Below are 144179 nucleotides of genomic sequence, written 5' to 3' on the forward strand. Positions count from 1 at the left end.
TAATTTCTAGATTAAATGGCCCTTTTATTTTTTAAAATTACTATTCAATATTTGTGTTCTGAAGAAAGATAAGGCAAATCATTTGAAAAGTTGGTTTTTGTTTTTTGAGAAATAAAAGTAAATTAAGTCACCTAAGTGTATGGCTAGTCAGTACTTGATTAACCTACTTACTAATATGTATTTTGTTTTAGAATGGCTTCTCCAGAAGGCAGAGCCTGAAGCAAAGGCTTCATTAATTACAGGTGTTGGATAGAAAGTGATAAGGTAGTATCCTGATTAGGTCAGTTGGTTAGTCATAGAGGCCAGTTTTTAGGGATTGCTTGAGGTGGTGAGTGAAGTATCACAGAACCTTGAAGGATCAGAGGGAGAAAGAAAGGAAAAGGGGGAGGAAGCATTTATCTGTGTGAGTGCCACTATCTTTTGCCAATGAGTCAATAGAGAAGCCAGAGCATAGGGAGGAAAGCTAGAGGAGTGTCAGTGTTGGTTGGAACCCTTACAGAACTGGTCACTTGAAATGGAACAGTAAGTAGGTAAGACCAAGTGACCACTGGTCCACAAGAAGTGTGCCCTATCCAGGGTTTCCCCAGAAGTTTTCTATAATTGGAAGGGCCTGCTTTTTCACTTTGAATCCTGTATAATAAAAGGGTAATATGCAAATCGATCAGATGGTGGAACAACCGGTCGATATGATGTGCACTGACCACCAGGGGGCAGACGCTAAACACAGGAGCTGCCCCCTGGTTGTCAGTGTGCTCCCACAGTGGGGGGCGCCGCTCAGCCAGAAGCTGGGCTGACGGTTGGCGAGTGCAGCAGCGGTGGTGGGAGCCTCTCCTGCCGGTCTCCGCGGCACTAAGCCATCAGTTGGACATCCCCTGAGGGCTCCCGGACTGCGAAAGGGCGCAGGCCGGGCTGAGGGACCTCCCTACAGTGCACAAATGTTGTGCACCAAGCCTCTAGTATTTTATATTTTCATTCAACTTTAGGTACATATCTAGGGAATAGTATGAGATATATACTACAAAAGAAGTAAACACAACTTCTCTTCAGAGACACTAACTTAATAAGAAACTCTTTCAAAAGTGAGTCTTGCACTCCGCCCTTGATAAAAATTTCATACTAGATATTTTTTGATCTAGGAATTCATTAGAGCTCAAAGTCAACCATTTAAAAATACATACCAGTCCTATGATTACATTTTATTTTTCACATTTACAGAAAAATCTTGTAAAGATTAAAGATGTAAATATAAAAAACGAAGAGTGTTGTTCTTAAGGCCTCCTATGCCTTTCAATAGTCTAATGAAACTAAACTGGCAAGTTATTGATTCCCATACAAAATATGTGTAAGCTATTTTTTTTTTCTAACTGCATAAGCTAATTTTTTTTTACTGATCTCCAGGTGGAGAAAACAAAAGTAATGCTATATACCTACCTATGATATGTTACTGTGTAACTTGTTGCATGCTTTCTGTAAGTTACTTTCTAAATTAGGAGTTAGTAAAAGCATGTAAGTCCTCTATAGTTTTATAAGGTATGTTTACAAATCAGGGAGAGGCCAGAAATGGAGACTAGGCATAGGCATGAAGCCATGCTCTACGGGAAGGGATTATTGGATGGACATGACTGGTAACCTTATTAAGCTGAGAGCTGTGTAGATAGGGGAGACATACTTAGGCACAGGCAAGGCTGAGAGCTGAAACAAATTTACATTAGAGCCAGGAGCACCCCAGTAAAATGGGCACAAATGGTAATAGCATAAATTTACTATAAACAAGCCTTTCTTGGCCTGGGTTCCAGATTCTTAAAGGGAAAAATACAAAACACTGAGAATGTTATCACATTTGTTTAGGTTTGAGGTACAGGAATCTACAAGCTAAGATAAAAAGTGGTTCCAGCCCTAACCAGTTTGGCTCAGTGGATAGAGCGTCGGCCTGCGGACTGAAAGGCCCAGGTTCAATTCCGGTCAAGGGCATGTACCTTGGTTGCAGGCACATCCCCAGTAGGGACTGTGCAGGAGGCAGCTGATCGATGTTTCTCATCAGTGTTTCTAACTCTCCCTCTCCCTTTCTCTCTGTAAAAAATTAATAAATTAAAAGAAAAGTGGTTCCAAGTTGGAAATATACTTGGGTCACCTGGTAGAAGCAAACTGAAAGCCTTTGGACAGACCTCAGTCAAGGAGCCAAGGTTATTTTAACAAAACCAGTTTGACTTATAGGAGCTTAAACAAATAGGGATTTATTCCCCTTTAAGATATTTGGAGGGAAGTAGCTGCTGGTCACACCTCAGACTAGCATTTTTGGCATTTCTTGTGCCACTTTATGGGCACAACACCCACAAGGGTAGTTATCAGATATCCTTTTATTGGAAAAGCAAGAGAGCCTCCAGAAAATCCGCCCCCCCCCCCCCCCCCAAGAGACTGCTACTTTCAATTTAATGACTAAGGCTGGGTCAACATGACTGCCTAGCTGTGAGAGACTAGGAAAATACAGAAGAGGATTGTCATAAGTGTCTTAGCCCAATTATGAATCACCATCTGAGGCTGGGCACACTGCCTACCCTATCAAGTTGGTAAGGAAGGAGGTGCTTGTAGTATGAGGTTGGGAAGGAAAGACAAAGCCTCACTGAACATCAGCTCACAAACCAAAATTATACAAGGAAACAATCCAAGAGCAAGACATGGCAGACTAATTGCAAAGTAATGCAAGTATTACTCCAAAAGATGAAAAGACAATGGAATAAAATTATAAGCTCCTGAACCACTGCTATCTTGATAACTCTAGTTGCTTCTCTAACTGGTTTTGCTTTGTCTCTTCAGTCCATACTTTGAGCATGTAAAAACCTCTAACTTGAATCTTGAAAGCATGGAGAGTCCATTACAATCTGCCTGTGTCTATCCTTTTACTAATCTCTTCAATGCCCATGCTGATCTCTGCCTCTGACCTGTGTTCTGCTTTACATGGATTATTTTACCATTTATCATTGCAGGTACTGTTTTTTCTGGGAGCTACCTCCTTTACGTAGCCCTTTCTGACTCCCACACAACTATTTCTTGCCTAGAGTGCTCATATTACACCAGGCACTGGGTTAAGTCTGACATACACATATCTAGATGTTAATGAACATGAACGAAATTATAGAACCGAGTAGTTGTCCTGTCTTCCTACTTTCTGTGGTTAATAGATTCATTCCTTCTATACTGTGGGCATACTACATACCAAACTATACACTGAATTATTAGCAAGGGAGATACGGGATTGGATTTCAAGATACCGAAATTATTTCTAAACAATTGGTATGTACAAAATATAAAATTCAGAAGGTAACAGGTGTATGTATATATATCACCTTTCCTATTCTTTAATCAAGTTATTCTTCCACAAAGCATTAAGCTTCTTGAGTATCCTTTTGTGTACTTTAATATTTTGTATATTTTCATATGAATGGTGTATTATATAAACTCTGTTGCACCATGCTTTTTTGCCTAGAGATTTCTATCAATCAGGACATATTCAACAGTCTTTTTAATAGCTAACTTCTACATTGATGGTGTTTATGAGTTGGTAATACTGATTTTATAGAAATTTTTTTTCGTTAGCAACTGTAAGCCCTTTTCTACTGCAACAAAATTTTAAGTAACAGCTATATTTTTAAATTTTCATCTGCATGAAAAATAATACATATTCTGTCATAAGCAATAGGTAGAACTGTGCTCTTTATATATTGTATATTCTTTAGGACAGAATACAGAATCAGTAAATAAAAATAGCTTTTGGCTTATTTTATTCAATTTTTTGAAATAATCATTCACAAATTTAACCTATCCTTAAAAATAGGCACTACATATTTTAGTATAATCCCATTTATATACAATACAAGCCCTTTACATATTAACATTGGTAACCTTTGGGAGGGTAATGTGAAGGGAGATCATAACTTTTTATTCCATAGATTTCGGTACATTTGAATTTTCCACAAACATGTATCCTATATAATAAAAGCCTAATATGCAAATCAACTGAATGGTGGAACAACCGGTCACTATGACACACAGTGACCACCAGGGGGCAGACACTCAGGAGCTGCCCCCAGCCTGCAAGCCCCAGGCCAGCCAAGGCGGGTGCCAGCAGGGGCCCCATGATCACCCCACCAAGGGAGGCAACTGGTGGCGGTGGTGGGGCTGGCTGGTGAGTGGACTGGCACCACCCCCGGATCGCCCCGGGGTGGGGGAGGGGGGATGTGGGGCTGGCGAGCAGGCGGTGCCAGTCTGGCCAATGTGGGTACCAGAGGCCCCCCCCCCCCCCCCGACCCCCTATTGCCTCGCCGGTTGCCCCACAGATTGACCCTGATCGCCAGCCAGGCCTGGGGATCCTGCCCGTGCACAAATTTCGTGCACCGGGCCTCTAGTTTATATATTCATTTTAAAAAGGCTTAATGGGGCCCTGTTACACTTTGTCCAATTTGCATATCAAAGCTTTTATTTCAAGTAACTATAAAAGTCTGTTCAATAATTTTTTAAAAATATATTTTATTGATTTTTACAGAGAGGGAGAGGGAGAGTTAGAAACATCGATGAGAGAGAAACATCGATCAGCTGCCTCCTGTACACCCCCTACTGGGGATGTGCCAGCAACCAAGGTACATGCCCTTGACCGGAATTGAACCTGGGACCTTTCAGTCCGCAGGCCAACGCTCTATCCACTGGGCCAAACCAGTTAGGGCCTGTTCAATAATTTCAAATTCCTCTAGTTTGCTTGCTCCATTAATTCATTTAGTAAATTCTTTCCCTCACTTGTAGCATGGTCGTTCCAGTGAACTGCATTAGTCAGAAGCATAACTGAAAGTGGTTTCACACTAGAGGGTCCTATTGCTCAAACTGAGACTTGGGTAAATTTTTAGAACTTATGCCTGGCTGGTGTGGTTCAGTGGTTGAGCCTTGACCTATGAACCAGGTCATGGTATGATTCCCAGTCAGGGTACATGCCCAGGTTGTAGGCTCTATCCCCAGTGTGGGGCCTGCAGGAGGCAGCCGATTAATGATTCATCATTGATGTTTCTATCTGTGTCCTCCTCCCTTCCTCTCTGAAATCAATAAAAATATTTTTAAAAATAAAATTAGAAGTATAACTGAAAGTGGTTTCACACTAGAGGTTTCTATTGCTCAAACTGAGGGCTTGGATAAAATATTAGAACTCTTGCTGTACATTATCAAAAACTAAAAAGAAAAAAAAAGTTAAATAGATTTACATAATATCCTCTAGATCCAAATTTAGAATTGAGTGTATTTGGTGGTACAAGGGATACTTTATATTGTTACCTGGGGAGTGTTTGCATTAATGTTGCCTTTAGATAAGTGGCTCACAGTTCTTGGCTGCCCATCAGAAATCTGTGGAAACTTAATATATAAATGCTTAGGCACCAACTCGAGAGATTTTCCAGCCTGGGAAGCAAGTGCTCTTTACAATGCATTTTCCTAAATCTTGTTTAGTGATTATAAAAAGGTATGTTTAGAGAACTATTACCTTGAGAGCAATTACAGAATATAGAATCTTATGGAATGCTATGCTTGAGTATATCAAAGTGAAGTTAGGTTGTTTTCTTGGTGCAAGTTGGGGTATACTGAAATGATTTTTTTTTTAATATATATATTTTATTGATTTTTTACAGAGAGGAAGGGAGAGGGATAGAGAGCTAGAAACATCGATGAGAGAAACATCGACCAGCTGCCTCCTGCACACCCCCTACTGGGGATGTGCCCGCAACCAATGTACATGCCCTTGACTGGAATCGAACCTGGGACCCTTCAGTCCACAGGCCGACGCTCTATCCACTGAGCCAAACCGGTTTCGGCTGAAATGATTTTTATGAAGATATTCAAAAGCACCAAAAATTGTAAGCAATGATTAAGTTGGTAACAGCCATTTCTGACAGTGGTGGTTTGTAGTAGATGATCTAAACACACTGATAAGATAGTGCAAAGACTGGAAACAAATATAATCCTAAGGTTTATTTATCAAATTTCATCAGTGGAGTCTTAGACCGACTTTAAAATAAGGGCAGTTCATTATATTGGCATACTTGGCAACAATGTAAGTACAGAAACTTTTTTCAAGACTTTTAAAAGGGGGCAACACTGGTCAGCATTTGGTACATGAATACAGTAGCACATCTACTGAAAAATCTTCCTATACATCATTAAAGTTTGGAGGTAATTAATGTAGCTTGAAATGTGTTCATTTTAGAATGTTAGAGGCAAAAAGAGCCTTATCATCAAGAACAGAAAAGTTTCATTGTTTTGTGGTTCAGACTACAATTTACAACACAACTGGCTTATGTTACAATAAGTAAATTCTACTTCAGGCTCTGGAGTATGTGGGGCATTAAACCTGATTAAAGTTTTATATGACAAAATCCCAATGTTTCTCTTAATAAACGGTTTATCGATATTGCCAGATTCAGTCTAATCATCCAAGAAAAAGTAGTTTCCACTCTTCTTTTGTTCTACATCCTAAAAAATAAAATAGAGAAGCAACAAAAATCAACACCATTTTCCTACATGTAGAGGTAGACTTTCACTCACAGTATTACTTAGTGCAAACCTCGTCTGCACTGAGGTCTGCTTCTGGATATTCCTGGGTCCATGACTTAAAAGCAAGATTACTACCTCTGCTCCCCATCCCTACTACAGAACACCTCCCTTGGTTCACGTCAAGCAAAGCCCTTCACATAAAATACTTATTTACACTCATCAAGTTGCCACAAAGAATACTGTTTCCAGGAAAACTATTAAATTCCATTTTCATCATTTTAAGCTCCTGGTACAAAAGGTCCATATTGTTGGTTTGAGAACTGCCTAGTGCACAAAATATGTAAAAAATTTCCCCAGTGCTCTTTACTGACTGGCCAGTAATGATCCATCTACCTATTTGCCTAGCTGCTCGCTTATTAGGGTTAAGTTATGACCGAGATGAGTGGGCAGAGAGAATCAAACCAGAAATTTCTGCAAAAAAAAAAAAAAGTGACAGTACAGTGTTCATTCAATAAAAAATGGGGGGGGGGGAACACAAGGAAATAAAACACCGTGTTCATAATACTTCAGCAGAAATTCTTAGGAAAAATAAGTTCTGCATAATGAATGTTCTAGAATTTAAGTCCTCTTTTCTGCCTAATGTTTTCCAAAACTGAGGAAACTTTACTTTTAAGTTAAAATTTGTCATTTCATTCTTCTGGCCAGTGAATAACTGTCATAAACAAAACACAGAGAAGGCTAAAGGCAACATGATGTGTACAATGACCTTGTCTCTGCCTTCCAAAAACTCATGGTTAAGTCACAAGGCTAGCGGAGTACCAAAAAATAAAATCTAGTGAATGCTACAGGTATGGTGTATAACATACTTCTACAGTTTCTAAAGTATTATGATAGCCAGAGGACCACAAAATGTAAGAAGCATTTTATTTTATTTTATTTTATTGTAAGAAGCATTTTAAAGAGGCTCTGCAGGGTATATAAAAACAAATGGTTTTTTTAGAATTCATTTTAAAAATGAATTTTTAGCGACCAAAAAATTATTGTCTTCTGATGTAGGCTTCAAGTGTAGGTGGCACAATTATTTTAGATACCACAAAGAAAGAAAAAGGGCCAATTAAACTGACAAAATATTTTTCCATTGTTTAAAATTTTATGATCATTGAAGGAGCTTATTTAGACTCTTCAACTATATGCTTTATGTTGCTCCTATGCATGCACAAAAAGAAAAAAAAACAAACTGATTCAGGTATTCTTAAAAACTTGTTTCACTGGTGCATTAGTGTAATCTTTCTGAAGGCAGTTAAATGGCAATTAACACACGTGGTACAGCAGTGGGTACCACTCAGATGACATGAACAGCTCTGCCGGAGTTCATGTAGCAATGGCAACCACATCACAATTGCTGCCTATAAAACTCAAGTATGCCACCAGGTATTAATATATGAAAAGCATGACTCTTGAAATTAATAAAATATAATACAGATTTTAATATGAAACATGCCTTTAGTTATCCAAGATTTAAGATAGTTTTTCTACATACCTTAATGGAATTGAGTTTGTTTATTCTTGGCCTATAGTTGTTTGGATCTCTTCTGAATGTAATTTCAAGTTGAGATAAAAATTTATTCATGCCAGCCAAAAGGGTTTGAGGACTAGAAGAAAAACAAGGTCAATTTTGATTAAATTCTACCCATCAAATTCACTGTCCCTCTAATTCCCCAATAAGTCATCTGGATAGCAGTATACCAGAGCATATTATAAACTCTATGTTCTGAAATGTCTTTGTGTAGACTCTGTAGTTTGGCTATAAATTTTTGTGCAAAACATAGTTTAACTTGTTTCTGATCTGGAAAAAAATATTTAAGAAGTACTATAGAAAAGCAAAAGATCATTAATTAGGAAATTACAGAATTTCAAATATGACATTTTTAGGGGAGAAGAGACTTGGTTAGAAATTAGGCACTGGAGGGAATATGTACAACATAATGGTTTTTAATAATAAGAACTTTTAAAAAAAATATGTTTTATTGATTTTTTACAGAGAGGGAGAGGGAGAGAGAGTTAGGAACATTGATGAGAGAGAAACATCAATCAGCTGCCTCCTGCACACCCCCTACTGGGGATGTGCCCGCAACCAATGTACATGCCCTTGACTGGAATCGAACCTGGGACCCTTGAGTCCGCAGGCTGAAGCTCTATCCACACATTTCACAGCCTACATCAAGTGTAGGTGGCAAACTGGTTAGGGCAATAAGAACTTTTAAAATGTCTATGCTTTATTCATCCTAAATCATATCATACGCATGGAACATTTTATAAGCATTTTACTAGTATAGAAACAAAGAGGATCATTACTTGAATAAATAAGCTTTATATGGCCTAAGAAATGCCCCTCTCAAAGAAATATGTAATTTTCAGTAATTGATGTATAAATTTAAAATGAAAATAATGGAATCCTGGGAAGCTTAGTAAATTATTTGTATTTCATGAATGAATTATTCAAATAGCAACTCCATTCCTCCCTAACACCAGAAAATGTTATGTTGGAATCACATAAAATTACTGTTTTTATAGGTCAAAAATGGTTGAATACAGTAATTTCATATGGGTCAACCTAATATAAGGTTTTACAGTAAAACCTTGTATGTTAGGCTTTTCTACATTACAAATGCTCTCAAGCCAGTAAGGAAAAAAATGATAGGAAAAAAAGGGAAACAGTAAAATCATTACATTTGGGGTTTACTATGATCTTTACCACAAGCAATCATGTAACCTATGAGGACTTTATTTTATATATCATATGTGACACGTATGGTTTTCAAGGTTATTGCAAATTCGGAATCTTAATGTGTTTTGGAAATCCAAATAATGCAGGTAAAAGTTAACAAAAATTAAAAGGCGAGGGGCTAATCCCCCTGGGCCAGGAGTTCTATACTATAGTCTGAAAACGATTCTGCCGGATCACATCCAGTATTCCATGTGAATAATCTTAGATGTCACAGTATAATTTCTATTTCTGGCTATCTCTTTCCTTCTTAAAACTTAAAATGGTTTGAATCCCCAGGTGGCTCAGTTGGTTGGGTCTTCGTCCCATATACCAAAAAAAGGTAGTGAGCGGGTTCGATTCCCAGTCAGGGAGAGTATGGTAGGCAACCAACTGATGTTTCTCTCTCTCTCTCTGCCTTGCCCTCTCTCTAAAAATCATTTAAAAAAAACACACATATCCTCCGGTGAGGATTAAAAAAAAAATTCAAATAGTATGAGTAATGTTTATAAGCTTATTGGAAAATTTTAGATAACTTTCTAATTATTAAAAGTTACTAGAGGCCCAGTGCATGATTGAATCATGCACGTTTAGGGGGGGGAGCTGGGTGCCTGTTCGCTGGTGCCTGAGTGGACAGGCACCCAGCTCCCCCGCTTTTGATGGTCCGCGGTGGGATGTGAGCTCGCTGCCCCAGAGGCCCCTTCTGTGCCGCAGCACAGCCATGGCGCAGACGCTGAGCTCGAAATCGGCCACCCCGGCCACCCTGAGTCCCGCCCCCCCGCGCCTCCTGGCCAATCGGCATAGCGAAGGTATGGTCAATTTGCATATTTGTCTATTATTAGGTAGGATAATTAGGCTGAATATTTTAGAAAGTAGTTTTACCTGTTTGCAACTGTGTTCTTAGATGGAACACCATCAAAAACAATGACTCGATCTGCTAGATAGGTGGCCATGATGAAGTCATGTTCCACAACAAAGGCTGTCTTCTTGGCATGGAGTATGAAACTAAAACACATGATTGCAAAATCTTTTATAGTTTTATATAATCAAATATTCAAATGCTATATTAGGCACAGTTATATGTCAGGCCACATAACCAAAAATAATACTTTCATGAGGTTATTACCGTTTGACAACTCGAGCTGCCATCAATCTTTGTTCAGAGTCCAAATATGCAGATGGTTCATCAATTAAATAGACATCAGCAGGTTTGCCCAAACAAAGAGCTAAAGCTACTCGCTGCAGTTCACCACCAGATAATGTCTGTACCTATGTGGAGAAGGTTAGCAAACGATTTAGAGACATCCAGTTTAAAATAATAAAATAACAAAAAATTAGAGTACCTCTTGATCGATGATGTTTTCAATTTGCAGAGGCTTCATTACATCAGTCACAAATTGTGGATGAGTATAAGCATCTCGTATCTTTTCATGTAGTAATTGTCGAACACTTCCCTGTTTTTAATAGATATTGAAAATTTATTTCAGTTCAGAACTACTCTAATTACGAATTGTAACAAAGTTAGGTTCCAGAGCAAAACTATGTCAATTTGCCACCAACAGATATCAATAGTGTTTCTATGCTTATCTGTCATCTATGGCATGTTCTAAACATTTTAAATTAAACCCATCATGTCCAACAATGAAAAAAAACAATAATCTTGAAATTTGAAAGTAACAAATGATGACTGTTTCAGGGAAGAAGTCATTGAGAATAGGAATAATCAGTAAGATAATACAAACTGATAGGGATGAATCTTGAGATGCACTGCTTGTTATTTCTGGAGAGGTCTGAGTTTGAGAACTTAAAAGGTAAGCTTAGCCGGGCTGGTGTGGTTCAGTGGTTGAACGTTGACCTATGAACCAGGAGGTCATGTTCGATTTCCGGTCAGGGCACATGCCCAGGGTTGCGAGCTCAATCCCCAGTAGGAGGTGTGCAGAAAGCAGCTGATCAATGATTCTCGTCATTGATGTTTCTCTCTCTCTCTCTCTCTCTCTCTCTCTCTCTCTCTCTCTCTCTCCCTTCCTCTCTGAAATCAATAAAAAAATATATTTTAAAAAAAGGTAAGCTTATAGAAAGTATCAATGGTAAAATTTTTTATTGTAAGCTAAGCCATCTCAAATAGACCTAAGTGAGTATTGAGGTACTGAGTATGGATACTGTAGTCAAGAAGTTCATTACAACACCTGCAGAAAATAGAGAAGATTAACTTCATGTTTTCAAGGTTCATCCATCCATATTGCAACATGTATTAGTACTTTATTTCATTTTATGGGTGAATAACATTAAATTTTATGGACATACAGTGTTTATTCTGTTCATCAGCTGATGGACATTTGGGTTATTTCCCACATTTTGGCTATTATGAATAATGTACCCGTGTGCAAATTCTTGTGTTGAGACAGTCTTCATTTCTCTTGGGGATATATCTAGGAGTGGAAGTGCTGCTTCGTATGTAACTATGTTTAATTGTTTGAGGAACTGCTAAGTTGTTTTTCAAATTGGCTGCACCATTATACATTCCCACCAGCAATGTATGAGGTTCATATCTCACCAATACTTTTTTTTTTTTAATTTAAGTCATCCCAGTAGGTATGAAGTGGTTATTACATTGTGGTTTAGATTTGCATTTCCCTAATGACTAATGATGCTGAGCATCTTTTAATGTGCTTATTGAGCATTTGTATATCTTCTTTGGAAAAATGTCTATTCAAATCTGTTGCCTATTTTCAAATTGAGTTTTAAGAGTTCTTTATATATTTGAGATAAATGATTTTCAAATAGTTTATTCCATACTGTGAGAGGCCTTTTCACTTTCTTGATCGTGTTATTTGCAGCACAAAACACTTAAGGTTTTTAAAGGTTCATTTTGGGAAAAGCTGCCTATCAGATTTTTAAAAGCATTTTCTTAGTGGAAATGAATCTACGACTATAGTCTTAATAACTTCTCTAAACACTTAAAAAAATATATACATATATATTTATGTGTTTTTATTGATTTCAGAGAGGAAGGGAGAGGGAGAGAGAGAGAGACAGACACATCAATGATGAGAGAACCATTGATTGGCTGCCTCCTGCATGCCCCCTACTGGGGATCGAGCCTGCAATCAGGGCATGTGCCCTGATTTGGAATCGAACTATGACCTCATTCACAGATTGATGCTCAACCACTGAGCCATGCCGGCTGGACTCTAGACACGTTTTGATAAAACTGTACAGAAATTAATTATAATTTTGTTATAGAAAAGATTAACGTTATATATATATATATATAAAACTTTTCTTTAATAACCAAATAACAGAATAACTCACAGTTGACTTGGGACTGATTTTCTGTGGCTTATAACTGACGTTTAGAACTGGTACTTCTCCTGCAAAATAATGCAAATAAATAAAACACTGAAAACTGCCCAGATCTTTAAAGTTTACTATGTAGAACTGAGTAAAAGGAACCAAGATTACAACAGTACCTCCTTCATCAGGTTTCAGTCTTCCAGCAAGCATTCTGATAAATGTCGTTTTACCAGTACCTGGCAACACAACATACAACAAATTGACTTGAAAGATGCTCCACATTTAGTGTAAATCACTATGTATTACTGGGTTTTAATTGAGAAATTAGTTTAAATATATACACTGACACTACTGAATTCTGAAGGTCATGCAGAGAAATACTTAAACTTTCATGATTCACCTCTCAAATATCACTCTAAACCAGTGGTTCTCAACCTTTCTAATGCCGCGACCCTTTAATACAGTTCCTCATGTTGTGGTGACCCCCAACCATAAAATTATTTTCGTTGCTACTTCATAACTGTAATTTTGCTACTGTGATGAATCGTAATGTAAATATCTGTGTTTTCCGATGGTCTTAGGCGACCCAGCTAGCGGTTCTCAACCTGTGGGTCGCAACCCACAGGTTGAGAACCGCTGCAGTAGAGCCTAAGACCATCGGAAAACACAGATATTTACATTACGATTCATCACAGTAGCAAAATTACAGTTATGAAGTAGCAACGAAAATAATTTTATGGTTGGGGGTCACCACAACATGAGGAACTGTATTAAAGGGTCGCGGCATTAGAAAGGTTGAGAACCACTGCTCTAAACTAATTAGGAGGAATATAAACTAGTTAAAAATAATAATGACTATTTTAATAAATGATAGGCCTACAAAGTGTTAGACTTTGGCTACTTTTTAAAAGATGATATTTAACTAAAATGTCAATACATGCAATTTATTAAGATAAAATAGTATTGTTATGATTTATACCATCATGAAGACAATTTACACGAAATATTTAAGTTAACTGCAACCCAGTTCTCAAAATTCCTTCATTAACTAAAGGCTGATACATTGAACAACCCTCATAAAATTTTTATCCCGCAGTTTTATAAGCTACTAGAGGCCTGATGCATGAAATTCGTGTAAGGGCCTTGGCCCCGGCCCCCTGCTGCCGTGGTTGCCTGCTGCAGCTTTGTCCAGAAGGAATGACGTCTGGTCTAATTAGCATATTATGCTTTTATTATTATAGATAAGTATGCCATTCAAATGTGTTGTTTTTTTTTTAAATCATGAAAGCAATATCAGATATTTGGTACTCAAATTCATCACATAATTGTATTTATGATGGCAACATAATATTAAAAAGTGCTGGTAATAGAACTACTTACAAAGGTAGACTAGTTTGGATTTGAAATAAGAAAATCTCCAAAAGAAAGAGTGCAATGACATTTAAAACATGATTGCTTGTGAATTGCAAATATTGTTTTCTTCCTAGTCAGTATCCTATATGAATAAATGCCATATCAATTTATAAATAGAGAAACTAGATTTCAAAAAAATCTTATTTTTACTGAAGGTTGTCAGACAAAATAATATGAACTTGATTGAATGACAGTGAGATTAAATCATATAATGTTACAAAATGTGACCTATACTGAGAAATGTATGGATTCAATCCAACTTCCAGACCTATAACTGAGTTTTTCATGGAGTAGTTAAGACTAAGTTACTAGGTAAACAGAACAGATGTTCACATATCAAAAAATTAGAAAAACTTACCATTTTCCCCCAACATCACCATGATTTCAGAATCTGTAAACTCTCCAGCTACAATTGCTAGCTCAAACTCTCCCATCTTTTTTCTCATTCCGGGATATTTATACATACACATTTTTTTAACTTCTTCTTCATTTGCTGTCTCAGCCACTTTAAAAACAAGTGATGCATCTCTGAATCTCAAATTTTCTGTTGGAACGTAGCCATCCAAAAAAATGTTTATGCCTATTGAAAAATCATTGACAATAGATTAGTAAAGATCAATTAAAAACTAAACTTTCTCTATAGCAAGAAATTATTACACAAGAGCTCAAACCTCAGGCTCTCTTGGGATCACTGTAAGCACAGGCTTTAAATTTCTGTGGATTTATGATAACATGCAGTGACAACACTGTTTTATGTATCTAATGAAGCTTTAAATAATTCGTGCACATATATGTGGCATATATATACACACACATACAAAGCACATCCTTTCATTACGATGTGATTTTATAAGGTATTTTCCCCAGCAGGTTTAATGCAAAAGCATACAATGCCATTTCTGCTGCTCATTTTTAACTCGCAAATTCTATTTTTTCTCTAAAAATGACTAGTAAAAGTGGAATATTTTCATGGATTGACATAAAATGATATAAAATAGTTTGGGGAGTAACTTTTTAAAAAAGCAACAAGTTCCTTTCTTCTTCTTTATTTTTAAATATTTTTATAGGGAGGAAGAGGGTGAGATAAAAACATAAATGATGAGAGAATCACTGACTGGCTGCCTCCTGCACGCCCCCTATGGGCGACCAAGCCAGCACCCTGGGCATGTGCCCCAAGTGGGAATAGAACCACAACCTCCTGGTTCATAGGTTGACGCTTAACCACTGAACCACGCCAGCCAGGCTGGGGAATAATTTTTTAAATAAACAATTTAAATTATGAGTATTCATTTTCACATGAGCTATAATTACATTTTGAAGTTATAATTTACTGCATTTATCCCCTAATTATTTTTGCAGGTTTCTAAGACATTTGATAATAATGAACTTCATTTGACACCTTTTCGCTTCATTATACAAAGTTAAACACCATTATCTAAAAGGTTTTAAAGCCTGGCCAGTGTCGTTCAGTGGTTGAGTGTCGACCCATGAACAAGGAGGTCACAGTTCCATTCCTGGTTGGTCAGGGCACATGCTCAGGTTTCGGGCTCGATCCCCAATAGGGGTTATGCGGGAGGCAGCCAGTCAATGATTCTCGCTCATCATTGATGGTATCCCTCTCTCTTTTCCTCTCTCTGAAGTCAATAAAAAACAAAACATATTTAAAATGATATAAAAAATGGAAATAAACTAGCATATTATACATGAGAATCCCTCCATACTAAAGTTGTTAAGATCCATAATGGCAGATACAGAAATGAAAAAGTGGATTATTTGGGAAACAAATAAACAAAAACACTTTTTTAGTGTTTCCTATATATAAGGAGAAGTAAGAGAAAGCTTGGCTGAAGTTTTAGAAGGTCTCGAAAGAGAGTCTAAGAATATTATTTGTTTCAACTGCAACTGAGAGCCATATCAGGGGGCCTGTAAGCTCAGCCTAAAACATAGGTGTGCTCAATAAATATTTGCTGATAGAACAAATGAAAAGATACATTGATTTTGCCAAAAGTTGTATTATAAAAAAATCTTTATGTGAGGTTAAAAAAATTAAAACCAAAAATTAAATAAAAACATAAACTTGAAGGAAAGGAACCCTAGTGAACATTTAGTCCAAGTGCATAATTTACAAGGTAAGGAAAGGAAGATGCAGAGAAATAAGGGACTTTGAGCAAAACATTAATAAATCAACCTTTATATTCCTACTGCAATGTTTCTCTTACCGCTTTTACAGTTTAAAGAGTTATATATATTGCATTAATTTCAGTTTTATTAAAGGAAAGCAGAAAAATTAAGTGGTTTGCTATGTGAATTGTTTTAACAGATAAGGCACATTAAAAACCTCACCAGGAACTATTTTTTCAGTGACAAGCCTTTACACAAGGCATTCATTCATAAACAGAATTGACAAGTGATTATCCATATAATTTTCAACACGATTGTAGAACTATTACTACTATATGGTATAGAGTAAGTACTCAATAAATATTGGCCAACTGAGGCAAATAAAACGAAGAATAACTTCTGATATCTCTTTAAGACGATTAGAAAGAAAACTGAGTAATCTCACAATTTTTTCCCTTTAAATATGTTATCTATCTATCTCAAAGTTTAAGAAGTGATAACAAATTCTTCCCCACAGCTTAAACTAAGCCTAGCTGGCGTGGCTCAGTGGGTGAGCACTGACCTATGAACCAAGAGGTCACGGTTCGATTTCTGATCAGGGCATATGTGCAGTTGGCAGGCTCGGTCATCAGTGGGGGGTGTGCAGGAGGCAGCTCATCAGTGATTCTCTCTCATCATTGGTATTTCTATCTCTCTCCCTTTCTCTCTGAAATCAATAAAAATATATTTAAAAATATTTATATATTTTTATAAAACAAAAAAAGCCACCGCTGCTTTTTTATGCAAAATGTATAATGCGATAGAAATTTCTTTTTCCAAAAGTGTCTTAGGTATCTCAAAAACTATCACTTATAAACTATGCTATTTTTTCAAAATATGGACTAAGTAGTCCTTTTCGGTGTTCTAGGTTGTCAGCTGAAGGCAGAGCCAAAGAGAAGAAATATAAAGGAAAATAAAAGTAAGAAAGCAGCAAAAGGAAATAGAACAGAAATGAAAAGGCATACCAGATGGAGAGTGCACAGATATTGTTTCAGGAGCCACTTAGTGGTAGGCTAGTTTTTACTTTTGTCTAACTTGCTTAGGTAGGGAAGAGCATGGAAAAGAGAGGCCAGAGAGTCCCTCTTTCCTGAAAGTAGAAGGAATACATAAAAATATACTCACCAAGCTATTTTACTAGGCTTATATATAGTCAGTTACTAAACTGTAATATATACTTACTAAACTATCTTATTAGACTTTTAGGCAGCCCTAGTTCTACAAACTTAGGATAGATAACATACATTTAAAACAAGATAAGCACTAAATGAATTTCAAGAGTTTCACTACTGGTATTGGCCTGTCACAGATGAAGTTGAAGATGATAAATAAAAGAAAGTTTCTATAGAAGCTAAAATATACAAGAAACTTTTAATATAGCAAATAAATAGTAAGACTATTCTACCAAATTTCTTTCTATCCACCCCAACAGAAAATTCTCCAAAAAGATATGTTCTGTATTATAACTGATGAATATACCCACATATATTATATATTCTGTTATGTGATTAAATTCCATGAGACTAGAGTTTTAGATAAATCATATTACAGCATCTTAATATCAACAATAGTACATTTTCTTAAGCATTAGAATAGAGAGAATACAGCATTGTGAAAACAGTTTTGCAAGTTACCTTCTCTTACACTAAAAGGCATAGTGACAACACCATATGCACTTGGTACGCCATATAAACAGCAGATGAAGTCAGAGAGATAATCTAATACACTTAGATCATGCTCCACCACAATGATATATCTGAAAATTAATATAGATTTAAGATGTAACAATATATATAACATTAAAATTATATTTAATTATAACTGCTATGTAATTTTTAAAACCACAGTGTAAATTTCAGGAAAAGAGATATATTTTTAAAAAATTAAGTATAAAGACCATTATTAAACAAAAGCCGTAAAATATTTATTTAAATATGACTTAGCGATGTTCCTATTTCAAATTGGCATCCTAAACTGAAAGAAAAAAGAGTTAATATTATAGTTTATGGATATAATAAATATATTTTACTAATAAACATTTTAAAATAAACTTTACAAAGCAGAAACAATTAATAGATTTAAATCAGATGTAGCCTAACTATTTGATTATTATGCTATTCCCCTTACACATTCAACCTTTCTACTTGTCCCATGCTGGCTGTGGTAGGGGATGCATGGAGAATGACAGACAGAATCCTGAATCTGAGAATTTCCAATGTAGCTGGGAAAGACAAATCTCACTTTCTTCAGGTCCCCAGACATGGCTCTCAGTTTCCAAAGAAACAAATTAGACTTTTCTTTTAAGACCTTCTAAAACTGAAGCTACTATTTTTACTTCATTTATATATAGGACACACTGAAAAATGGATCTTTCATTATTTACTAAACAATCCACTTTTCCATTTGTGTGTGTTTCAGGGGTATTCTATCTTCTAAAATGTCTCCTGCCTAAATCCTCACTTGTTGGAAGTCCCTCCTACCATCTCAAATCCTAACTTCTGTAGGAACACGCTTATGGTAAAATGAATGTTCGTTCCCTCATTCTTGAACCTGTCACTCTGATCTAATTCTTGTACTTTCTGAGTACCCTACAACTTGTCCCCAAACACCCCGAAGGCAGGCTGCAATCTGCATTTCTATGATCTTTACTCTTGTGTTATGCATCAAACAGATATTTAATAAAGTTGTTGAATGATGAGGAATTTGGACTTATGTTAATTGGCAATGGGGGAAATGGTAGGTTTTTAACAGCATTATCCAGTAGAACTTTCCCTGATTATGGAAATGTTCTATCTCTATGTTGTCCCATATGGTAGCAATTAACTACATGGAATGCCCAGCACTTAGAATGTAACTAGTTTGATTAAAGAAATTAATTTTTTTATTTCAATTAAAATAAAAATAGCAAAATATCGCTAGAAGCTACAGCCTAGTTTTAGAATAAAAGAATGGTATGAAAGAATATCACTTCAGGAAGATTAACCAGGCAAGAAGAACCAGACTTTCTTAAAGGAAGCTATCACAGTAATCCAGGTGTCAGGTAGTAAAAGTAGGAATAAAAAAAAAGTGGGGGAAAATTTAATATGAAAAGGAAGTATTAGTGAGCCAGTACTCATCCTACCTTATGTTTCTGTTGGCAATATTTCATTACCTGGAATAATTCTCTATTTTTTACCATTAAAATCTTTAAGGCCCAATATAAGGCAACATAGTATTATCTAGTGGCTTTTAATTTACTTTAAAAAGAAAAAAATCAGGTAAAACCTCCTGCTTTCCTTACTTTCAAATGGAGCTTATGCAAAAGTTCAAAATGTAAAAAAAAAAAGCCAGCTGGTGTGGCTCAGTGGTTGAGCATCAACCCATGCACCAAGAGGTTACTGGTTCAATTCCTGGTCAGGGCACATGCATGGGTTGCGGTCTCAATCCCCAATAGGGCCCATGCAGAAGGCAGCCGATAAATGCTTCTCTCTCATTGATGTTTCTATTTCTCTCTCTAAATCAATAAAAAAATTTAAAAACTCTAAAAAATAATTTAGGAGGGCCACTCTATTTTCTGAGGATTTGGGAAAAAACAGAAATCTGCACCATAATGAGAAATCTATGCTGTGTAAATTTATACCCGACAATTAATTTTGGTTTACCTGTTGGTTTTCAATCCTACTGAAGGTGTTCTTAAGAGGTCGAATTCTAGAGAATCCTTTGTATTATTTTTCCTTTCTCCAATCCATCCTCTTTTTCTCATTGTTTACCCAAAGATAATAATCTCCCAAATCTTTGTAAAGCATTAAAGACTGAACGTGTGCTTTGACATGTAGAATTTCAGGATACAGATATACTTCATTTAACTTTTTGTCAATTTATCACTAGAGAGATTATTTTAACCCTATACCAAGACCTGGCACATATGTGCAAATGTCTAACTCAACCATTTTCTTCACTTTGTTAATATAATTTGCTTTGACATGTTATCCTTTTACAATGAAGGTTCCGTAGTCTGATAATTTCTGACTAGTGATTTGGGGGAATATTTACAAATTGAGATACATGTCAGTTGGTTATATATCACTAATCTTTTGATTATGGTTAGGCCATTACTTGATATTTTAAAAAAAGTTATGTGTGAAGGTAGATTGTCTATGACTTTCATTTCAGTATAATAAAGGGATATAAATACATTTTATAAAAAAGGGCTAGGGTTTAGAACTTGATTTGACTGCTTATGTATTTTCTTTACCAGGCTGTAAAGTCCTTGAATACTGGGACTACATTTTATACTCCTGCATTCCCCAAAGAGCCAGGCCTATGTACAAGGTAAAAATTATAGCTGCTATTAGGCCCAACTAAGTTTGTTTCTTTATCACTGATATTTGAAAGATTATATTCTAACTTAGAAGATTACTATGAGGCTCAAATGAGATAATGGATTCAGAAACTCTGCAAACTACAAAAGCACCCATATATACAGGGTGTTATGATTACTTAGTAGAGGTTCAGAATTCTCTTGTGCTCAGGAAGACCCTGAAGAACTGGAATTATTCTGTTGATCCTTATGTTCTAAATTTTGTGTGTGTCTGAGTAACATATTCATTTGAGGATCTGGTAAGAGCTAAGGATCTGCTTCACAGAAACCCATTTATTTGTACTAGAATTTGCAGATCATTTCAGAGTATTCATAGTTCCCTGGAAACAGGCATAGTAGTAAATGAATTTTGCATTAAGAACCTATGTTCTAGTTAGAGGAAGGTAAATTCAAATGGTAGCTCCAAATAATCAACATAGAAAACATGCACATGTATATGACATTGATGGCCCCAGTGTCTAGTCTTTAGAAATCTATAAAACTCCCCAAACAAAATAACACAGGCATATGACAAATCTGTACTTACCTATCTGGATTTATTAGGGACCGGATAGTAATAGCAGCCTTTAAACGCTGCTTGACATCTAGGTAACTAGAAGGTTCATCAAACATGAAACTATGAAAAAGAAAGGCATAATTTGAAAGAGAAGTATGACATAATTCTATCTTGCATGTTATTTTAAAGCACTATAATATAGTTTATGTTTGGCAACAAAAATCCCCTTATTCTAATGAGGAGTCTACCCTGTAATGGTAAAAACTTCCGTATTTTCTTCAGAAGAAGAAAAGAAATTACGAAAAGCCAAACTGCATATTGAACATGGGGAGACACTCCCAGATTAGGCTACCTTACAAATTGTTACCTGCTTATGAAAAATATTCTGATTTAGTCCAAAGTAAAAGAGAGCTTTTCTCTTAAACAGCTGAAGTCAGTTGTATTAAGCAAATAGTTTCTGGAGTGAAGGGCAGTGCACAGAATTATAGACTACTTTAGAGAGCTAGCCTGCTTTGGATGCCAGAGCAAAAACGTGGAATATGGGAGCAGGAAGTATTGGGGAGAAGAGAGGCACTGGAAGGTAGGAAGGAAACTGGCCCTTTTTACTCTCACATAGCATGCCACCCTGATTCAGAGTTATCTAAAAGACCTTATATTCTACTTGAGGTATTTATAAAAAACTTGCTGGCTTTGTTGGAGAGCTTAATTAAGCCTTAAAAAATATTCTTCTTATGTACAAAGAGAGTTTAAATAATAAACAACTTACTTCATAGTAAAAAACTCTGGACCCCATCAATTGTAAAGTATTTATTTAAATAAATGAGTTTCTCCCCCTGCAGGAAGAACAGGGAGAATGGGCAGTGGATGCACAATTGCTTGAGCTTCTTACCTCAAAATGAGAATCTTAGACACTACTTGTATTGTTTCTCTCAAAACCACTGTTTTATTACAGCATTCCAAATAAAAGCTCTAAAGTAAGGATTGAGATCTATAAAAGGTGTAAGGTAACCTACATGTCAGCTTTCTGTATGCAAACGACAGCACAAGCAAATCTCTGCAACTCTCCTCCTGAAAGGTCTTCCACATTTCGTTCTTTTAGATGCGTTAAATCTACAAAGAACATAGAGGCATTGTGTTTAACATTATAAGTTTTATTTCACCTCTGCTAAGTAAAATTTATATTGTAGGTCATTCTGAGTTTGACTATTTCAGTTGAAAATTGTGCGAAATAAAAAGTAAAGATGACAACTATCAGAGATTTCCCCATGTATTTCAAGAATCCATATAAAGACATTTGTTTTATAATTTAAGTTTAGGGCCTATTCAAACACATACACAAAATAAACACTTACCAAGCTGTTGACATACAATTGCTTGTGTCTTTGTTTCATCCTTTCGGTCCAAAATAGACCCTACTGTCCCCTGTCATAATATGGACAAAAACAGTCATTACTGTTTTCCTCCAATATTAAAATTAAATTCAATGTTAAAATCCCTTCAATCTTTGCTATAATTTGATATATTGTTTATACCTCCATCAATATCTATAATGTATAAATTCCTTCTAAAAAGCAACTGACCTTTGCAGCCTTGGGAATCTGGTCTACATACTGAGGCTTGATAATAGCTTTGAGGTCATCTTCTAGAATCTTGGTAAAGTAATTTTGCAATTCAGATCCACGGAAGTAAGTCAAAATTTCTTGCCAATCCGGTGGATCCTAGAAATATACATAAAATTACCTGAATTTAATTTAATAATACAATTGCAATGAGGATGACTGTTATACAAAATAGAACATGTGTCCAAATAGAATACTTCTGGCTTCTAACTTAATCTTAATATTGAGGATTTAATTTCAAATCAAGGTACACCAACTCATAACAGTTTAACCCTTTGCCCTCGCTTGCTTTTTTCTCGATTCCTTTATTCTACTCGGGATTTAATTTTTTAAATACCCCAGATTTTACAAAGCGCAGCAGTAGAATAAAAAACTGGAGTTTCTTTTCATACAAACTTATTTATTTGGGTTTTTTTATATTTCAAATTATTGATACATTCAAAGAGTAATTTTAATCTTTATAATTTTTCATGGTGTGATATTTTTTGAAACATTCACCCACATGAAGACCTGGTTTACATTCACATGTTTCGCAAATATAAATCGTCTCTCTTCTTCCTCCTTTGATTTTTCTGTTAGAACAAACAACACAATCTTTGGAGTTTTTGTTAGGGTGAGGTGTGATTATATGGAGCTTTCCATCTAAACGTTGGTCTAAGTTAGTGGATAATAATCTACCCCTGGAAGTTAGTGTACCATCTCTGAATTCTCCAACAAGATCATGTACTAGTTTCCTAATAAATTTCACATGCGTTATCGGTTTTTCATTTTTTCTTTTTTGGCATCAGTTGAGACGGCATTTACATTTTACTTGTCCTTTCATGCTAATGAAAACAAGAAAAGATACCGGAAAAATAGACAAAAACCCCTCTAACCCCCCGCGGTGAAACTACGTGTCGAGTGTGGCTCAACGTTCGAGCTGCTACCGATGCTAACCGTGTCAAGTCACACTCGACATCCGAGTGCAAAAGGTTAATAAAACTCAGAATAATCAGGTAAGTAGCACCGACAGATTTTAATTAAAAAATGAAGGAGTTTCATCTATGTATAGTTTCTTAGCATTAATTCCACAAATAATTTTGAAAATAACTAAAAAAAAAAAAAAAAAAAGACACAGCCCTGGACTGTTTGCCTCAGTGGATAGAGCATTGGTTAGCCTGAGGACTGAAGGGTCCCAGATTTGATTTTGGTCAAGGGCATGTACCTCAGTTGCAGGCTCAATCCCCGGTCCTGGTCGGGTGCATGTGGGAGGCAACCAATTAAATGTATCTCTCTCAAATCGATGTTTCTCTTTCTGTCTCCCCCACTTCCTTCCACTCTCTCTAAAAATCAATGGAAAAATATCCTTGGGTAAGGATTAACAAAAGCAAAAAAAAAAAATGACATATACACTCCCTTTCAGTCTCACAAAACCAACCCAAGCTATCCAATTTTTATAAGGTGGTAATACATACATCGTACTTTCCGAGGTTTGGCTTTTGCTTTCCTGCTAAAATTTTTAAAGCAGTTGACTTTCCAATACCATTAGTTCCAACTAATCCCAAAACTTCACCTGGACGAGGGATAGGTAACCTGTCGAAAGTATACAAAAATAATAAAACTCAGAAAAAGCTAAATAATATCAGAATGACATACTTTAATACACTTGCACTCCACACACATTCATTAAGCTAAGAGATATATGCCAGATATTATTGGCTATTAGAAAAAACCCCAGCCAAGATTAACTTAAACTGTTAATTGTTAGATATGCATCTATGGCAATATTACTCCAAGTTTTATTTATTCAAAGTCTGTACTAAAGTAACAATTATTCTTTGCATATAAGGCTCAGTTTTAATGTATAAAAAATGCTTTGGTAAAAAATATCATAGCAGGTGCAACCTCACACTGTTGTTTTTGTTGTTGTTGCTTTCCTGCCACTTACTTACAAGGAGAGAAGTGCCACATCAACCAGAAATATTCCACTTCATTCTCCCTGCTGCAGGAGGCCCTTTAAAGCTGGCAGGTTGAGAAATACCTTTTTATTAGTTAAATCTAGACTTCCAGATTAAAAATATCAGTGTTTAGCAGATGAAAAACCTCAAAGGACTCCTGTAATTTAATAATGTATGTCCAAGTTCAGAGTAATATTCTCTGTTGACCATGAAATTAATAGATAAGTAAAATCTAGGACAAGTTTCCTTAAAAGTCATTTTGGGAATACAGGTTTATTAACAATAGTGATTCTCAACCCCAGTTATATATTAGAATCATCTTGGAGCTTTTACAACTTACTGAGGTCCAGACTTTTCATCCAGAGACAGGATGTTATTTAACTGGGCTGAAACCTGGGCATTAGCTTTAAAAAGACCAGGTAACTCTAATGCTAGCCAGAATAAACAACTGACATATATAATATGATTCCGCATGATGTTACAATATTGTATTTCTCTTTAGTGCATGGGTAATAGTTTTTTCCCAGTTTTGCATATCTCTGAAAATTCCAAATGCATTTTACTTTTCACCGAAGTAAAGAGGAATGTTGACTTGAAAATATACCTGTGAAGTTTGAAGGCATTGGCACAATATCGATGTGTTGTTTCTTTTTCCAAGTTGCTTGGTAAGTTGACAATTGATAAGGCACCAAAGGGGCATTTCTGTTATTTAAAGTAAAGAATTAATTTTGTGTTAATTTTTAGAAGTAAACACTTGACTAAAATGGAGAGATTAAGAAGTTTTTATAAGCAATCTTCTGAACATGGAGTTGCACAAAGATGTAAAATATTTTTCATTTCCTTTTATTTTTGTAAAAATTTCTAGAAGGCAAAAATTGTATCAACTAATTTTGCATTACCCTTAGTGAATGCCATAATCTTAGACATTTAATGTTCGTTTAATACTTATTGAAAAACTTTACAGAACTTGGAAGTTCTGTGTGCATTTATTTACATCATTAGATAAAAGAAGGCTAAAAGGCAAGATAAAACATGGTTATTGAGTACTATACAACTGCATATTCAGCTTATGACAGATTCCTTCCCTCTACTTCCTTCTTCCTGTCTTTGTATGCATCCGTTTTCACCTTAAGTCCTTTAAGGTCATGGATTGTACCTTTTGGGTCTATTTATGTCCCAACAACAGCTGGCATTACATTTGGATAGAACAAGGATTAATGTCTTTCTGCTGTGATTTTTAATTATCCCATATGAAAAAGATGTTTCTTATTCCAACTGAGTAAATTCACATTAAAAAAAAGACTTATTCATAGAAAAACTTATTCAAATAATAGTTGCCTAGTAATCAGATAAATGTCTATGAAACAAGAATGGCAAGAACTGGAGGTTCATTTAAAAGTGGTAATGTGCCCCGGCCTGCATGGCTCAGTGGTTGAACGTCAACCTATGAACCAGGAGGTCAGGGTCCCATTCCCCATCAGGGCACATTCCCAATCCCCAGTGTGGGGTGTATAAGAGGCAGCCAACCAATGATTCTCATCATTGATGTTTCTATCTCTCTCTCTCCCCTCTTTTCCTCTCTGAAATCAATATATAAAAAGAGTGGTAATGTGGCTAGAGAAACTTATCAGAAGTACAGATAACTTAAAAAAGGTACATCCCAGAGTATAATCACATTTGAGATTTGTTTAGCAGAACTGTTCAGTGAGCTCAGGGACCAATTCAAAGTCTCTGTATAGAAAAATTTCAGTGAGTTTTCATTTTATGTCATAAGAACATAGATAATTAAACAAGTAAAACTTTTGCTTTCTAAATAAGTAATTACTACCCTCTAAACAAAACTATTAATTCTTTACATGAGATATTTTTCTGCCAATCAAGTTACCTTCATTTATAGAATTCTTTTTATTCCACCAATGTATATAAAATATTTATAGGCTAAAAATAAATTAAACTTCTCTAAATCTACAAGGGAAAAAATATCCACACTGTTCATATATGAAGTGTATTATAAGCATCTTAATTTTCAGGTATATACTATCCTCACTCCCAAAACAGACTCATCACATTAGAATCTTTTCAGCCACTGAAGTGCATACCCCAAATTTTGGAACCTCATTTTCCTACAGCAGTGAAAAAAGAAAATAAAGTTCTTTCTTTCTAGAATTAAAAATATATTACTCAAAATCAGATTTCCAGCACCAGAGAACATTGGTATATAAGAGATTAGTAAATATTTGCTGGAAGAAATATTTCCTGCTTATATTTTCAAAATATGGGAAAATGCTTTCAGGTATTTTCTTTTTGGAAGCCAATGCAAAGTACACAGAAGCTTATTAGAATAAGTAACAGGTTGGTATCCATACTCTGGTAAAGGTCTTTTCTAAAATGCACACTATCTACGAATAAAAACACCTAAATTAAGAACTTTGTGAACTGGCTCCTAAATATCTTTCATGAATTTCATCATTCGTAAGTCAAAACCCTAATCAAACTTTTCAATGCAACAAAAACTAATTTGGGGTATTTTGAAAAATTATACTAATGGAGCAAATTCAACAAGAGAAGAATGTACAAATACAGCAAAAAAAGCACTTAAAAGACTAGGTTAAACTGAAAAATTTTGGCCATATGCACTTCTATTTAAAAGTTGCAAATTTAGCTCTAGCCAGTTTCGCTCAGTGGATAGAGCGTTGGCTCTCAGACTGAAGGGTCCTGGTCAGGGCATGTGCAGGAGGCAACCAATCAATGAGACTCTCTCACATCAATGTTGATGTTTCTCTTTATCTCTCCCTTCCACTCTCTCTAAAAATCAATGGAAAAATATCCTCGGGTGAAGATTAACTCCCCCATGCCCACAAGTTGCAAATTTAAAGTTATATAGACTTAAAAAAAAATGTATGTTATATAACTCATATTTTTAGTATTCATATTTCCAAAAAGTTCTGGTGAAGAATATTCTTCTCATAAAAAGGTAGAAAAAAATATATCTTTGGTTGGAAATGGCTTTACAAAATTGAGTATGTTGAGGATAACTTTTAAATAAAAATTTGGCCTAATTACAAAGCAATAATATTTGATTATTGACATAAGTACAAAATTTATATTCTTTACTCAATGCTTTATATTTTACCTCTTTAAAAACAATTATAATATATTCAGAATTTTCAGATTTCATTTTCAGGTTATAAATTTGATTCGGTAAATAAAATATCACTGCCGAAACCGGTTTGGCTCAGTGGATAGAGCTTCGGCCTGCGGACTCAAGGGTCCCAGGTTGGATTCCGGTCAAGGGCATGTGCCTTGGTTGAGGGCACATCCCCAGTAGGGGGTGTGCAAGAGGCAGCTGATCGATGTTTCTCTCTCATCGATGTTTCTGACTCTCTATCCCTCTCTCTTCCTCTCTGTAAAAAATCAATAAAATATATTTAAAAAAATAAATAAAATAAAATATCACTTACCTTAATACAAATACCACAACCAATACAAAGAGTTTCAGAAATCCAAGCTATTTTGCTCTGGGGTGTAACCTCAATGCATAGTTTTCCTGGCAAAAGAAAAATACGTTTATGAGGCAAGAGGGAGATGATTCTAATATATTTATTTTGTTTAATTTACTACAGGGGAAGAAAATATGCTGGTAGAATTGTGGCAGATCCTAAAAGTTTTATTTTTAAGCTGACTGACCTAAATATTTAATTCACAAAATATGCCTTGCAAATGGTAATGTTCCTTAGAGAAAGGAATGAAATATGGTAGCTAGATCAGTGAAATTCTAAAAAGTTAAGTAGTCATCTAATATACAGACAAAATTAAACCTGGCATATAAACAGGACTATTAATAATGGAATTTCTGAACAGCATGGTAGACTATGATCTAGGAATCAACATCTATGACATCTAAAGTCTCTTTTAAGATTCAATAAGTCTATACCTCACTAGTACATTTAAAGTTACTATTACTTTAACACAGTTATAAAGATTACAAACAATTAATTCTGAATTGCTGTAAATTTATTTTATCTTGAAAATATAGCAAAACCTCATGAACAGGGATTCTTATTAAGCTCTTTAAAATGAGAATATTATCAAATACAAACATTTTGGCAATCCTTTCTCCATGACTTAGAGTAATTACAGGATTTTGTAGAACAGTAAGGATATCAGTAACTTGAACTCTGGTTTGACTTTATGTTCAATAAATGTTTAAAAATACTGATACTAATACATTATCCTATAATTTAAAAGAAACAGAATCATATAGTCATAACACAAAAAATTCAGAACAAAATCTGGTGTTCTCTTTACATTTCAAAGAAACCAATGGCAAAAGTCTAGACAACTATGAAGCCAACTTATTCCTTTTAAAATCTCTTATCTTTAAATGATCCATGGAATAGCTTACCCATTCGAACCACAGGGCAACTCTTTTTGCACTCTTGCCGACATTTCTTAGGTTTACATTTGTCATGGTTGACAATAGCAATTCTTGTTAATTTATCTGCCATAATTCTAGCTAGGAATATCCAGCTCTTCTGTTAAAGAGAAATTAACAAAATTATGGCATAATCAACGCAATTAATTGAGAAATAAGTCAGACATAAAAGTTAGATAGGAGAGATCAACCAAAGGACTTGTATGCATGCATATTAGCATAACCAAAGAACAGAGACAGGAGTGGGGGGGGGGTGAGGGCATGTGCTGGGGGGCAGGAGTGGCTGGGGAGAGGTCAATGGGGGTAAAAGGAGACTTATGTAATACTTTAAACAATAAAGAATTTAAAATTGAAAAAAAAGTTAGATAGGAGGACATAAATTATCCCTATATTCCGATATGATTATCTGGAATTAGTGAAAAAATACCATCTTCCATCATCACAAAAAAAAGAAATGATCTAGGAATCAACAAGACACATACAAATGTGAGGCAACTTTTAAAATACCATTAAAAAACATAAAAGACTCAACAAACAGAATGAGATTTTACATAGAGAATAGTAACACTAGAGATTTCAACCTTCCCCGAATTTATACATTTAATCCAATCTCAAGGGGGGAGGGGAGGAGAGAGAAAATTAACCAAACAAACCAAACTTAGAGCTCTTATGAAAAAAATAGTAACAGCTAGGAAAGCTGAAAAAGAGCAGATGGAAAAACATGATATAAGACCTCAGTAATTAGTACTGATACCAGTATATGAATACAGACCAATGAATGAGTACAGAATAGAAAAACCTGACATGACAACTAATACACATGATAAAGATGTTTACTCCCTCTCTCAAACTAAACATCACTTCACATAGTAATACATGATGAATAAAACTATCCATCTGACTATAATGACTCTATTGATGAAAATGGCAATTTCTAAGATTCTGACCATTGTGTTGGTAAAGTAGAAAAAGTAAAAACTGCATTTATCTGGGAATTTGCAATATGCACAAGATGAATTTTATGCTAAGAGTACTGAAAAGGAAACAAAGTAACTAAGTATAGACTGTATTCACTTTTAAAGCTTTTATAAGTCTGGATATTTAACAGTGCCACCGATTATGTAGCTAAGGTCAAAGTGAACTTAAAAATCTTTTACAATACTGGGCTAGTGATAGACTTAAATTGAACTTAATTTTCTTAGGCTCATGATTTAAAGTAAATAAGTCCCAAAAGTGCCTTAATACACCAGTTTTCCAATATGTAATGAAAGAACCTGAGGCCAAGACTAATTATTGACAAAGACATTCTGTTGGGTTTTTTTTTGACTGTGATCCTCAATCCTCTTTTTATTTTTTAACAGACTGGCTCCCCTTGTAGATCTCTCGAGTATTTCTCACATACCTCAGTATCATTATACATGGAGGAGGAGAAGAAATTTTGCTCCTCCCAGGCTATTATTCTCTCTCCCTTCTCACTAAAAGTTTCATCTTTTGCATTTCAGATCATTCAACTTCTTTTGTCATTTACTGACGATCAGATCACTTGCTCCCACTCTTTGAGGATTTCAGACCTTGGCTAACTTTCACCCTCTTTTACAACTCCTGTCATAATTCTTGGTTCAATATGTTCAGAGATGAATCACCTATTAATAGCCTGTCCCCTCAGTTAATTAACCCCTCTCCACCAATGATCTGGTTTTTCACCCTCCCTCAGCCACTCATTCTTTTGGTCAAACCCTTGACCTCGCCTTTACCAACTGCAATCTCTCCATTACAAATACCTCATCCACCAACCACCACTCTTATCTTTTCAGCTCACCCCTCTCATACACAACAATCCAAACCTTTGAATTCCCCCATTTCTCAGATCTACTATCACTATCTCTTGACTCTACCACATTTCCACTTTTTCTCAACCCTTCATAGCTTCATTTCCCTCAGTACCCAGCTAAAATTCCATTGTCAACCATTTCTACTCAACTATAATCCTGGTTAAAAGCAACTTTTCACCTGCACACATACAGCTGAAAATGGACAGAGAAAACACAAAGCCATGCTGACTAGTGTCATTTCAAGTGAACCCTTGTGCCGACCAGCAATCACTATATCGATTTCCAGAGCTAAGTCCATTTGCACACTAAAAGACACCCACTAAGGAGAATATCCCACAGTCTCCCTCCTGTCTTTCACATCATCAGTTATTTCTCCACTGGCTTATTCCATCAGCATACAAACACTCTATTATCCGACCCTACATCCCTCATTGCTTTATATTTTTATAGCAAGACTACTTAAAAGAGTTGCCTATAATCAACTGTTTCAAATTTCTATTTTTTCTGGAATCCATTCCAAGCTTTAGTGACTATCATTCCATCAAAACAGCTTGTTATGCCATTACTCTTATAGCTTTCCAAGAGATCTCTTTGGTTCTACTCTTACCTCCTTCTGTTCCAACCCCTGAAACAGTTCATTCTCTACACAGGAGCCAGAATGATCCTCTTAATGTGTAAGCCAATTCATGTCACACCTCTATTTGAAATCTTGCAATGGCTTCCCTTCTGGCTCTGAATAAAAGCCAAAGTCCTTAAAATAACCAACAAGGCACTGACCAGCCTCTAACATTCTGAACTCATCTCCAACTAGTCTAGCTATTCATTTTGCCTGTCACGTTGGTTTCTTGTTAAGTCCTAGTATATACCAGACATGTTTTTGGCATTTTCTCTTCTCTCTGCCTGTAATGCTATTCTCCATAGTGAGTTACATGGCTCACTCCTTCAAGTCTTTAATGTCTATTTCTCAGTGAGCTTTCCTTCTCTAGCTATACCACCAAAAAAATATATCCAACTGCCTTTCTGTCCCTCTTCCCTGTTTTATTTTCTTCTTAGCTCTTTCTATTATATGACGTTTATATGTATTCAACATATATGTATACACTATATATGGTATATACAGAGTGGGGCAAAAGTAAGTTTTTAGTGGTTCGTATGGAAAATAATACAGAAATTAATAAATAATACAAGAATAAACTCTGTTTCGCATACTCACAACTATAAACCTGCTTTTGCCCCACCCTCTATACCAGTGGCTCTCAACCTTTCTAGTGCCGCGACCCTTTAATACAGTTCCTCATGTTGTGGTGACCCCCAACCATAAAATTATTTTCGTTGCTACTTCATAACTGTAATTTTGCTACTGTGATGAATCGTAATATAAATATCTGTGTTTTCCGATGGTCTTAGGCTCTACAGCAGCGGTTCACGACCCACAGGTTGAGAACCGCTAGCAGGGTCACCTAAGACCATCCCCCCCACGCCCCCCACCAAGCTCCTGCACCAGGGCTCTAGTATATAATAAAGTGATAAATTATTCCTGGGAACAAAGAGATTTGAAGATATTTCAGATCTGAAAAACTGTTCAAAGTAGGTACTAAAACAATGACTGTCACTGTCCGTCTTCCAGCTAGGAGGAGCAAGGAAGTGTGGCATACATGAAAACCATCTGCAGTCTAAGACCAAAATTACTACAATACCGTGTGAAAGCATTTAAAGATCACTGTTAAGTGATGCTTAATATCGCACGAAGTAGTCTAACCTATGATTACTGTAGATTATTAGTCTTATAAAACATCTAAGTTGGGAGTGGTACACACCTGATTTCAAGGTCTTAAATGGAAGACATTTAGAAGAGACACTATATTAATATTGCTTTCTTTTCCCCACAACAATTAAATGATCTTCCTAAAAGATTTTTTTTTTTTTAATAGGGAGAACAAGGTTTTTAACTAAAATAAAAGAAACCCTTTTGGTTCAAATACAGGTTAAGAGCCCTTGGTTAATATTGACAAAGCATTATGGTCCGGTAGCTGGATAGAATGAATATTCCCAGGACATGGGACAAATGTACTGAGGACTGCAACACAAACGCCACTGTCATTAATGCCTAGTTAGCAGTCCTGTGGAAGAGGGTAAAAGAAAAATAAAACATGGTTTTGACAGTCGTCTACGTAACCATACACAACAAAAATAGGCTAATGTCTATTAGCCTGTTCAGATGTGGAAGGGCTTTGCCCTTAGTGACTACAATGTACGAACCCCAGAAGGGAAAAAAAAACAAAAATAAAGGCATTTTGAGTTAAGACACCACCCCTGATCTCAAGGAGGTAAGACACTACCCCTGATTAAGGGGGCAGAGGGAATAGTCACTAAGGGGAAAAGCGCCGAATGCTATCAAAGCGCACCAAAAAAAAAAAAAAAAAAAAGCTAAAGGCGTTTAACGGGGAGATTAGCTGGGGTCATCCCCGTTAAAGCCTGGTACACGTTGTTCTGTGAGAAAAGCAGAGCGACGTCTGGCCATGGTTTCTGTAAAGACTGGGAGTGGACGAGGCATATTCAACTTCACGGCAGCAAGATGCCACTGACTCATCCCATAGTCACCAAACGGTGGGAGAGAAAAGGCCACGACTCCCCAAAAATCAAATACGCACGTGTGAAAATATATCCCTTGTACCGTGCCCGGGGACGAGGGGAGGTAATAGGGGGTGCGGTAAGTAAATCCTGAAGGCGCCTTCCTCTCTACAAGGCTCAGCTCCAGGGTAGAAGCGGGGTCAAGGGGGGCTGGAAGCGGCGGAGGCTGGACCGTTGAGATGGCATCTAGCTAGGTCTATTCTCGCAGCCTCTGGCGGGGTTGGCGGGCTACAGCGGCCGAGAACCGGATCAGCTGGAACGGGAGCCCGACGCGCCATACCCTCGCCGGCTGCCACGCGCCGCTGCGGTCCCCATCGCCGACACCGTCACCGTCACCGGAGGCCTAACCAAAGGTTCTACAGTCCTTAAATCGCGGCGGAGGACGGCTAATGGCCAGACGCCTCCGGGCTATTTACTTACCTGGAGATAACGACCCCCTTGCGGAGGGGAGCGCAGAGGCCAAATCAGTGTGTGCTGTCACTTCTCGGGCACACAACGTGTTCCTACGGCCTCCGGCCAAAATGGCGGTGCCCAGCCGCGCCTCGCGCAGGCCTCAGGGACGTAGTGCGCGCACGCGACAGAGAGCGCCGGGCGCGACGGGGGGGAACGTGACGTCATTGTGATGCGACGCCCGTCATTGGGAAGCCGGGCGATCCCGAGAAGCTAAGTGGGAGTGGTGCGGCTCTGCTACAGGGAATCATAGAAACCTGAGCTGCAGCATACTCGGTCTGCTGTAAGTGCATGAGTTTTTGACGTGGATAATGGTTCTGCCGTAAGCACATGCGTTCTCTTCCCCATCCTCAGTCTTTTTTTGTTTGTTTGTTTTCCGCGCCCAATTTCAAGGCCGGTGGGTCAGGAATGGAGCGTTAGCCATTGCCCGTTTTAGCCCTTCTAGCACAGGTGTCAAGCAGGACCAGAAGAGTCTGGTCCAGATGCTGATGTTCCTTCTGGACTGTATGGGCAGGAACCCAGTCTTATCCGAACTCCGTGTTTTATCCACTTGGTGGCGTTCAGTACCAAGTCCGGCAGTTGAATTCAGCTCTAGTAGCGAAATGGGCCTTTTTTTTTTTTTTTTTTTTTACAATTTGACATTTTTGGACACAGCTTGTAATTCAGCTTGTGAAAAAAATATTCAGGGCCTGGTATAATGTGGATATTCTTTTTTTCAACATTATTCAGCTTGTAATAATGGTCAGAAGTTTAATTGTCTCACCTTAGACCTTAACTTGTACTGTATATTCAATATACAGTCAAGTATACAGTCAATGAATATATATTGAATATATTCAATATACAATCAGTGAATATATATATATATACATATACAGTATGAATATATATATATATATATATCATTTATTCATTCAGTAAATTGCTAATTGAACATTTAAGTTTTAGGCCTTTACGAATTTTACAGTCCAGTGGCTCTACTGCTATTTAGTGAGTATCTAAGTGCTGTTGAGGGGATTAGGGAACAACTGAGATCAAAAGAGGTATCAAGGAGATAGTATGTGGAACTATTGGTCCAGATTTATAATAGCATGTATAACGATGTTCAGTAGCTGTAACTTCGAATTTCTGAGGCAGTTTTATGTCCTGTTCATTCTGCAAGAAGTTTATTTTTTCACGTTTGCATAGATATAACAAGATTAGCAAAAGATGTAGTAAACTTTTGGTTTAGAATTGGCCAGTTACACAGACCTTGAAGTCATTTTTCTGACTTTATCTTCTATGGTAAGAGCATATATAAATGGAGCTTTTGACAACTAGTGGGGAAATGTGATTTTTCTTTGCATCACTTAATTGATTATTAAAATGGAGACCCATATTCACATATTTCGGGAATAAGAGTATTTCTATCTGAGTTTTCTAAGGAAAAAAAAGTCATTTGAATTAAGAAATTTTACTCATAGAGGAATAGTACTGTATAACGCTATAGAATTATAGATCAAGTCAATCTCTTTGACAGGAGAGGAAATAAAGTCCAGATCTGCCCAATGTCTAGGCTAAAGAAGGGGCTGAAGCTAAAACCCTAATTCCTAATTCCGTGCCCCTTTGCCTACTGTACTCTGCTGCTTGGCATATAATATATTTTAGAAGCTGAATTCCCAAGGTTTTTAAAATTACAGTGGTTATGTTAACTGCATTTTGAGAATAAGATGATTATTATCAAGGGTCTATTAGTGATCCATTTTGCTATTAAATGTTTATTTTTACCTTTTGAAAAAAAAATTCAGGTCCTGGTATAATGTGAATATTCTTTTTTTTCTACATAGAATATTTTCAAAATGACCACACCAAACAAGACACCTCCTGGTGCTGACCCTAAGCAGTTGGAAAGGACTGGAACAGTACGGGAAATTGGGTCACAAGCTGTTTGGTCACTCTCATCTTGCAAACCAGGTAAAACAAAACAAAAAAGCTGTTTGTAATAACTACAGTACAGTTTTCTTGTATTCTGGACTGACTTTAATATTCTTTTTGTTTATATACTTTATTTTAATTCTAAAATAATTTGAGTTTTCATCTGTTACATATCTCTTCCCAATTGTGTTACTACTATCCACTTGAATTTATGCATATGTCATAAAGTCTCTTCTTTATCCTCCTCTATCTCTGCTATGATTAAGTTATTTAGGATAAGTGGGTGGTACATTTTTTGAATGATTACATATCCCAAAGTAACTGGTTGAGAGAAATCTTGAGTGTCAGTCTTTTTCTCTCAAAAATTTGTGGGTGCTATTTTACCATTTTCTTTTTTGTCATGTTGCAGATAAGATGGTGTATGCCTGTTTCGCTCTCTCTTTTTTATATTACTTGTTTTTTGGAAGCATTTAAACCAAGCATGTCAAACTCAAAGGCTAACACGGGCTAAATAAACAAGGTTTCTTTATGTGGGCTGCAAACAAAACAAAAGCTTCAATTTCATAGAAACATAGGTTTATTTTGATAGAGACATGCTGAATACAAAGGGATGAAATAAATGAATAACCGTTAACATAAAATAATAGAACATTTTAATAAAAATTAATATTTTTTCTTAACTTATCAGACACTGAATAACTGCACCAATTAATAAGCATAATGCAAATAAAGCTATTTTTCTTGTTCTCCAAAAGTGAAATATTTCCTGTTGCTCATACCAAACAAGTCAGTCCAAGACTAATGACATGGCAACTGGCTGTTAAAATATCCGCTGCTAGTATTAGTGGAGAGAAATAGTGCGCCTGTGCATAAGGCACGTAAGGGAAATGAATGCAACACAATTATAGTAATCAGTCATTAGCGAATGTTTTAGTTCTTTTTAACAATTATGTATAACAGGATATTGTAAAAATTAAGTTACAAAATTTTTATTAAAACGTTTCTTACATACCACAAAAATATTCATTGTGGGCCGCATGAGGCCCGTGGGCAGCGAGTTTGACGTGCTTGATTTAAACCATCCTGTTTATCAAACTTTCTGGACAGAGACACACACACACACACACACACACACACACACAGAGTGCCCAGATTATTATGATCTCTGAACGCATAATAATCTGGCCACTCAGTGTGTGTGTGAATATTAGAGGCCCAGTGCATGAATTTGTGTATGGGTGGGGTCCGGCCAGCCTGGCCAGGGGGAGAGGACATGGGCGCTTGGCCGGCCTGCCTGCTGGTTGAACTCCTGGTTGAGGGGACAATTTGCATATTAGCCTTTTATTATATAGGATATACACCGAGTGGCCAGATTATTATGCGTTCAGAGATCATAATAATCTGGCCACTCAGTGTATATGTATGTATATGTTTGTGTGTGTGTCTGTGTGTGTGTATACACACATATATATGTATGTATATATACACATATGTATGTATATATGTATATATATACACAAACACACACATATGTATATATATATGGTTATTTTATATTTTAAATATACAGCTCTTTCTTTAGTATGAGAATTTATTGTCACTTGTGGTGTTTTAGGATTTGGAGTGGATCAATTACGAGATGACAATCTAGAAACTTATTGGCAATCAGATGGCTCCCAGCCTCATTTAGTAAACATCCAATTCAGGTAATAAAATAAAAATTTTTTTTCTTGAATTTATTGCAGTGATGTTGGTTAATAAAATTATATAGGTTTCAAGTATACAGTTCTGTAATACCACACAAAGTCAAGTCTCCTTCTGTCACCACTTATCCTCCCTTTATCCTCTTCTACCTCTCTCACCCTCCTTTAACTTTGGTAATCACCATACTCTCTGTGAGTTGGATTTTTTTCCCCGCTCTTAATCTTTTCACATTTTTCACCCAGTCTGTTCTATCTATGAGTCTCTTTTCTGTTTTGTTTGTTAGTGTATTTTGTTCATTAGATTCCATATATAAGTGAAATAATATGGTATTTGTCTTTCTGACTGGCTTATTTCATAATACTCTCCATGTCCATCTGTGCTGTTGCAAAAGGCATGATTTCCTTTTTTTTACAGCCGAGTAGTATTCCACTGTGTAAATGTACCACAGCTTTTTTATCTACTCATCTACCGTTGGGCAGTTTGGCTGCTTCCAAATCTTGGCTATCTTCTATACTAATAAAAAGGTAAAAAGCCGGACAAAGCCATGGTGGCAGGGCCGAGGAAGAGGCGGTTAGAGGTGATCAGGCCAGGAGGGGCGGGCATTTGGGGGTGAGCAGGCCGACGGGGGCGGGGGGGGGCAGTCGGGGGCGATCAGGACGGCTCGGGGGAGGCAGTTGTGAGTGATCAGGCTGGCAACGGGGGGCAGTTGGGGGCAAGAAGGCTGGCAGGCAGAGTGGTTAGGGGCGATCAGGCAGGCAGGCAGGTGAGTGGTTAGGAGCCAGCAGACCCGGATTGCGAGGAGGATGTCTGAATGCCGGTTTTGGACATCCCTCGAGGAGTCCCAGATTGGAGAGGGTGCAGGCCGGGCTGAGGGACATACCCCCCCCCCCCCCCCCGTGCACAAATTTCATGCACCGGGCCACTAGTTGTAAACACTGCACTGAGCATAGGGGTGCGTATATTCTTTCAAATCAGTGTTCCAGTTTCTTTAGATATATTCCCAGAAGTGAAATAACTGGGTTAAATAAAAAAAAGTTCCATTTTTATATTTTTGAGATAACTCCACACTGCTTTCCACAATGGCTGTACCAGTCTGCATTCCCATCAACAGTGCACAAGTGTTTCCTTTTCTCTACATCTTTACCAACCCTTGTTTTTGGTTGATTTGTTGATGATAGCCATTCTGACAGGTTTGAGGTGATAGCTTGTGGTTTTAATTTGCATTTATCTGATGATTAGTGGTGTTGAGCATCTTTTTATGACTATTCTCCATCTGTATGTCCTCTTTGGAGAAGTGTCTATTCAGGCCCATTTTTTCATTGGATTGTGTTTTTTTTGGTGGTGTGTTTATAAGTTCTTTATAAATTTTGAGTATGAATCCCTTATCGGATGTATCATTGGTAAATATGTTCTCCTATTCAGTCTTTTCATTTTGTTGATGGTTTCTTTTGCTGTGCAGAAACTTTTTAGTTTCATGTAGTCCCATTTGTTTATTTCGTTTCCCTTGCCCAAGGAGATATATCAGAAAAAATATTGCTAGGAGAAATGTCCAAGATTTTACTGCCTATCTTTTCTCCTAGGATTTTTATGGTTGTGAATCTTACATTTAAGTCTTTAATCCATTTTGAGTTTATTCCTGTGTATGCTGTAAGAAGGTTGTCTAGTTTCTTTTTTTTTTTTTTGCACATACCTGTTCAGTATCATTTATTGAATACACTGCCTTTACCCCATTGTATGTTCTCACTTCTTTTGTCAAATATTAATTGACCATAAAGGTGTGGGCTTATTTCTGGGCTCTCTATTCTGTTCCATTGATCTATACGTCTGTTTTTATATCAGTACAATGCTGTTTTGAATACTATGGCCTTGTAGTAGAGTTTGATATCAACTAGCATGATTCCTTCAACTTTGTTCTTCTTTCTCAAGATCACTGTTGCTATTTGGGATCTTTTATGGTTCCATATAAATTTTTGGAATAAATGTTCTAATTCTGTGAAATAAGCCATTGGTACCTTGGTAGCAATTGCGTTGAAGCTATAGATTGCTTTGAGTAGTATGGACATTTTAATGATGTTAATTCTTCCTATCCATGAACATGGTATGAACTTCCACTTACTTGTATCTTCTTCCATTTCTTTTTTCAGTGTCTTATAATTTTTTGAGTATAGATCTTTTACATCCTTGGTTAAATTTATTTCTGGGTATTTTTTTAATGCAATTATAAATGGGATTGTTTTCTTAGTTTCCCTTTTTGATAGTTCATTATTTGTGTATAAAAATGCAACTGATTTCTAGATATTTATTTTATATCCTGCTACTTTACTGAATTTATTTCTCAGTTCTAGTAGTTTTTTTGTGGAATCAGAGTTCTCCAGTAATACATTTTTGAATTTTTCAATTTGTGTAAGTTATAAGTGGGCAAAGCAATCTATTTTTCTGACATAGTTTAAAAAGTATAGAAATTATAGTGAAATGCACTTAGCTCTGCGTTTGATAAGTCTTAGACATTATTTTTCTGCTAACTAGACTGTGTTTAAAGTTTACTCCGTCATATCCTTTATGAATTCTTTATGATACCTTACACAGTTCCTATATCATAGATATTTTTCAGATATACTTTTCAATATGATTTATTTCAGAAAAATATGCTTTGTTTGTGACCCAATACAATAACTAAATGCATGGCATTAAGTACACCTGGAGTGAGTTCCATTTGGAAAAAAATATATATATTTTTTAAAAATATATTTTTATTGATTTTAGAGAGGAAGGGAGAGGGAGAGAGAGATAGAAACGTCAATGATGAAAGAGAATCATTGATCGGCTGCCTCCTGCACACCCCCTACCAGGGATCGAGCCCGCAACCCCAGGCATGTGCCCTTGGCCGGAATCGAACCTGGGACCCTTCAGTCCACAGGCCGACGTTCTATCCATTGAGCTAAACCGGCTAGGGTGGAAAAAAAATATTTTAACTTAGAACCTCTAAGGACATTTTTAGATTTGAAATGCTTTTTTGTGGAAAAGGAAATGGGCCATATATATATGTTTGTCAATTGCTTTGAATTTACTGACTTAGATGGAAATCGTTAACTTTATTATCTTGCACCATTTACTAGCATGCCATCTGTTTTTAATTTGTTTTTATCTTCCTACATTACACATTAGCAAATTTCTTATGGAAAACCCAGATAGTAAATATTTTAGGCCTTGTGGGCTATCTGGTCTCTGTTATAACTACTCAATTATTCCATTATAGCATGATGTGCCAACTCCTGTCTTAGAGTATTAAATATGTGTACCCAGGAATAAAAACAGCAGCTAGTATTTTTTTTAAAAGACTTCAAATACCAGATACTTTGGTAAACATCTTACCCACTTACCCATTCATTTTATTTAACCTTTACAGCTATTTTTAATCCTTATTTTGTAGTTTCAGAGATGGATAAATTAAGTAACTTGCCCAATGTCACACAAGTGAGTGAAAGAATTGATATTTGAACATAAATACTTTGACCAGAGAGCCTGTACTTTTAACTATTATACTGTATAGCCTAGGGTAAATTGCTTCTTTGTGACATCAAAGGCTGTTGCTTAAAAGTTGTATAATGAGTATCCTAATTTAATTGTATTATATTAGAACTAGTGGCCTGGTGTGCAGATTTGTGCACAATCAACAATGACAGATCGAAACACATGCGATTGGTGCCAGTGAGAACTATATGTATACATATATATATATATATATATATATATGCATAGATATATGCATATATATCTATATATGTATATATATACATACACACACACATATATATAAACTTGCTTAATTAGACCTGCTTTCCGGTTTAGCTAAAACTCTTTCCAGCCCAGTTAAGCACCCCAACTTCTCTTTCAGGTAATTGTCAGCAACACAGCAGTGAATATCAACACGAAGCAGATTATTATTGTAGATCACACAGGGAGAACAAAGGGTAAAATATTTAACTGCAGCAGTGTTTGACTATATTCTGCACAGTGAGAAAACCTGAAGTCATTTTCAAGTTCCACCATTTCTTACTTCTTTTCAGTCGGGTCAAGTTTCAAAACTTTCTAAGTCTCCATTTCCTGGCTAATGCAAAGAAAATAAGTTTCTACCGAGTCTCCTATCTACCTACTCCAGGAATTCTGTGAGGATCAAATGAGATGAGGCACGTGAAAACACTTCACAGACATTTGGTTAAAGTGTAAAATGTTTGCACCTGGCTGTAATGGAAATTGTGTTCCTGGGCTGAAGAAACTCCAAGGAGGCTAGTCGCTAGGTAGAGGAAGCTGGGCATTGCTACGTGACTTCATTACCCGGCACCCACAGCGACTGTTTCCGGGCTGGGCTGGGCTGGGCTGTGGGCCGCATTTTGTGCCATGGGGTCTCAGCAGCATCATCTGCGATTTGGTGGGGTGTTGCTCCGGGGTGGTGGCAGGTCCTGTGTCCCACTTGGGGGGAGCCAAGTGTTGCTTTGTGGGCGCCAGGTCCTGAGTGCCATTTCTCTGTAAATGGCCAGTGTGCATCACGGCAGCTCCTGCATTGAGTGTCTGCTCCCTGGTGGTCAGTGTGTGTCATAGCAACCAATTGGACGGTTGGGCACTTAGCATATTAGCCTTTTATATATATAGATAGCAGGGTTTTCTCCGAAAATACAGTTTTATACAGAAGACCAATGTATTGAATAAATAATAATAAAAATACTTTATTGAAATAACAAAGAACAGAAGAATATTAAGAAAAATATTGAAAAGTTCTATTGGCTTGCTTTGTTTTAAAGAGAAAGGTTGCTAGATTAACACTTTAGATAAATAAAAAATAAATAAATAAAAAGGTCAGTATTTCCTAGAATCTACTTGAATGAGAAAATTGGTAGCCATAAATGCCATTGTTATTTAAAATACTTTGAACAAAAAGTACTTTATAAATTTAATATAATCATATACACACCAAACCAAATCATGCAAATTAATTTTCCCTCCTCCCCAAATTGCAGACTGTCCATAACTTTTTTATTTTATAAATTTTTAAAGTTTTAGGTTCTTAAAAAATATTAGTTAACAGATGAACACTGGGACCCATTACATCATCACACTGCAGTTTTAGCACTTAGACATCTTTGTAAAAAACATTTGTGCAATGACTGAATAGTTTATTGCATTTTCCCCTTATTTTTAAAAAGTAGAGCAAATGGAAAAAATCAAAGGGCTGATGCCATTTAAAAAATAATAGGTACTAACCTGAATAACTTAAGACAATTGCGATTATGTTAGAAATCATTAACCTCAACCAGATATTTATTGGACCTTACTAGTCAGCTACTTACTGACTCTGAATGGGAACAAATGAAAGGAAATATTAGAAATTGGTGGACAAAGATTATGACTATAAAACACGTGGTATAATTTAGGATTGGGTAAATTTTTACCTCTTAGGGAGTCAAGTCAACTTTCATATTTCCATTATGTAAGCTCAGTGTTCAACTTTCTTCCATTTGATTTTCTATATGTTTTTATTAATATACTAGAGGCCCGGTTATCCGTGCAACGGAGTCCGTTGGCCTGGCCTGCGGGGATCGGCCAAAACTGGCAGTCCTAAATCCCCCGAGGGATGTGTAGTGCCTAAGCAGCAGGCGGCCGGGGAGGAGGCCGAGCCGGGCACCACGCTGCTCCCACTCATCCCGGCCCCGCTGTGCCTGCTGCCGCCACAGCTCTGTAAGCTCACTGCCGCTCTGCTGCAATCTCTGCGCTCCCCTCCTAGGATGATATCGGCGTGCCCATGACCTAGTAGCGGCCGTGGACTCGCACCCAGTCAGTCCTGATGCCAGTCCAGATGCTGGTCCTGGTCTGGATGGGGGAGGGGCGCACAGGGGGATTGTCCACGGGAGAGGCTCCTGCTGCCCCAGCTGTGCTTGCCAGCCGTGAGCCCGGCGTCTGGCGCCCATTGGTCAGCTGAGTGATGCTCCCGCTGTGGGAGCACACTGATCACCAGGGGGCAGCTCCTGTGTTGAGCATCAGCCCCCTGGTGGTCAGTGTGCATCATAGCTACCGGTCAAGCAGTCATTTGGTCGCTTAGGCTTTTATATTTATAGATTATGCACTAAAGAAAGGACTTTCTGTATTGGAAAAAAGTGTTACATGTAAGCTTGAAAGAAGTTCAGTTTGGACTTTATATTTTGTTAAGATAAACCAAAATATTTAACTCCTTAGATATTCTCTCTTTCCAGAGAAAATAAGCAACTCTTTTTTTTTAAACTATTTTTAAAAATATATATTTTATTGATTTTTTACAGAGAGGAAGGGAGAGGGATAGAGAGTCAGAAACATCGATCAGCTGCTTCCTGCACACCTCCCACTGGGGATGTGCCCGCAACCAAGGTACATACCCTTGACTGGAATCGAACCTGGGACCTTTCAGTCCGCAGGCTGACGCTCTATCCACTGAGCCAAACCGGTTAGGGTGAAAATAAGCAACTCTTATTTCTTGTAGTAGTTTCTCAGCTAGTTGAGTGAGATTTTAGAAATCGTTTGTATTAATGATGTGTCAAGGTGGACGTGTAATGCACAATTACAAAGTAGCATTTTCTTTTAGATCACATTGCTGCTTTAAATCAGAGGCAAGTTTTTTCTTTGGCCTGGGTGAGAACTCAGTAAGGAGCTGGTATGACATTTTGGGTAACATAATACAGTTCTCTGTTCATTTCAAATAGCAAAAGGTAGATTTAAAATGAAAACATTCAGACCTAGCTGAAGTGAAAGCTTCAGACTTGCTTTAGTTTCTTGTAAGGTTTCTTTTTCTATCTAAGGTTGAGTCTGTTGTAAATGGCATAAGAAAGGTGTGGTTTGCTTCTCTTTCCCTACCTCACTTATTTATCTTCCCCCATATTCTTTTTGAAAAAAAAAAAAAAGTTTTTATTGACTTGAGGGAGACGGGGAGGGGGAAGGGGAGAGAGATGGGGAGGGAAACATCAATCCATTACATCCCGACTGGGGATGGAACCTGCAAGCTGGGTATATGCCCTGACTGGGTATGGAACTGGCAACCTTTCAGTGCATGGGACAACACTCAACCAACTGAGCCACATTGGCCAGGGCTTCTCCTATATTCGTAACTAATTTCTGAACTCTTTAGGCCTGCTAGTATGGAAGTGGAGAAGGAAAATCCGTAATTGCCAATTCTCTTTTGGTGATCTAGCATTGGAGTTCCCTGTATGTGACTATATGTTTAAAGCTAACTGTATCTTATGCATGCTTTTGTGGTTGAGAGAATCTGCTTCCACAGTCACTTAACCTTTTGCACTCGTATGTCGAGATTAAAATTACTCTTTGAATGTATCAATAATTTGAAATATAAAAAAATCCAAATAAATAAGTTTGTATGAAAAGAAACTCCAGTTTTTTATTCTACTGCCGCGCTTTGTAAAATCTGGGGTATTTAAAAAATTAAATCCTGAGTAGAATAAAGGAATCGAGAAAAAAAGCAAGCGAGTGCAAAGGGTTAATGCTGCTGTGGGTGTTCACCTGCAACTCTCTTGATGAGGATGCATTCATCATTTACTCCTTCCTCAGTTCCTAGGCCTTTGGGGATACCTCCAACTTCCTGCGAGGATTGTTTATCCTTACTAGCCAGAAACTAATATAACCCTTTAGATTAGCAGGTTGATAAAGTTCCCTTCCACTCTTAGTGTACTTACACTTTTTTTTAAATGAATACTATTAGATTTTCTCAGATGCTGTTTCTGTATCAAATTATATGACCATATGATTTCTCTTCTTTGGTCTGTTGAGATGGTCAACTTTAATGATTTCTTTTATTGTAAAATACACATACCATTTATCACTTTTAAGCCTATAGTTCAGTAGCAATAAGTACATTCTCATTGTTTTACAACTGTTACCATGTCTAGAACTTTTCATTATCCCAGACTGAAACCATAACTCCCTATACTTTTCTTTACCCAACCTCTGATCACCACTGTTATACTTTCCTGTCTGTTTATTCTTTTTTTTAATTTGTTAATTTTTAACTTATTTTTTAATATTCACCAAGAATATTTCCCCCCGATTTATTTCTTGGAGATAGTGGAAGGGATGGAGGAGGGGGAGAGAGGGAGAAACATGGACTTGAGAGAGACACATCGCATGTGCCCTGATCAGGGCCAGATCAAACCTGCAACTGAGGCATGTGCCCTTGAGCGGGAATTGAACCCGTGACCCTTTGGTCTGTAGGCTGATGCTCTAACCACTGAGCTTCAGGGCTCTGTATATTTATTTTTTATATCTATCAATTTTGGCCATTTGACATTTTCTTTGGAGTAATGTCTATTCAAGTTCTTTGCCCATTTTTGCACTGTTTTGTTTTGTTTGTTTGTTTTCTTGCTGTTGAGTTTCAGGAATTCTTTATTCTGGATATTAATCCCTTATCAAATATGATTTTTAAATGTTTTATCCCATTCTGTGGGTTGCCTTTCTACAAAAGTATTTAATTTTTATAAACTCCAATTTATTATTTATGTTCCTTGTGGCTTTGGTGTCATATTTCATTGACTGGTTATAATTGTTCTATTTTATTATTAGTTACTAGAGGCCTGGTGCACAAAATTCATGCATGGTGGGGGGAGGGTCCCCTCAGCCCAGCCTGCACCCTCTCCAATCTGGGGCCCCTCGGGGGATGTCTGACTGCTGGTCAGGCCTGAATCGGCAGTCGGACATCCCTCTCACAATCCTGGACTGCTGGTTCCTTACCACTCACCTGCCTGCCTACCTGATCGCTCCTAACTGCCCCCCCTGCCAGCCTGATCACCCCTAACCGCCTCTGCCTGCCGGCCTGATTGCCACCAACTACCCCCTCTCCCCCCACCGGCCTGGTCACCCCATGCAGCCTGCTGTTCGGTCGTTTGGTTGCCCCTCGTTGCCACCCCTGCCAGCTGGGTCGCCCCACGCAGCCTGCTGCTTGGTTGTTTGGTCGCCCCTCACTAACCCCCCTGCCAGCCTGGTCGCCCCATGCAGCCTGCTGCTCAGTCATTTGGTCACCCCTCACTAACCCCCCTGCCAGCCTGATCGCCCCACGCAGCCTGCTGCTTGGTTGTTTGGTCGCCCCTCACTAACCCCCCTGCCAGCCTGGTCGCCCCATGCAGCCTGCTGCTCAGTCATTTGGTCACCCCTCACTAACCCCCCTGCCGGCCTGGTCGCCCCACGCAGCCTGCTGCTTGGTCATTTGGTCGCCCCTCACTAACCCCCCTGCCAGCTTGGTCGCCCCACGCAGCCTGTTTGGTAGTCTGTTAGGTTGCAACGGTCGCTTAGGCTTTTATATAGATAGATTGTTGTTAATCTCTTACTGTGCCTTATTTATAAATTAAACTTAATCATAGGTATGAGACTCCAGTTACATATTAGTCTGCTTTATACTGTCGAATAGACCTCTGATTTTCTATTCATTTTAATGAGGGATGAGAACTTTTTGTTTTCTATTCTTCTCTTTGGAGCGTTTCTATAGCTATATCATTATATTCACTATCTCTGCAATGATTAAACTGCTATTAATCCCATTCAATAAATTTCTTATTTCAGATTTCTTTTTCATATCCAGAAATTCCATTTGGTTTTTTATTTATTTATTTTTAAAAATTTCTTTATTGATTAAGGTGTCACATATTTGTCCTCATCCCCCCATTCCCATCCCACACCCCTCCCCATGGATGCCCCCACCCCCCTGTTGTCCTTAACCATTGGTTAGGCTCGTATGCATGCACACAAGTCCTTTGGTTGATCTCTCCCCACTACCCCCACCTTCCCCTACCCTCCCTCTGAGGCCCGACAGTCCGATCGATGCCTCCTTGTTTCTAGGTCTGTTCTTGTTCATCAGTCTATGTTGTTCATAATTTCCCCTAGATGAGCGAGATCATGTGTTACTAGAAATATACTTATAAGAACCGAATGTGAGATGAGCAATAATAGTTATGCTGACAGGCAAATGAATCAGTCTGTAGTGAGTTTCTTTCTGGACCAACAGTTCTTTTGAGACCCAATTTCAATGTCCACCAGTTCCTTATGTGTACATGTCGGCACTGACTTTTCAGCTCTGGATGGTGGACAAATGGTGGTAATGCAGGTCCGACTCCCTCTGGTTTGGTCTCGCCCGGACCCAGGAGCACGGCTTCACCCGGGCCTGGGACCCAGCATCACTCGGGCCCCAGGGCACGTGGCCTCACCCGGACCCAGGTGTGCGGCCTCACCCGGACCCGGGATCCAGCCTCACCCGGACCCAGGGGCGCGCGGCCTCACCCGGACCCGGGGTCGTGCGGCCTCACCCGGGCCCGGGACCCAGCCTCACCCGGATGCAGGGGCGCGTGGCCTCTCCCGGACCCAGGGGCGCGCGGCCTCACCCGGGCTCCATTTTGTTTTTTAAATATCTTTCATCTCTTCCCATTTTCATGTTAAACAGATTTATGGCAGACTATATTTTTCAGAGTGCTCACAACATTATTACCTATTGCACATGCTCACCTACAACTTTGCTACTGTCTAATCAAGAGATGGCATCAATGTGTCACCCCCTGAAACTTGTTGGGTCTTGGTAGATTTCTTGCCTAAGAGTATGGATGTTATTTCTGAGGTTGGGTCATAAAAAGCAATACAAATTCTTCCTTGTTCTCTTTTATGTTATTCTCTCCCATGGTGTCCATCTACCATGCTGTGAGAAAACCCACATCAAATGAAGAAGCCCATAAAGAAATGAGCCAAAGCCTAAGGCCTCAGCTGAGAACCAGCATCAACTTGCCAGCCATATTAATGAGCCATCTTGGAAGCAGGTTCTTCAGATCTCAAGTCAGGTTGCCACCCCTGACGCTCTGTGGAGCCTTCCCTTCTTCCCAAAGTCAGATTCATAGAGAAAGTAATGACTGTTTTTTAAAGGCACTAAGCTTTGAGGTGGTTTATTATACACCTATAGGTAGATATTTGTATTTTTAAGTCCTTATTTTTTAATTCCATTATCTTTTATCTTTTTTTATATTGGCCTTTATTGACTGATTTTTCCTTATTATGGTTCACATTTTTCTGGTTCTTTGTGGTAATTTTTTATTGGATGTTGGTGAGTGCTGGTTGTTTTTTTTTTGTTTTTTGTTGTTGTTAATTTGTTTCTTTGTTTTTAAAGAGGATTGAACTTTGTTCTAGCAGGCAGTTAAGTTAGTTAAAAATCAATTTGACCTTTTTGAGGCTTGATTTTTAAGCCTCTTTATAGTGAATCTAGAGCACCCTTTACCCTAAGGTGGGGGTAGCAAACTTTTTGTAATAAAATAGTAATGTTATCAGTGGGGTGCCCTCTGTTTCCTCACCTGTTGCTGGTAGAAGTGGAGTTGTTGGGGTGATGCCTGAATAAGAATTTCCTGAGGCCCCCATGGTAGGATGAGGTATTGTGGGAAGCTTTATTGATGATGTAAAATTAAGGGAGTTCCCTTCCAGGGTTCCATCTCCCTCCATCTCTCATGGAAAAATTCTTCAGCAGGGCAAGAGTTAAGGCCACTGCTCAGAGTCTTCGCTCCATATTAAAGCACAGACCAATCCAGCAACTGGCTGGATTAGCTTGTGTTCCCAGCTGCAGTCCATTGTGTGTGAGATCCTCATGGCCATGGGCTGTGAGGCTGCTTAGACCACATGGCAGGTTAGTATACAGTTGGGGGCAGGCCAGGGAGTAAGAGAGTGCAAAGGAGCTGGAGCATAAGAGAGAGAAAGTTTATTTGTCTGGGGATTATAACTGAAAGCTTATCCAATTAACTCTTCAGGATTTCATGTGCTTGCAATGGCTCTGCCCCTGTAGCCAGTTATCTTTTACCCAGGTTAGACTGACAGACAAGGACTTTCCCTATGTCACACCAACTTCACAGTGCATGTGCCCATCTCCCCCTTTGTTGGAGCCCTTCCACCATGATTTGCAGAGAATGGACTGATGTCCCTGGGGAGTGTGAAGCTGCCCAGAGGACCATGCTTATAATATCTGGCTTCCCCTTTGCTTTCCTTCCATTATTAATATTAACTAACTGGTTACAACAGTAACAGTAGCATTTTAGGCCTTGCAAATCATATTTTAGGCTCTTCCAACTGCTCAACTTTGCCATTGTAGTGCAAAAGCAACTGTGGACAGTATGTAAGTGAGTAGGTATTGCTTTGTTTCAATATAAGTTTATTTATTTATTTTTAAAATATATTTTATTGCTTTTTTACAGAGAGGAAGAGAGAGGGATAGAGAGTTAGAAACATTGATGAGAGAGAAACATCGATCAGCTGCCTCCTGCACACTCCCTACTGGGGATGTGCCCGCAACCAAGATGCATGCTCTTGACCCGAATTGAACCTGGGACCCTTCAGTCCGAAGGCCTACACTCTATCCACTGAGCCAACCTGGTTAGGGCAATATAAGTTTATTTATAAAAATAAGTGGCAGGCCCTGTTTAGCCTGTGTGTAGTTTGCTGATGATCCCTACTCTAGGGCATCAGTTCTCCAAATTTTTGGTTTTAGCACCACTCTATTTTGTTTTTTTGGTTTTAAATCTTGAACCTCAAGAGTTTGTAGTTACTCTTAATATAGTATAGTCATACAGAGTACAAAATCTGGCTCTGTGTAAAATTCCTAGATGTGTAAATGAAGACCAGTAGCTTAACTCGATCTGAGCTTCAGTTTCCTTATCTGTAATGTGGGCATAACAGGAATGAGAACTTCTAATAATAACAGAGCTATTTTTTCTTCTTTAATATGTTTTTATTGATTTCAGAGAGAGAAGGGGAGAGGGAGAAAGAGATAGAAACATTAATCAGCTGCCTCCTGCACACCCCTACTGGGGATTGAGCCTGCAACCCGGGCATGTGCCCTGACTGGGAATTGAATTGTGACCTCCTGGTTTATGGGAATGACGCTCACCCATCTGAGCCACACCAGCCAGGCTAGTAATAGAGCTTTTATTTTTATTCATTTATTATTAAAACTAGTGGCCCAGTGCACAAAATTCGTGCACAGTAAAAGGGAATTAATTAGAGGAAATATTTTAATATTGCTATTTGCCCTTTCACTATAATAGAAGTGTCAGAGATGAAAGAAAATTAGTAAAATGTACATGAAAATCTTCCTCCTGTCAGAGTCTGGGGCGCACCATGGGACCCAAAGTCAAGTCCCCGCCCACCTGCGCACACCTCGAAATCTCGTGAGACTCAGACTTGGCCAGCCCCACCCCCATTGGGCGAGATCCAGACCTGGCCGGTCCCACCTCCATCAAGCCCCGCCAGGTGGGAGGTGCAGCATCAGGTCCCCTGGCCTGGTGCCAGGCGGGGGGTGCAGCCTCAGGTCCCCTGGCTCGGCACCGGGAGGGGGTGCAGCCTCAGGTACCCCATCAAGCCCTGCTGGGCAGGGGGCACAGCCTCAGGTCCCCGGCACACTGTCAGGTCCCCTGGCCTGGGGCAGGGGGTGCGGCCTGAAGTCCCCCGGGGCAGGGGGCGCGGCCTCATGTCCCCTGGTCTGGGGTGAAGGGTGCAGCCTGAGGTCCCCCGCCTGGCACCTGGGTGGGGGGCGCGCCTTGAGGTCCGCCGTCAAGCCCTGCCAGGCGGGGGGCATGGCCTGAGGTCAACCGTCAAGCCCCGCCAGGTGGGGGGTATGGCCTGAGGTCCCCTATCAAGCCCCGCTGGGTGGGGGTCGCAGCCTGAGGTCCCCCAGGCCAGTGCCGGGGTAGGGGGCGTGGACTTAGGTCCCCCGGGGCGGAGTTGCTGCCTCATGTTCCCCGGCCTGGGGCGAAGGGCGCGGCCTGAGGTCTCCCGGCCTGGCACCAGGGTGGGGGGTGCACCTTGAGGACCCCCGTCATGCCCCGCCAGACGGGGGGAGGGGCACGACCTGAGATCCCCTGTCAAGCCCTGCTGGGTTGGGGGCACAGCCTCAGGTCCCCCGCCCTGGCCCGGCGCCACGCAGCCTCAGGTCCCTGTTGATCACTTGTTATGGGAACCCCGCCTCCTCTGTGGGCACAGCCATCTTGTGTTACGGGAACCCCACCTCCACTGTGGGCGCAGCCATCTTGTGATGGCGTGAGGGTTAATTTGCATATCACCTCTTTATTATATAGGATATGCATGTGTTTGTGTGTGTGTGCGTATATATACATACGTGCATATATATATATATATATGTATACACACATACATACACACATATATATGTGTATATATATCCTAATATATAAAAACCCAGGGTCTGTAACAACCGAAGGCTCGACCAAACACTGGAAGTCAGTCCTGCAGCCAGTGCTGGGTTGCCGTGGCGACCCAGCACTGACTGCTGCCGCTGTGGGCGCCGCGACCAGGCACTGACTGCCAAGGGGGCTGCGGATCAGGCCCGGAGAGACAGGCAGGGTCTGATCCGCAGCCTCCTTGGCAGGTGTTGATCAGCCCTTGCCTCTCTTTCTCTCCGGGCCTCCGTGGGGGCTGCCGATCAGCCACGCCTCTCTGATCAGGCCCGGAGATAGGCCCGGAGACACTGACTGGCATAGAAACCAACCAATCAGAACCAAATTGGCCGGCAGGGGAGGGCAGTTGTGGGTGAGATCAGGCCAGCAGGGGAGGGCAGTTAGGGGTGATCAGGCAGGTAGAGGCAGTTAGGGGTGATCAGGCCGACAGGGTAGAGCAGATGGGGGCGAGATCAGGCCGGCAGGGGAGGGCATTTGGGGGCAAGATCAGGCCGGCAGGGGAGGGCAGTTGGGGGCGAGATCAGGCCAGCAGGGGAGGGCAGTTGGGGGCAACCAGGCCAGCAGAGGAGGGCAGTTAGAGGCGAGATAAGGCTGGCAGGGGAGGGCCGTTGGGAGTGAGATCAGGCCAGCAGGGGAGGGCAGTTGGGGGCAACCAGGCCTGCAGGGGAGGGCAGTTGGGGGCGAGATCAGGCCGGCAGGGGAGGGAAATTGGGGGTGAGGTCAGGCCGGCAGGGGAGGGCAGTTAGGAGCGATCAGGCAGGCAGAGGCAGTTGGGGGCGAGATCAGGCTGGCAGGGGAGGGCAGTTAGGGGTGATCAGGCAGGCAGGCAGAGGCAGTTAGGGGTGATCAGGCAGGCAGATGAGCAGTTAGGATCCAGCAGTCCCAGATTGCGAGAGGGATGTCTGACTGCCAGTTTAGGCCCGATCCCACAGGGCAGTCAGACATCCCCCAAGGGGTCCCCGATTGGAGAGGGTGCAGGCTGGGCTGAGGGAACCCTCCCCCTCCCCCCATGCATGAATTTCGTGCTCTGGGTCACTAGTATATATATCCTTTCTAATAAAGAGGGAATATGCTAATTGAACCTCACACTGTCACAAAGATGGCGGTGCCCACAGCCAATAAGGAGGGGAATATGCTAATTGACTGCCCCTCCCTCAAATATGGTGGCACCCACAGCCAATAAGGAGGGAATATGCTAACTGACTGCCCCACCCTCAAAGCTGGCAGCGCCCACAGCCACAAGATGGCGGTGCCCAGTCCCCTCAGCCCCACTGGGGTGGCAGGTGTGTGGGATGGGCCTGCCCGCTCCACACGCCTGCCTCCAGAGTCCCCCAGTCCCCTCAGCCCCCAGCTGCCCAGGGCTGCCCGAGGCTCAGGTAACCAGGGCCGACCAAGGCTTGTACTGCCGGCAGTGGCAGCAGCAGAGGTGTGATGGGGCGTCGCCTTCCCCTGATTGCCAGGTCGCCTCCCACCCCTGAGGGCTCCCGGACTGTGAGAGGGGGCAGGCTGGGCTGTGGGACCCCCTCTCTAAATTTTCATGCACCAGGCCTCTAGTGTGTGTGTGTGTGTGTGTGTGTGTGTGTGTGTGTGTGTGTGTGTATCTACCTAATAAAAGGGTACCATGCTAATTGACCGTACCTTCGCGATGCCCACCAGCCAATCAGGAGTGAGTATGCAAATTAACCCCACAAAGATGGCGGGTTAAGTTGCATACGCAGGTGCTGAGTGGCTGGGGGCGGGGTGGGACACTTGCGTCGTCGCCATGGCAACGACACAGGCATTCCGCATCACCCCAGCCACTCTTGGCCTCTGGGCAGCGTGGGAAGGCAGAATGGCGACTCCGGGCAGAGCGAAGGTGGTGCCGGCAGCCAGGGCAAGGAAAGCCCATTCTTGCACGAATCTTGGTGCATCGGGCCTCTAGTATATATATTTACATTTATTGATTTCAGAATGGAAGCGAGAGGGAGAGAGAGAGAGAAACAGTGATTAGAAAGAATCCTTGGTTGGCTCTCTCCTGCACGCCCTACACTGGGATCGAGCCTACAATCCAGGCATGTGCCCTGACCGAGAATCAAACCTCGACCTCCTGGTTCATAGGTCGACATTCAACCACTGAGCCACACCAGCCAGGCAGTAACAGAGCTTTTTTTTTTTTTCTTTATTGATTAAGGTATTACATATGTGTCCTTATCCCCTCATTGCCCCCTTACATACCCCCCCCACACACACACACTCATGCCCTCATCCCCCTGGTGTCTCTGTCCATTGGTTAGGCTTATATGCATGCATACAAGTCCTTTGGTTGATCTCTCTCCCTTACCCCCAACCTCCCCTACCTTCCCTCTGAGGTTTGATGATCTGATCCAGTGGTCAGCAAACTCATTAGTCAACAGAGCCAAATATCAACAGTACAACGTTTGAAATTTCTTTTGAGAGCCAAATTTTTTAAACTTAAACTTCTTCTAACGCCACTTCTTCAAAATAGACTCGCCCAGGCTGTGGTATTTTGTGGAAGAGTCACACTTAAGGGGCCAAAGAGCCGCATGTGGCTCACGAGCCGCAGTTTGCCGACCATGGATCTGATCAATGCTCCTCTGTCTCTGGATCTGTTTTTGTTTTTGTTCATGTTGTTCATTATATTCCACAAATGAGTGAGATCATGTGATATTTATCTCTCTGACTGGCTTATTTTGCTTAGCATAATGCTCTCCAGCTCCATCCATGCTGTTGCAAATGATAAGAATTCCTTCTTTTTTACCGCAGCATAGTATTCCATTGTGTAGATGTACCACAGTTTTTCAATCCACTCATCTGCTGTTGGGCACTTAGGCTGTTTCCACATCTTAGCTATGGTAAATTGTGCTGCTATGAACATAGGGGTGCATATATCCTTTCTGATTGGTGTTTCTGGTTTCTTGGGATATAGTCCTAGAAGTTGGATTACTGGGTCAAATGGGAGTTCCATTTTTAGTTTTTTGAGGAAAGTCTGTACTGTTCTCCACAGTGGCTGCACCATCTGCATTCCCACCAGCAGTGCACGAGGGTTCCTGTTTCTTGGGATATATCCCTAGAAGTGGGATACAGAGCTTTTAATAACAGTGTTTTAAACAAGGTGGAAATTTATTTCTTCTACCCCTTCATATTAGAGGATCCTGGCAGTCCAGGAGTGGTATGGCAGCCTACAGTGTCTTGTGGACCCAGATTCCTTCTCTTTCCATTCCACTATTCTTAGCTCATGGATTCTATCCTCCAGGTTGCATCATGTCTATATCCGAGGCAGTAGGAAGGAGTAGGTGGGAAAGGTGAAAGGGGTATGTCTTCCTCTTAAACTTCCTTTATTTTACTCAATCATTCAGTTTAAATATTACTGGTCATAACTTAGGCTCATAGTCATACCTAGTTTTAAGGGAACCTGGGGAATAAAGCCTTTTAGCTGGATGTTATGAAGATAAAAAGGAAAAGGGGCTGTTAGTTTGGAAACTAGGAGTGTTTGTCACTAATCTCTTCTGTTGAAATTTCATGGGTTCTAAATCAGTTGAGATATTATTCAAGAGTTATAGCAGGTGGAGACTAAAACATCATTCTTATAAAACTGACAAAGCTGATGTTAGAGAAAAGGCTTTATATCTGCAGTCAAGTGTTTTCCTAATGTTGAATCTAGAATTACACAGACTTACCCATCCAGTTAAGAAAGTAATAGACCAGGTAGAGCCTGTCCCTATTAAATGTTTACTGCCTGCCAGCAGCTCTTTCTCAGCAGAAAGAGAGTAGTGGGTGAGGGAATAGAGAGAGGCTGGGAGTGTTACTTATGTCATCAGAAATGAGTAAGTGGTACCCTCTGCCTTCTCCCTTCCTATAATACCTTATCCTAAGAGTTTAGCAGGATGCCTAGAGTATAGAAAGCATTCAGTTTATAGTGATTATTATTACATTGATGATTTAAGCAGTTTGAGTAGCTGATTGTACTTCTCATAATCTATGTATTTAACCTTCCCACATGCACTGCTATTTTAAATTCACCATGAAATAAATCCTATCCTATATAATAAAAGGCTAGTATGCAAATCGACTGAACGGCGGAAAAACCGGTTGCTATGACATGCACTGACCACCAGGGGGAAGATGCTCAATGCAGGAGCTGCCCCCTGGTGGTCAGTGCGCTCCCTCAGGTGAAGCGCTGCTCAGCCAGAAGCTGGGTTCACGGCTAGCAAGTGCAGATGTGATGGCAGGAGCCTCTTCCACCTCCGCAGCAGCACTAAGGATGTCCTGTCCGACTGATGGGCTGGGCCCGCTCCCTGTGGGACATCAGTTGGACATCACCCGAGGGCTCCCGGACTGCGAGAGGGTGCGTGCTGGGCTGAGGGACCCCCCAAGTGCACAAATGTTGTGCACCGGGCCTCTAGTTTATAAATAATTTAAAAAGGCTTTACTGGTACCTTTTAGAGAAATAATTTTAAACTTTTGGTGAGGTCACAATTTCCTTTGCAAATTTAATGAATCAATGTATATAGCATAGATTATACATATGATTTGTGGAGATACATGGGCCTTAGGATAACATCCCATGGTGTAGATAAAATTTAAAGAAGTGTAAATACCTGCATATTACTATAAACTGTCATCAGTGACTGTTGAATAAGCTAAGTACAATTTGTTAGTAGGAAGGTGATAGTTTATAAGATCAAGTGAGGCAGACAGACACACGTTTGAACTCCTACAATTCTTTCCTACTAGCTTTTCGACTTTAACATATTATTAACCTGAGTATTATTGTGTCTTTTTAAGTCAACGAAATGAAGGTGATAATAGCTCCCATATCACAAAGTTGAGGAGTACATGAGTTAATACACTTAAACCATTACTTCTGGGCCGGATAGAGCATTCACTGGCTATTTGCTGCTGTTGCTGTTGTTTTTACAGTGATTAGTGTTATTGTTATTCTTTGTCTTTCTAACCTCACCCTGATTATCTTATAGGTTCCAGTGCCTAAGTTGTCCTGGATTTTATAACTTGGAGATAAAATTATTCTGATTAAAAAGCTTGGTCCTTTAGATCTGTTTTCATTTTTTTAAAAAGAAGTCCTTAAGAATAATCTTCATGATATTGATCTTTCTGTCTAAGAAAGACCTTTCACTGCCTGCTTATAGCTCATCAGGGAGAAAGTCTTTTGTGTGCCCTTCAGAATTTCCCCTTCTTCCTTAGCTTCCTCTCATGTCTCCTTCCTGGCTCTGCAGAAACAGAAAGATGTCAGTTTGATACCTCTGGCCTCTTTTTAAAACCTGGTAACGGTATTTATCCTGTCAGCAGTTCCTGGGTATTTAGTGTTTTACGTCTTCATCTGTCTTTATTATTTGCGGGAAAGTCCTTAACTTTCCCCATTCCTTTCTGATGAATAGCTTGGTCTACAGAAGTTTGGTCCCCTCACTAAGAGTTACAGATCCCCTGCTGTTTTTATAGGTTGACTTTTGACACAGACTACTTCTGTTCAAGGAGCTCATTGTTGTTAAGTTAGTGCCAGTTTATACCAGAACTTAACTTTTAAAGCACATTTAAATGGACTTCTTAGTGTGTTTTTGTATGTGTGTGTGTATGTGTGTGTGTGTGTGTTGATGTTTAAAATTGTGCAAGTTTTTTTCTAAGGACCAAAATAACACGTGCTTGTTGTTAAAAATTTAAAAAAACACACATACCAGATGTACCAGTTAATAATGCGGATTTTTTCAATAGATGGAGTTACACATATGTTGATGTATATGCGATTTGATATGTATACTATTTTGTTGTATTGACAGCAAGCTTCAAAACTTCATATGTCAAATTTTCTGAAGGTGTTAACATCATAGATATTTTTTACACCTAAAAATGTTTAAATAAAAATTAAAAAAATGTCGAATTTCATGCCAAAAAAAGAGCATTTGCGGGAAGTTTTAATTCATTATTTATTTTGAAGAAAAGTGCTGCTGAAAGTTATCGTATACTTCGGGAAGCTTATGGTGAACATTCTCCATCTCAAGATACTTTTGAATGCTAGTTTAAACGCTTTAAAAGCGATGATTTCGATTTGAAAGACAAACAACGTTCAGGTCAACTGAAAAAGTTTGAAGACCAACAATTACAAGCATTATTGGATGAAGATGCATGTCAAACTCAAAAACAACTTGCAGAAAGATTAAACGTTGCTCAGCAAACAATTTCCGATCATTTACAAGCAATGGGAAATATTTTAAAGGAAGGAAAATGGGTGCCACATCAACTGAACGAAAGACAAATGGAAAACCGAAAAGTCATCAGTAAAATGTTGCTTCAACAGCATGAAAGAAAGTCTTTTTTTGCATCGAATTGTGACTGGAGATGAAAAGTGGATTTATTTTGAGAATCCCAGATGCACAAAATCATGGGTTGTTCCAGGTCAACCATCAACATTGACTGCAAGGCCAAATCGCTTCGGAAAGAAGACAATGCTCTGTGTTTGGTGGGATCAGGAAGGTGTGGTGTATTATGAGCTTCTAAAACCAGGTGAAACCGTTAATACTGATCGCTACCTACAACAAATAATCAATTTGAACCACGCTTTCATCGTGAAATGACCAGAATGTTCCAGAAGACGCGGCAAAGTAATTTTGCTTCATGATGACGCACCATCACACACTTCAAAGCCAGTTAAAGACACGTTAAAAGATCTTGCCTGGGAAGTATTAACCCACCCGCCATATTCACCAGACCTTGCTCCTTCAGATTACCACTTGTTCAGATCGATGGCACATGCACTTTCTGAGCAGCACTTCAAAACGTACGAAAAAGTGAAAAATTGGGTCTCTGAATGGTTTGCCTTAAAACAAGAAAAGTTCTATAGGGACGGTATCCATAAATTACCTGAAAGATGGAGGAAATGTGTAGCTAGCGATGGACACTACTTTGAATAAAGCACTTTTGATGTTTCTCTTGAAATTACCGTGTTTTCTTTGATTACAAAATCTGCATTATTAACAGGTACACCTGGTAGATAAAGAAGAAAATAAATATCTCCCATAGTTCCACGCCACCAAAATAGTCACTTTCATATCGTTTTTGTATGATTCTATTTTGGCTTAACTGTTTCTTCTTTGCTCACATCTTGTTGATTTTGCTCTAGATAAGCAATGTCTGTCTATATAACCAAAATGTGTATCTATGTTCTATGTTTTTTACATGTTCTTCATTTTTATCATTGTTAAAAGTAAAGAACATCAAAACTTTTGATTTAGATACTCGTTTTAGCAAACAGTGATTTTTAAAATAAGAAGATAAGATGTTTTGGATATAATCTTTCCATAACATAAAGATCATGTTTTTATTTTATTGCTTTTAGAAGAAAAACAACGGTGAAGACATTATGTATTTATGCGGATTACAAATCTGATGAAAGCTATACTCCAAGCAAGATCTCAGTCAGAGTAGGAAATAATTTCCATAACCTTCAAGAAATTCGGGTATGTTTTCAAATTTTTTTTTGTTTGTTTTCAAATTTTAAAGTATGTATGTATCAGTCAGGCTCTTTAGAGGATAGTCATGTTTGATATTCAGTTAGAGAGATTAAAATGTTAATACAGGGGTGGGCAAAAGTAGAGAAACAGTCATTTGTATGGAAAATAATACAATAATCTATACTAATAAAAGGGTAATATGCTAATTAGACCAGACATCTTCCAGACGTCCATCCGGACAAAGCCACAGCGGCTGTGAGGGCCTAGGGCCGGCAGCACGGGAGAGGTGCCGCCGCCACTGCCCCTTTCGCAGAGGCTGTGCAGGAGAGGCTGTGCAGGAGAGGCTGTGCAGGAGAGGCGGTGGTGCAGGAGAGGCTGTGCAGGAGAGGCGGTGGTGCAGGAGAGGCTGTGCAGGAGAGGCTGTGCAGGAGAGGCGGTGGTGCAGGAGAGGCTGTGCAGGAGAGGCTGTGCAGGAGAGGCGGTGGTGCAGGAGAGGCTGTGCAGGAGAGGCTGTGCAGGAGAGGCGGTGGTGCAGGAGAGGCCTCAGCGCGGGAGAGGCTGTGCAGGAGAGGCTGTGCAGGAGAGGCTGTGCAGGAGAGGCTGTGCAGGAGAGGCTGTGCAGGAGAGGCGGTGGTGCAGGAGAGGCTGTGCAGGAGAGGCTGTGCAGGAGAGGCGGTGGTGCAGGAGAGGCCTCAGCGCGGGAGAGGCTGTGCAGGAGAGGCTGTGCAGGAGAGGCTGTGCAGGAGAGGCTGTGCAGGAGAGGCGGTGGTGCAGGAGAGGCTGTGCAGGAGAGGCTGTGCAGGAGAGGCGGTGGTGCAGGAGAGGCCTCAGCGCGGGAGAGGCTGTGCAGGAGAGGCTGTGCAGGAGAGGCCTCAGCGCGGGAGAGGCTGTGCAGGAGAGGCTGTGCAGGAGAGGCTGTGCAGGAGAGGCTGTGCAGGAGAGGCTGTGCAGGAGAGGCGGTGGTGCAGGAGAGGCTGTGCAGGAGAGGCTGTGCAGGAGAGGCGGTGGTGCAGGAGAGGCCTCAGCGCGGGAGAGGCACCCGGAGAGGGGGCTGTGTGGTCCCGGTCCCAGTGCTGCCCCTTCCGCAGAGGCAGCCACAGAGGCAGCAGCACAGGCCCAGTCCCGGCGCCACGCCTCCGCAGAGGCTGGACAGGGTGTGACCTGCTGTGCCTCAACCTCCCACTGCCCCTCCCCCAGCCAGCCTGGCCCCAGATCACCCCCCACCCAACTGTGGGCAGGGGGCGGGGCCAACGCTTAGAAGCAAGGGCCGGGGGCCAGCAGCCACAGCGGGGTGATGAGGACGGTGCCTTTTCATGATCGGCCCAGTCACCTCCCACAGTAGGACATCCCATTGAGGGCTCCCAGACTATGAGAGGGGATAGGCTGGGCTGAGGGACCCCCCCCCCCCCCTCCAGTGCATGAATTTTCATGTACTGGACCTCTAGTAAATCTATAATAAGAAAAGTATAATATGCTAATTAGACCAGCCAGCTGAACGACCTTCCGGACGACCTTCCAGATGAAGCCAGGGCTGCGAGGGCCGAGGCAAGCTGCCGTAGCTGTGAGGGCCGAGCCCCTTGCACAAATTTTGTGCATCGGGCCTCTAGTAATAATATAAGAATATTGTGTTTCACTTATTCACAATTGTAAACCTACTTTTGTTCACTCCTGTATATAAAATAAAATTGTTGCTATTTAAGAAATTTTTTTTCGTTTTTTATAATATTTTAAATTTTATTTTGAATTCTAATTGTCACTTATATTTTTCCCCGATACTTTATTATGGAAATTTTCAGACATACAGAAAAGGGGAAGACTTTTATAGTGAATTCTAATATGCTCGCCTCCTAAAGTCTATAATTGCTAATGTTTTGCTATATTTGCTTTATAATAATCTGTCAGTCCATCTAATTTTTATACGTATATCAAAATATCAAAGTAAGTTTCAGGTATCTATACATATCATCACAAGTACTTAAGCATGATATATGATAATGAGTTATTAATATTTGCTTAGGTTCATTTTTTTAAGGTTAAATTTATACAAATTTTGCTCAAATCTTAAGTATGTTATTTGCTAAGCTTTAACAAAAGCATATATCTGTGTAACACTAACTCCTATTATGATATAGAACAATTCCATTAACCCAGAAAATTCCCTCATGTCCTTTCCCAATCTCCATCTCCATTTTTCCCTCAGAGGTAACTGTTCTGATTTTGTTTATATATATATATGTATTCTTTTATTCATTCCATAGATCATTTTGTCTGTTCTAGATAGAATGTCATATAAGTTGAATCAGACAGGGTGGAATGACAGCCTAAAATTTTCAGGATTCATCCATGTTTGTGGCATGCATCATTACTTCATTCTTTTTTATTCTTGAGTTATATTGTAGTTCATTGTTTGAATATATTGTAGTTTATTTTTCCTCTGTATGACTTTTTGAAGCTATCAGGACAGTGCTTTTGTGACCTGAATTTTTTTTTTTTAGTTTTAAAATATTTACATTTGAGAGATATTTTCAATGATTTTGAATTGCGTACTTGTGAAGTTCTGGACCTTAGCGTTGTTTCTTGTCAGAAAAATCATTGAACTCAAATAATCATTAAAAGCTTTAAATTCATTGGTTCTGGGGGATCTGGGAAGCACCTGTGATTTTTGAAAGACTTCCAGTTAACTTGTTGGCCTGGACTCTTACTTGTTTATATTAAGACCCTGTCTCTCTATTTGTATTAATCACATGAATGGGTCATCATATTGAGAAATCGTTTGGGATCAGAATTGTCTTGTTTTGGTTTAAAACGAAAGATTTGTCATATAATTGCTCAGGCGGGTTGAAATGTGTGAAACACTGGAAATAAAGTTTTGATTCAAGATATATGTGGTATATATTTGAAATGTTCGCTAGATGTCACTGTTGTCCTTTAATTACTAGTCTCACTTCCTAGTTAATAAGTTCAAGACCTGAAGTAGTTCTTCGTTGTACTAGTTTTTCCTAGAGAATATATATATTTATCAAAAATTCCTTGATACATTTTGGAAATGCACATCTTCATACATGATTTCTATGTTTATGTGTTAAATATATGTTTTTTATTCTGTTGTAAACTGGAGAAACTTTGACATTTGGGCCATTGTGGAATACTTTTAATCTAGTTTTTGCTTCTATTATATCATTTAAGTGCTAAAACATTAGCCATATAGAATAAGGGCTCTTTTAGGTAGTGTCTTAATTTTATTCTAAGTGTGTTTATATTTCTGTGTAGTGACCACATAGCCCCATGAGACCAGTAATACTAAATATTACCAGGTGATAATGTAAGTTGTTTTCCTGAAAAACTTAATGAACATACTGCTTTTCTGCCACAGTTCTCACTAAGGAACCATAATTCTTATATTTTGCTTTAAAATATTAGTGCTGCCTTTGCAGTTCATGATATAAAGGTACTTCATCTTTTAATTATACATCTTTATATGTGATTTATTCTGTTTACCTTTTTCCCTTTTTATAAGTTGAAGAAATAAGAATCTCATAGCACTTTGTTTTTTAAGGGAATATAAGCAGATTGTGATTTTATTTCTTACCTTACTGCTCTATAAGATCTAAATTGCTATTTTTAAAAATCTGTATTTCTTCTAACTCAGATAGTCGGTGATTAAAATAATGTGAAATTTGAAGTTTGAGAGCCATCATTTTATTAGTTATAGGACTGATTTAACTGAGTGGAAAATCAAACTAAATCTTTATATTTTTCCATGGATGCTTGCCCACTCGAGGGTGTAGTGTGTATTAGAGTGTTTTAATAGGTTTTCCTTTTTTACTAGAAATTATGGATTTGTTTACTTGAAACGCTCTAAAAACCTATCTTCTATAATTTTATTATTGATTTGAGTAGTAAATAAAGAATTTTTAGTTCAGAGTGAAAAAAGCTAATGGCTATCCTATTTATCCAAAAATTACTCTTTCTCTATCATATGTTTTCCTTCATTTCAGTTCTGAAGCGTGACTTTAAATCTTTGTTACCTTCGTTGAAAAATCTCTCCGAAGAGATGAGGCACTTCCTTTCCTATTCTAGAATGCATTTGTTAACCTCTAGACATGAGAAGGGACTTAAAATGGAAGTGAAGTTTATAATCTCTGCTTAATGGCTACAAGGTACTGCAGCTGGCTTTGGCCAAATAGAACATTTTTGTCACCAAAGCTAAACTTAATTATGCTGTTCATTCTACTTTCTTTTTATCTCTCTCAAAATTATCCATCATATACAAATTGTAAACCAACAACCTAAGAACATTTTAGAAGATGTTTATAATTTATTGCTTTTACACAAGGGACTATTTCTAAATAGAAGTGAGATTTAACACTCATTTAATGTGAGTCTTAATGTCATTATCTTTTTGGAATACTTTATTTCAATTGTGTTACTTTTAAGCAGGAAGTTATGTTCATGTGTTCAAGATGTTATTTAAGAGAAGTTTTCAAATAAAGATGTACATGCTTTTTAAGTTTTTAAACCTTTACATTTTAGCATTATGTTTTGGTTTAATGTTCTTTTCCTTTGCTCAGAAGAGAAAATATATGTGAAGGAAATTATTTTTTAATTTAGATTGAGGATCAAATCATACTATATTGTACATGTGACCATTTTAACATTTTAGAGAATATCCCTAGCTAAAGTCCAATAAAACATAAAGTCTTATCAATTTGCTGATTAGTTACAGTCATCTCTCGCCATCCCCAACCCCCAATGCACAGATGCTCAAGTCTCTTATATAAAACTAGAGGCCCGGTGCATGAAATCTGTGCATGGGTAGGGTCCCTAGGCCTGGCCGGCAACCAGAGCCGATCTGCAGGGCGACTGGCGGGGCAGTCAGGGGGCCCCCACTGGCACCCACCTTGGCTGGCCTGGCGCCTGTGGGCTAGGGGCAACTCCTGTGTTGAGCATCTGCCCCCTGGTGATCAGTGCACGTCATAGCGACCGGTCGTTCCATTGGTCAGTCTGCCGTTTGGTCATTTTGCATGTTAGGCTTTTATCATATAGGACAATACAGTATTTGCATATAACCTATGCGCATCTTCCTGTATATTTTATTTTTAAAATTTTTATTGTTGATAGTTTTGAAGAAGTCCCCCAATTTCCCCAATCCCCTTTATCCTCCTCCTCCCAGCCCCTGCCCCACCCCAGGCTTTCACTACACCATTGTCTGTGTCCATTGGTTATGCATATAATTCTCCTGTATACTTTATATCAGTGGTTCTCAACCTTTCTAATGCCGCGACCCTTTAATACAGTTCCTCATGTTGTGGTGACCCCCAACCATAAAATTATTTTCGTTGCTACTTCAAAACTGTAATTTTGCTACTGTTATGAATCATAATGTAAATATCTGTGTTTTCCGATGGTCTTAGGCTCTATAGCAGTGGTTCTCAACCTGTGGGGTTGCCTAAGACCATCGGAAAACACAGATATTTACATTACTATTCATAACAGTAGAAAAATTACAGTTTTGAAGTAGCAACGAAAATAATTTTATGGTTGGGGGTCACCACAACATGAGGAACTGTATTAAAGGGTCGCGGCATTAGAAAGGTTGAGAACCACTGCTTTATATCATCTCTAGAATACATATAATACTTAATACAATATAAATGCTATGTAAATAGCTGTCACTGTGTTGCTTAGGGAATAATGACAAGGCAGAAATGCTGTACATGTTCAGTATAGAAGCAAACATCCTAGGCCTCACTACATAGTACATGTTAGCAACAGGGTAACATCCCCCTCCCCCCGCATCCCCCAAGTGTTTCAATCACAGTTGGTTGAATCTACAGATGTAGAACTCCCAGATACAGACAACTGGCTATATTTTCTTTTTAAAGCCTATAGTAGAAATATTTGTACTTAAATATAAATCTAAAGTGGTTTATTAGACATATAGTCACAGCTCTCAAAATTATTTCTATACAGTTCTGTGAAAAACAACTTAAGTAAAGTTAAGCAGATATTTTCAGCATATGTGAAAGTTGTCCTTTGGTTCATTGTTAGCATTTTGCTTCTAAAATTTGTCATCAAAGTTTATCCTTTTGCCACAAAAGATAAAATATTGAAGGAGGGCATGATTGAACACTTAACTGAATTTTAAACCTTGTTTTCATCTTCAGATAATAAAGCTGTTACCAAGTGATTTTAAAAAAAGAAGTGGCTTGGCCAAGTCTTCAATGTTAAGAGAGCTATAATGGTATTTTTCCTTTCTTTCATGTAGACAAGCCTTTTGGCTCTCTACCTTGTGTATTAAATCAGTGGCCTGGCTATGGGAGTCCATATATGGTACTTTGACAGAAGTGGTTAATAAGTCAGCTCTTCTATTAAAATAACATTTACTATTATAATTTGAGTTCTATTAATGTGTGTGGTAGAATAAGAAGATGTAGACAAAGGCTCTGACTCTATTAATTGATCTTAAAATTTACATTCTTATGAGGGGCCTATTTTAAACAACTTGATATAAAGTGGGATGATTTAGGCAGTATCTACAAACATATATTGGTTTGAGTGTTTAATTTATCGAATCTTTGGAAAAAATGGCTTTTATTGAATTTAGCTAAAAGAAAATAATTTTAAAAATTAGTTTTATAGCCCTGGCCAGGTGGCTCAGTTGGTTGGAACATTGTCCTGTACACCAAAAAAGGTTATGGGTTGGATTTCCAGTCAGGGCGTGTATGGGAAACAACTGATCAGTGTTTCTCTCTCATAATCAATGTTTTTCTCTCTCCCACTCCCTTTCTAAAACTAAATAATAAAAAGACAACATATCCTTGGGTGAGGATTTTAAAAAATTAGTTTTCATAACTAACTTTAGAATATCTTTGAAATGAATAGAGAATGTTTTGGTGTGACACACATAATTTTTAGGCCACAAATGTTATTCTCTCTTATCCCTCTCTTAAAAGTAACATATGCAATTAAAAAATTATTCATAATTATATACAACTAGAGGCCCGGTGCATGAAATTCATGCACGGAGGTCGGGGGGGGGGGGTGGTGTCCCTCAGCCCAGCTTGCACCCTCTCCAATCTGGGACCCCTCGAGGGATGTCCAACTGCCTGTTTAGGCCCGATCCCACTGGACATCCCTCTGACAAACCAGGACTGCTGGCTCCCAACTGCTCGCCTGCCTGCCTTCCTGATTGCCCCTAACCGCTTCTGCCTGCCAGCCTGATCACCCCCTAATCACTCCCATGCCAGCCTGATTGATGTCTAACTGCTCCTCTGCCAGCCTGTTTGCCCCCAACTTCCCTCCTCTGCCGGCCTGGTCACCCCTAACTGCCCTCCTCTGCAGGGTTGATCGCCTCCAACTGCCTTCCCTTTCAGGCCTCATCCCTCCCAAATGCCCTCCCCTGCTGGCCATCTTGTGGTGGCCATCATGTGTCCACACGGGGGCAGGATCTTTGACCACATGGGGGCAGCTATCTTGATCTTGTGTGTTGCAGTGATGATCAGTCTGCATATTACTCTTTTATTAGATAGGATAGAGGCCTGGTGCACGGGTGGGGACCAGCTGGTTTGCCCTGAAGGGTGTCCTGGATCAGGTTGGGGTTCCCTTGGGGTGTGGAGAGGCCTGGGAAAGGGGCCTGTGGTGGTTTGCAGGCCAGCCACGCCCCTGGGGACCCAAGCAGAGGCCCTGGTATCTGGAATTTATTTACCTTCTACAATTGAAACTTTGTAGCCTGGAGTGTAGCCAAGCCTCTTGCTCGTTCCGTGGCCGGCAGCCGTTTCTGTTTGGATTGTTTACCTTCTATAATTGAAACTTTATATCCTTGAATGGAGGCCTGGGCCCGCCAGAGGGTGTGGAAAGCTTGGCTTCCTCTGTTGCCGGGGAAACCCAAGCCTCCCTTCTGGTAGCCATTTTGGTTGGGGCTAATTTGCATACTCACCCTGATTGGCTGGTGGGCATGGCTTGGCTGGTGGGCATGGCTTATGTAGTGGAGTGATGGTTAATTTGCATATTACTCTTTTATTAGAGAGGATTCTTATTTCCAAAATAGAGTTGAGATAACTAAGATTTGGGTTATATTTTCTTTTAAAACTAAATTATTTTGCAAAATAGAGTATCATATATATTTTTAAGAGAAATATTCCTGTATCTTTTGTGGTTCTTTTAGACCACAAACTTAGACTACAGATTTTTAGAGATATAGTCTGGCATTACCATACAAGACAGATTTGTGTTTTATTTGGAAAATACTTATTTAGGGCCTGCTAAGTGCCTGACACTGTCAGGTACCGGGGATACAGCAAAGACAGTCATCATTTCTGCCCTTAAGGCAGGCGAATAAATATCAACAATTACAGTAGTAAATACAGGGGGCTACAGGAACACATGGAATATTAGAGAAAAAGTTTTTCTAAAAGAGTTGATGGTTCAGCTGAATCTTAAGGATAAATGTAAAGCATGCTCAGGTGGATAATGAAGTGGAGGCATTCTAAAAGGGGGCACAGAGCACATGCAGGTGTGGAAGCCTGAGAGTGTGGCATGACGGCAGAACGGTGAGTAGTTAAATATGCCTGGAAGATGGGTGGGTGGGAGGGAGTGGCAAGAAAGACCAGCGAAATATTTATTCATTCAGCACATTTATTGTGATGGTAATATGGCCTCTGCATATAAGGAGCTTACATTCTCGGAGGAAATAAATATATAATTGTTACAGTGAAATATATATAGGCAAAAGTCAGATTGTGCTTATTGTCAAACTTCTAGGGAGTTTAGACTTTAAATGAGGAAGCCATTGGTAAAATTTAATCTTGGGAATGCTGGGGCTGGAGCAATGTGAAGACCAGGTCGGTAATATCCAGGTGAAAATTATGAGCATTTTACTAAGGCCGTTGGTTGAACTAAGTTGGGTTCAAGAGAAAACGATGCGTATGAAGGAGAATCAAAAGATTTGTGACTGATTGTACTTGGGGTATAATTGAAGTATGGGTTGGGGGTTCAAGTAGGTAGAAGGGGACATCTAGAATTCTTCAGAGTCTTGGCAACTGTTTGAATGATGCCATTAATCAGAAATGGAATAGAAAGTTAAGGAACATTGTGGTGGGGATGGAGAGAAAGGTTAAGCTAATGAGATTAGTTTTGTCACTGATTTTTGTTATCTTTTCAGATGGAGGGCTTTTCATTGGGTAGTCAGGTATATGGTTCTGAACCTGAGGAAAGAAGTCTAGGTTAGAGGTGTAGATTTGGGAACCAGGGTGTGATTAGAAGCTTAGGTGTGAGTTTTGATTCATGCAGGGAGTATGTATAACAGAAAAGAGTGCCAGGGTTGGAACTGTGAAAATGCTAATATTCAAGGATTGGTTAGAAAAAGAGTATCCAATGAAAAAAGCTGAAAGGGAGGTGGGGATAGGTAGAAGAGGGTAAAGGAGGATAAATGGTTCCCGAAGGAGACCTGACTTGGGGTGGTGAACACACAGTACAATATGCATATGTATTATTGAATTGTACACTTGAAACCTATATAATTTTATTAACCAATATCACCCAATAAATTCAATGAAAAATTAAAAATAAATAAATAAAACAAAATGCACTCCCTTACCCCCCAAGAAAGGAAAGAAAAAGCTGAGAGGCACTGCCAGAGGTAAGAAAATCAAGAAAATGTGATGTCACAGAAGCTGCGAATGGTCAGTAGTATCGAGTTAGGGACTGAAACTTCTTCTTCATAAGCCTCTGTTACATATGTTTTAATAGGCACTTTATTTAATGCAATTCTGAATTAAGGTAGTTCTTGCAAGTAGCTTAATCACTCTTTGGAGTAATAGTTTCTAAATTTATAGATTTGAGACTAATGAAATTATTTGTTTTAATAGCAGGAATTCCAACTTTTCCTACCATAGTATTTGTGCCAAGTAAGAAGATTCTGAAGGGGATTCTTGTTTCATAATGCCTCGCATTGGAAGGTTTTGTACTTCTGATGCGTACTTACATAAACTTTGAAGTTGATGAGGTTCTTTTCAAGAGCATTGTGCTGTAAGGTCGATTTTTCAAGTACTCTTTCACAGCAGTTATGGAAGAACTGCACTGTTCCTAGTGGACAGTGTGAGAGTAGTAACAGCCAAGGGCAAAGAAAAAAAAAAAAAACGGGGGGTGGGGAGGCAATGAGGGGATAAAGACACATATGTAATACCTTAATCAATAAAGAAACAACAACAACAACTAAAAAAACAACAACACAAAAACAAAATGGAAAAACTTGTTATTTAACCATATGGTGGGATATAAGGCGATAGAAATATGTACTTACAAAAGGGAAAACGACACGGTTTTAGAGATACAGATTATTATTTTAAAAAAAGTCTGCTGAGCAAGTATGGCCAGTGAGCAGGGCAGGGGTGGGCACTTGGCTGAGAACCTAATACAGTGCTGGACACAGTAGATACTTAAAGATATACCAACAGTCAGCCTATAGGCTGCCACTGACCCATGCTTGTTTAGTTTGCTTCAAAAAGATTATCTGCGCAAATTCAATTCATTCTCTGAGAAAAAATTTTTTTTAATTTTAATTGTGAGCCTGGCTGGTGTGGCTTAGTGGTTGAGCGTCAACATAGGAACAAAGAGATCACAGTCCGATTCCCTGTCAAGGCACATGCCGGGGTTGCAACCTCGATCCCTGGTAATAGGTGTGCAGAAGGCAGCTGATCAATGATGTTTCTCTCTGTCCCCCTCTCCCTTCTCCTCTCTGTCTCTCTGAAATCAATAAAAACATATAAAATTAATAAGATGATTACTGTGTGTACACTTAGTCAATAATTAAAAAAAATTTTTAATTGTGATAAAAACCTCATATAACATTTACCGTCTCAACATTTTTAAGTTCAGTAATGTTAGGATATTCACATTGTTGTGTAACAGAGCTCCAGAATGTTTCATCTTGCAAAACTGAAAATCTGTATCCACTAAACAACTCTTCATTTTCCCATCTTCTCTGTCTCTGGCCACCACTCACTATTCTACTTTCTGTTTCTATGAATTTGACTACTTTAGGTATCTCATATAAGTGGACTCATATGGTATTTGTCTTTTTGTGTCTGGCTTATTTCATTTAGCACAATTTCCTCAAGGTTCATTTAGGGTGAAGCATGTGACAGAATTTCTTTCCTTTTTTAAGGCTAAATAGTATTCCATTGTATGCATAATATACCACATCATGTTTATCCATTCATATGTTGGTAGACACTTGGGTTGCTTCCATCTCTTGACCACTGTGAATAATGATGCCATGAACACGGGTGTGCGGAATTGCTTTGAAACCCTGCTTTCAGTTCTTTTGGATGTATATCCGGGAGTGAGATTGCAGGATCATACAGTAGTTCTATTTTTAATATTTTGCCTTTCTCAGAAATATGACTCACAAGAAGTAGGCAAGTTAGCAGCAAGACTTGATGAAGATAGATAGTGACATGGAACTGAAGTTTTTTTAAAAAACACATTTAAATAAGTGTGAGGAGAGGATAGGGAGAGAGAGATAGAAACATCAATGATGAGAGAGAATCATTGATCAGCTGCTTCCTGCATGCCCCCTACTGGGGATGGAGCCCATAACCCAGGCATGTGCCCTGACCAGGAATTGAAATTGCAGCCTCTTGGTTCGTAGGCTGATGCTCAACCACTGAACAACACCAGCCGGGCCAAACTGAAGTTTTAAAGTTAGAAGGATATGAAATACAAGATATGGGAAGAGGTAGGATGGTGTGGAATGAATAGAGGGATGTAAGGACAAAGACATAACCAGGAGAGGGAAAAATAGAGTTGAACAAGTTGCCCCCTTTTCTTCATTTACTGACCTCTCTGATACCCAGGTTTCTTTTTTCCAGGGTTCCTATGGGTATATAAACTCCTCCTATAGAAACTGTTGAGTGAATCTTTATTCTTGGCAGCTAAAATGGCCCTGATCAGAACAGTAGTGGCAGCAGAAAGAGCTGTAGCAAGTCGTGCTGAAAACCACCTGTTGAAAAATTGTATCATAATTTTAAAGTATATCTTATTAGAAGTGAGTCCACTCAGAACCTTCATTTTTTTTCTTAGCCTCTTATTTTATATGTGGTAAATGAAGAAGAGTAATATCCAAAGATGAGAGGCAAGTAGTTGATTTTATTTTTTGATGGTACCAAAGTTGTGGAAAGAAGAATCAGCATGTCAATTTTGATTTAGAGGCAATGGACCATCATAGAACTGTATTTGAGTTATTGTGTTCACCATTACTTGTGTTCGTTATTGCCTCTACTATTTATTAAGCACTTTCTTCAGGCATGCCACTGTGCTAAGCAAGCACTACTCACTATTTCATTTTGTTTCTCCAAAGCTGAAGTGGTGTTCGGATGTAATTACTATCCCTTTATTCAAATAAAGCTGATACTTAGGTTAAGTGAACCGTTTGCTATATGGCTAACACAATGTGAGAATGTTAGAGCTTAAAGAAACTTCAGAATTAATGGTGATACCATGAGTTCATGCCTTCTCCAAGGGACAACTACTATTCATTTTAAGCCTTGGTTGCACATGGGAATGTAGGTCCATTGTTGCCAATTATACTTTTTAAAGGGAAATCAGAAATCTAGATTTGAATGTTAAATTTCCCAATTTTTAAAACATACTGGGCTATTATGGTATGTCCACAGGCTAAATGTGGCCAACGGCCACCAGTTAGCAACTTCTAATCAAGTACAAGCCGATTATTTTACAAATAAGACAGAGAGGCCAAGTGAGCTATCCAGTGTCACATAGGAAGTCAGTGGGAATCAACATGTAATTCATATCTTATCATTTTCCCCCTTAAAATCACATTAAATTGCAAGCCACCAAAACATTTCTTCTTGCCCTGGCCGGTGTGGCTCAGTGGATAGAGCGTCGGCCTGTGGACTGAAGGGTCCCGGGTTCGATTCCGGTCAAGGGCATGTACCTTGGTTGCGGGCACATCCCCAGGTGGGGGCGTGCAGGAGGCAGCTGATCGATGTTCCTCTCTCATCGATGTTTCTAACTCTCTCTCCCTCTCCCTTCCTCTCTGTAAAAAAATAAAATATATATATATAAAAAAATAAACAAAAAAACATTTCTTCCCATTATTAAGAAAAATTGAAGTGTGTAGCTGGGGAGATGAGCCGGTGAACAACAGGGGATAGTGACTATAGATTTTTGAAATGTATTTAAGAATTGATTACTTTTTAAATGTATTCTACTGAAAATTGCTTGATGCTTGTTATGCTAATGCTTTTGGCATAAAAATTTGGTACATCTAGACAATGGTCATTTTTTTTTTTGGTCATTATTTTCTGCTAAAAAGATGAGCTGTCAAGCTATGGAAAGACACGGGAGAACCATAATGCATATTACTACGTGAAAGAAGCCAATCTGAGAAGGCCATATACTGTATAATTCCAACTATGTGACATTCTGGAAATGGCAGAACTATGAAGACAGTTTAGATCAGGGGTGGCCAGGGGTTAGGGGTGGTTGGCAGGGATGAACAGGCAGAGCACAGAGGATTTTTAGGTTATTGGAAATACTCTGTATGATACTGTAATGGTACATGCCATTATATACTTGTCCAAAACCAAAAAATATACAACGCCAAGAGTGAACACTAATGTAAACCCCGGGCTTTGGGTGATATCATGTAGGTTCATCAGTTGTAACAAATGCACCACTCTGGGGGGCAGGTGTTGATAATGGGGGAGACACTGCTTGTGTGGGGCAGAAAGTATATGGGAAATCTCTGTACCTTCCTCTTAATTTTGCTGGGAATCTAAGACTGCTAAAATGTAGTCTTAAAAAAAGAAAAGAAAATATAGGTCTTCCTCACTTTTAAAAACTACGTGTTATGTCACGTTACTTTCACGAAAGACCTACCTCAATACCTATTTTCACTAACCGAAAGAAACCAAAAGAGGGTTTTTACTTTTAGGAAAAAGTGTGAAAAGCAAAAATCGTGCTCAGGATTTGCCTTGCAGAGAGCGTTATAAAGAGGCAGCACGTACCCTGGAAACTACAGGCAGCATCTCTGCATCAAGCCCCATGGCTGTGAACTGTGTCTGTGAGCATTTGTGCTGTATCTCGATTTATTTTGTGCATCTGTTAGCAAGATGTGTCCTAAGGTATCAGAAAGCCTGAAGAAGCTCATAGGGTGTTACGCTTAGAGAAGATAATGACTAAAGGGATTTTAATTTACCTTGGGAGAATCTAGGAGACTCATAACTTGCCTCTTATCATGGCCCAAAGGTGATCTATGGCACTTTAGGGAATAAGAACAAACTGAGAAATGAAAAGAAACCCCTGCCTGCCTTCACTCTTCTACTTTAGTATATAAGGTAACTGCTTCCCATTTAAGGTAATAAAAAGATAAAAAGTCAAAATTATTCTCAGCTAGTTTGTAAAATCTAGTTGTTAAATGTTAGCTATATCCATTTTAAAATCTTTTTTCTCTGACAAAATTAGTGAAAGGCACAGAAAGGTGTTTCTGGCTTTAAAACACTTACTTTGTATGAAGAGTTGCTTTGTGTTGAGAGAGGATTATCTAATGCAAATATGGAATTCAAATTCGAAAAGTTTCTGTTTACTAAGTTCAGGATTATCAGTGGCATGGAATTATCATGACTCATTGAACTCCATTTAACCTGAAGTTGTAGTCATTTGAAACTTGCTGCTATTCCCCTAGAGTCATATTGTACTCGCCATTGTACGCTGAGTTCTCTAACCTTGGCTTATGGGGCAAAAACCCAGTCTGTTTCATAATCTGCAATCTGAGTTTTAAATATTGTATTCAAAGTGGGACAGAAGGATGAGACCTACGCCAGAGGAAGGAACATGTTTCTAGATTATCTTTGCCACATGCTGCTTTAATTGTGGGTTTTGGAGTCTGTCAGATCAGAGTTGGAATCTTGATATTATCAATTCTTTATTTTGCTATACAGGGCAAATTTCTCTGTTATTTCTGAGCCTCTGTTTATTTGCTTAAAAAACAAGAATTGCAGTATTGGGTGGTTGTGAAGATTAAATGAGATAAGGTATGTAAAAACATCTGTAATATGCCAAATACACAGTAGGTTTTTCCAGTCAATGTAAGTTTATGTCCTTCCATACTTATTTTTTTCCTTTAGTTTTGTGGCTGCTTGCTTTATCCTTACTCATACATGACTATAAGAGGTCAGACTGTGCTAGATAAATGTGTCTTATCTTTATTAAGGCATGTTCTAGTAACAGATAGTAGATAGTTGTCTTGGATTCAATTCCATACTGCTGGATCTAAGCATGAAGTGGTTTTTTAAAAAATTGATGTTGCTATTTGGCATTTCAATATCAATTGTCCAAAGTTGGACAGAGCATACATCTTATATGGGTTTTCTAGTTATTTGTTTTTTATTTTAATGAAATTTTCATTGGCATTGGATTAAATATATGGATTTAATACTTTGAAACTACAGTGTCAGTGGCATTATTATTTTGTGACTTTCGGAAGGGCAATTTTAATCTTTCTGATATGACCCCATTAATAGCATAAAATCCGTTTGATCACATGTTGACCTAATGTGTAAAAATATTAGATCTCTCTTTATTGGCTAAGGTAATAGTTTACTAACTTGGATACTTCCTTTGATTTTGAAATTTTTTGTGCTTATGGTATTTATTTTTATTAGATTTATTTACAATATAAGCAAAACTGACTTAATATTGATGACTCTGAATTCTACTATTGAGCCCTAATACTTTCTCTACAGGATATATTCTTTTATACTAATACAATATTAATAGTAATAACTTTGTAGAATGGGGGGTATAAATGGACTTTAAAAAAAATATGTTATTTATGTACATCTTAACTGCCATGACATTTAGCCCAGCCAATATTTTCCAAAAAAGCTCTATCCTAATTGCATAAATATTTCTATAAACATTTCCACTAAGCAGTGAATGAACCCCAAGAGTCACCCTAGCCATTCTGAAGGCTCTCATAGCAGGAAGTTGAGAGTAGCAATTGAGTTTTGGAAATGCTCTTGTTAATAGGCATTTGCTTTTAGGGCACTTTGGCCTAACAATTGAACCAACTGCTTCTGTTTGAAATTTGTAAAGCAGAAACAGAGGTAATCACAATATAGTTTTTGCTAGAATATATGTTAAGTTGGTTCACTAGATCAGATAGTTTTAAAATATTATATATGAAGTTATTCAACTTGTTTTTAAAATCCTTCTTTGTGCCCAGCCAGTGTGGCTCACTGGTTGAGCATTGACCTATGAACCAGGAGGTCACAGTTCGATTCCTGGTCAGTGCACATGCCTGGTAGGGGATCAAGCTTGCAGGGGGCAACCAATCAATGACTCTCTCATCATTGATGTCTCTCTCTCTCTCTCTCTCTCTCTCTCTCTCTCTGCCTCTCCTTTCCTCTCTGAAATCAATAAAAAAATATATATTTTTAAAAATCCTTCTTTGCAAAAAATTTATGTGCCTTGATACTTATAGTATTAAGATGGCTTTTCATTTCGTTGTGGCCTGGCATAATAGACAATACTCTTAGCTTAGAAACTGAAAGTACAGTTGGAGAAAGATAAATATCACATGATCTTATTCCTTTTTTGAATATAATGAACAACATAAACTAATGAACAAAAATACATCCAGAGACATAGAAGCATCGAACAGACCATCAAACCTCAGAGGGAAGGCAGGGAAGAGGGTGGGGCAGTAAGAGATTAACCAAAGGTTTAGTATGCATGCATATAAGCATAACCAAAGGACACAGACAGTAGGGGGTGAAGGCATGTACGGGGTGGGGGGGGGGCGGGGAGTGTCTGGGGAGAGGTCAATGGGGGAAAAAGGAGACATGTAATATTTTAATAAAGAATTTAAATTAAAAAAAAACGAAACAGCATTGTATGTGACAGTTTGGATGAGTTTGTGTGTGTGTAAGCAGTTAACATGGGTACAGGCCTGTGTATGGAAGATCATATATGTAAGAGCCCATTTCAGTTAGAATTGATAAGAAAAAAACTGGAGTATTGTCTTACTATTAATAAAACTTTAGTGTTGATACAATTATATGGCTATCAAAACACCCTTATTTATTTATTCATCTCCTCCTAGTTGTTTCTTGGTAAATAATTGGATATTTTATTCTTTTACTAGAGGCCCAGTGCACGAATTTGTGCACAGATGGGGTCAGGCCAGCCCGCCCTGCTCGGGTTTGATTGAGCTGGGCTGGCTGAGGGGAGGGGCCAACCAGGAGTGGGGCCGGCCAGAGGCAGGGGCCACAGGCGGTTGGCCGGCCCCACCCCTGGTCGAACTCCCAGTTGAACTCCTGGTCGAACTCCCGGTTGAGGGGACAATTTGCATATTACCCTTTTATTATATAGGATAGAATGGTTTTGAAACTTGGCAATACTCTATGATCCAGTTATTTATAAGATGATACTTGGAGGTGATTGGGAATTATCTCATATTTTTTAGACCAAGTGATGTTGAAAGACTACAATTTAGCAAAGTAGACAGATCTGGTTTTAAACCTCAATTTTGCCACTTTTTAGCTGTGTGAAATTTTGGAACACATCTAGTCCCTTTGAAACTTAAAGTTCCTCATACATAGAATAGGGATAACAATGCTCATTCATTGGATTCCTGAGACAAGTAGGATAAAGTTTGCACTTATTCATATTGCCTGATGCATAGTCAACACTCAATAATTGCAAATTATCTTTTGTGTTTTTTAAAAATAAATAATATTTGACAATATGAAGATAGTTTGAATATTTAAAGTAAAATACAGATTTATTCCCGCATTAGTTTTTGGCAGAGTAACAGCACTTTCTGCAACTCTGGAGACATCTTTTTTTTTTTTTTTTTAATATATTTTATTGATTTTTTACAGAGAGGAAGGGAGAGGGATAGAGAGCTACAAGCATCGATGAGAGAGAGACATCGATCAGCTGCCTCCTGCACACTCCCCACTGGGTATGTGCCCGAAACCAAGGTACATGCCCTTGACCAGAATCGAACCTGGGATCCTCAAGTCCGCAGGCCGACGCCCTATCCACTGAGCCAGACCAGTTAGGGCGAGACATCTTGATAAGAGCACTGGATATAGCATATTACAAGATTCTCTTATCCATCCCAGCTCCCCACTAAAAAACTATTTTTTCAAAATTTTTCAAAAATTATTTTCAATTACAGTTTATATTCAATATTATTTTGTATTAGTTTCATGTGTACAGCATAGTGGTTAGATAACCATATACTTTACAAAGTGTTCCCCAGATATTTCCAGTACCCAGCTGGTACAATACATAGTCATTACATCTCATATTCTTTATTTAGTTGTATAAACCATATAGGCAAATATAAAGCATAATAGCTGATTATTGGTTTTAGAAAGCTTAAACATTTTTTATGGTAAACTTCCATAAGCCATAACGTACAAATTCAATTTGAGAAAAATGTAAAGTTTCTATCAAATAATATACCACCAATTTGGAGGAAATGACATTACTTTGGTCGGTTAAGATTAACTTAAAATCCCATTAGATACCAGCATTGTCGGGTTCTGAGGTTAATTGGTTGCGTTCAGTTATAGGTTATGAAAGGTCCCACTTGAATAATTCACCAAGCCATCAGGCAGAAAAACCAGTAGTTCACAGAACTAATTGACTTTGTTGGTATAATAGAAACACAAATAAAATTCTCTCTGCCAACAACTTTGCAAATGAAAACCCCAGAAGAAACTGTTATGTCCTGTAACTATCCTGGAATGCTATGATTGAGTTAGCAGACTGCGGGTGGAGGTGGGTCTTGGTGGGCGGAAGTTGGGGGAGGGAAATGTAAAAGATAGGAGGAAAAATTTTGGAGGGAAATTAATTAGGCAAAATGTTAGAGAAAAATACATAGCTTTAGAAATTATTTTAACCATCTTGAATCTCTAAAAAGTATTGTCTTCGAATCTCTGTGAAAGTAGTGTCTTTAAATTCATTATATTTTCACCCTTCTTGTTCTGTATCTCAAGCCCTTTTGTATAGGTTCGGTAGTCATTATTGCAGTGAGCTGTTTTTTGAAAGGTAACAACTTTGACAGAGCATAGTGCTCTAATGAGGATGAAGCTTGTTTGTTGTCCTGCATTCTTGCTTCATTTACCAATATATGACAAATATTGTCTGAAGCACCATTATATCCTTGAACCTAAAAATGGCTGTTTGTTAGTTGGTTGGTTGGTTGAGGTTTGGATTGTGCCAGAGTGGGGGAAGGGAGAAATATTGGAAGAGACAGAACAGTCATTCCCTAACAGATTTTGATAATTGCGCTCTGTCTCTCTCTCTCTCTCTCTCTCTCTCTCTCTCTCTCTCTCTCTCTGTAATGATGCAAACCATATATTTTATTAAAGAACCCCCAGAGCAGTATATTAGTCTTTCTTAAAGAAAGCAAATGTTTTCAAATGCTTTAACAAATTTAGTGAACCACTATTATGGCTTGGTCTTTTAAAGGGGAAAAAAAAATAACTTTAGCGTAAAACTCATTTGGGGGATATGAGTCACCAAAAGTGAGCTAGAGAAATTGTGCAGCAGATATCAGCCTTCATTGTAATACAGTAGAAGGATGATAACATTCCCGTTGCATTTTTTTAAAGCATCTTTTACCTTGTAAGAAAAAAACAATCAAATTGTTAAGTGGGCTTCAAAAATAGTAATAAAAAAAGATTTATAACGGAAAGGATTGATGGTATATTTCACCTAGAGTAAGAAAGACAATGTGTAATAAGGGATTTTGTGGTTTTACAGCTCAGTGCATGTGTTTGAAAGCTGTTCTCTCAGCAACGTGGGTGGCAGGTTATGCTACCATATAATGTATTGTAGTTGGCTCTCCACACTTGTCAGGGTTAGTGTTCAACCACTCGGAAAATTTTCCCATTGTTCTATCATGTGAACCAAGACTAGTGTTGAATTCCCAATGACTTACCAAAAAAAAAAAAAAAAAGTTTAATTAGAAAGTTTGAAATTGGATTACAACTTATTGTTTCAGTACAGTGCTACATATATTATAGATTTTTGCAATTATTTTTCAGTCAAAAAGATATCCAAATCAAGACTTTATTCTTTTTAAAGTAGGTTTCACAGAAATCTGTACACTGAATCGTGCCCTTTTTTCTGTACTAACACTCTGTTTCCATCTTAAGCATTTTGCTTTAGATGGACCATGGCTCTTGGCAGCTAGTGCATTTTTAGCAAATAATACTGTTTCTAGTAAGGGTTGCAGAGAAAAAAAAAAACCTTAGTGTGAGGTCCTTGTAAACTGAACCTTTGGAACATTACTTTATTTCTCCCCCCCCCCCCCTTTTGTGCTTCTTCTCTATTTGTGTAATGGTTATAAATTACATCCTTTGAAAAGAATTAAAAACATTTTGTTTTGTTATTTTTGTAGTTGATTTTTTTTTCTTTACCTGTTATTTTAAAGATACACAGAGAAATAAGCAATTGTGGTATTGAAATTCCATTGTGCCAGCACCTCCAGAGCATAATCCAAAAAAAACAGAAAACCGCCTGCTGGGTTGTCTACAGTGTGCTTGTGTGAACATCAGTGTCTGCTGTTCACACATCATTTTTTTTACTGAAAGTTCCTTTTGGAATAAAGACTCTGTGTTTTCTGAGTGTAGTGAAACATTTGTTGGTCCTTATATTTTAAATTTGTAAGGATTTCTGTTTATAGTCTCAGTTGTCATAGATGTATATTACATGATTGTCACTGGCACATTAAGAAGTAGAGAAAAGGCTTATATGTTTATGGACTATAAAATAATGAAAAACTTTAAATGAAATTACAAAGTATTGAGGTAATAATGAGATTTTTGGAATATATATATGTATGAAGGAGGATTAATTTACATACTTTATTTATGAAGTAAAGTGTATCTTGGCTAGGTGAATATAAACATGTCATAAAATTGTCCTGTTTTTCACTTGAAATTCAGATACTTAAATATGGTGGCTTCTTAATATTGCGTTAGTAAATTTTTTCAGTTGACCCTACCTAGTTAATCAAGGAATGTATTAGAAAGTATATTATAGATCCTTACATAAATTTTTAACCTTATTTACTTTATTCATTTTTTTTCTTATTATGCTGCTGGATATCATATTAGACACACAGCAAACTTGCAAAATGTAGTCCAGTGTGTTGGCAGTCTGAACCTTTCACTCAAACTTGTAAAACACCAAGAAGAGAAAGCATTTACCAGATAATAGAGAACTTCAGGTTTAAAATTGAGAAATGGAAGTTGATGCCCAGTCTTCTTTAAGGTTTATTTGAATCATTCAACATCATTTGTTTTTTTTCTTAGAAACTTTCCACATAGAAGTTATACACATTTTTGCTGAAAATAGGTTTTTACCCATTTGAACTATTTTTCATTGAGAGATAATTTCAGGTTTGTTTGCTTCTGAATTTTACTCTGAGTTTCTTAATCAATTAAAAGTACTTTTACATTTTATAATCATTATATCAATCTTTTAATCATTGTTTTTTCTGATTATTTGAATGAGATTACTATCTATGTGAGACCAGTTATTACATTTAGTCAATAGGTCCAGTAGGCAGTGATACTTGCTAATCTCTCACATGATTCTCCTCAGTTTGCTTTTTATTAGTCTTAACCTTTCTTTTAGTCCTGTAGATGGAAAAGATTGTCATCTAAACAAGTTATATCTGGCCTGTGCCTCCAGGAAAAGGAAGGAAAGGCATCAGTTCCTTAACTTGATAGTTTTATAAGGGCCTAAGACGCCCGCGTCTCCTGATTGTCAGGAAGCCTAATTGCTCACAGGGAACTTGGCACACTGCCGTTTCCCCACTGGGCTGTCCACTGGTGCTTGTGAATAGAACAGGAATGTCTTTACTTTTCTACTCAGTTGTCATGGATTGCAGTTTGAGGAAACAGGTTAACATTTTTCTCAAAATGATAGTAATTTACATCAAGATGAAGTCAAACTTCATAACGTCTATGTAATAAGTAGTGGAGTTAGTTTAGTACTTTAAAAATTCATATTAAATACATTTCACTACTTCTTACTCCAAAATATTCATTTTGTATAATTCCACCTTAACTATTCTAGACAGATGTTTTAGATTTGTAGAAACACTGAAAGTAAATTATGAGGTGGCTTTTTGTACTTTTACAAACAAAATTTATTATAGATATGAGTTATGGGACCGATGGCAATCACAGATCTCGCAAGCAGAATGTGTGTGTTTGCTGGGGGGTGGTAGTTAGTTCAGCTGTTTTGAAAACTTGTTTTTGAGACTACCAGAGATGTTCGCTTTTAATTTTTAATATAACTAGAGGTGTGTATTGGGTTTTCACCTCTGTCTGGACTTGTAACAAGCACTTGTGTGTTCCCATTGTCATGCTTTACGTCTAGGCCCCATAACTAATAGGAAACAATGAGGATCTTGAGATTTTCACCTCTTTTCTTCCCAATCCCCTTCAGAGTACCACCTGTCTTTAAAGCATGTACAGGATTATAGCTTTTTGAATTTCTGATATTTATTCACTGTTTCTAATATCAGAATATATTCTTGTTTTATTTTTATTTCAGGCAGACATACTTGAAGACTACTTTATTACTTTGATGTTCAGAGTTTTGGTTGGAAATTATTTTCAAATCCTGACTTAATCCTGCACTGGCTAGGTAACCCTCAACATATTATATAACCTCTCTGAATTTAAGGTTCCTCAGCTACGAATTAGGGATATGGTGTTGGGATGATTAAAACAAATGTATGTTGCCCTGGACAGTGTGGCTCAGTTGGTTGAGAATCATCCCATGTACTTAGAGGTTGCAGGTTCGATTCCTGGTCAGGGCACATGCCCAGGTTGCAGGCTTGATCCCCAGTAGGAGGTGTGCAGGAGGAAGCTGATCAATGTTTCTATCTCTCATTGATGTTTCTCTCTCTCTTTCCTTATCCCTTCCTCTCTCTTTAAAATCAATAAAAACATATTTTAAAAAACAAAAACAAAAAAACCCCAAATACATATCAAATGTCTGGCATATGGTAACAGCTTAGTAAATGGTAGCTGAAAGGCGCAAGGCCTTGAAAACTGGTAATGTATAAGTATCCACCAGTATGCTTTTCTTTGTAATCTCATGAAATTGGGGAGTTTTAGCTACATATAACTATTGGTTATACATTTATATCTTTGAGTTGATAAAGATTCAAGAGCATGGGCTTTGGAGTCATCTTATGTGAGTTTCTGCTCTGCAACCTAACTGTGAAGCTTGGAAAGTTAGCTTCTCTGTGCCTCAGGTTTCTTGTGTATAAAATGAAGATGAAAATAGTATATTTCATAGAGCTATTGCAAGGCTGGAGTAAAATCAGTACATGTGGAGTAAAACTCAACTATGATTATTTCATAGAAAAGGAAAAGTCATAAAGCCAGAAAACTTGGTGGATTCTGTCTTAAGTAATGGATGTCTCTCTCATCCACTCCTAAATACTTCCCATTACCTTTCTTTCCAGTCCCCTTCAGAGCTCCACGTCTACTTAAAATGTATTTAGGATTATATTGCAGTTAGAATTCTGCTTTGTATTCATTACCTCCATGGAACTGTGATGTCCTTGCAGTAAGAATCTTTATATGTCTCTTAATTAAATGTATCTGTTGATTTTGTCACTTGCTCCTCATAAGTCTTGCCTTAGTTTTTTAGCAGTTCTTTTGAAGGCAGCTTGATTTTGAAAATATTTTTTAAAGGCTTTATTTTTCTACTGAACTTAAAAAAAAAAGTAATTGGGTCTCCATGTATCCTTCTACTTCTACTGGACTTTTAAAATAAGCAATTATTTACTTAGTGGTCAAATGATTTATATAAAAAGTATTTTATAGTGATTTTTTGGGATCTTAAATTCCTCATTCTCCCATCTATTTTTCAGTGGTTTATAATCTAGTGGTAGGCCATCAAACAGCCTTAGATATATTACTGACTTGTGTACATAAAGGCTATCTTTAACCTCTCCTTATTTTGAGAATTTATTTACTATTAAGATTTATGGTGATGGAATGACTATACTTTTTAATTTGCTCTACCTTAAGAATTACTCATGCATGTGAAAAGTCTAAATTTGTGTGTATATATATATATATATATATATGTGTGTGTGTGTGTGTGTGTGTGTGTGTGTGTGTGTGTATATGTATATATATATATATATATATATATATTTAATGTTTTTATTGATTTTTAGAGAGAGGAAGGGAGAGGGATAGGGAGATAGAAACATTGGTGAGAAAGAAACATCATCGATTGGCTTCCTCCCACATGTCCCCTACCAGGGATTGAGTCCGCAACCCAGGCATGTGCCTTGACTGGGAATTGAACCAGTGACCTCTTGGTTCATGGATCGATGCTCAACCACTATGCCACACTGGCTGGGCTAAATCCTCTCTAATAAAAGAGTAATATGGAATTTAACCATCACTCCACTACACAAGCCACGCCCACCACCAATGCTAATCAGCCAAGCCATGCCCACCAGCCAATCAGAGCGAGTATGTAAATAAACCCAACCAAGATGGTGGTTAATTTGCATACATAGGCGCCCTGAGCGGACCCCCTGCAATGGATCGCAGGGAGCTGGGGTCCGCTCAGGCACCAGGCCGAAAGCCTCCGCCAGAGCCTTCTGGCCTGGTGTTGGAGCAGACCCCCTGCAATCGATAGCAGGGAGCTGGGTGTCCGCTGCGGCCTGCTGCTGGAGCAGACCCCCTGTAATCGATCGCAGGGAGCTGGGGGTTGCTTCGGCCTGGTGCACCAGCTGACCCCCTGTGATCGATCGCCTGGGCAGGGAGCTGGGGGTCTGCTTTAGGCCTGGGCAGGAGGGGACCCCCTGCAATTGATCGCAGGGAGCTGGGTTTCCACTCCTGCCCCAGAGGCTTTCGGTCTGGGCAGGCCTGGGCAGGGTTGAGCCGGTGATCAGAGGGAGCTGGAGGGGCCTGCCCAGGCCTAAAGCTTCGGCCAGAGGCTTTAGGCCTGGGCAGGGCCCAGCCCTTGATTGGTGTGAACTATAGAGGAAATACCTTTTCTGACTGCACACTGGCTAAGCTTCCTGTATGCCACTGGTAATATTCTTAGTAACTTGGGTAATAAGAATCCAAAAAGGTGATCTAGGGTTTTTCCACCTCACTTCTGGAGAAAAAAATGAAGGTCTACTGCTGGAGGGCTAAGAAATGTCATATTCTGCCCTAGCCGGTTTGACTCAGTGGATAATGCCTGGGCCTGCAGACAGCAGGGTCTGGGTTCGATTCTGATCAAGGGCATGTACCTAGGTTGCAGGCTCCTCCCAGGCCGGGGCCCAGATCAGGGCTCATGCAGGAGGCAACCAATGAAAGTGTTCCTCTCACTTTGATGTTTCTTTCTGTCTTTCCCTTTCTCTTCCACATTCTCTAAAAGTCAATGGAAATATATCCTCAGTGAGGATAAAAAATAAAGAAAGAAATGCATATCCTATGAAAGACACATCTTGAAAATGCCTAAAGAAAGTTGTCATTTTTTCTTGGTGAAGGGACTGGAGTCTGTGTTGATAAAAACACCTTGGTGGCTGCAGTGACTAGCAGTGGCTGCAGCAGCGGGGTGATGGGGCTGGTTCCTTCCCCTGATCAGCCCGGTTGCCTCCCACAAAGGGAGGCCAGACTGCGGCTTAGGCCCACTCCCCATGGGGCGCGGGCCTAAGCCATCAGTAGGACATCCCCTGAGGGCTCCCAGTATGTGAGAGGGACCTCCGACCCCCAGTGCACGAATTTTGTGCACCGGGCCCCTAGTTTGTATATGTTTGCATAAAGTTTTCTCATAGCAACTATAAGTACAAAAATTCTGTTTCATTTTTATTCTGGGATAAAACATAAATTAATGTCAAATGTAAGGGAAATGTACATTTATTTATTTTAGAGCCCATTTAATAGCAAATCATAATTTACCTGGAATATCAGGGACTTGGGAAAAGCTACACCTCATTTATAGCATGAGAAGTTCTGCAACTGTGTGCTGGAGATTCTGCAATTGTTTTTTTTTGTGTGTGTTAGCACTCCCTCCTCCCTAAAGTCCATAAAACACACATACACAGTTTATATGTGTATATAACTTTTTAATGTAAGAAATAGAACTTTATGCGCATCCCAGAAGCTGGGAGTATACCCTCTTCCCTTCCCTGTCACAATCCTTTTCATATCCCATAGAAGTAACCACCGTGCTAACTTTTTGTGGGAATTTCCTTAGTTTTAAAAAATATTTTTATAAATTAAACCTTTTTAAGTTTAATTTTTAAGGTTTACATATACTTTTATACAATAAAACATGCACATAGGTTAAAAGTCCAAAAGGACTGCAATAGCATTTATAACAATAGCACTTCTTTCCCTGTCTAACATCCCCATCCTGCTTTTTGGGAACAATCCTCTTAGTTATTTTAGCCTTCTTTGCTTTAATTTCTAAATACATATGTACATAGATATCTGTAATAGAAATGTAGAATTCTAAATAAGGTGTATTTACATATCTATATTTAAAGACATGATCTAATGATATCTTACTGTGAAACATTAGGACTTAGCTCTATAATCTCATTTATTCCCTAATATACTTTCCTTCTCTTCATCTTACTAGTATAGAAATTCGTGCACAGGGGAGGGGGGGGGGTGTCCCTCAGCCCAGCCTGCACCCTCTCCAATCTGGGACCCATCGAAGGATGTCCTACTGCTGGTTTACAGGGATCGGGCCTAAACTGGCAGTTGGACATACCTCTCAAAATCTGGGACTGCTGGCTCCTAACCGCTCACCTGCCTGCCTGCCTGCCTGATTGCCCCTAACCACTCTGCCTGCCGGCCTGCTCGCCCCCAACTGCCCCCCGCCACCGGCCTGCTCACCCCCAAATGCTCCCCACCCCCCGCTGGCCTGCTCGCCCCCACTTCCCCTCCCCACTGGCCTATTTGCCCCCAACTGCCCCCCTGCTGGCCTGCTCACTCCAAACTGCTCCCTCCCCCCCCACCCCGCTGTCCTGATCACCTCCAGCTGACACCCACTGATGGCCTGCTCGCCCCCAACTGGCCCCCCTGCTGGTCTGCTTACCCCCAACAGCCCCGCTCCCCACCAGCCTGATCACCCACAACTGCCATCCCATCCTGGCCTGATCACCCCCCGGTGACCCAAGCTCTCAGCCCTTCCTGTTTTTCTGTTTTTTTTTCAGCGCCAGGGCCGGCTGAAAGCAGGTATCTGGGATTTATTTATCTTCTATAATTGAAACTTTGTAGCCTTGAGTGGAGGCCAGGGCTGGCCAGGGCAGGTGGGAAGCTTGGCTTCCTCCATTGCCGGGGGCAACCCAAGCCTCCTGCTTGCTCCAGCTCCGTGGCCGCCTCCATCTTAGTTGGGTTAATTTGCATACTTGCTCCTGATTGGCTGGTGGGCATGGCTGGTGGGTGTAGCAGAGGTATGGTCAATTTGCATCTTTCTCTTTTATTAGTGTAGATACTTTCCTTCTCTTCGTCTTACTAGTATAGTTTTTTGTGGTATTTGCTGAAATTATTATGCACATTTTCATTATTATGACCACATATTGTTTATAGCTGATTCATGTCATGTTCTATGCTTAAATTTCCTTTTTAGACCTGATATTTTTCTGGAATTAGTGGTTGCCTCATTTCCCTGCTTAATTTAAAAAAATGTTATCAGTTATCTAAATTCTCTGACAGATCTATAAAATACCCCTTGAAGCAGTCACATATACTCTCTTGGATCCACATTTATTTCCTTTATTTTAAAACTAGAGGCCCATTTATTTCCTTTATTTTAAAACTGGAGTGGGGAGGGGGGTGGTCCCTCAGCCTGGCCTGCCCCCTCTCACAGTCCGGGAGCCCTCAGGGGCGGGAGGTGACCCAGCGATCAGGGGAAGGCGACGCCCCATCACACCTCTGCTGCTGCCACTGCCAACAGCGCAAGCCTTGGCCAGCCCTGGTTACCTGAGCCTCGGGTGGCCCTGGGCGGCTGGGCAGCCGCCATCCGAGGCTTGCCTGTGCCTCGGGCGGGCCCTGGGCGGCTGCGGGGCTGAGGGGACTGGAGGACTCCAGAGGCAGGCGCGCGGAGCGGCCAGACCCGCCTGGGGGCGGGCTTGGCCTTGCCACACACCTGCCACCCCAGGGGGGCTGAGGGGACTGGGCGCCACCATCTTGTGGCTGTGGGTGCTGCCATCTTTGAGGGTGTGGCAGTCAATTAGCATATTCCCTTATTGGCTGTGGGCGCTGCCATCTTTGTGATGGCGTGAGGATCAATTAGCATATTCCCTCTTTATTAGATAGGATATATTTTTATTGATTTTTTTAGAGGGAGGAAGAGAAGGAGAGAGGGAAGAAGAGTAGGAGGGAGGGAGGGGAAGAGAGAGAGAGAGAGAAAGTGAGAATCATTGATTGGTTGCTTCCAGTATGCACTCTGACCTGGGACTGAACCTGAAACCTGGGTATATGCCCTGACTGGGAATTGAACCAGCAACCTTTTGGTGCATTGGACAGTGCTCAACCAACTGAGCCATACCAGCCAGGGCTTGGAAACTTTTTTTTCTGGGAAACATTCTTTCTGGACCTCCAGCTCAGCTACTGTGTCAGTGTAAATTCAATCTGAGAAGCAGAGCACTAGGGTGTGTGTGTGTGTGTGTGTGTGTGTGTGTGTGTGTGTGTGTACAGCATATATGTGTGTCTGTATATATGTGTGTAGGGGGAGGGTGGGTGGCAGTATGTAATAAAGGATTTGTTACAGGGATTTTGCCTTACACAAGTAGGAATTGCTTAAAGCTGTTTTCATGTCATGATGCTGGAGGTTGAAGTCCGTGGGCCCAGCTGTTGTCCCATGACAGTGAAGTGAGCCAGCAGATAGTGGCAACATGTGTGATCGACAAGAGCTCCTAACCTCAACTTGAGTGTGAAAAACAAAATGGCTGCTACTTCACTTGTGCGCTCCTAATCATGTATGAAAATATTTCGTGTCCCATCTCACCAGAAACATGTGAGAAAGGGAATCCTGGGAAATGTAGTTTAGGTTAGGCCAAGGTAACACATTACAAAGCTACCATAGATGGCCATGAGAATGTTCCTCTTAGAAGTATGATCCGTAGGAGTTACTGACTGATGCCCCCAGGTACTCTCTGAAATCCATCACCACAGTTAGTGCCAAGACCAGGCCTTCCACCAGCCATTGAGGGAGTACAGCAGGGTAATAAACCAGGCTCACTCCTGGGCACTCTGGAATCCTGACAGGCAGCCTGGGCTCCAGCAGTCCCTGAGAGCCTTGCCCAACTTTCCCTGGAACTGCACTGCAGTCTAACATGATCCACCCAGCCTTCCTTCCTTCCCTGTCTCCTTCCCCTGGGCTCAGCCCTGCATCACTGTCTGACAGCTCTTTCAGCCTTCCCTGGCTCCCTCCCCTTTTCTGTCAAAGACATTTGCCCTTATAAATATCTGGTACATCTATTCATGTCTTGGTGTCTGTTTCTCAGAGGACCTGGACTAACTAACAGCTGTCTTCTTAAGATCCCCCTTCAACATCATCCTAGGAGTTTCTTTCACCTTCTCTTTGGTTGATCTCTTGTTTTCTAGATCCCAGGTCTTCATCTTTTTTGATTTACTTCCTATTTTGGTGGAATGCATACTCCACATGGGAGGTAAAATTGTTGAAGCCTTGCATGACTGAAAACTTAATTTTAATCTCACCCTCGAGGGATGATTTGGCTGGGTATGGAATTCTAGTTTGGAAGAAAATTTTCATCAATTTTAAGCACATTCTCCATTGCCTCATAGTTTTCAGTGTAAATGTTAAGGAGCACTTGATTTTTGATGCTTTGCATGTGACCTATTGTTCTTTGTAGAAGCATTTATAATCTCTTTATCCTTGATGTTTAGAAATTTCATGATGCTATGCCGTAACTGCCTGTGTGTGTGTGTGTGTGTGTGTGTGTGTGTGTGTGTGTGTGTGTGTAATGTTTCCTTCATTGTGCTGGGTGCTCAGTGGATCCCATCAGTGAGGAAACACTTGTCTTTCAGTTCTGGGAGGTGCTGTTATGTTCTTTCATATTTTTCTTTGTTCTTTCTTCTGACTTCACATTTATTAGCTGTGGTACCTCCTTTATCGAGTTACCAAATTTCTTATTTTCTATCTCTTGTTTTCTTATTTTTTTCAAGCAATTCATTTAATTTCAGTTAATTAATTTTTTTTTTTTTGCAGACATACATAGCAGATGACCCATTTTTAATGAAATACAGTTAATATCTCTTTGTCATCTCTAATCTTTGGAATATTTTCAGAATCAGTTTCCTTCATAGTATAAATTTATTTTTTGCATTATTGCAGACTATATAACTAAAATTAGATGAAAGACCACTGAAGATAAGACTGGAGAGGCAAACAGGGATGAGCATTAACTCCAGGGCTGTGCTGTTCCCTTGCTGGTACCTTCAGAAGTTGCCTCTTTTCCTGGCCAGTTTTACTGAGTGGTTAGAGCAGTGGTCAGCAAACCGCGGCTCGCGAGCCACATGCGGCTCTTTGGCCCCTTGAGTGTGGCTCTTCCACAAAATACCACATGCGGGTGCACATGTACAGTGAGATTGAAACTTTGTGGCCCATGCGCAGAAGTCGGTTTTCGGCCTGGGCAAGTCTATTTTGAAGAAGTGGCGTTAGAACACTCAAGGGGCCAAAGAGCCGCATGTGGCTTTCGAGCCGCGGTTTGCTGACCACTGGGTTAGAGCATCTGCCTGGAAACTTAATGGTCACGGGTTTGATTCCCAGTCAAGGGCACAGACCCTGGGTTGGAGGTTCGATCCCTTGCCCAGGTTGGGGCAGATTCAGGAGGCAAGCAATCAATGTGTCTCTCTCACACCGATGTTTCTCTCTCTCTATCTCTCCTCCTCCCTCCCTCCCTTCCACTCTCTCTAAAAATGAATGGAAAAAATATCCTCGGGTGAGGATTAAAAAAAAAAAAGTTGCCTCTTAAAAAGGAGATATAAAATTTTAAATCACCAGCATATATCCACTTGAGGTACCTGAAGTCATGGGTCTGGATACAATTATATAGGACAGTTTCAAGTATCGTATTGCCTTAGCATTAATAAGTCTTAACTTCATCAATCTTTAAATTTATGTCTTTACTGAACTACCAGTTATTTTCCGTCATTTACAAAATTCTCTTTAGTAAACCATGTTATATATTTTTGTACACAAAACTATGTTTAAACTACAATATTACATAAAGCTTTAAAAGTCTTAAAATTTTTAAATACAAATAGATATTGGTCAGGCACATTATTAGATGAGGAAAATCCAGAATATAGTATTAAGCTCTTTTAAAGAATTGATATGGCAAAGTAAGGGGTCACAGGTGACTTTGACAAGATGGGTTTCAGCGGTGGGGAAAAATTCATATTGGAATAGGATACAGACAACTAACAGGTGAAAAATTAAAAAATAACACCAACTTTTCAAATGAGTGACTATATGGAGAAAGGAGCCAAAAGGGGGAGATGGCAGAAAGAACAAGAGGAATAAAGAAGTATATCTTAGTGGTGATGAGATTTTCATTTATTGACATTCAACCAGAAATGGAAGGGGGGAAAAGGAAGTTATTGTGGCAAAATTTTGCCTTTTGTTAATTTTCTGTTGAAAATATTTAAAAAAGTATTTTTTTTGCATAAACTATCTTAATCTTTTAATCATTTTCAAAAATTTAAATTTATAGGTATGTGAGTTTTTTTTAAATCTATGAAATAAGTTTAAATATGGCAGTATCAGAATAGTAAACTTTAATAAAAAAGAATAAAAAAAATAATAACTTTATAGAGATGACTCTGAGAATTCAAACTGGGCACAATAGAAGTGAAGTAGACACATGAATTGGTGTTTATGAATTCCAGGCAATATAGTTGATGGTGAAGCCATCTGAGAGGCATTAACAGCTATATATACTTTGTAATGTATAGTACTTTTAATGATTGAGGTCAATAAACTTTATTATATGTTTGGAAGAAATAGTTTATTAATTGCATTTATTGAATAATTTACTACTTTCATAATTCTGAATATATCATGCCAAAAGTTATATATGTTATAAAATCTTAATACAGCTTTTTGTACACTAAAGTGTTTTAAATACTCTAAAAATAACATTGTATCTGTCAGAAATAATGGTTAAATTTGTCAAAAACATTACATTAGTAAGGAGCTGAATTTAGAATCTTGGTTTCACTTTTTGTTCATTATTGAGATTTATTATTGTACATTTACTTGGAGAATAGATTATTTTAACCAGAAGTGCTTTCTCCCTCCTCTAAACTCCCATGTATATCTATTAGTTTCCTATTTCTGCTATAACCAGTTACCACACACTTAGTGGCTTAAAACAACACAAATTTATTATCGTACAATCTGGAAGTGAGAAGTCCAAAATGGGTCTAGTGCAGTGGTCGGCAAACTCATTAGTCAACAGAGCCAAATATCAACAGTACAACGATTGAAATTTCTTTTGAGAGCCAAATTTTTTAAGCTTAAACTTCTTCTAATGCCACTTCTTCAAAATAGACTCGCCCAGGCCGTGGTATTTTGTGGAAGAGCCACACTCAAGAGGCCAAACAGCCGCATGTGGCTCGCGAGCCGCAGTTTGCCGACCACGGGTCTAGTGGCTTAAAATCATGGTGTCAGCAAGGTACATTCTTTTCTGGAGATTTTTTGGGAGAATTGTTTCTTGCCTTTTCCAGCTTCTGGAGGCTGCCCACATTCCTTGGCTTGTGGTTGTATCACTCCTGCCTTTACTTCTTCATCACATCTCTGTCTCTCTTGCCTTCTTAAAGACCCTTTTGATTACTTTGGGCTTACCCAGGTAGTCCAGGATAATCTTTCCATCCCAAGATCTTTACCTTAATTGCACCTGCAGAGTCCCTTTTGCTATGTTAATATATTCACAGGTTTGGGGGGATGATGTGGGCATCTGCCTACTACATCTTTCTTCTTTTAATCAGACTCATTGAATGTCAGAGCTGGAAGGGATATTGGATGATAACTTGTCCGATCCCTTAACTTTATGCATGAAGAAACTGAATGAAGCCATAGAGGATGTTTGTCTGCTTCTAAGCTTTTTTTTTTTTTTTTTAAGGTTTGGAATACGCTTTGGGTTCATGCTTTGTATGCTTAACTGTACTTAGAACAATATTTTGAACATTTTAAGTGCTCAATAACTATTTGTGGCCTGAATGATTAAAAGGTTAGTGATAGAAAACAGATATATCTGGTTTCTGATGCACTCATTTTGAGTTAGTTCTAGTGGAAGTTTATAAAATGTCACTGACCAAAATGCCATGGGGGTAGAAATTCAATTATTCTTATATTTTGTAGTTACTAGTAAAAAGGGGGAAGTCATTTAGTGTTAAACACCATTACAGTTCTCTTGCCCCATCTCTACCCACCCTCTTTCTTTAAAAAAAAATGCAAAGAAAGAATAAAGAAGGAAAGAGAAGAGAAAGAAGAAAAGAAAGAAAAAGGAAGATATGGCATCTATTGAATTGTTTTTCTAGAGTAACTCACGGAACCCCGAGTTAGAGTTTTTGACACTCATTGCCATTTGGACTGTCTTGATAAGATAAACCTATATTTTTTTGTGATGCATATATAGTTCATTTGTACCCTTTAATTAAGCAATTAAAAAATCAATATGTTTTAAAAACTACTTTAAGAAAACTTAGAAACGTTGGTTTACCTCTTGACTTATGGTTTTCCTTTCCTTGTGAAGTAAGGACAGTTTGGACTCTTGTTTAAAAGAAAATTTAAATTAAAAAACATTAATCGGTCATTTCTTATTAAAGGACATTAAAAATCTAGATTTTAGGTTTAGATCACCATCAAAACTAGATAAATCACTTACTATTCCCAAGAAAGAAAGCTTTGTTTGATGCTTGTTAATAACTGATTTTCTCTTAGTATTCTTATAATTTATATAGATTCTGATTGTTGTATGATTTTGGATGTATTAGGCATATTTCTTGAAATAAAATATGTCAGAAGCGTATTAGATTATTTTCCTGCTTTTATCTTCCATTGGATGTATACATTTATACATGTCTAATTCTAACACTAAGACTACCTACTAAGATGTTACATGTAATGTGCTTAGTAACTGTAGAAATAGACCATGTTAAATGTGTCCAGTAACTGGTAATGGTTTTATCATACTGTAATCCCCCCTCGATGAGCAAGAGGTTAATTTTAACCCAACTTTATTTTTTTATTCTATTTTTTTTTAATTTGTAATTTTTCAATTATGGTTGACATACAATATTATATTAGTTTTGGGTATACAACACAGTGGCATTTGTATAACTTACATGATCACCTTGATAAGTCTAGTACCCACCTGACACTATCCACAGATAAGTCAACTTTAGAATGTATTCATTATAATAAGTTATGTTCATTGGGTGCAAACCTAATCTGACTTTTCTTTTCCTGGCAGCAACTTGAATTGGTGGAACCAAGTGGCTGGATCCATGTTCCCTTAACTGATAACCATAAGAAGCCAACTCGCACATTCATGATACAGATTGCTGTTCTAGCCAATCACCAAAATGGAAGAGACACCCACATGAGACAAATTAAAATATATACACCAGTGGAAGAGAGCTCCATTGGTAAATTTCCTAGATGTACAACTATTGATTTCATGATGTATCGTTCAATAAGGTGACCTGGAACCAGAAGTCATTAAACATATCTTGGTTTTCTCTGGTCAGTAAATGTATCTGGTATTCTTTATTGAAAAATCCTCAGTTGTTTCACAATTTTTGTATGCTTTGAAAAGTATTTTATATTAGCTTTAAAAAATAAAATTTGGGTCATACTATCTTTATTTTCTTTAACATATAATAACACTCACATATTTTATATTAAAAATGAATTTGAGCCCTGGCTGGTGTTGGAGCATTGCCCCATACACCAAAAGGTTGCAGGTTTGATTCCCAGTCAGGGCACATACCCAGGTTGCAGGTGTGATCCCAGTCAAGATGCCTGCAGGAGGCAGCTGATTGATATTTCTCTCTCACATCAATGTGTGTTTTTTTTCCTCCCTTTCTCTCTTTCTTTCTCTTCCCTTCCTCTCTCTAAAATCAATTTAAAAATTTAAAAAATAAAAAGAATTTGAAGCCAATTATTAAATTTTTCCTCATTCTAAAAGAAAACTAGTTGAACTGAAAATTTTAGGATATACATAATTTTTTACTAACCAGGTGATTATTTCATATAATGATCATGCATTAGAGTAATAATTTTACTTCATGTTTGAGAACAAGCCTATGTTTTATCAATAGATATTATCTTTAATAAGCCAAAATTATTCCTTGTTTTTAACTCCAGAGGAAGCTTATTCTTTTAATACTGGGCCTTTTAAAAAACTATCAAATAAGCTTAGCATCAGGTGTCTGATGAGAACCACTCTGATTTGGGAATATTGTCAATTGTGTCATAATTACTTCCATGAAATACTTGTAACCCTAGGGTTGTCTATATCCTGATACCATGTCAGAGATTGCCAGTATAATTTGCTGTTATCCTAATTCTAGTGCTGCTATATGAGTTAGTTTCAGATTTGTGTCTTGACACTAACACGTTCCAAGGGATAAATATGTATCATGGAAATTTTTTTCATGTATGAAATTATTCTTTATATATAAAAAGATATTAGAGGAAGAAATAAAAAAGATATTAGAGGAGCTGCCTGGCCGGTGTGATTCAGTGGTTGAGCATCGGCCTAAGAACCAGGAGGTCACGGTTTGATTCCCAGTCAGGACACATGCCTGGGTTGAGTGCTCGATCCCCAGTGTGGGGCATGCAGGAGGCAGCCAATTGGTGATTCTCTCTCATCATTGATGTTTCTATCTCTTTCTCCCTCTCCTCTGAAATCAATAAAAAATATATTTAAAAAAAGAGATACTAGAGGAGCTTAAATATGTTTTCTGTCCATGGTTTAAAATGAGTAGATTTTATTTTGCATACTGTTTTTCTATATCTATTTACTTTTAGGGAGGGTGTTTAGCCAAAGAACTTCCCCAGATTGACTCTTGCTTGGGAAAAATTCCATGGTGGTTCTTGCATTACTGGAGAGACTGAAGTCTTAAATATTAGGTTTGGGGAAACTTGGTACCTGAGGATTACAGAGATAATGCTTGCCCTTATTATAAGGATTATTTAAAGTACCGATAGACTATGTGGTATAATAACAAAGCATAATTATCTAAAACTGTTGCATTTCTATTTTGAAAGTACTGATTATCTGACAAAAGATTTGTATTTAGAATAAAGAACTCTTACAACTCAACAGTAAGAAAACAATTCAGTTAAAAGTGAACAAATGATTTGAACAGTCACTTCACCACCAAATACATGTGACATAAATGAGCATGTGAAAAGTGCTGAAGTTAATTGGACATTAGTGAAATGCAAATTAAAACCATAATGAGATACTATTTCATAGCCACTAAAAGTGCTGCAATTAAAAAGACGATTACAACGGTTAGCAAAGATAGGGAGGAACTGGACCTCACACTGCGGGGGAGGATGTAATGCATAACCACTTTGGAAAACAGTTTGGTAGTTTCTTAAACATGCATCTAATTATGTGACCCAGCCATTCCATTCCTAGTTATTTACCCAAAAGAAAAGAAAGCATATGTTTATAAAAAGACTTGTACATGAATATTCATAGTAGGTTTATTTGTAATATCTCAAAACTGCAAACACAATATTGATTAACTGGATAATAGAGATATTGTGGTATATCCATACAGTGGAATACTACTGTGCAATAAAAATGAATGAACAATTAATGCATGCAACAACATGGATAAATTTATTTCTTACTGTATAGGATTTGAGAATTAAAAACAAAGATTAAAAAGCCATTTTAACAGTTAATGAAACAACTACAAATTCACTGATTCATTTGTAATGAGTATATATTTTTTAGTATTAAACTGCATTTATAAGATTTGAATTTTTAAATTTTACATCTAATCTAAGTATAAAACACCTTTTAAATAAGTTTATTAGCTGAGGAAGTATTGTCACAAGAAACTGCATAAAACTGGAATTTTAACACATAGTTTATTGAACACTAATAGACAACTAATTTTTTAAAATATATTTTTATTGATTTCAGAGAGGAAGGGAGAGGGAGAGAGGAAAGAAACATCAATGATGAGAGAGAATCATTGATAGGCTGCCTCCTGCACACCCCCTACTGGGGATGAAGCCTGAAACCTAAGCATATGCCCTTGGCCAGAATTGAACCTGGGACTCTTCAGTCCACAGGCTGACACTCTATCCACTGAGCCAACCGGCTAGGGCGACTAAACTAATTTTTGTTGTTAATCTTCAAGGATATTTTTTTCCATTGATTTTTTTAGAGAGAGTGGAAGGAAAAGAAGGAGTGGGGAGAGAAAGAAAAAAAAAAATCGATGTGAGAGAGACACATCGATTGGTTGCCTCCTGTGCACTCCCTGACTGGGCTGGGGGTCGAACCACTGAGCCATACTGATCAGGCATAATAGACAACTCTTAAAAAAAAATCAAACTAATAAATACTGGATGTTGAATTAGATGTAATAAAGAAACTAAGATAAATCTCATGTGGACCTTGCTTGCTAGTTGCTTACAGCACTACTAGGGGAAATAATAGTTCTCTAAACAACCAAATGAGAAATTAGAGTGGTAGTATCTCAAATTGCTGAGTAGGAGTGTAGAGGAGAAGAGAATTGACTTCCTGTCCAGGAAATTAGAGGTGAAGCTAAATAGACATTGTGAAGGAGGTGGAATTTCGGAAAGAATATTGTAATATCAGCTAGTTATTCACTTTTCATGCCTATTGTTGAATCCAGACTATCATTGTTTATATGTAAGTAACAACAGTTAATTTGAAACAGATGATTTGTATGTTTGGTATCAAGTGACATTTTGTACATTTACTCTTGTTTAAAAGGTTCCAACAATTAAAACATGGACAAATCTTGAAAAATAATTTTACACACAATGCCTTCTGTTCTTTTAACCATTTTAACTACTAATTTAGTACAGATTAATACACTACAGTATAAATTTAATGAGTATAAATTTTTATGAGTTACCCAGATGAGGTGGCTTATTTGGTTAGAGCGTTGTCCCTGTGGGTTCGATCCCAGTCAGGGCTCATATAGGAGGCAACAGATCAATGTCTCTCTCTCTTAAATCAAGAAAATCATATCCTCAGGTGAGGATTAAAAAACAAATAAATAAAATTTTATGACTCAAATACAGATGTTTGATATGTTTCCAGTGTCTTAGAAAATTGTTACTATAAACTTCTTAATAAAATGGCTTATGTATTATTTTTTATTGAATTATGGGTAAATGGTTTATTTAATCAGATACCTTTTTAAAGTGATAAAATTTGCAAAACTATGTTATATTAAAGCATTAGGGAAATAGTGTGTTATAGTTGTGATTCTATCTGGACACTCTTGCTTTGTGCATCTTTTAAATCAAGATTATCTTCTTTTGTCCACAATGTCCTGGCATTCCCACTTCTATGACTCTCTTGAGCAGCGATTTTTAACCAGTGTGCCTTGGCAGACACACTGGTGTGCCAAAAGAATTTTTGAAACATTCAATACCTGACTATTTAGTCAAGGGCACTGATCTCTTTTCCCTTGGAATATCAAATAATAAAAAATGACATAGCCAACACAACAATAGCCGATTAAGTGTGAATGAATCAAAACTAGACCTATTTTTTTGGTCAGATCAGCAAAAAATACAAAATGTTGGTAATTGGTTTATGTGTGCCATGAGATAAAGAAAGATGAAAATCGCTGTTGTAGAGTATGGTGTTTGGAAATGTTTGCTGGGAAGGCTGTGTACCAACCAGCCTTCTGCACGGCAGCTCTCTGTGCATTGTGGTCTGCCACTTAGTCACGTCTGTTTCTGTGCAGTGCTGTCCAGAAAGCCTTAGAGAGAGGAAGGTGATGAAGAAGAAATCCTTGAGGATGCATTTATTAATTATCCATGATAATGATTTATTATATCAGGACAAATCCAAAGCCTAATTAACTAGATCTCCCCAACTATAAATCTACCAAAAACTATAATCAATGGCCAAATGAAAAGTTAAAATTATTTTTTAGTACTTTTATCTAGACCAATTTTAGGAGAGTTCTACCTGCTTATGAAATCTTTTTCTAAGTGCATTCTTCTTTCAGAAAATGGTATTTCACATCATGTGTAATTGAAGCCCTAGCGTTTACCATGGCAGTCTTTTTAAGTACTGCATTTTGGCCGTCAGCTTCCCATTGATGCAGTTCTGTGATCACCCTAAAATGTTCTTCCACTAGGCATTTGCTTTTCCGATGTTGAGAGCAAATTAACGATTCTTCCCCTGTGGTCCTGGAAATAATTCCCCAAACTGTTTTTATAGACTTTATTCTGAGACTAGCTCTCCTCTTTACTCTGGCATTGATCAGTAGTTGGCCATCCAGATTTTAACAGATCATTTCCTGTTGTTACTACGGCAGTATCAAAATACTGATCACTCACCAAGAAGCAAACTATCCAAAAGACTGAAGCAGAGAGTTCGGCCAGCTGTTTGTTTTCAACTGTTAACATTTATAAGAATCACATGTTAGATGGATATGAAGACAAATGTAATCGAGGGTAGCCTCAATAAAAGGAGAATGAATGATAATGCTCCATCCAACTATTGTTATACTCAGGTGTTTACCAAAGACAAAGCAAAGGAATTTTACTATTTATTTTAAGATAGTGCATATTTTTTAAGGTAGCATTCTGTGACGAATACCATATTTAAGGAGCCTACTTCTCAGAAGTGTTTTTTCTTTTTTAAGTCAACCGATCTGCTAAGAAAAAGTTTGTAATTTTTTTTTTCTTGAAATTGTCAGTTGTTTAACTGGTGTAATTTTTACTCCTCTCATTTTTTCATACTCAGTAACCTCAAGTCCTGCAGATTCCACAGTATCACTTTTAGTTTCACCCAATTCACATCATTCTAGGCCCGTGGTCGGCAAACTGTAGCTCGCGAGCCACATGCGGCTCTTTGGCCCCTTGAGTGTGGCTCTTCCACAAAATACCACGGCCTGGGCCAGTCTATTTTGAAGAATTGGCGTTAGAAGAAGTTTAAGTAAAAAAAAATTTGGCTCTCAAAAGAAATTTCAATCGTTGTACTGTTGAAATTTGGCTCTGTTGACTAATGAGTTTGCCGACCACTGTTCTAGGCCAATTGTAGGAAGCTCCCAGATGGACCCTTGGTCTTTAGTTTATTTTAAAATAAAGGTATAGCTCTAACCGGTTTGGCTCAGTGGATAGAACATCAGCCTGTGGACTGAAGGGTCCCAGGTTTGATTCTGGTCAAGGGCATGTACCTTGGTTGCAGGCACATCCCCAGTGGGGAGTGTGCAGGAGGCAGCTGATCGATGTTTCTCTCTCATCGATGTTTCTAACACTCTATCCCTCTCCCTTCCTCTCTGTAAAAAATCAATAAAATATGTATTTAAAAAATAATAAAATAAAGGTATACAAAGTGTTTCATCTTGCCGAAACCAGTTTGGCTCAGTGGATAGAGCGTCGGCGTGTGGACTGAAAGGTCCCAGGTTTGATTCCGGTCAAGGGCATGTACCTTGGTTGCGGGCACATCCCCAGTAGGGGGTGTGCAGAAGGCAGCTGATCGATGTTTCTCTCTCATTGATGTTTCTAACTCTCTATCCCTCTCCCTTCCTCTCTGTAAAAAATCAATAAAATATATTTTTAAAAAAAACAAACTGTTTCATCATATAACTTCCTGTAAATGTGTATACTAATTCTATATTTCCTGTATAAATTTACCAAATATATGAACCCAAAGTCCTTTGGCAGCCCTTCAGAGCCATACTTCTTTCCTGCCTCTTGTAATACCTTTTAAAAATTATTCTCAGACTTTTTGCTCTAGCCAAGCAAATATGCTTGTCTGTTTTATGCACCCTCATTCTTATTTTTACTCTTTTATATCTACAGGCCTTTAGTCTTGTCACTATATTCTACTAATTGATAATACTTTCCTGAGCAGAACTAGCTCAAAAGTCACTTCCCTTGCCTGGCCGGTGTGGCTCAATGGTTGAACATCGATCTATGAACCAGGAGGTCATGGTTCAATTCCCAGTCAGGGCCCATGCCTGGGTTGTGTGCTTGATCCCCATTGGGGGATGTACAGGAGGCAGCTGATCAATGATTCTCTCTCATTATTGATGTTTCTATCTCTCCCTCTCCCTTTATGAAATAAATAAAAATATATTTCTTAAAAAGTCACTCCCTTGAATGCCTATACGTAGCTGATTTTAATCTGTATGTTTTTGTTCTTTTATTCTAGATCTCAGCATTTATGTAATCTGCCATTTCTATATTAACATATTAATGTTATACTGTGTCTGTTGCTAACTCTTGAAGACAAGGAATCAGTCTTATTTATCTTCTATATTTGCATTATTACAATTCTCAATGTAATAGGCATCAGTAAGTAGGCATTGCTTTTCATTTATAAGCTCTTGCATTGACATACTTTCACATCTTATATCTCACTTTCAGAAAATCCCTGTGTCAGGGTTACATTTAGCTATGAATAATAGAAATCCCTACCACAATGACAAATTTGTTTTTGTTTATTAAAAGGTTTGAAGATCCAGGGTTGCCTTATTGGCCCAGCAGCTTACTAATAGGCTTTCTGAGAAAATTTAAGTCATTCTCTCATGATCAAAAGATAGTTCCAGGTATGACATTGGCACTCAGAGAGAAGGGAGAATACTAACATGTCCTCCTTTATCAGAAAGGGAAAATTTTCCCAGATTCTTCAGCATCCTTATATCTCAACTGGGTCACATGAACATCTTTACCTGAAAGGGAGGTAAGTTTGGGAAATCAGGGAGTTGATTACTGCCTCAGGCAAATACTTTATTTTAAAATTTTTAATTGATTTTGAGAGAGGAAGAGAGGGAGGGAGTGAGGGGAGAGAGAGAGAGAGAGAGAGAGAGAGAGAGAGAGAGAGAGAGAGAGAGAGAGAGAGAGGAAACATTGACTTGTTCCACTTATTGACTCATTCATTGGCTGATTCTTGTATGTGCCCTGACTGGAGATTGAACCCACAACCTTGGCTATGGGGATGATGCTCTAACTCATTAGTCAACAGAGCCAAATATCAACAGTACAACGATTGAAATTTCTTTTGAAAGCCAAATTTTTTAAACTTAAACTTCTTCTAACGCCACTTCTTCAAAATAGACTCGCCCAGGCCGTGGCATTTTGTGGAAGAGCCACACTCAAGGGGCCAAAGAGCCGCATCGAGCCGCAGTTTGCTGACCACGGCTCTAACCAACTGAGCTACTGGGCCAAAGCACAAGTACTATTTTCTAGGGCTAAGCACATCATCATTCTACAAAAATAAATTTTTAAAAAATATATTTTATTGAGTTTTTAAAGAGAGGAAGGGAGAGGGATAGAGAGCTAGAAACGTCGATGAGAGAGAAACATCGATCAGCTGCCTCCTGCACACCCCCTACTGGGGATGTGCCCGCAACCAAGGTACATGCCCTTGACTGGGATCAAACCCGGGACCCTTCAGTCTGCAGGCCGATGCTCTATCCACTGAGCCAAACCGGTCAGGGCTACAAAAATAATTTTTAAAAAATATTTTCTATGCACAGAAGAAGGGAGAATAGACATTAGATAAATAATAAACAATATCTGACACACACAACCTTTCTAAGCCTCAGCATCCTCATCTGCAAACCAGAAATGCTAATAGCAGTACACCTCAGAGGATAATGGGAGATAATAAATGTAAGCACTTAGCCCAGTGCCTGGCAAATAGCCAGTATTCAATAAAAAGTAGCTGGTATTATAGTTAGTATTTTGTCTTTGGAACATGCAGTTTGATCTGAGAAATCTCTGGGGAAGAAATGGTGGTTTTCCCCTCTTCCCTCAAGAATCTGGAACTCTAATGCATGTATGGCAACCTTGGAAGACTTCACTATAATAGCAATCACATAGAATTTTACCACACAAAGCAGAAGGAATTTCTAAATTCTGTTACAAGGAATGGGGGGCCAGATTAACAACATTGTTTTTCCTTTTGAGCCCATGCAAAATGTCAAAACTCTATATCTTGCACTTTTCAATCTTACCAAAAAAAAAAAAAAAAAAGATACCTGATAAAACTTTCTAATGTTGCAAGCTGACATAGATGCTGAGCATCCCTTTAAGTTCTTTAAGACACACCCTCATTCGTGGAAGTAGGAAATGAGCATCATACACTTCTGACCATGTCTAACTAGTTCTAAGCCATTCTATTAGACCCATTCTTACTCGTGATTCTAGTTCTGAATCCCTTAGCTGCTGATATCGACTTCTTGTTTCACTGCCCTTTCTTAGCCCTGTGGGATTTCATGATAAGCACTATTGTTCTAGTTCCAAACTTGCATCCTCTCAATGTTGTTCTCTCAGGAAACTTTGGGTAAGTTTTCTCTACTTTGATCAACTGCGTAGATGTCTTCTTTCTAGCTTATCTTTAGTAAGGTAAGATAACGTAACTGATCATGTTGGTAACACTGTGCCAATGAAGAAAGGTAAGTACAGTTGAGCATATGACATTTACTAAGGCTGAAAAGCATGCAATGCCTTTTATAAATATTTACTTAGGAGGGAATAATCCACAGTGTCATTTTTTAATTATTAAGGACTAGAGGCCCGGTGCATGAAATTCGTACACTTGGGGGTTAGGGGTGGGGGGGTCCCTCAGCCCGGCCTGTACCTCTCGCATTCCGGGAGCCCTTGGGGCATGTCCGCCTGCTGAGGAGGCAGGAGAGGCTCCCACCACCACCACTGTGCTCGCCAGACATGAGCCCGGCTCAGGGCTTCTGGCTGAGCGGCACTCCCCCTGTGGGAGCACACTGACCACCAGGGGGCAGCTCCTGCATTGAGCATCTGCTCCCTGGTGGTCAGTGTGCATCATAGCTACCAGTCATTCTGCCATTCGGTCGATTTGCATATTAGCCCTTTATTATATAGGACTAGAGGCCCAGTGCACGAAATTTGTGCACTTCGGGGGGGGGGGGTGTCCCTTAGCCTGGCCTGTGCCCTCTCGCAATCCAGGAGCCCTGGGGGGATGTTCGACTGACGGCTTAGTGGGCCTAAGCCATCAGTCGGACATCCTTAGCATTGCCACGGAGGCAGGAGAGGCTCCCACCACTGCCACTGTGCTCACCAGCAATGAGCCCGGCTTCTGGCTGAGTGGCACTCCCCCTGTGCAAGTGCACTGACCACCGGGGGGTAGCTCCTGCATTGAGTGTCTGCCCCCAGGTGGTCAGTGCGCATCATAGTGACTGTTCATTCCACCATTCGGTCATTTGCATATTAGCCTTTTATTATGTAGGATACTTGATTGCTTATCCCTATAAAAATAGAGGTTTACAATGCTGTGATTAATTGTATGATACAGAGTTCCCAGGAGAAAAATATCACATCTTTTTCAAACAATCAACATATACTATCAAATGCTTTAAATCCTGTGTAGAATATAAATAAGTAAAAAACATGTTTCCTATTCAGAAAAAATTTACAGTCTAGCTCATGATGGCTAAGTACACTCAGAGACATTCACACATACTCAGTGTAAGGCAGTTTTGAGTAAAACAGGTAACAGGTATTAATTTAATAAAGGCAGAGATCACCAATGCCCAGGGTAGTCAGTAAGGTTCTTAAAGAAGAGCTAGACATGCATGTATGTAGGGGCTTCTGAAGAGGCCTTCCTAGGTTCTGTACAAGTTGAGAAATAGTAAGATGAAGGCCAAAATATCGCCTTTCTTTTTTAAAAAAATATTTTTATAGATTTCAGAGAGGAAGGGAGAGGGAGAGAGAGATAGAAACATCAATGATGAGAGAGAATCATGGATCGGCTGCCTCCTGCACATCCCACACTGGGGATCAAGCCTACAACCCAGGCAAGTACCCTGACCGGAACTGTGACCTCTTGGTTCATAGGCCAACGCTCAACCACTGAGTCATATTGGCCAGGCTCACCTTCTTTCTTGATAAAAGACAGGTTGACAGATGCATTTTAAAGTCTTAGCTAATTTGGGCTTCTAACAATGAACCCCTAAGATTCATGCCATAGCTGGTTGCACTGACTGGGGCAGGAAGCTACCCAGAAGAAGGAGGATGGAATTGAGCCATATATTCTCAATTATTCTTCTATTTACCAATGGATGTTTACCTCATTAGGGATGCATTAAGGCAGTGGTTCTCAACCTTTCTAATGCTGCAACCCTTTAATACAGTTCTTCATGTTGTGGTGACCCCAACCATAAAATTATTTTCATTGCTACTTCATAACTGTAATTTTGCTACTGTTAATGAATCGTAATGTAAATATCATTACTATATACATTTTAAATTCAGCTGATCAGGTTATATACACACACATTTACACACCACATAGAATTTTTATTGGGGTTACTTTGAATCTATAGATTGATTTGAGAACTGACTCTTTTACAATATTGAGTCTTCTAATTTGCAGAAGACTCCATGTATTTGAGTCTTTAATGTCTTCTAATAATGTTTTATAATTTTCTAGGGAGACATCTTGTACATCTTTTGTAGATTTATTCCTAAGAATATGATATTTTTAATGCTATTATGAACAACTAGAGGCCCAGTGCATGAAATTCGTGCATGGGTAGGGTCCCTAGCAGCTGCTGGCTGCTGGCCAGGGCCTTCCTTCCCCAGCTGCCGACTGGGGCCTTCCTTTGTTCTGTGCCACCCCCTGGTGGTCAGTGCACATCATAGCGAGTGATGGAACTCCCGGTCGGTTGAACTCCCTAGGAGACACTTTGCATATTAGGTTTTTATATATATATGTAGATACTTTTAAAAATGTTTGTTTTGGTTAGTGGAAATGAAATAGATTTTTGTATTTTGATTTTATATCTAGAAACTTTCTAACTTTCCTCTTGATTAGAATAATTTTTCTGTAGATTCTTTTGGATTTCTTACATCTCTAAATGGTGGCTTATTTTATTTCTTCTCTTTTCCTTACACCCTTTGTTTACTTTCTTTCCTCATTGGATTAACTATGCCCTACAGAAGTCTGAGGTGTTAAATAAAACACCGAGAGCAATCATACTTATCTTGTTTTTGATCCCAATAGGAAAGCTTTCAAAATTTCACCATTTTGTATGATGTTAACTTACATCACACAGGAGCAGGAGGGAGGGACCCTTACTTAATAGAACTTATGTTAGTCCCTTCTATTTCTAGTTTACCACTTTTTTGTTGTTTTTAAATCATGAGTGAATATTGAGTATATAAAATGCTTTTCTTGCACCTATAATAACCATATGATTTTCTTCTTTATTTTATTATTGTTTTGAATTATTTTGGTTGATTTTTAAATATTAAGTGAACTGTCATTCCTGGGACAAATCCAATTTTGTTATAGGCATTATCCTTTTTTATGACTTATTGGGTTTGGTTTGCTGAAAATTAGTGGAGGAATTTTTCATCTACATGTACTATATGGTTTTTGCATCATGAGTGAGATTGACCTGTGACATTACCTCTTTGTACTGTCTTGTCATGTTTTTGCAGTGGAATTACTTTGGATTTATAAAATAAATGGGAAAGCTTTTTGTTTTTATATTTCCTGGAAGAATTTGTGTGAGATTAAAATAAATGAGATTCACTGTGAAGACATAATTATAGGTTTAATTTCTAATTCTAAGCAGATGGAAAGATATTCAGATTTTTATACTTCCTCTTTTGTAAGTTTTGGCAATTTGTATTTTTTTTTTTTTTTGGAGTTTATCCATTTTGTTTACATTTTAAATTTTTTGGTATAGAATTATTCATATTATCATTTTATAATGTCTGTAGAACCTATAGTGTTAGATCTCTCATCATCCCTGATATTGGTTATTCATGATATCTCTTTTTTTTCTCTTCATTAGTCTCAGCAGAAACTTGCCAATTCTGTTAGTCTTTTCTAAGAACCAACTTTTGGCTTTATTTATCCTTTCTGTTGCATTTTTTTTCCTTCCAATTTTTGCTCTTTATTATTTTCTTTTGACTTAATTTACCTAATTTTTCTAAGTTTTTGAGATGAATACTCAGATTAATGATTTTCATCATGCTTTTTCTCTAAAACATGCACTTAAAGCTATAAATTTCCCTCTAAGCACAGCTCTAATTGATCCTATATGATTTGAGACATACTTAACCATTATCATTCAGTTAGAATGTTTTCTAATTTCTATTAGAATGTTTCTCTTTGCCCTAGCTGGTTTGGCTCAGTAGATAGAGCGTCGGCCTGTGAACTGAAAGGTCCCAGGTTCATTTCCGGTCAAGGGCATATGCTGGGGTTGTGGGCTTGATCCCCAGTGGGGGACTTGCAGGAGGCAGCCCATCAATAATTCTCTGTCAGCATGGATGTTTCTATCTCTCTCTCTCCCTCTTCCTTCTTCTCTGAAATCAATAAAAATATATTAAAAAAGAATGTTTCTCTTTGACCCATGGGTTATTTAGAAGAACATTTCTCAATTTGCTCTAGAAATATCTGGCCAGAAATGACCTCCCCTCCCCTCCCCTCCCCTCCCCTCCCCTCCCCTCCCCTCCCCTCCCCTCCCCTCCCCTCCCCTCCCCTCTCTTCTCCTCTCCTCTCCATTTGACCCTCAGAGATACTGCCTCCCAAACCAATGCAAATAAAGGAGTAGGAGAGAGGTGAGAGAAATTTTAGAAAGGTCGTTTCAGGCCAGATTTTAGAGGGCTTTATAATATCACGATAAAATGTTTGGGCTATATCTTTTAGGGAAACATTGAAGGGTTTTGAACAGGTAGGTGAGTGATACGTGTTTTAAGAAGGTTAAATCAAAGACACTCCACTGCAACAAGAAGCACTGGAGGCCATGAAGAAAGGTCCGAAACCATCTTAATGCTGTTGCCTCTAGAACAGCAGTACTCGGTACGTGGTAAGCTTCAATAAAATATTTGATGACTAAACGAAAAAACCAGGATCAGATAGGAATGTGGCAATGGAAACACCAAGAAATGACTGGAAATATAAAATAGAGTTCATTTTCTGCGTACATGTGGCCGAGCAGAAAGTTTAAGTTTAGGTTCATGGTAATCAACAAATAGGTATTGAAACCATGCTGTCTATTATATGGGGCCTCAGAAGAATAAATTATGTAAAGAGATAATGGTGAATATATTGATCATTAATTTATAAAGCATTACAAATAGTTAAATATAGGAACTATTTGAAGATGAGTATAACATTTTTCTTCACCACCATGTCTCCCGCATTCAAGCCACCATGTTAGCTTTGATGTATCGGCCAACATCCCGCAGATCTTCTCTAGGTAGTTGCTTGCTCTACGTCAGTGTTTTTGCAGGTACTTTTGAGGAAAGAGCCTCAATTTACACATTTCCAGGAGGAGGCCATGTTTCCCTATAGCAGCTAACTGGTAAGTGAATTCACAACTTTATATTATTACATGGTGCCAAAGTAATTCAGTGGCAAATAATTCAATGATTCCTATTTCTGGTTTTACTCCCATCTTCCTTCCAAATGCAGTTATTAATCTTTCCCTTAACAGCTGCTTACTCATTTTTTATTTTTATGTATGTTAAGGAATGTAGAATTTGTAGTAATCAGAATTTTAGAAGAATAAGTTAAAGTATGTGATAATTCTTTTAGTCATAAATTTTTAGTAGTTCCTATCAGACGTTTCTATTGTGTTAATTTCTTGGGTGTTTCCATCTGCTGTTTTTGGCTGCTGAATCCACCTAGTATAGATTGTTTTCTGTTCGTTTTAAATCTTCGATTATGAGCTTATCTGCAGTAGGGCTTTATCTATAAAATTCCTGTGCAGCCTGGGTTAAGAATGTTCTTCCAAGTTAGTTTTGGGTTTACTTCTCTGTACACTCAATGGGGATCCCTGGCTTACGATTTAGTTCTTTGTAATTTCTTCACTGTGGCTTCCTAGAACACGTGTAATATAAATTCAATCCTCTGTGTCGTGCAGGTCATATTATGAATTCTCAAGGGATTTATTTCCCCCACTCAGAGCCCAATGCAAATACTAGTAAACTGATTTCCATATTGTCTATTGCCTTCTTTTGCTGGTGGGCAGATTACCTCCTCTTCCCCAAACTGAGAGTTTAGTCCTTTTAGTTTTATGCTGAGATCTGAGTTTTGCAAGATCTCCACCTTGCAAGAGTCAAGTTCTCATCCCTTATCCTTTGCAGTCCTTTAAAACCAAACTCTTTAGATCTCAACCACTGCTCACCACCTGCCATTGAGGCAAACACAGGGTAGCCTACTCTTTTGGCAGTTCAGTTTTCAGTCACTTCACTATTCCTGGCATCTGGGTATTTTTCTCTTATCTGCACTTAGCTGTGCATTTTTTAAAAGTCTGTGTAATTTTCCCCAGCATTTCCAGTTGATCTAGCAGGAGGGTTTTTACTAGTATGTATAGTCCATCATATTGTTGAAACTCATATCTTGAATTCTTTCTACATCTATACAGTTTTCTCTCCCCATGTTTCTAAATATCCTAGGTTTTATTTTTATTTATTTTTTATAGGATGTTGCATTTCACAGTTGGAGTGGCCTTAAAATGGCATATTTTCCATTTTGATTTAATAGAAGAAGAGTACCTAATTCTGATATCATTAGACCTTGCCACTTCATAAATTCTGTTTAGAGGCACAAAGGGAATAATTAAATCCAAAGATTCATAGAAGACTAGCCCTTTTATCTTGTCCTGAGAAAGTAACCTTGATAATGCATCCCAAGTGAGTAAATAACATCAAATTTAGTATGGTGATTACCTTGGGGTTCAGGGGCAAGAAGAATTGAGAAATGAGGTCAATTATATTTGTAATGTTTTATTTCTTAAGCTAAGTAGTATATACCCAGAGGTTTAGTCTCTACATTTTAAAAAAGTTTTTGAAATATTTCATAGTAAAAATGACTATAAAAGGAATTATCACCATAATGAAATTGTACCATATTTTATTTTACTTTTTATTGATATTAGGAGGAGGAGGAGGAGGGGAGAGAAAGAGAGAGAGAGAGAGAGAGAGAGAGAGAGAGAAGAAATACATCTATCGGTCACACCTCCCGTACGTGCCCCAACCAGGAATCGATCCTGCGACTTTCCAGTGCACAAGATGATGCTCCAACCAACTGAGCCACCTGGCCAGGGCTGGACTGGGTATTTTTAATTTCATATAACAGAAGATACGCAGGGCATTTGTCATTATCATGTGCATTTGTCAAGTGAAAAGATAATTTTTCAGCGGCAAAGGTGTAAGTTGTTATTTCAACTACTGTTAAGGTTTAGTTACATCCAAATTAGATGGGTCCTCATGCTTCCTAAAAGTGTCATATGCCTGACCACAAACTCCAACCGATCCAGTGATTGTGCTATTTCCATCTTGGGGAGTAATTCTAGCATTATCCAGAATAGCAGCAGGTTACATCTGAATCATCTTTTGTGCCAAAGAGATCCTTTTAAGTGTGTTTGCAACCAAATTCTCAGCTGCTTCCCCCCTCCCCATGTTAACTACAAGCAGTGCTGTCTAGTGGATCCTGTTCACTCACATCTTTTAACACTTCAATATGAAAAAGGAAAGAAGGGTTGGCATGTAGAGGGACTGAGTTCTTTCAGATGTTTACTTAGGCTTGGTCCTCTGCTTGATTCCTCACAAAGACTGCCTCTTGTCCTCACAACGTTAACCCTAGTTAACTGTTGCTGAGTGCTTTCTCTGCCAGTCATTGTAACAAAGCATTCTTCCTGCATTATCATACTTAGTTCCTATAATATACCTGCAATCATCATTACCCCCTTTTAGAATGAAGGAAACAGTTTGATTAATTTTGCTACATCGCACAGGTACAAATGACTGTTGAATATTTACTTCTGAAGTAACTTTAGATACCTGTCTGTCTGTCTTCAATCTATCACATCATCCAGTATTGGATACCACATAGAAATAACTGAATAGTACTTTAGCATCAGAAAAATTCATGTAGATGTTATGAAATATCAGCTTTAGCTTGTTTCTATTTACAAACAGTAGATAAGGGGAAAATACAAGGAATGGGTGAGCAGTCAAAGCAAGCTGAGTCTCAGGACACAGGAGTGGTTGTGGGCCAGAATGCTTGTCAGAATGGACTGCCCAAGGCTGTGGTGGAATACCTACCGATGTTGATGGTATGTGTGGATAAGATAGGTATGTGGCCTCTGGTTTTATGTTTTCTGTCATACCAAAGACTAGTAAAAGGACAATATTGTCCTGGGATTCTCACCTTTGACCCAATCAAATAAAACCTTCTCTCCCCACATCATTACGTTAAGAGAGAGGGGGATGGTGCAGGATGCGGACACAAAGATAAAGAAGTATGAGAATTTGACCAGGCTATATTGTTTCCTATTTCTTTATAGATTAACCCTGTTGCCTTTCAGAAAAGGAGAAAGAAAGAAGGAAGAGTGGTGGGAGGGATGGAGGGACAGAGGTAGAATGGAGGAAAGATTGGTTCAATACCAAGAAAAGTATTCACTTATATTTCTCTCTGTAACTTCTTAGAGAAGATGCTTGCATGACTATTTTGCGACTTTACAAATTTGTTTAAAAAGAAATGGATGTGATTTAATTTAAATTGAGCCTTGTAAAGAGCAAGGTATCTCTTTCCCCTGAGTCTTTCTGGAACACAATTCTATAATACATCATCTGTATATTGCATTGTGTGTTCAGCACCCCAACCAACAGTCTTTCTTAGAGAAATTGATGTTATCTCCAAACTGCTTCTTGAACTATTGTTTCTACTTCATAGTGAGGCTTGTGTTTAATTATTTTGGCCTTTTTAAGTAACTCTGGGCCTAAGGCACTTAGATATTTAGCAATAAATCATAAATGAATTACTATAATCCCATTGAAATTAAAATAATACTTCATCCATTCAATTTACCATTGCCATGTATATGTGGTCTAATCTAAATCCTACCATGATAATATAGTTATTATTAATAAATTAATAATAACATTGGCTCATAGGTCCCAGGGGCATAAAAGCAGGGGTGTGAGCAGATGTTTTCTTTTGCTTTCGGAATTTTACAGGTGTCCAAAGGCATTGTAAAGTGCAAGAAGGGGCCAATCTAAGGACAAATGCCCTGGGGTGGCCAATAAATAGCTCTGCTTGCGTGAATATTTTGCTGCTTTGTAGTTAAAAAATCAGTAATTAAATTGAAATTAGGTCTTGTGGAAAATTGTGAATCTCTTTTGCCCAAACTTTCTTAGAAAGATTCAAGTATTTTCAGCGCTCCCCCTGAAGCCAGATGTCGAACTCTCTGTTGTCTGATTCCCTGGGCCGCTGCTACCTTGCTAACCCTTTCTTTCTGTTTCTGAGAAGAACAGTAATTTTAATGGGGACTTTTTCAGTCCTTTTGAAACATTTTAGTAAAATTTTTGTTTGAAAATGTATTCCATTTTCTGAACACATAACAGGAAGATGAATTATTCAAGGACTTTGTAAAGTCCTTTATTGTTTACAAACAGCACAAAGGCCCATATCCCCATTGAGATGCTTACAGCAACTTGTCAGGTAGATAAGGCTGGTGTCAGCCCCACCAGACAGATGAAATTGAAACCACAGGTAGTAAGTGACCCAGACCTTCTTACTCCCAATGTAGTACTCTTTCCTTATTTCTAATAGTTTCTTTCTTTTTTTTTTTTTGTTTTTTTGAGAGAGAGAGAGAGAGAGAGAGAGAGAGAGAGAGAGAGAGGTGAAAGAGAAACATGGATCTGTCATCTCCCGCACACGCCCCAATCGAGGATGGAACCTGCAACCTAGGTATGTACCCTGACAGGGAATTGAACCTGCCACCTTTTGGTGTACAGGGCTCCACTAGTTTCTTAATCAAATGCCAATGAATGGGCTTACTTAATATGGATTCTTGGGTTTTCATATCTAAAATTAAACTTATGGCGCTATTAGAACTTTAACTGTTAATCTGAGGTGGGGCACAATTAATAATGGATAAATTCTCAGGCTACCTCTGTTAACTGGCTTTGCCCTCTCTTCCTGTGTGTATTCTGAGTCTTAGAAGTTTAGGATCAAGTGTGAATGTAGCAAGTGGAGCCCTCCCACTAAACAAACACTAATGTATTGCTGCTCAATGGTAAAGGTATAGTAAATGAGCACTTCCGCATGTTTCAGAAGGAGAGTCTCAATTCAGGATTATATGATTTAAATGCTTCTTCGTTAAGGGAACAATGGGGGCCGCACACACACAAGCCACTTTTTAGAACTCCCGTGCTCTACTTAACCTTGCGTCATCCCACACGAGCAACCGTGATGCCCAAAGGTTGTGAACTCTAACACCATCGTGTTTATTTTTATGAGAATCAGGTCAAGATCAGCCGAAGCAAAGGGACCAAATAACCTGGGAACATAAGCAAAATGGGGAATACAATATATTTCATAGCAAGTCCTCACAGATGGATTATGCAGAGAATAGTAATTAACCATGGGCCCAACTGGGGATGCATTTTTAATAATTTGCAGGTAGTCTAGAGAAAAGCCCCATAAAAATATCCCAGTCCCAACTGCTCTTCTAAAATGGGCTGAGAACTATAGCAGTGAATTAAAATAACCTGTGAATTTTTCTAACCAAAATAAAAATACCAGTTATGAAATATTTCTTTTACTCTTTGCCAATTCTTTAATAGTCCATTAGGTATTTCGAGGAGGTGGAGTAGTTGAAATGAAAATTTGAGCTCAGAAACCTGAAAGGCCAGAATCTTGAATAAACTGACTGAGGTGAGATAGAACTGGGTGTGAAAGGAGGCTTTTTCTGTAGTAGATTTGCCTTCAAACTGGGCATGTGTTTCATTTGGATAAGTCTTTGAAAGTTCCAGGAATCACTGAAAAAAGAGACTTGAAGAAACTTAGAAATAACTGGTTTAATCCTCCTGCAGCCTAAGAGTGGGGTGCTTCATGGAGAAGGTATTCAGTTGCTTCTACACGATTTGGCTAAATGGTTCTGTCCTTTTCAGATGAAAAGTTGTCACTCAACTCGGTTAAAGAATCCGCTCTTTCAACCCACTCCTTCTCCCCATTGGAACCTTGGTCTAAAACCGGATTTCTTGTGGACTGCCTCTCTTTTGCCTGGCCCAGAAATGATTGATTGAATGTGTTATTCTTTGTGTCGTTTATAGAGAAAGTCGGAATGAATATCTGGCCTTGACACTTCATTTTATTTCAGCTTCACAGGCCAACGTTTAAGAACATTTTAATCTTCTTTCTGTTGCTTGCACTGGAAGTGGTGGAAATAATAACACGCCTAATAATTATATGATTAGTAATTATGTGTCCCACAGTGAAGCTTAATATGGTTTTATTCTGATGCAGTTCCCTGTAGGTAGTACATGGGAGTGATTTTCAGATCCTTTGCAGAAGAACTAGGCTTTTCTTTTCTTTTTTAAACATCTTAACTAAAATAAAAGCAGTTCATTTACAGAGTTCCCTTCTTTGGCGAGGCCAGTTACAACACAGGGCTACGAGGGTGGTATTTATTCCTACAGAGATAGGTTAAAAGACGATGCTTTTATATGTGGCATTATTTCATTAAAAACAATTCCATTCTAAATTATAGCTTTTATTCTCTTTTAAAATGACTGCTTCTTTAAATAGCAGCCATTCCTGGTTTCATTCTTTAAATACCACCCTAAAGGAGTAAAGCTAAACTAGGTACCTTCAGCTTTTTTTGTAGCATAGAGATTGTATTCTGGAAAAAAGAAATCACATTTCCTTGAGGCAAAAGTTGGAAATCAGGATTCTTCATATTACGAGTTACCCAAAGAATGAAGTGAAACAGAATTATGGAATGTTAGCTCTAAAAACCACTTAGTTTAATCTCTTTATGTAACAGTCAAATACACCGGGGCCCTATTGGCCAGCCAGTTCTCTAGTAGGTTACACAGGTGGGTTGTGGGGATTTCTCTCAACTCAGAGTGATTCTGTTGAACCCTGTGTGCTTGGTTGAATTTGTTTGGCTTGGGCAGTAGTGAAAGAGGGAAGCTAAGAAAAAAACAACCTGTGGCAGCTTTATGGCCAGCTCATTAAATTAGACCCCAAGCTTGACACTGCATTGCTTTCTTTGCTGGGTGTGGATTGACAGGTATTGATGAAATGTCTCAGGTTCTAATTCAGAATGCCTGGTGATAAATTTTAAGTTTGACAAGTTGAGGTTATCAGCAAGCCACAGGGTGAGACTGTGGACTCCAGCCAGCAGCAGCCTTGCTCTTGTCTCAGCAAGACTCTGCTCTTTAACCAGGATGCACTTGATCTCTTCACCCGAAAGGAGTAGATTAAGTGCTTTAGTAAATATGCCATTAAGATACTTAATTGGCCCAGCCGGCATGGCTCAGTGGTTGAGCATTGACCTATGAACCAGGACATCACGGTTTGATTCCCAGCCAGGGCATAAGCCTGGGTTGTGGGCTCAATCCCCAGTGTAGGGGGTGCAGAAGGCAGCCGATCAATAATTCTCTCTCGTCATTGATATTTCTAAATCTCTTTCCCTCTCCCTCCCTCTATGAAATATCCTACCTAATAATAGACAAATATGCAAATTGACTGCACCTTTGCCACGCCCAAGCCACGCCCACCAGCCAAGCCATGTCCACCAACCAATCAGGACGAGTATGCAAATCACCCCAACAAAGATGGCGGCTAATTTGCATATCAAGACAGCGTAGAAAGAAGCCAAGAGCTGCAGAAGGGAGCAAAGCTGTGGAGAAGCAAGCAAGCCGGGGGGAGGAGAAGGGAGGAGCAGAGGCGGGGCCAGGGGAGAAGGGAGAAAAGCAGGCTGGCTGGCTGAGAAGGCGGGACGGGGGAGAAGGGAGGAGTGGAGGCAGGGCCGGGGGAGAAGGGAAAAGCAGGCTGGCTGGCGGAGAAGGCGGGGCGGGGGAGAAGGGAGGAGTGGAGGCAGGGCCGGGGGAGAAGGGAAAAGCAGGCTGGCTGGCGGAGAAGGCGGGGTGGGGGAGAAGGGAGCAGCGCAGGCGGGGCCGGGGGAGAAGGGAAAAGCAGGCTGGCTGGCTGAGAAGGCGGGGCGGGGGGGAAGGGAGGAGCGGAGGCGGGGCCAGGGGAGAAGGAAGGAGAGCGGGCTGGCAGAGAAGGGAGAAAAGCAGGGGGGCTGGCGGAGAAGGCGGGGCGGGGGACAAGGGAGGAGAGCAGGCAGGGCAGGGTAGAGTGCCGCAGGAAACCCTATTGCAGGATTTTTCCTGCAACGGGAACGCTAGTATAATAATAAAAAAATGATACTTCATTGTACTAAGCCATTCATATACTCCTCAAATACACTGAAGCTGAGGGCCTTCAGCCACCCAAGAAGCATATGAATGGCCTGGAGAAATGCCTAATGTTATATCTGCCATGATCTTTCCTTATTAAATGCAATTTAAAAATTCACAAGTGAATTTCATATTCATTTGAATAGAACCAGAATGGAGAAAATAGCAAATTCCTTTCTAGTCTCCTCTAAATGATTCTGTGCTACCATGTCCACTTGGTTGTGGCTCTGACTGCATTAATTCCTTGACCTTGGCCTGAGTCAGACCATAGGTTTTAGAGTATTTTCCACCACCAGCTAAGCCTCTTTGAGATTTTACTTTGTTTTAGAAGAGGCTTAATTGGAAGCATTTGAAATAGTTTCTATTTATGTTTGTTGTCTGATATTTTATTTCTTACTTTTCTGAACATATTCTCATGATAATAGAATAACATGGAAATATAATTTATTTCTTTTTATTTTTGAAATAGAATTTTAATACCATGTTGGACCAAAGAAATCTTTACCTCAACTCTTCATTTTATTTATTAATTAAATTTATTGATTTTTTTTAAGAGAGAGAGAGAGACATTGATGTGAGAGAGAAACATTGGTTGATTGCCTCCTACACGTGCCCTGACCAGGGATCAAACCCCAAATCTGGTTATGTGCCCTGACCCGGAATCAAACCCACCACCTTCTGGTGCATGGGACAACGCTCCTACCAACTGAGCCACACTAGCCAAGGCTCAACTCTTCATTTTAGAGGTGAAGAAAGTATAGGTCAAAGACATGAAAGAGTCCTTTAATTTGTCTTTGCTATCTTAAAGAGATTTGGTTAAAACTCTTTTCTTAAAAATATTAGTGTATTTATCCTCTCTAATCCCTATTCATGATTTGGTTTTCATCACCTTCTAGTGATTGATATGATGTTTTAGGTGGAAAAAAAAAATTAGGTACAAAGAGATGAGTTGGCCAAAGTCAGAGACTGAGGTAAGATAGAGAAAAACCTGGTGTTGAATTTTGGGGTGTTAGTCCTGAGGAGAAGCTCTTTTTAAAAATAGTCAGACATTAAAAATCTGCATCTTTCGCTTTGGTCTTTAATATTTTTATCTTATTCAAGAAAGACTTCTGAGAAGCCAAATATATTCTGCAAATTTTGTGAAACAACCCTTCAAAAGACTTATCTGGACTGACCTGTTGACTTACTAAGTTTAGATTCTTTTATAACTCATTTTTCTATTGGGAGAAAAGGGGTGATTATGACTGATTTCAGTGGAAGACTTAAGGTTGAAGTGACAGCACTAATAATGAATATGAATGCAGGGAAAGTGTTGTCCATGAAAGACCTCTTTGAAAGGAACCATAATGGTACTAATTTCCACTAGTGTAAGGAGTTATCTAGCCCAGCCAGAGTGGCTCAGTGGTTGAGCATCAACCTATGAACCAGGAGGTCACAGTTTGATTTCCAGTCAAGGCTAAGGTGACCAGATTTTAACATTGGTAAAGCGGGACACCATTGACCGGGGGTGAGGGTTCTTGATTAAAAATTTGGTCTATATGGAGCAACAAAAATTTTCATAGAACGCAAAAATAGTATTGTAATATATTTTTTTAAATTTCAACATAAGTACAATTTACAAATATAATAAATAAAAAATTATGTATAGTATTATTTTATTCTTTGGCATATTTCTCATTTGAGTGAATTATTTTTAGTAGATTGTTGTCGTTGTTTAAAAGGTCATGAATTTGCCGTAACGTAAGTGGTAAGTGTCACTTTCGAGGCTGGCGCTAGACTTTTTGCCACCACTATAAAATATAAATAATACGAGTACTGTCTGCTAAATTCAAGAAAATTTATCTATTTATGAAATAAATAAATAAATTACTTACCTAAATTATCTGAATAGCTGATTTGTAATGACATCACTTGTTTAACTAGCTTACTAGCACGAAGTATGATGTGTATCATCTGAGAGACAGTTACAAAATGTTTTCATCGTTGCCAATCCCAAAAAATGCCATTGTTCATTAAGTCCAAACAATGGTGGTCGAATTCTAACAACTGATCAACAATGTGAATTTTGATAAGCAGTTCTCGATAATCAGTTCTCAACAATTATTTGTTATTATTAAAGTTTAACATTATAAAATTAACAAAAATAATATAAAACTCATATCCTGGCTAAATAGCCACATGGCCCCCAAAAACCATATATTCCCTTCCCGTTCTCCCGCTGTTCCCTAGCTTGTCGTGCATTCTTTCCAAAAATCGGGACTTTTTTAAAACGCCGCGGGACGCGGGACAAATTGTTAAAAATCGGGACTGTCCCGCCAAAAGCGGGATGTCTGGTCACCTTATCCAAGGCACATGCCTGGGTTGTGGGCTCAAGCCCCCGTGTGGGGCTTGCAGGAGGCAGCCGATCAATGATTCTCTCTCATCATTAATGTTTCTCTCTCTCTCTCTCTCTCTCTCTCTCTCTCTGAAGTCAATAAAATATATTTTTTAAAAAGAAAAAGAAGTGGTCTATCTCAGCTTTAGATTCATATGGTGATCTCCTTGTTGTCTATAGACTCAGGTCATTTACTAAATTGGGGTCGGTTAACTCTATTATTATCTTTAAAAGCTTAAGTAATACAAAACAAAGGCCACTGCTCTTTGGCAAACCCTTTTTTCCCAACTAGCTTTAATTAAATGAAGAATGAGTTTAAGTATAATCTACTACTGACCATTATTATTCTCTTTATTCAGGAACAAAATAGTAAAAAAAAGGGAGGGCAGAGCCAAGATGGTAGAGTAGGTAGTATCAGTCAGCTTCAATATAGATGAATGAATCAATGGAGTTTGACCTTTTCATAAATATTCAATTATGCAAATTCTTCCCACCAAAAAATGATAGAATGTGGATTTTTTTTCAGTAAGCATGTGCTACTTTTATTATTTAAATGAAAAATATACCAGAAGTAGAAACAAAATAATATGACTTTCTTTTCTGACAGGATCAGTTTTTAGTGCTCCCATAAGACCATGTGTCATAATACTACTACAGAATTTTATTTCTACTTAAGTTGGTACATTTTCAGGAAACCTAGACCCCAGGAATAGACAGTGACCGATAGGCACAAGTCAACCATGTGAAAATGTTGCCACACTCATTTGCATTGTTTACTTCTCTGCTGTATCTTCAGTTCTTCCAGGACAGAGACCTATCTTATTCATCTTTGTATCTACAGCTCGTAGAACAATGATGCACTCAATAAATATCTTTCACTTGAATGTGTGATTTAAGCTCTATAATTCTGAGTTTGTCGTGGGAGGGTAAATTCCAATTCTAAATGTGTTACACAGGGTTGTGTCCTAATTTGGCATCAGAGCTCACTCATATATAACAATACAGCCGTTAAATAACTGGGGAGGACATTGCAAGGCATAGTGAATAGAGTATGCACCCTTCTCCAAGCTGATGGCATGGTTTTATTAACACAAACCAGGATTTTCCTTTAGACGCTGCTGAACCTGTTGCCTACTTACTGTCAGAACAGTTTAACGTCAACTGAGCTACCACGGAAACCATTGTATTTGACAGACATTCTCCAGTATTTAGATGAACAATACTAAATAACCCCATACAACAGGTCAACTCATTCAGCTATTGGAATGTATATTTTGCAGCTAACTTAACCCGGGTGGGTCCATCGGGATACCATTCTGCTTAAAAAAAATTGAGACGTTCACCAAAGGCCAGGCTGAACTGCTTTTATGGTCCAGGCAGCCAATTGGTAGTTTTTGGCGTGCCTGACCCTCCAGAATCCACCCCCTCCTGCTTAGCGAAGGGGATCCTAATCCCTTCTCACAGCAGGCTTGCTCAAGATTACACGAGTTTTTAGATTCTGAATAAAGCTGCCAGCTGCCTGGACAGGCAAGTAGATAAGGGGAACATTCAAGAGAAGAGAGAGTGGCCTGGGGCAGGAGGGAGCCAGGTGGAGCTCCCTGAGCAGAGGAGGGGATGAAGCACCACAGAACGAGTTAGATAAGTGAGCAAAGGCTGCTCAGCACCTGGGTTGAGATGGAAAAACCAGGGGAGACCACCAGGGTGGTGCGTGTGAGGGGATGGCAGGGGGCAAGGTCGCTGGCTGCGTGCTTCCGGGGGAGGATGGCTTCGAGAGACAGGCTTGGCTACCTAACTGGGCTCTGCCTTCTCTAGGTCTTTTTTTAAAAATATATCTTACTGATTTTTTACAGAGAGGAAGAGAGAGGGATAGAGAGTTAGAAACATCGATCAGCTGCCTCTTGCACACCCCCTACTGGGAATGTGCCCGCAACCAAGGTACATACCCTTGACCGGAATCGAACCTGGGACCCTTGAGTCCGCAGGCCGACGCTCTATTCACTGAGCCAAACCGGTTTTGGCTCTTCTCTAGGTCTTACTCTCAGGGATCAACTTGTGCTTCTAGCAGTTGGGAAATTGCAGTAAAAGATCAGAGACACCTCTGAGAGGAGAGCTAGAGCTGTGCAAACCCCCGGGCACCTCTGGGAGGAATGACTTCGGGTATGAAACCGGGTAATAGGTAACGCCAGCTTTCAAACCGTCTCAGGCCCAACTTATCTTCTGTATTTCATGGCACAGAAGCCCAGGTTCTCAACAGAAGACTCGCCTGGGTATGTGAGCCCAGTCAGTATTATCCTTGGAGGAAATAATAATTCAGCTTTGTTTATAAGGAAAAGCCTCATGGCCCATTTCTGCACAGAGTAGAGAATGTCTAGCAGAGAATGTCCAGTTCTTAGGAATTTCAAAAACAGAAGGTCAGCTCTGTCACACGTAGATCTGGGACATAAAGAACGTGGTTCTTTTTTAATGAGCACTTTGGAATATCGGCATCTCAGACACCAGGAGCTATTTCAACTATGAAATGACAGCAATTTGCTCATCAAAGCACGATGAAATAAATGTCCGCTAGCTTAGAGATCCAATAGGACTGAGGGTGAAGTAAACTAGAAAAAAATGAGTGTTTCCTTGGAAACTGTTCCTCCTCTATAGCACATCTGTCCAGGTGAGCAGATTCCAGCCCCGCTCCTTGTCTTTGAGTTGCTTGCAGCTCTCTGTAAGTGGTAGGTCCATACAAAGTGTCCCATCTAGTAGTGGTTTTAATTTACATCTCCCATGTGGATAAACTAGTCTTGTCCCATGTGCAATTCATCTCAATGTTCCTTTACTCCTTATACATTTGTGCTGATTTGACTTTTCCTTTGAACTGGTTACAACATTGGCCCGATTCCCTCATTTATGATTTAAAAAAAATTCTTTAACCCATGTTTATTTTACTTTTTAAAATATATTTTATTGATTTTTTTACAGAGAGGAAGGGAGAGGGATAGAGAGTTAGAAACATCGATGAGAGAGAAACATCGATCAGCTGCCTCCTGCACACTCCCCACTGGGTATGTGCCCGCAACCAAGGTACATGCCCTTGACCAGAATTAAACCTGGTATTCTTGAGTCTGCAGGCCGACGCTCTATCCACTGAGCCAAACCGGCTAGGTTTTTATAGCTGTATGAGAGCTATGATTTTACCTTTTTCTGAACACTATCTTTTAACAACTCTCTCTTCTGCTAGGCTCTCAAACCACTATTTCTTTACTAGGGGTTATAAGAGAAACAAGGTTTACATATTTTACAAAATGTTCTTAAAGTGATCCAGGGAATCTCCGAGGCCAATTTGTCAGGAAGAGAGCGACTCTGGCCTCGCTCCAGCTCCCCCACGAGCCCAATGCCATCTATGTTGATGTTCTGGTGCCTCCTTCCTCACCATCCAGGTTCTCATGGGCATTCTGTCTTTGGTGGGGTGGCATCAGGGCTTCTGAGCATCAACTAGGCGGAGCTCCCAGCTCCTGCCTCTTCTGGCACGTTGTGACCTGCCCTAGGTTCTTTTTGGAGAAGCTGGGCTATATTCATCTGTAAAATAAAACCCCTCCCCCCATTTTCTACTATCAAGTCAGCAAAGGAACTCAAGGTTCTGCTGATGAATTTTGACATGACTATTTTTTTTAAAATTATCTTTAGTATTAAAAATATTACAGATGTTCCCTTCCCCCCCCATTGCCTTCTCCACCCCCCTCAACATGACTATTTTTATCTAAAAAATGACTTTTTCAGGATGTAAAGGGTTGTTCAGAATTATAAAGGAAACTTTGCTTAAGTGTGGAGTATTTGTGGTGTTGTGTTGTGACTAAGTTATTAATGTGTGCAGTTCAGTCAGTGCTTGCTGGGGCCTTCTGTGAGTGGATCACCGCACAAGATCCTCAGCTGCAAGTAAAACAAAACCCTTGTCTTCAAGGACCTCACAGGAGAAAAACTCACACGCACAACTAACCACAAAATAGTGTGAGATCATGGCTGTACTTTGTAGTATGAACACAATGGGAGACTCTCATTGCTTGGTAAAGAAATTTATCTCGCATTTTAATTGAAAGGACTTGAGAGCTGTCCAATCACTTTGCAGACGAGGAAACCAAGTCCCAAAGATGTTATATGGTCACAGTTCATTCATAATGAAAGCATAGATATATTAAAGTGTGTGATCAAACTGAAATTCCATAGCAAATACATTTCACCTCTTCAGCTATAGCTGTTATTTTGTCAATACAAGGAATTAACCTGCAACATGTATTGCTGTGTTTCTAGTCTACTTGTGAATGTAAAGAAGTCATTTGTAAAAGGCTTTTGGCAGGCTAACAACTCAGGCCCGGGGTGGGTGGGGGGGCGGGGAGAGAATTTCTCAAGTTTTGCAGGGTATCCCATTATCTGAGCTGTGATCTGAGCTGTAGTCCTGGGAGGTCTCTCTGGGCCAATGGGAATGACCCAGTAGCTGGGGATTGGGATGTTAGTGGTGATAGCACCATAGCAGGGTCTGTCTCCTGGGCTGGCAAGAATTAAGTGAGTGAGCTTTTTTGGCTGGGCTTCAGGGCTGGGTTCCTATCCAGCAGGAGCTAGGGTGAAAACCAGAAGCTGGGCAGGAGGCCAATCAGATCAAAAGCAGTTCAGTTCCCAGGGGTCTCAATTCACCTCCAGGAACACTGGACAAACTGCTTCCAGATTCTGCTCACTCATGAGAAGGAAGTTTCTGACTTATTGACTGACTGAGCCATCCCTAGCTCAACACTCGGGTGAGGAGCATTGTGGTGGGGTTGGGATAGTCAGAGATTAACAGGGACAGACACTGTCTTTCATAGACTTGGGGTTTCTTATGAAAATACACCTGTTGATAGTAGAAAATACAGAAAAGGATAACGAGGAAAAGTTAGGATCAGCCATGAATTCAAAGACTTCCAGACCTTCCCCCCACCCCCTCTCTTGTATAATGGACAGTTGTGTAAGTTGATGTTGCACCCATTTGTGTAATTAATTTTGACCATAATAATGGACAGAATTTACTAGTTGAGAGGGATGTGCTAGTCATCTTGCCATTCTCATTCTACAGATGCAAAAACCGATGTCCAATTTAATTCAGTGATTTGCAAGGTTAAGCACAATAGTTTTAAACAGAGCCAAGGCTAGTCCCTCAGGTTACTCTCTGCTGCGCAGTGACACCTGAATTATTTATTTCACGTGCACATGACTTGTCTGCCTCGCCAGACTCTGTGTTCCTTGAGGGCAGAGCGACATGATGCCTTTGCCGCTTCACGTATGTCTCCAGGCTGGTAGTAATGGCATCACTGGGGAGCTGGTAGCCATGGGGAGTCCCAGGCTCCACCCCAGGCCCGGTGGGTCAGAATCTGCATTTAACAAGATGCCTAGGCAATTCATATCCGCACTAGTTTGAGTAGGACTGAGGGAATGGTCATTACATATTTATTTGTGGTGGTTATGGTGTTTATGTCCCTTCCCAAATTCGCATGTTGAAACCTAATCCCTGAAGTGACGGTGTTTGGAGGAGAGTCTTCGGAAGGTGATTAGGTCCCCAGGGCTGAGCCCTCCATCTGTGACCCAGGAAGTGGGTCCTCACCAGACACCGAGTCTGCCGGCACCTCAATCTTAGGATCGAGATCCATGGGAAATGTATTTCTGTTGTTTGTGAAACACACAGTCTCTGCTATTTTGTTATAGCAGCCAGAAGGGACTAAGACAGTGGTATTGAGTCTTTTGTTTACAGCAATGGAAACTGACTCCAAGTACCTTAAAGCAGAAACAGGAGTGATAGCAGTTGTTGGAAAACAGACTGGTGTTTTATGAAGAATTTAAAACCAAACTTTAGGGATTAAACTTCAGGAACCCTAGAAATAGGACTTGGTTAACCTTTTCTATGGGGCTGTACCATACCAGTACATGTGATGCCTACTCACAATGTGTATCCATTTCAAGTTTTAAATTAGGAGGAGAGAGAGAGAGAGAGAGAGAGAGAGAGAGAGAGAGAGAGAGAATTGGAGAGTTGAAGGGTCATGTAGTAGCATGGAGCATGGATACTGGACCCACCCCTATTGCCATAAGCCATTCCCAGAGATGGAAGATCATTGAGAGGCAGGTACCATTACAATAGTTGTCTGCTGTAATTTTCAAACTAAATTGGTCACATTTTTTGCTAATAATGGGGCATAAAAGTATGAGAAGTATTTCTAGATACCCCCTCAGCCCCCGTTTCTCTGATTTTATTTGTTGCAATTTCTCCATCAAAGAGAACATACATTCTAATGATTTCAGCAATTAACATTTTGCTGGTGACACTCAAATGTACTTCCAGCTTGAATCTCTTTTCTGGGTTCCAGCCTCATATCTCCAAATGTTCTGTCACTACTTAAAGTTCAACAGGGCCAAAACTGGGTTCATCATATGGCCCTCCCAAATTCTTCATTTCTATCAAGATGCTACTGTTTTCCATGATAACTAGCATCTGTGGCTCCTTCCTTGTTTTTCAAATGCCAAATCCTGAACTTTAAAATGTGAGTTTCTTCAATTCTCCCTTTCCTCCCTGCTGCCAGCCAGAGTTTAAATCCTCATTCACTCTCTCTTAGATCATGCCACACCCCTCCTTCTGTCCAGTCTTTTGTCTTACCAATGCCAGGTCGATTTTTCTTCGTCTCCACTTGTATCATCCCACTGCCCACTCCAGAAAATGTTTAATATTATTTCAGGACATTTTATATATAGGTCTAAGGTTGTGACCACAAGATACCAGTGGTAACTCAGAGATCCCTATTGCCAGTGATCTACTTAAGTATTATGTGAAAGAAATATTTTTCTAGAAATATTCTGAGACAGATAGCCAATTCTATTAGAGATAAATAGCATAGTGTCTACATAAAGAAGTATATGTTTAACATAACCATTAACCTATTAAAGGAAAAACGGTTTCCTCTACTCACACCACTTCTGACACCAAACCTGTGGGTTTTCCACACCAAGCAATTGCCCAATCCTCTGGGTAATAACTGGGTGTCCTATAATTCAGTTATGACATTAAGTTCCTGGAGTTAGTGCAGACCTCACAGGTTAAGGGCTCTGACCCACAAGACTGCCCCCGCCCCCTTCCGATGCTAATTGCAAGTCCAGGTTGATTCCTATGCTTCAGACTGAATGGCTCTAAGTCAAAGATTCCCACAAGCCTCACCTCAGGTTTGATAATTTTCTAGAATGGCTCACAGACTTTAGGAAACTGCTTAACTTAGATCACTGGTTCATTATAAAAGGATATAACCCAGGAATAGCCAGATGGAGGAGGTACATAAGGGCAAGGTCTGAGGGAAGCGGTGTGGAGCTTCCATGTCCTCGAGGCACCCCACCCTCTGGGCAGTTTTATGTTTTCAGCAACCTGAAAACTCTCTGAACCTCTTTCTGTGGTTAGGATTTTTTAATGGAGGTTTTCTTCTGTAGGCATGATTGATTAAATGATTGACCATTAGTGGTTAATCAGCCTTCAGCCCTTTTCCCCTCCCCAGAGGTCTGGGGGCTGAGGCTGAATGTTCCAACCCTCTCCTCACCTGGTTGGTTTCCCTGGCAACAGCCCCTATCCGGAGGCTATTCAGGAGCCCTGAGCCACCAGTCATCTCACTAGCATTCAGAAAGATACTTCACTTCTGAAAATTCCAAGTGTTTTAGAGCTTTAAGTGAGGAAACAGGGACACAGACCAAAATATATACTTATTTTTATATTACATATCACACCTGTTAATTTTAACTTTTTATTTTGAAATAATTTCAGTCTTTCAAAAAAGTTACCAAAATCATAGAGTTTCCATATGGCCTTTACTCAGCTTCCCCAAATATTGAACATGTTATAACCACAGTACAATAATCAAAACCAGGAAATTAACACTGAAACAATATTATTAACTAATCTACAAACTTCATTCTTACTTTGCCATTTGTCCCACTAAAGTATTTTTTATGATCCAGGATCTAATCTAAGATTCTGCACTGCATTTAATTGGCATAACACTTTAGTTTCCTCTAATCTGGGACAGTTCCTTGCATTTTCTTTGTTGCTCGTGACCTTGATGCTTTTGAAGAGTTCTGGCAAGTTATTTTTGTAGAATGTCTTTTGATTTGTTTAGGTTTGCCTGCTGCTTCCTCGTGTTGAAACATGCATGATGAATTATGCATTTTTGGCAAGAATACCACCAAAATGATGTAATACCCTCAGTGCATCATATCAGGAGGTACATGATATAGATTTGTCTCAGTACAGGTGATGTTAATTTTGTTGTTGTTGTTGTTAATCCTCACCCAAGGATATTTTTTCCATTGATTTTTAGGGAGAGTAGAAGAGAGAGGGAAAGACAGAGAGAAACATTGATGTGAGAGAAACACATCGATTGGTTGCCTCCTGCACAAGCCCTGACCAGGACCTGTGCTGGGAAGGAGTCTGCAACTGAGGTACATGCCCTTGACCGGAATCAAACCGGGGACCCTTTGGTCCCCAGGCCAACGCTCTATCCACTGAGCCAAACCGGCTAGGGCCAGGTGGTGTTACTTTTGATCGCTTGGTTAAGAAGGGTATTTGCAAGACTCCTGCCCGTAAATTAAGGTTACTATTTCCCCTTTATGATTAGTGTTTTATAGAAAGTATGTTGAGATAATTAGGAGAATGAGAAGGGGCTCGAAGGCTGTAGGGTGGGAGCCAGGGTGGTGATGGTGTGCTTAAGGAGGAAAGTGTTTCATGGAGGAAGACATGCTCTAGAAGGTAGAAGTTACAGAAAAGTCAAATCCACTGAGGACTGAAAAGAGACCAGCATTTTGTCAGTTGGGAGATTTGGGGGGACTTAAATAAAAACTCCTTCAGAGTAATGTTGCAGGGAGAAAACTTTGAAGAACTGAAAGTAATGGATTATGGGAATGACTAGGTAAGGAAATAGAAGCTACAAACTTGGTAATTGGCGGAGTTATGCTGGAATATCTGGACAGGCCATGGTGGTGGTAAAGAACATCTATAATAATAAAAGGGTAATATGCTAATTAGACTGTGCGTCCTTCCTGTCGAAGCTGGGGCCTGAGGGAAGCCAGCCCGGGTCACAGGTGCCTGCAGGTGGCCTGGGGAAAGCCAGCCCAGGTCCTGGGTGCCAGCCGGAGGCTGGAGGAGGGAAGCCTGGGTCCTGGGTGCCAGAGGGAAGCAGGCGCTGGCAACTGGGAGAAGGAAGGCCTATTCTTGCACGAATTTTCGTGAATTGGGCCTCTAGTCAGTTATAATTTTGTGTGTTGTCCTCATCTGGGAATCTTTTTCTGCAGAGTACTGAAGGAAGAAATTAAGAATCTATTTTTTAGACTCTAGACCAGTGATGGGCAACCTTTTGAGCTTGGTGTGTCAAACTTCGCCAAAAAACTGAGCAGAACTCGGGTAGTGTGTCACTTTGAGGAAAAAACTAACTCCAAGACTCTAGTCGCAAATGTTTCATCCTTGGCATGCAGCCGCGTGTCATCAGAAATGGCTACGCGTGTCAGTGCTGACACGCGTGTCATAGGTTCGCCATCACTGCCCTAGACAAATGCAGAATGAAGGAGTTGAGTTTTTCTTTTCAAGATATTTCCTCTGGTTCTGCAGAGAAAGGCCACGAGTTTTTGTGTGTGAATTAACTTTGATGTGAGGAGCAGCACTACACCTAGACTCTAGGCCAGTGATGGCGAACCTATGACACGCGTGTGACACGCGTAGCCATTTCTGATGACACGTGGCCGCTGAGGCGGCCGCATGCCGAGGATGAAACATTTGTTGCTCCTGAGGATGAAACATTTGCTGCTCCTGAGGATGAAACATTTGCGAAATAGTGTTTTTTCCTCAAAGTGACACACTACCCCAGTTATGCTCAGTTTTTTGGCGAAGTTTGAGACACCAAGCTCAAAAGGTTGCCCATCACTGCTCTAGGCAAATACAAAACATGGTGCTTCCCTTTTCTTTTCAAGGTTTGCTTGCTTTTTAGTCCCAGTGTCTTTTACAATCATTCTTTTGACTATCTGGAGCAGGGGTCCTCAAACTTTTTAAACAGGGGGCCAGTTCACTGTCCCTCAGACCGTTGGAGGGCCGGACTATAGTTTAAAAAAAAACTATGAACAAATTCCTATGCACACTGCACATATCTTATTTTGAAGTGAAAAAAACAAAATGGCAAAAACACCCGCATGTGGCGCGCGGGCCGTAGTTTGAGGACGCCTGATCTGGAGGGTTGACTAGCTGTGCTTATCACTTTATAACATGTAGGGCAGATGAATATGTGGATGTATGAGCTAGAGATAGAAGAGTGTGTCTAAATGCTAAGTCACTTAACATTGATTTGGTTTATAGTGAAGCCTACCATGTTATAAGAAAAATAAATAGAACTTAAAGGCAAAGAAACACTAAACACCCAGGTAATTTATGGTGAAGCATACTTAGTTTATGATTTTGGTTAATACATACTTTAACTAGAACAGTGTTCTGCACTCATTTTTATTAAATACTGTAGGTGTTTGCTGGGGCATGAGGTAATAACCCAAATACAATTAAAATGACCATAAAATTAGGGTCTCCACATAGGCTCCCAAGGATGGGTCTGTTTGAGGCTTCTAGTCATCGGCATTGGGTGGTCTGCTATTGGTGCATGATACTTAAATAGAGCTTTTTCCCCTTAGGTCTGTAAGGTGTTAAGGTGTTTTTATAAAACCCCATAAACCCTCGTTAAACACTTTTTTTTTTTTCATAAAGCAAACTTAAATCTTTATTTGACGTGTTTTCTGTGGCACTATTTTGGCATTTTTACAAGTCCTTTAAAGAATCACTCTAATAATTGCATACACCTTGGGGTGGGAGTGAGGGCTATTTATTCAGGTCTTTGTACATCAAACTGCCTGACTCACTAAGCAACAAGCACAGAATTTTGGTACATTTTAATTTAATAAGGAAAAAAGATCAAAAGAATCTCCAGGTGGAGAAAGTTAGGCTAATTTGGGTATTGCATATTAACTGATTGAAAGAAAGGTTTGACTACTGACTGAAATAACTATGATTTAAATATATAAGATTATTTACTACAGAGAGGGCTTCCCTAAACACTAAAGAAGAAATAACAGCACTTTTCCCCACCCTGAAACTCCTTATTCCCTTTCCCTGCTTTATATTTTCTCCATAGCTCTTATCGCCTTTGAACATAGTGTATAATTTATTTGTTGTATCTACTATTTTTTTTGTCTGTCTGAATGCAAGCTCTATGAGAAAGGGATTTCTGTCTTTTTGTTTGCTGTTGTATATTTAATGTCTAGGACAGTGTTGGGACATAATGGCACACAATAAATATTTGTTGATGAAGGAAGGAAGGAAGGAAGGAAGGAAGGAAGGAAGGAAGGAAGGAAGGAAGGAAGGAAGGAAGGAAGGAAGGGAGGGAGGATGAGGGAGGGAGGGAGAGAGGGAGGAAGGGAAAGGAGGGAGGGAGGAAGGCGGGAAGGAGTGATTAAATTACATTTCATTTGTGTTCCAAGATATAATATGAACTTCAGCTCTTTTAGTGTCCAGATTTCATGTGCATGCGTGTTTCTCTTACATAAAGATCTCATTTCTCTCCCCTTTCACTCCACATCTTGAATCACAAAATTTTGGCATCATTAGGAATAATATTTGTATGTTTTAGGAATGATGTGAGGTCACACCATGGTTTCTTGATGATGTCATGAAGCAGTACTCCATATAAATGCATTTGCACTCTAGAATTTCTTCCAAGTAGAAACAGGTGGGTGGTTAGGTTAACTTTTTTTTTTTACTTTAATAGAAAGAAAACACCTCAGTTCACAGCAATGTAGATATTTGCAGACTCTCTTTCTTAAAAATATGTAACTGGGAGGATGATTCTGGGAAAATGCTGAAAAAGGAAGCACCAAATATTTGTCTTCTCACCTAGACAACAATCACACTGGCAGAATCTGTCAACTGAAACTATTTTGGAATTCTGGAGTTTATTGAAGTCTTGCAGCTTCCAGAGGAAGGGTTGGCCACTAAATTACAGTTAATTTCAATAAATTTCATCTCTTAGCACAGTACAGCTCCTTCATCTCCTACTCCCCAGCCCAAGGCAGGCAGCTGTGTATGTGATCTTGGAACAGCTTGCAAGATCCAGGATGGGCATTAAGGACTCTGTCCTTCAAATATTAAACATCTGTGTCTGATTGCTGCTTCTGATCATGGAATGCAGACATAGAGTGGCTGGCCATTGTTGACCACTCCCTTCATTATTGCAAGCCTCTCTGACTCTGGCTCAAGTGACTTTCAGGGGATTTGATGAGCTGGCACTCCCATTATGCCCTCTCCACCTTCATTTTCCTCTTTTGGGAGCCAGACAATAAAGACTGGGACATTCAAAAGCAGCTGCATATCTGGGGAAAATTAGGAAGTCATTGCACATGCCTAGGGAAAGGCCCAGGCTCAAAACAGACCTGTGAAGACCTTAAGTTTATACTTCAGGCTTATCCTCAGCAAGGAAATAGTCTACAACAATGAAAACAAAACAAAAACAAAAACCAGTAAACCCTTGAAGAAGGAGAAGAATCTGATTTCAAGAGATATTAGATTCAAATATTCATTTTTCAACAAAAAAATCTCAAGACATATATAAAAACCCCCCCACAGGGAATTACTGCTCATTCAAAGGAAAGAAACAAATCAGTGGAAACTATCCTTGAAGAAGACCAGAGGGCAGTTCTACTAGACAAAGAGTTTAAGATGATGGTCATAAAGATTCTTAAAGAACTAAAAGAGGATGTGGAAAAAGTCAAGAAAACAATGTCTGGAAAAAGAAAAAAAAGGAAATACCAATTAAAAGATAGAAAACCCTCAAATAAGCCAAAAATTGGAGCGTTGAAAAGTACAAAAATTAACATGAAAAATTTATTGGGGGGATTCAAAGGTAGTTTTGAATAGGCAAAAAGGAGATTCAGCAAACTTTGAAATAGCGCAATTGAAATTAAGAAAAGAAATTGGAGAAAAATGAATAGAGCTGAAGGGACCTCTGGAACACTATCAAGTGGATCAACTTACACATTGTAGAAGTCCCAGAAGGAAAAAAGAGAAAATGAAGGAGACATTATTTGAAGAAATAATGGCTGAAAACCTCCAAAATTTGAAGAACAACAAGAAGATAAATATCCAAGAAACTCAGTGAATTCTAAATGGGATAAATCCAAAGAGATCCACACCAAGACATATTATAATCAAACTTGTAAAGTCAAAGACAACAAGAGTATCTCAAAAGCTGGAAGAGGGAAGCAATTGGTCACACATAAGGAATCTTCAATAAGATAATCAGCAGTTTGTCATCAGATGGTTTAGAGGCCAGACTTAGTGGACTAATATATTCAAAGTGCCAAAACAAAGAATCTGTCAACCAAGAATCCATTATCCAGCAAAAAATGGCCTTCAAACATGAGGGAGAAATTATGATATTCTCAGATAAACAAAATCTTAGGGAGTTCATTACTACCAGACCTGACCAGAAAGAAATCCTAAATGGAGTACTGCAGGTTGAAACAAAAGGACACTAGACAGTAACTTGAATCCATATGAAGAAATAAAAATCTCAGTAAATGTAAACATATGAGCAGTTATTAAAGTTAGCATTATGTAACAATAGTCTATAAATTTACTTTTTGTTTTCCACATGCTTTAAGAGATTAATGATTTTCACAATGTATTGGTCTAAAAGCTAATATTCTCGTACAATTTGTAACTCCACATTTTGTTTTCTACATAATTTCAAAAGACTAATGCATTTATATAGCAACTAGAGGCCCGTTGCAGGAAGATTCCTGCAATAGGGCTTCCTGTGGCAGTCTCTGCTGCCCCGCCTGCTTCCCTCCCTTCTCCACTGCCCTGCCTGCTTCCCTCCCTTCTCTGCCACCTGGCTTGCTTGCTTCTCTGCAGCTTCGATTCCTTCTGCAGTGCTTGGCTTCCTTCTACGCTGTCTTCAATCTTTGCTCTGTGCCTGGATATACAAATTAACCGCCATCTTGGGTTAATTCGCTCCTGATTGGCTGGTGGGCATGGCTTGTGGGCATAGTGGAGGTACGGTCAATTTGCATGTTTCTCTTTTATTAGATAGGATTATTAGTTTAAGTTTTTGGACACATAGTATACAAAGATATAATTTTGTAACATTGATAACTGAAAATATAGGGAGAGAGCTATAAATAATCAGAGTTTTTGTATGTTTTTGGAGTTAAGCTGGTATAAATTCAAATTAGCATGTTATAACTTGAGGATGTTAAATGTAATACCCATAGTAATCACAAAGAAAATAGCTATAAAATTATTTTAAAAGAAATTAGAAGAAAATTAAAATGCCACTACAGAGCCCAGTCGGTGTGGCTCAGAGGTTGAGCACTGACCTATGAACCAAGAGGTCACCAGTTTGATTCCCGGTCAGGGTACATACCTGGGTTGCAGGCTTGATCCCCAATAGGGGGTGTGCAGGAGGCAGCCAGTCAATGATTCTCTCTCATCATTGATGTTTCTATCTCTCTTTCCCTCTCCCTTCCTCTCTGAAATCAATAAAAATATATTAAAAAAAAAAAAATAAAAAAATAAAAATATAATAAAATGCCACTACAAAAAATCAATTAAATACAAAAGAGACCATAATGAAGGAAATAAGGCCCAAGAAAGCTATAAGGCTACCTCTCTAGCTATAAACCTATGAAACCAGACAAGTTATGTGCTCCCAAAATATAATAATGAGACAGACATAGGATAGACATTCTCATGTCAAAAAGACAGCCCAGCTGATGTGGCTCAGTGGATTGAGCATCATCCCATGCACCAAGAGGTCATTGGTTTGATTCCCGGTCAGGGCACATGCCTGGGTTGTAGGCTCGATCCCCAATAGGGAATGTGTAGGAGGCAGCACTATGTTTCTATCTCTCTCTTCCTCTCTGTCTAAAATCAATAAAAACATTTTTTTAAAGAAAGCTATAAGGCTTATAGAAAGGCAAATAGCAAAATGATAAGTATCTTCTTATCAGCAATTTCTTTAAATTTAAATGGTTTATCCAGTTAACTGCCACCATATTTTGAATTTAATTAAAAAAGGTCTGCTGCTTGCATGTATAGATGCTTATAGCATACAAATGGTTAGACTCTCCAATCAAAAGACAGAGATTATCAGCGCCACTGTTTCAGTTTCCAAAAGTCCAGACTAAGCATGTCAAACTCGCGGCCCAGCCACTATAACAGTATGTAAGAAACATTTTCATAAAAATTTCATAACTTAATTTTTACAATATCCTATTATACATAACTAGAGGCCCAATGCATGAAGATTCATGCAAGAATAGGTCTTCCTTCCCCTGGCTGCTGGCACCCGGGACCCGGGCCTTCGCCCTGGCCTGGAGCTGCCTTCCGTCTTCGTGTGCTGCCCAGAGGCCCAGAGCAGCTGGGGCGGGGCGGAACGCCATGGCAATGATGCAAGCATCCCATCCTGGCTGCCACCATCTTTGTCCCGTCAATTTGCATATTCCCTCCTTATTGGCTGTGGGCACTGCCATCTATGAAAATTGAAGCTTTTGTGTTTTTTTTCGGCCCACATAAACTTAAGCCTTGTTTATTTGGCCAGCGTTAGTCTTTGAGTTTGATATGCTTGGTCCAGACAGCCTCCGTCCAGCAGAACTGTGGGGATAAGACCCCTGTCAGACAGAGCTGCAAGGGCATGACGCCCGCCCTGCAGAACTGTGAAGATGCCATTGCCCCAGTGGGTCTGGAAGATGGGACTGCCATCACAGTGGGTCAAGGAGGCATAGCAGCGAACAAAATAGAAATATACTTGGGCCTTCTAATCTAATGGAATTTGCCTTGCTACATTTTGAATTTTCTTGGGGCCCATCAGCCCTTTCTTCCTTCCAATTTCTCTCTTTAAAATATATATATATTTATTTATTTCAGAGGGAAAGGAGAGGGAGAGAGAAATAGAAACTTTGCTCTTTGACTTCTTGCCTTCGAGCTGTGAGAGGCATTAAGAATCTGTTTCACCTCTCACCTAGCTTCTGGTTGCTTTGCTGACAATCTTTGGTGTTCATTGTGTGTTGGAGCATCACACCAATCTCTGCCTTCATCTTCACATGGTGTCCTACTGCATGTATGTGTCTGTGTCCAAACTTCCCCTTCTTATAAAGATAACAGCATATTGGATTAGGGCCTCACCCTACTCCAGTATGACCTTATCCTAACTTAATTAATTATATGTGCAATGAATCTTTTCCCAAATCACATTCTGAGGTACTGGGTTAGGACTTAAATGTATGAATTTTGGGAATTATGTGCTTCCAAAATATAATAATGGGACAGACATAGGGAAGGACACAAGTTAACCCATAACACTACTCTTCAAATTCCTTCTTCATTTCTAGCACCTGCATATCTCTCTTTTTAAATTTAACTCATCTATTTGATTTTGTTTCAGCCTATGTACTGTTTTATTCATCACAGGTATGTATTTGAAGGGAAGGGGCAAAGTCCCACATCGGCACAAAGTCCCACATCCAGTCATTGGCTGGAATTTTGTTCTTCCATGATTTAAATGGTCAGAAAAATTTTAAAAAGAATCACCAATTAAATTTTTACAAGAAAATTAAATAATGGCATAAAAGAAAGAATAAAATTTTTGTAAAAGATACTATCATTAAAGAAAAGATGTATTTGAAAAATAACTAAAGAAGCCCTAGAAATGGAAAATATAGTCATTGGAAATATAAAACATAGGATAGGTTAAATTGTATGTTAGACACAACTGAAGAAAAAATTAGTGAACTGAAAGATCTGAGGAGATAATAAGAATGTAGCGGGAGGGTTAATGAAGAAAGGTAAGGAAAAAAGTAAGAAAGAGGGTTTAAAAACATGAATATTAATTGAAAATTAATTCATTTTTAATTTAAAAATTAAAATGAGATCTAATATTTGCTTCACAAGGAGCTCCAGAAGAGGCTTTAGGGGATTTGGGGGAGGGATAGAGAGAACTGGCAATTTCTGTATATGAACAGATAATTTTTCAGAATTGAGAAACGCATTGATTTAGAAAATGCTGACTGTTTTTAATTCCTAATTAATCAAGATTTGACACAGTTGGGTCTTGCTTCTCCTCACTGCCTAGGAAATAAAACTCTGGGAAAAGATTTTGTTGGGGAAGAGGTTAAAACCACTGGCTATGAGGTAAAGAGACTTGTCTGAAGACTTTTCACATTTTTCTCCATTTCCAAATCAAATCATATTACAATAATACAAGGTATGCCCTTTTAGTTGTTGGGCGATACAGCATCAAAGTAGAATTTACCACATTTGTGTTATTGAGCAGATAAATAAACAAAATAATATTATAAATTCAATTTTTTCATCAAAGGACATTTAGAAAATGTTTAGACTGAAGCTATGGCCATACATACTTAGGGTGTATTTATAATGCTTAACTAGTGTGTGGTTCTTATTCTGAATGTAATACTTGTTTTGAAATTTAAATAATAAACAGTATGTTATACATATTTTTGCTTAAAGTCACATTTTGTCATATTTGGCTGCAAAACATATGGTGGAATCAGCATGGTGCCTATCCAATGGAAATATGAACAGGACCACACAAAACGATTCCACTGTGTCGTTTTGTTCAATGTGGCTTCAAGAAAATAAACTCTTCTCACCACAAAAACTTGCTTGTCATTTCCCACTATTTAAAATGATCACTTCTAACTTCATTTCCAGCACCTTATCCCTTTTCTAACCGTTGTCTACTCTAAAGTGACTTGAAGATTTGTTTATTTTGATTTGGAATCCCTCATTCTTCATTTTTACCACATTTCTAACTATAAAATGCATATTATTAAAACATGTTGAGCCTTTGGGATGGTTTGATGTTGGTAATGTAAGATTTTTGGCTCATTCATTTAGAGTTTTGTGGTATTTGTATTTTCAGTGCATTTGATATTTTTCTATGTGTTTTAACTTTTAGAGATTTTCTTTTAGTACATAATTGAGGACCGACTTCTCAATTTTCCAGGACATTCAACTTAACCTTAATTCAGCTTTCTTTTTTTAGCCTGTTTATCAGGCAGTGCATTTGTGAGCATTTTAAATCTAGGAATCTTAGCTTTTCTTTATGGTAACTCAAGGTGCAGAACTCAGCTTCAATTATTTCCAGATCTTTTAAATAGGTGAGAGACAGAGTAAAAGTTTCCTCACAAAAATAATCAGAATCTATTCCCAATCCTTCACAGCCTACACTTTCTAAACTTTAGAAATTACCCTTTAGGATCTGAAGGGTAATTCCCTAAGCAGGACCCAAAATAAGAATTTGGTACAGAACATTGTTGAGGGGAAACTTTAAATGTTTATCATTGTTTGTTTTAATGCAGTCTTATATAAGTTTTTCATTTGTTTGTTTCTCAACGTCAGCACTATTGAAAATTTGGATCAGATAATACTTTGTTGTGGAGTTTTGTTGTATGTAGGGTGTATAATACTATTCCTGGCTCCTATCCATTAGCTGCCAGTAGCACCCTCCCCAATCATGATTGTCAAAAACATCTCCAGCACTGCCAGATGGTCCCTGTGCAGCAAAATCATGCCCGATTTAGGGTATTACGTTGCTAACTCATTCTGCTCAAGGTCAAATCTCGCCTTGCCCCTTATCTGCCATGGTTTTATTTTGTACTTAAGCTTCACCTGTCAATTGTACTTTATTCTGCACATGAATTATTTATTTTGGTTTCTAAACACATACTTTTTTGTCTTTACATTTTTCATCTTGTTTTATAGGAAATTCACCCATTTCATCAAAGTCATTTGATGTTCATTTTGTTTGTTTGTTTGTTTTGTTAATCCTCACCTGAGGATATTTTTTCATTGATCTTTTAGAGAGAGGGAAAGATGGAGAGAAACTTTGATGTGAGAGAAACACATTGATTGGCTGCTTCCTGCACACCCCCGACCAGGGCCCGGGCCAGGGAGGATCCTGTAACTGAGGTACATGCCCTTGACCACAATTGAACCTGGGACCCTTTGGGCCGCAGGCCAACGCTCTATCCACTGAGCCAAACTGGCTAGGGCTGATGTTCTTTTTTTTTTTTTTTTTTTGCTGCATAAAGCTTTATTGTTTCATTTGGTTTAATGCATGGAAGAGGGCTTCAGGGTGGTTAAAAGAATGGCTAGTAGTTTCAGGAAGAGGCTCAGGTAAAAGCCAGACACCAGGGGAATGCAGAGGGGCCCCTCAAAGGCCTCTGGGCTCCAAAGCTCCTAGTCCTGCTTGAGGGTGAGCCTTTATTAAAAAAAAAAATTATATATATATATGTATGATTTCAGAGAGGAAGGGAGAGGGAGAGAGAGATAGAAACATCAATGATGAGAGAGAATCATAGATTGGCTGCCTCCTGCACATCCCCTACTAGGAATCGAGCCTGCAACCCAGGCATGTGCTCCTGACTAGAATTGAACCCAGGACCCTTCAGTCCACAGGCCGACACTCTATCCACTGAGCAAAACTAGCCAGGGCGAGGGTTAGTCTTTCAAAGAGATACTCGCCCAGCCCAGCCTGGGGCCGGCCAGCCTGTGAATGTCAGTCAGGTGTGGCCCACCTTCTTGACGAGTTTCACCTCCTCACCCCGGAAGTGGTTCTCCAGGAGGTCACAGAGATGAGGGTCTGCACGGGTAGAACCCAGGGCCTGCAGCTCCAAGAGGGCCTGGTCCAGGTTCCTCTCCAAGGCCAGGGCGGCTTCCATGGGGTCCTGAGATTTGCCCACTCGTCTTGGGGCTTCAGCACGTCCCGGAAGAGAATGCGGCCACCGCGCTTGTTGTGCAACTTGAAGAGACGCTCGGAGCCCTCGGGCTTCTCCGCCAACTCAGGGAAGAAGTGGCTCATGCCCTCCAGAGCCACATCGTCCTGGTCGAAATAGAAGCCCAGAGAAAGGTGGGTGTGGGAGGCCCGCAATGCAGGCTGGCCAGGCGGTTGACCGCCGCCTCCACCTCGGTGGAATAATTCTGAGGAATTTGGGAGCTCATGGCTGTTTGGCAATAAGGAGTTAAAGTAGAAAAAGAACCTGGTGTGTTGGCTGGTCCTAGAGGTGGTTCTGAAGGTGGTGACTGGATAAGACGCAGGAGAGTGGCCGGAGGCTGGAAGCTGGGGCGTCCCTGGGTCTGTTCCGTCCAAACACTGTTGAAGCAACAGACAGATCTGGGGCTGCTGAGGGCACTTGATGTTCATTTTTTAAAAAATTCTTTATTGTTTAAAATATTACATGTAGTATTACATATGTCTCCCTTTTCCCCTGGCCACCCCACCCCCCAGCACATGCCCTCACCCTCCTAGTGTCCATTGGTTAGGCTTATATGCATGCATACAAGTCCTTTGGTTGATCTCTTACCACCCCCCCCCACCTCCCCCCCCCGCCCCCCGCCCCAGCCTTACCTCTGATGTTTGATGGTCTATTCGATGCTTCTTTGTCTCTGAATCTATTTTTGTTCATCAGTTTATGTTGTTTATTATATTCCACAAATGGGTGAGATCATGTGATATTTGTCATTCTCTGACTGGCTTATTTCACTTAGCATAATGATCTCCAGGTCCATCCATGCTGTTGAGAATGGTAAAAGTTCTTCCTTTTTAACAGAATACAAACAACTGTATATTTTCAATTTCTTTACTCTGGACATCAGTAAAGATAAGAAATGTAGGGTTTATCCCTATGACAGACAGGTAGGAAGGTTTCTCTAAATTAATATTGTATCACTGATAAATGCCCTTTGAACCCATACAATTATTCACTTCTTTAATATACATGTGGTCCACAGCCTACTTTTCTAAATGATTTTAACTCTGTCATGTGAAACAATCAAAATGCCCTATCAAAAGCAGGAGAGACCACATCTCTGCATATTCCATCTCTCGCTGGTAGAAGCAAATTAAATGTCTTTCAAAGTTTTTTCTTCACACAGCCATACTGCTTGCTTGCTAGTGATTGAGTGGAATCATTCTTGAATCACACAGAAGAGCACTGTATGATCTGTGCTATTTTGTGTAAATGGACTATGCTGAGAATGGCCAAGGTCTGTCAATAAATGCCCTTTTTATAAAGCATGGATGGTGAGAAGTAGCACTTCTCTTATAGACACAGAAAACCTTTATGGTTGGGCAGGGTTTGGTATCTTTTCTTCCAAACTTCTTCCATCCCTTCCTACCATTCTTCCTTCATTTATTTATTGTAAGTAATAACATTACCTATTATTCAACTCACAATTATGGATCACGCACTATGTGTCAGACAGTGAGAGTACAATGATGAAAACAATAAGGACCTGACCTTCAAGTAGAAGGAAGATTGATTTGGGGAATGGTGTGAGGACAAGTGAACAGTTCTTTCTACCACAATTAGGCACGGGTAGTGATAAAAGGGAGCACAGCTTTATAGGTGGGGTGCTGCCAGGGAGTGCTTTTCAGAAACAGCGATGCCTAAATTCAGGATTAAAGGTGGAGTCAGAATTATTCTGAAGAAAAAGTGGGAAAGATTTTCTGGGTGAAAGGAGTGGAATGAAAGAAGGCATGGCTGGGGAAACTCAAATGGCTCAGTACATGGAAAGTTCTCCTCTTTGATCAGAACTCACTTGAGGAGGAGACACTGAACAAACTAGAAGACCACCCGTGACTTATATAAATATAGTTACTGTCCACACTCATGACTGTTCGTGTTTTCCTCCCAAATTTCTACTAGTAATGGGAATAGCGAAAAAATGCCACATCATTTTTGAGTGAACATTGCTTAATGGAGACATAGTTTTTCTAATGGAATATCAGCAAAAAAGCCCAACAACAACAAAACCCTTTTTGCTTCACATAATGACTCTACTTCCAAGTTGGCTTTAATTTATTCTCATATTTCCTCGGGCTTTCAATACCACATTATGCTATTTTATACCAATATTTTAAACTAAGTCAAACCTAGTGAAAAAAACAAGGCAGCCACTATATAACTACTGTTTAAATCCCAAGGAAATTAATGTCCCCTCTCATTTATTTGCAATTGCTATGCTCTCCTTACTTCCTAGATCTTTTTTTTTTCTTTTCTTATTTCTTATTTGATAATTCATTCTTCCTTTTTTTCGGGCCTTAGAGCTCCTGCCTTTATCCTACAATATTTGTTATCTATGGGACTAGATTATGCTTGTTGTTCTTGCAGTGGTTCTCAACCTTTCTAATGCCTCGACCCTTTAATACAGTTCCTCATGTTGTGGTGACCCCCAACCATAAAATTATTTTCGTTGCTACTTCATAACTGTAATTTTGCTACTGTTACGGATTGTAATATAAATATCTGTGTTTTCTGATGGTCTTAGGTGACCCTGCTAGCGGTTTTCAAACTGTGGGTCGTGACCCACAAGTTGAGAACTGCTGCTATAGAGCCTAAGACCATCAGAAAACACAGATATTTACATTACAACTCATTAACAGTAGCAAAATTACAGTTATGAAGTAGCAACGAAAATAATTTTATGGTTGGGGGTCACCACAACATGAGGAACTGTATTAAAGGGTCGCGGCATTAGAAAGGTTGAGAACCACTGTAAGAGGATCAAGAATTAGACCACAGGCCAGAAATAATCCTCATATCTGCTTGCAAGTGAGCAGGATCATTTTTGAAGCAGTTTATTATAAGTTGAGAACTAAGCTTAACCCTTTGCACTCACTTGCTTTTTTCTCAATTCCTTTATTCTACTCGGGATTTAATTTTTTAAATACCCCAGATTTTACAAAGCACGGCAGTAGAATAAAAAACTGGAGTTTCTTTTCATACAAACTTATTTATTTGGATTTTTTTATATTTTAAATTATTGATACATTCAAAGAGTATAAAAAGAGCTGCTACCGATGCTAACCATGTCGAGTCACACTCGACATCCGAGTGCAAAAGATTAATCTTGCTGATTTTTATTTAGTAATTTGAAATAAACTAAACCAAGATATTGATTATTACCTCAAAATAGGCAGCAATTACCGTCATATACTTTGCAGATAAAGAAAGAGGTAAAAACAAGAAGTGGACTTACAGAGGATTTGTAGTAAGTAAATCAAGGAACTTATTGATCAAGCATGATGCATTGAATGGGAATAGCTAAAAAATGCCACATCATTTTTAAGTGAACATTTCTTTTTATTTTTTTTGAGGGATCACTATGTGCCTTTTTTAAAAAAAATTTTTTATTGTTTAAAGTATTACATGTAGTAGTACATATATCTCCTTTTTTTCCCCATTGACCTTCCCCCAGCCTCCCCTAGCCCCTGTCGCATGCCCTCATTCCCCCACTCCGGGGTCTTGTGTCCATTGGTTGTGCTCATATGCATGTATACAAGTCCTTTGGTTGATCCCTTTCCCCGCCTCCCCAACACTCCCCTGCCTTCCTGCTGTAATTTGACAGTCTATTCGGTGCTTTACTGATTCTGTATCTATCTTTTGGTTCATCAGGTAATAATGTTCTTTATTTTCCATAAATGAGTGAGATCATGTGGTATTTTTCTTTCATTGCCTGGCTTATTTCACTTAACAGAATGCTCTCCAGGTCCATCCATGCTGCTGCAAATGGTAAGAATTCCTTCTTTTTTATAGCAGCGTAGTGTTCCATTGTGTAGATGTACCATAGTTTTCTAATCCACTCATCTGCTGATGGGCACTTAGGGCTGTTTCCAAATCTTAGCTGTGGTGAATTGTGCTGCTATGAACATAGGGATGCATATATCCTTTCTGATTGGTGTTTCTAGTTTCTTGGGATATATTCCTAGAAGTGGGATTCCTGGGTCAAATGGGAGCTCCATTTTTAGTTTTTTGAGGAAACTCCATACTGTTCTCCACAGTGGCTGCACCAGTCTGCATTCCCACCAGCAGTGCACGAGGATTCCTTTTTCTCCGCATCCTCGCCAGCACTTGTCATTTATTGATTTGTTGATGATTGCCATTCTGACAGGTGTGAGATGGTACCGCATTGTCGTTTTGATTTGCATCTCTCAGATAATTAGTGACTTTGAGCATGTTTTCATGTGTCTCTTGGCCTTCCTTCTGTCTTCTTTCAAAAAGATTCTTTTTAGGTCTGTTGCCCATTTTTTTATTGGATCATTTATCTTCCTTTTATTAAGTTGTATAAGTTCCCTTTAGATGTTGGAGATTAAACCTTTATCAGTGATAACATTTGCAAATATGTTCTCCCATACAGTGGGCTTTCTTGTTGTTTTGTTGATGGTTTCTTTTTCTGTGAAAAAGCTTTTTATTTTGATGTAGTCCCATTTGTTTATTTTCTCTTTAGTTTCCATTGCCCTAGGAGTGGTATCGGTGAAGAAATTGCTTCGGCATATGTCTGAGATTTCTCTGCCTGTGGATTCCTCTAGTATTTTTATGGTTTCCCATCTTATGTTTAAGTCCTTTATCCATTTTGAGTTTATTTTTGTGTATGGTGTAAGTTGGTGGTGTAGTTTCATTTTTTTGCATGTATCTGTCCAATTTTTCCAACACCATTTATTGAAGAGACTGTCTTGACTTTATGTATGTTCATGTCTCCTTTGTCAAATATTAATTGAGCATAATGGTTTGGGCCAATATCTGGATTCTCTATTCTATTCCATTGGTCTATATGTCTGTTCTTGTGCCAGTACCAGGCTGTTTTGAGAACAGTGGCTTTGTAATACAGCTTGAAATCTGATATTGAGATCCCACCTACTTTGTTCTTCTTTCTCAGGATTGCTGTGGCTATTCGGGATCTTTTTTTATTCCAGATGAATTTCTGGGTCTGTGAAATATGCCGTTGGTATTTTAATGGGGAGTGCATTGAATCTATAGATTGCTTTGGGTAGTATGGACATTTTAATGATGTTGATTGTACCAATCCATGAACATGGTATGTTCTTCCATCTGTTTACATCTTCCTCTATCTCTTTTTCAGTGTCCTGTAGTTTTCTGCGTATAGGTCTTTTACCTCCTTAGTTAAGTTTATTCCTAGGTATCTTAATTATTTTGGTGCGATGGTAAATGGGATTGCTTTTTTAGTTTCTCTTTCTGTAAGTTCACTATTGGTATATAGAAATGCCATAGATTTCTTGGCGTTAATTTTGTATCCTGCTACATTGCCGAATTCATTTATTCAGTCTATTAGTTTTTTGATGGAGTCTTTCGGGTTTTTTATGTACAGTATCATGTCATCTGCAAATAAGGACAGCTTTACTTCTTTTCCAATTTGGATGCCTTTTATTTCTTCTTCTTGTCTAATTGCAATGGCTAATACTTCCAGTACTATGTCGAGCAGGAGTGGTGAGAGTGGGCATCCCTGTCTTGTTCCTGTTCTTAGGGGAAATGGTTTTAGTTTTTGCCCATTGAGTATGATGTTTGCTGTGGATTTATCATATATAGCTTTTATTATGTTGAGGTATGATCCTTCTATTTCCACCTTGTTGAGAGTTTTTATCAAGAAAGGGTGTTGGATTTTGTCAAATGCTTTTTTCTGCATCAATTGATATGACTATGTGATTTTTATCTCTCAATTTGTTTATGTGATGTGTCACGTTTCTTGATTTGCAGATATTGTACCATCCTTGCATCCCTGGGATAAATCCTACTTGGTCATGGTGTATGATCTTTCTGATGTACTGATGGATCCGATTTGCTAGAATTTTGTTGAGGATTTTGGCATCTATATTCATGAGGGATATTGACCTGTAATTCTCTTTCATTGTGTTGTCTTTATCTGGTTTTGGTATTAGGGTGATGCTGGCTTCATAGAAGGAGCTTGGAAGTGTTCCTTCCTCTTGAATTTTTTGTAATAGTCTGAGGAGGATAGGTTTTAGTTCTTCCTTGAATGTTTGATAAAACTCCCCTGTGAAGCTGTCTGGCCCCGGGCTTTTGTTTGCTGGAAGCTTTTTGATGACTGCTTCAATTTCTTCCATAGTTATTGGCCTATTGAGATGTTTAGATTCTTCCTGATTGAGTTTTGGAAAGTTATA

The 144179-nt window shown here is 39.1% G+C and overlaps 2 protein-coding genes and 1 pseudogene across 4 annotated transcripts; 1 reads left to right on the forward strand and 2 right to left on the reverse strand.

Moving 5' to 3' along the window:
• Positions 1-5988: 5988 nt before the first annotated feature.
• ABCE1 (ATP binding cassette subfamily E member 1) lies at positions 5989-34009 on the reverse strand. The gene is made up of 18 exons (XM_008143855.3): positions 33884-34009; positions 28971-29100; positions 28027-28112; positions 25170-25267; positions 24083-24200; positions 22590-22727; positions 22362-22431; positions 22023-22119; positions 21040-21129; positions 17788-17909; positions 14355-14576; positions 12760-12819; positions 12602-12660; positions 10633-10743; positions 10416-10558; positions 10172-10294; positions 8066-8177; positions 5989-6504 (listed from the first exon to the last, which is right to left on the reverse strand). Exons 2-18 carry the CDS (start codon positions 29071-29073, stop codon positions 6457-6459), a joined length of 1800 nt encoding a protein of 599 aa, XP_008142077.1. The 5' UTR covers positions 29074-29100; positions 33884-34009; the 3' UTR covers positions 5989-6456.
• Positions 34010-34100: 91 nt separating this feature from the next.
• ANAPC10 (anaphase promoting complex subunit 10) lies at positions 34101-94049 on the forward strand. Of its 3 annotated transcripts, none has more exons than XM_054717707.1 (5): positions 34101-34196; positions 35740-35866; positions 37443-37533; positions 59120-59240; positions 93778-94049. In XM_054717707.1, exons 2-5 carry the CDS (start codon positions 35752-35754, stop codon positions 94006-94008), a joined length of 558 nt encoding a protein of 185 aa, XP_054573682.1. In that variant the 5' UTR covers positions 34101-34196; positions 35740-35751; the 3' UTR covers positions 94009-94049. The 3 variants fall into 3 exon arrangements, with proteins under 3 accessions (XP_054573682.1, XP_054573683.1, XP_054573681.1); XM_054717708.1 differs by lacking the exon at positions 34101-34196 and adding an exon at positions 34200-34235; XM_054717706.1 differs by lacking the exon at positions 34101-34196 and adding an exon at positions 35179-35197.
• A 36551-nt stretch (positions 94050-130600) lies between these two features.
• On the reverse strand, positions 130601-138205 carry LOC129149243 (ferritin light chain-like; annotated as a pseudogene).
• Between the last annotated feature and the right edge of the window lie 5974 nt (positions 138206-144179).

Source organism: Eptesicus fuscus, chromosome 6, assembly GCF_027574615.1.
Source record: "Eptesicus fuscus isolate TK198812 chromosome 6, DD_ASM_mEF_20220401, whole genome shotgun sequence".
Taxonomy (NCBI): Eukaryota; Metazoa; Chordata; class Mammalia; order Chiroptera; family Vespertilionidae; genus Eptesicus; species Eptesicus fuscus.

Coding starts and splice junctions, on each gene's coding strand:
- ABCE1 (XM_008143855.3), bottom strand. CDS start 29,073: ATGGCAGATAAATTAACAAGAATTGCTATTGTCAACCATGACAAATGT. Junction 28,113..28,970: donor TTGCCCTGTGGTTCGAATGG/GTAAGCTATTCC, acceptor TTCTTTTGCCAG/GAAAACTATGCATTGAGGTT. Junction 22,728..24,082: donor CAAACCTCGGAAAGTACGAT/GTATGTATTACC, acceptor GTATATTTCTAG/GATCCACCGGATTGGCAAGA.
- ANAPC10 (XM_054717706.1), top strand. Junction 35,867..37,442: donor ACTCTCATCTTGCAAACCAG/GTAAAACAAAAC, acceptor GTGGTGTTTTAG/GATTTGGAGTGGATCAATTA. Junction 37,534..59,119: donor TTAGTAAACATCCAATTCAG/GTAATAAAATAA, acceptor TATTGCTTTTAG/AAGAAAAACAACGGTGAAGA.